General features: G+C 51.5%; 1 protein-coding gene across 1 annotated transcript; it reads left to right on the forward strand.

The window, feature by feature from the left end:
- Window positions 1–6252: 6252 nt before the first annotated feature.
- Window positions 6253–112668, forward strand: LOC144752378 (H-2 class I histocompatibility antigen, Q7 alpha chain). The gene is made up of 6 exons (XM_078640314.1): window positions 6253–6444; window positions 7713–7735; window positions 7824–7876; window positions 63953–64222; window positions 79075–79290; window positions 112319–112668. The coding sequence occupies exons 1-6, from the start codon at window positions 6253–6255 to the stop codon at window positions 112666–112668; spliced, it is 1104 nt and encodes a 367-aa protein (XP_078496440.1).
- The last annotated feature ends 30620 nt before the right edge of the window (window positions 112669–143288 follow it).

Below are 143288 nucleotides of genomic sequence, written 5' to 3' on the forward strand. Positions count from 1 at the left end.
AGTCCTCTCAAGAAAGCAGCAGTAACAGAGAGGGCATTGAGGTGCTGGACATCCATGAGTGCATGGCGGGGGGTCCACAGGGGAGGGCATGTATGGAACTCTTTTAAAAAACTGCTCGCACTGACATGTCCTCTTCTCTTTGTAGTCCATCGGACTTCCTGCTGGCATAAAAGGTTTCTTATCTTCTTTATGGGGCCAACAGATCTGTTGGCCCCATAAAGAAGATAAGAAACCTTTTATGCCAGCATGAAGTCAAGGAGCCCCGTCTGAAAAGGACGGGGCTTAAAGAGAAAGAAATACGTCATGGTGACCTCTTCTCCAATGGCTGGATACCGTTTAGGAGGCCAGCCAATAGGGAAGAGGGGCGGGGCTTAACACTCGCTAGTGTAACTCACTCTAAAACATAAAATCTCGCGAGCTCGACTGCGCATGTTCGCAGTACGCCACACGAGACCTAAAAAGCACACGAAGCAGGACACACATGATCGATTTGTCTGAATTCAGTGAAATGCTCTTTGCACCGTAATGTTTGCACTAGTGCAAAAATAAACACAAAGGGCCATATGTATCAACACATTTCCCCATAGACACAGAATGGGCAAAAGCCTTTGATACATCTGACCCAAAGCTTTTTTACAATGTTTCGCTCTCCATGTAATAAAAAATAGCACAAACAGGATCACTATATATTACTGAAAGAATTGGCATGAGCGCAAAAATTAGGCAAACGAAATTTTCAGTAGTTGGGATGTATTTGTATAATAAGGAATAACCCTAACACATTATCTTCACTTATAACATACGAAAGCTAAAACTGTAATGAAAAGAACACATTGCACCATTCGCATTTAGAACAAAGATTTTTCATAGAGCAAATATTTTCGGTAATAAATATATTACTGCGCACATAGCCTTATTTTTTAGCTTAACCTGCCTCATATATTCTGTAATGGCTTCAGTGTCAGGCTGACATCGGTGCAGAAACCTTTTGACGAAATATGAACTGGGCATAAATCTGCTTCGCCAAACCTAGCACACGTGCGTCAAAAACTGTGCAAAAAAGCACGTGGGGCGTTTTTCTCACGCAGTTTGTGTAATCCGGTCCTCGGGCTCTCAGCTGCATTCCCGTAGCACAAATGTTACGGCGGTCCAGCACCAGCCCGGTTCTTTTCACACTGTGGACCACACACGCACCCCCTCCCCACCCCCTAGCCCCGGTTCACATTAAGCTCTCTTGCCAGGGGCGTCTTGTAGCCAGTGGCGCCCTGAGATATTGGCAAACAGAGTAATAAATCACGCCTCCACTGATAAGAAAGTTAGTTAAAAGCAGGCCACAGTGTCCATAGGGGCTGTCTGACAAGCGGACAGGGTGGCACCTGAAAACACTCCTTTCCATTGGGAAGCCAGCGTTTACAATAAACATTGTTCTGTGGAATGTTATTTAGCTGTTTTGACATTTCAACAGACATTGATACAAAAAGCATCAAAATGATACACAAAAAATAAACAGATTTATTAACAAATAAAACTATAAACATAAAAAGTGAATCACATCGTGCTTAGAAGCACACAAACACCACTTTGTTTCCACTGCCCATTCCACCATCAAGAATAAATAGCACGTGTAAAATACAAACAGTGGTGACTTTGCGATAAACTAGTCTTTACAATAAACGCTGACGCTACCCAATGGAAAGGAGGGGCGGGGCTTACAGTCCCTTTTAGAAATCTTGTATTTAAAAGATATCTCGGAAAGGCGGGGCTGCTTTGCTGCCATGCCTAGCCGAGACCTAAAAAGAATGCCTGATATTTCACATCTATTGCAGCTGCAGTGGTGTCTGTCCCTGTCACTCTTCATGGCACTAGGTGTAAACTAGTTCATTGGGCACTATAGGAGGCAGTAAAAGAATTGTAGAGCCCTTAGGTAGTAGTGTCTTGAAACGTTGGCGCGCACACACCGGCAGCGTTGTGATTGGTCAGGGGAGCCTGGGTGCTCACCAATTACAATGCTGCATTACAGCTTTGTGATTGGAGAGGGGAGCCTGGCTGTACTTTCTGTCCCTGTCTGACGAGGAGAGAAGACATTGGACCTGGTGCTGAAAGTGGTTTTTTTAATTATATATGTATATATTAAATTGCCCACCCGCCCCCGCGCACCCAACCCGCCATCCGCGAACCATGCCTGCCGCCACTGCATGTGAACAGTCAATCATGAGTTGTGAAGCGCCATGGATGTTTGGTTTTGTAAGCCTACTTGCAACATGAGTTTGAATGGTGGGTCATGTGTTATTTACATGTTGGTTTCCTTAATTTAGAACCATGCCTGGTCAAACTTGATATAGGGTTGGCCCATAGAGCAAGTCCCTTAGCAAGGCTGGTTCTTGCAATCTTCCCCAAAAGTATTGTGTAGCTGCTGGGTAGATATGGAATTACATGCATCAAAGTTAGGGCAGTGCTTTAAATGGAGGGGAAAAAAAGTGCAGGGACTCATTTAAATGTGGCGAGTGGGCGGGGCTTGGGCGGGGCTTAGGGGAAGACCTGCTTCTTGACTTCTGTACTACTTGCACAACATACCAAAACACATTAGAAATGCCTTTCAATAAACAAAGAAGGTGTGTTTACTCATTACACAACGAAAGCCAAACGTGGTGATATTTTCACATTTCTTAGTTTTGTAATATTTGCAACATTACTCCTGTTAATTGCTGTTGCTTGGTACACAACCATATGTTCTCAAGCGACACAGAAAGAAACAAGTAGACCTGCAGACACAAGCATTCCACACATTTCCTTTAATGTGCCTTCAAAGAGTGTCTCTATTCGCTCCCCCTGTCTCTCGTATTTCTCTCACATAAAAACTATCACAGGCAAGCAGACAAACAATAGCAGACACTTACACAAAAGAATCAGGTGGGATTAAAGCCATTCGAACCTGGTTACCTCCCACAGCATTCTTACTTACGCTGTCACCGGGCTGCCTCGGTGTCTGTGTTTTTTATTTTTTTCAGAATTGCCCCTGATGAAGGCACCACCACGAGTGCCGAAATGCATTGGGCCTGTTTAATAATGCTTGTATAAAAATAATGTACATAATGACTGATGCAAATGAAAATGCAACGATAAATGTACTTAGAAATGTGTATGAACATTGTTATGAATACCACTAATAACATAAGTCGCGAATTTGCAAAGAGAAAGTGAAAAATAAATGCATACACAAGAGTAAACACGAGTTCAAAAGATTGTGGTAAATTCTTTATTTCTTAAGGTGCGGAGCACCAAGTGAACAGTGCATGATTAGGTGAGCTAATACCCACCATAACCAGTTGTTCATAGTATCCAGGAATGACTATCCTGATTAATCATAGCACCATTGGAGAACCTTTAAAAAATTGAGTATTTTCGGAGTGCTCTTCACTACCCCAATTACCAAGGATTTTCAAATAGTCAGTCAGTGAGGAGGCACCCACTCACCAAACCAGGATGCAGTTTGACACGATAACAGGCATGACGGACAACAGGGCCAATACTATGGCCTATACAAATGATCAGGCGGATCAAATATATTCTCTCATCAAAGAAGTAAAAAACATGGATGTTCATGGGGGATCTATCAGTCAGCAACTAAAACAACTTGAATATTTAACAAGGCGTCAACTGAACCAACGGATGCATGCCACTACGCTTATTCAGTACCACCGAGCCAAGCGAATACCTAGAGGCCTGCGCTTATCAATAAAACCAATGTTATTCCGGTTTAACCTAAACTCAAAATTCATGGACAAATGGTTCAGCATACTGAACAAATGTTCCCTTGATTTGATCTTACTTATTATTGAGGAACTGTCTAAAACAATACGTGAATTGGAGGAGGAGATATACACACTCAAATCTGAATTAGAGGCCAGAATGGAAGGAGACACCTGGAAAATCAGTTTGGACAATATCAATATTAAATTAGACAAATACGAAAAAGAACTGCAGGAAGGAAAAATATGTAAATATAAACGTGACACTATAGACTATAAACTCAACGAAGTCTACACGTGGGCTGATATTTATGCGAGACGTCAATTTATACCCAAAAAAACACCAGCTTCAAATCGCTCATCAGAAGAAAGTTTGGTCACAGACAAAGAAACATCCATACGCAGGGGACCAATATCAGCTACACAAGAAGTCATATTACCATCCGACACTAGCAATCAAGCCACCACCAGCAGAGACCAGGTTTTTTTGTCACAGGCTCAAACCCAAGGACAACCACCAACACCACAAGTAGAAACAATGACCACAAAAGGAAAACAAGGCGAGGAAACGGCCGGAAAAGAGCTGAGGAGCGGACGGACTGTGGTCTAATTTTCAACATATCGTCATTGACACTAACAAAACAACAAATTAAGACATTAAATAAGGGGTTAACATTTGTACCTACAGTGGCAACCAATGAGTTGGAGACAGAAGGGGCGTTCTTCAGATTCATGAGAACGTTGAAATTAAGACACTATTTTGAAAATGTGGCAGAGTCAACAGCATTGAGTGAAGATACCACAGAGAGAACATTTAAACCCAAAAGCGTGTTTCAAGCCCCTATTTCTCATAAAATGTTGGATACATTCGAGGTAATGGTTAAGAAAGATCTGCAAGCATTGCACTACAGTAGGAATCATCACAATAACTTGTCCAAAACAGAATTGAATATCATTAACAACTTGGCGAATAACCCAACTATCACAATCCAGCCGGCAGACAAGGGCGGTGCACTAGTCGTAAATGAATACAACCTTTTATGAGTACAAAATCAATGAACACGTGGCAGACCAAGACATTTATTTCAAACTTCCAATGGATCCTACAACATCTTTACAACAAATGTTAAATACGATCCTACAAACAGCTGTGGATAATGAATGGATTGATCAACAAACATCCCTGTATCTCACACAAAAAAACCCTAAACGACCAACACTGTATATGATCCCGAAAATTCATAAACACCCTACCAATCCACCTTTCAGGCCTATAGTGTCAGGTTGTGGGTCAATCTTTGACCCATTGGGTAAATACATTGATTACTACCTACAACAGTTTGTCCAACAGTGGGGGTCGTACATACGAGACACCACAGACTTTTTGAATCATCTAAGAACGACAGAGGAAGGATTCCAACCACATTGGATCATGTGTACAATTGACGTCGTGGCACTCTATACTTCCATACCCCACCAAGCAGGATTAGAAGCCACAGAATGGGCATTGTTAAAAATGGATGAGTTACCCACAACCAAAAAAATTTTCATATTACAACTACTGAAATTTTGCTTACACAATAGCCACTTTATATGGAAGGATGAGTTCTATGCACAATTAAATGGGACGGCTATGGGTTTTGCAGGGGCTCCTGCATATGCGAATACGTTCATGGCACAGTACGAAGCAAATAACTTGATGTCATCAGGCGAGTGGAAACATGTGAAAATGTACAGTCGATTCATCGACGATATTTTCTTGATTTGGGATGATACCTCTGCCTCCTTAGAACAATTGATTGAACAACTAAACCAAGTAGACAACAGAATTCAATTCACCTACACTATCAGCAAAGACATTATTGATTATCTAGATGTCAGAATTACCAAAACAACCGAGGGATTTGAAACATCTTTGTACACCAAGCCAACGGACCGCAACAGTGCACTGGAGTACACAAGTTTCCATCCCAAACACCTCATAAGGAACTTACCTGTTTCACAATTTATCAGGATCAGACGCATATGTTCAAATGAACAAACTTGTTCCAACACATTGGAACAACAGGTAGAAAAATACCAGGATTGAGGATACGTACCTGAAATATTATCTGAACAAATAAACCGGGTAAAACAAATGGATAGATTGGATCTGTTGAAACCACGCAAAAAACCCCCAACCAACAGGATGGTATTTGTCACCAAATACACAACTTTGTCCACAAAAATCAAAAAAATAGTAAATAAAAGATGGGAACTTTTGTCTACGGAACCTGATTTTCAAGGACTTTTCAGAGAACCACCGCTACATGCATATACGCGTGGATCTAATCTGAGGGAAAGACTCAAGCGAAAACAACAATCCACAGAAACGATCAACTACAGTGGAACCACCAGATGTTTAAACTGCACGAACTGCAATAACGTTGTTGTTGGTAATACTTGCACACACCCGACGACAGGCAACATTATTAACCTAAGGCACTCGAGTAACTGCAACACCATGAACGTAGTGTATGCCATCAAGTGTCCATGTGGAAAGATGTACATAGGGAAGACGGAACGCAAGATCAAAATACGGATCACGGAACATAAAAGTCGTATCCGGAATGAGAATATGACTTCACCATTGGTGGCACATTGGAAAGAAGCACGTCATACCATCTCCCAATTGAGATACTTTGTTATCGAACAAGTAATGACCAAACAAGGAATAGACAACCACCAAAGGTTGTTACAACGGGAATTATTCTGGATTAAACACCTGAAGACTCAGTCCCCCATTGGTCTGAATGATAAATATGATCTGTCTTTTTACTTATAATGTTTATCAAGTGACACCACCGCTTTTCTAGACCACATAAACACACGAAAGGTTGTTCATAATCTACATATAGTGAGAATGTAGTCCAGGCATGAGAAGTATCACTATAGACAAACTAAGTTTATTGAGTCTAGAACAAGGTTGATAGAGACAAAAATGAGTGATTTAAAATGTCTTGTGGTGAAAACAATATTCTAAGGATTATGTTTTGTATATCTTGTTTGCACTACTTTCGATTACGGTTAGAATGTCATGTTTGATTTTCATGCATATATGTGGAGGTTAACGTGAATATTTGACACTGAGAGCACAAAGTCACTTTGTATATTCATCAAAAATATGTTGGAACACGACTCCTTGCATATACATTCTAATCATGTAACGTATCCAGCGCAAAATTGTAATCATTGTGAACACGAGACAGTCATCATTTAGGTTCCTTGTAGAGTGTGTACTGAATCTACATGAGCCATATACAATATGATTCACAGTCTATTTCGGTATAACATGGGGACAAATGATTTCACGCATCAACACTAGGTGATCAGTTGGTAACATTCACACTGCGCTCCTCGAACATAACCACGCACTATAAACTTAAAACTGAACAGCCAATTTAGTAGGCACACTGATTACGACTACGTTAGGTAAAACTTGCGTTTTTCAGTACTAGTGAGCCATGCAATGGTTCTTTAGCATTGATGATACTAGATAATATTACGGGTTTCATTGCCTCAACACCAGTCTAAGATGGCGTGAATAGCAAGAACCAAACGGGCAGATCTTAACAACTATAGTCCGTTTTCTATGACCACACATTACTCTGACGCGACGCGCAGTCCGAGATTTAATGGTGGCAGCGGTCGGGACGCGGTTGAAATAGATTTCCAGCGAGTAGCGGCTTTACTATTGAAGAACGCGACCCACATTAAACAGGTATTCACTGACCGTGAATTGAGCGCGGGATAGACCTAACTCAGATATTTTTATGATAATAATATCGTGATGTGTCTTTAACTTTTTAGATACATCACCACAGTCACGAAGATAAGGTAGGGCTAGTCCACGTGTTAAAAACGAACGCTCCACGTTTTGTCCATGATTCTAAATAATCACGTTATGTATGCTTGTTATTACAGTTGCTTTGGATACAGACAAGCAGGTATGTGGACAATACCGTTATAGGTATGGTTATTCATAACCATATGTTACACCCAGTTCTTATTGTTACATCTGTTTTATTCTCGCAGAGCCTTAGATTTACAGGTCACCATATCGACTCCTGTAATTCAATTGAAAGCAGGTACGCCACTTAATTTAGATCTCTGTCTACCCCCATGAGTCCATGCACCCAATATTGCTTTCACTTACACTCGGAATTTTTTATTTTTTTCAGAATTGCCCCTGATGAAGGCACCACCACGAGTGCCGAAATGCATTGGGCCTGTTTAATAATGCTTGTATAAAAATAATGTACATAATGACTGATGCAAATGAAAATGCAACAATAAATGTACTTAGAAATGTGTATGAACATTGTTATGAATACCACTAATAACATAAGTCGCGAATTTGCAAAGAGAAAGTGAAAAATAAATGCATACACAAGAGTAAACACGAGTTCAAAAGATTGTGGTAAATTCTTTATTTCTTAAGGTGCGGAGCACCAAGTGAACAGTGCATGATTAGGTGAGCTAACACCCACCATAACCAGTTGTGTTTGCAGCACAGCATGATGGCGAACACCCGACAGTATGCAGATGAGCCCAAGCTGAATAGTTCAGCAGGGGCTGGCTTGGGTCTACAGAAGTGCCTTGGCTGTGAGAGACAGACGCCAGCACCAGGGCTTCATGAGTACCGGTACTCTCCTCGGCAGTGGAGAAGTGCCGGTACTCAGAGTGATAAAACTAAGAAGTGATCGGTACTCAGTACCGGTGAGTACCGGCCTATTTAAAGCACTGAGGGGCATATTATCAAGGGGGTTTATCTCCGCTTTTTTTGCTTTAAAAGCCAAGAAAGCGGAGATAAAATTATCTCCCTATTACCTAGCTGTCGCTAACCCCAGTTAGCGACAGCTAATAGGAGATAGCGACCATCTTGGGCCCCACTTTGCATGTCAGTGATATTTATCACTAATGACATGCAAAGTGGGTGTGCCAAGATGTTAGCGACTGGAAACAGTCGCTAACATCGCTATCTCCTATTACCAACTTTTGGAGATATTTGCGCTAAGCGCGAATATCTCCAAAAGCTAACACCTGCCCTGAGCAGTTCTTAGCCATGTTATCCAATGGGAGGTGGATAACATGGCTAAGAGCATTAGCTCGGTAATGCATGAATATCGCTGACTTTTCAGTGATATTCATGCATTGCGGCCGTTTTTTATCGCATTTGCGATAAACCTTGGTAATACCAAGGTTTATCTGCGATAAAAATCACCGCAGCTCAGCGGTAAAATTTTGTCTCTAACCAAGCAATAGCGATAATTATCGCTATTGCTTGGTAATATGCCCCTGAGTTAGGGGGAGAGGGTCTGTCCTTTCCCATCACCGTCACGTCAACCTAGCAGACAGTGCAGACTTGTGCTCTGTATCCCAGGTGTTCCCCTTTATTCATGATTTCCTACATATGATTGTTCTAGTCTTCCAGTCTAACTCCCCCCCCTTGTTGGAATCTCCCGGTTTCGCCACCCATGGTTCCCTGACCAAGCTTGATGTTCCACCAGATACTGGCGGGTGTGAGCACGACCTCCAGCACGTCCGCCAAAATGATCCTTTCACATGGACGAGCCGTCTACTTTTGCCGAGAGTAGAGCACAAAGAAGATCCGATATGGTGTGAGGGGAGAGGCAACATTAAGTGGAAGAAGGGATGTGGCTAATGGCCGGAGCTGCCGACTTTGGAACTGGGGAACCAAGAATGAGTCTCAGTGTGGGCTCAACATCCTATAATTCTGGGCAAATCCCTTAATCTATACGTTCCTACCAAAAATGAATGCGTTGTGTAATGTAAGTGGTGCTCATCAGGGTCGGATTGGGATCACAATTTGGCCCGGGCACTGACAAAAAAAGTGGCCAGATTCAAGGGGCGTGGCCCAAAATTAAGGGGCGTGGCACACAATCAAGGGGCGTGCCCTTTCACGGAACACCATTTGGTTACTCTTTGAGGTCTAATTTGTAGAGAAATATTTAGTAAATTAAGCCTTTTAAAGCTTACAGAGCAGGTAACATTGGTAAAGACTAGGAGCACTGCAGTTCTGATAACTGAATACTTACTTGCGGTCTTAACGCCCTGCACAATGCCGTTAGATACTCTTTCCCAACCAGCTATATCCTAGACACTAATCATCACATAAATCAGAAAACTAGCACAAAGTCAAGGAGAAAGGGTAAGACTGGAATCTCTCGGAATAGAACATGTAATAACAAAAGTAAGAATTCACAAACGCCGAAAAGGCAGTCTTGGGTGTAAAGAATGCTGGAAAATGTATCTGTACAATCTAGTCATAAATGTATTTCACAACCAGCAGGTGATGTCCGTATACAAAAAACACAGTTCTATTTATGAGTACCAATTACAGTGCACATGATCCGATTTTTTATTAAGGGCCTGGGCGATGAAGTGATCTGCCCAGAATCACAGGTTGTTGAGCAGACGCTGGGACTCAAACTTGAATCCCGATCTCTGCAACTCTGGCGTCAGGCCACATATGCCTATGCACAGACCAGAGACGTTTTAAGGCATAGGCAATGTGGGCTCTGGCCCAGGGCCCCGGCCTTTCAGGGAGCCCCCTGATAGATGACACAAAGGGATGTACAAAAGTTCCCCGGGAAGAGTGATAGAGGGGTGTGTGTGTGCTAGTGAGTGGGGGGAATCCCCTAGTTGGAACTAGAACCCTCACACACCCAGCAAGCTAGGTGTCATGCTTCATCATATGGGCTCTGCTCCTCGTCAGACTGGCGCTGCAATGTCTGACGGGCTCCCGAAACCGGGGCTCTTTATCGGAGATCTTTTGTTCCCGCCATATGGTGCATGTGGGTGAGAGGGCCTGGGGGGTGTGGTCGTGACGTGAGTGTTAAGTTAAAAAAGGTGAGTCAGTCCACATACAGAATTTATTCTCGTAGTAGACTCCCTTGGTTAAAAACAAATGAAGGTGGTGTGGGAGGGGAGAAACAATGACCCCAGTTCTGCTAGGGTCAATGGGACTGCTACCCTCAATTATTGGTCGACATGTTTCTTGCCTGATGGCAATTCTTCAGGACCTAAATAAGATCGTACCACACTGTGAAAATGCTAGTGACAAATATATATACAAAAGTGAAGGGTTGAAACTTGCAGGTATGTCTGTGACCGTATTGTAGTCAGAAATACCAAGATGCAGGCAAGTCAGTCCTGCTGCAGTTTGCAAAGCCCTAAACCGGATCCCTGGTGGACCCCTCAGTCTGCTCCCGTGGGACTGGCTGGGGAGGTACCCCACGTACAGCGTCTAGGTAATGGCGCCATTACCTAGACGCTGTACGTGGGGTAGGTGACACCGTTTGGACTGCTGACGCCGGAGGTACTATACCTCCCCAGTGACCATGCATACTCCTTAAACAGATTGTTTTAAATACCATTTTTTCAAATTTTATTTTTAATATGGGCGATGAGTAAGAACCTATCACAGAGATTTTGCAGAAAAATGTGTTTATGTTTCATGCAACATCCATAAAAAAAATGTCTTTGAGACCATCACATATGAGAAATGGGAGGATGTCACTGAGATTATTTTCAGTAATTTTAGTGAGCTGCTACTGTGTTGTAATATTGAAAACGCACGTCAATGTCCTTGAATATTAGATGTAAATACATTAAGAATTTGGACAAGTGTGGTAGTGCTCTGTCCAGTGACCAGCTGAAAGAGGGCATCAAAGAGCAGAAATTGGATTATAAATTCAAATCTGTTCCGAACAGGGGCCCAAAAATATGTTTGGCCCAGGGCCCCCAAAATCCTTAAGATGTTTGGCACAGAAATGAATTAAAGTGAGAGGATACTCTTCTTGCACAGGAGACACGGAGGAAAGGTGACAATGGCACCATTCTGAGCAACTAACAAAACAGCAAGGCCCCTTTCTGTCAGAAAATTATTCCAGCCCTCCAGCACAGGAGCACCTAATAAGCAGCGAAGCCGCTGCTATTACTAACTTACTCCGCCCTCCCCAGACCTTCAGCTCAGGAGCACATGAACAGCAGTAAGGCCCCTGCAATTAGTAAATTACTCAGCCCTCCCCAGCCCTTCAGGCCTCAGGGCAATGTCCTGGCAGGGGAGCACAAAACACAGCTGCTGGGTCATCCACGTTAGCCAGGGGGAGGCTGAGGTGAAGATGGTGCAAGTTCCAAACATCACCTGGCCCCCACAGCAAGACCCATTCTTCCTCGCCCACTATGCCCTGAATGAGAAGGGCGCGTAGCTAGGAGGGAGCGGGGGGGGGGGGCGGTCCACCCCAGGCGGCACCTTCTTTGAGGCGGCCGCGGCCGCACGGGCGGGCCGGCACTCTCACTGACTGACTGGAGGAGGCCCGGCCGAGGCCCGTTGCGGCCGCGGAGGTCTGTGTGAGCTGTGAGTAGGGCGGCGCGGTTTACACATAATCAGAGTTTTGACCCGCCGGTGACACCCGTCGGACGGGACACTGACAGTAAATCAGGCCATCTGTCTCCCATTCTGATTTAAGCACATTCACAGAAGTAGCACACCATGCATTTAATTATAAATGTATGTACAGCTGTCGGCAGTGGTTCCACTTCCGATTAGCATGAATCACGTCACGATGTCATCAACTCAGGGCCCCCACCTCCCAGCCTCGCTCACAGGGCCATCAATCAGGTAGCGTGCGCGGTGCGCACAGCGCAACCAATGACGGCCCTGTAACATTTTGGGCCAGCCCTCTCGCCGGCTGCATTGTAGCCAGCCATCTGAGCGTGTGACCTGTGACGCGTTACGCGCTGCGGCTGCGCGCTCACCATCTCAGCCCCTCCCGTCGTGTTGAGGACTCCGGAGTGGACTGTGGAGACCACCACCATTCTTCTTGCCTGGCCGGGGCACTGCCACTGCTGCCCTCAGCCCTGCCCTGTTCAGCGCTAAGCCTTTACAGTACTCACTGTACTGTCTCTCTGTGCTGTGAGCTGTCACTGTGGCTGCGGGCGGGCGGCACTCTGCGTGACACACACCAAAATAATTGAGGTGAGACATAGGTAGCTGCCAAGGTTCCAGATTGCTATGTGTGTGACATTTTCATAATTTGAGATTTTGAGTGTAATTATGAGTGACATTTCAAAGACTAGGAGTGACACTTTCTCGTGTGCAAAATGATTCAATAAAGTGGTGCTTGGCAAACATATGCATATCAGAAATTAATCCCATTTACCAACACAATCTACACGGTGGGTAGGATAGAGCATGCATACTTTCGATTCAGCCCTTTGCACGGATCCTGCCTGGTCACCAGCCCCTGGTGCAATTCACTTTCACTTTCCCTACATGGAACAATAAAATGAAAGTGAAAGCCTGCCGTTCATCTAAATTGAACACACTGCTCACCTATCGGCGTTAGGGAATTGGGCATGCTTTTTAGGTCTCGCCTGTCGATGCGCATGCGCATCGAGCAAGCGAGACTATAGGGGCTCATCCACACTTTATCCAACTTGCAAGGAATCGTGGCGATTCCTTGCAGTGCCCGTGACTTTTAAGCTCAATGCGCATGTGCATTGAGCTTAAAAGCGCGTGCACATCCGCCCGCATTCCTCCGACACCTTTGAAGTGAAGCTTAGCTTCACTTCAAAGGGCCGGCTTCTTCACACCCACATGCCGCTCTGCCCCGCTCCCCCCCTCCCCTGAGTCATCCTGCCTGCCCTCGACGTTCCCCCCGCCCCCTCCACACAATTGCTACCATAACAGAGTGTCTAGTTATTGCAACCCTCCTTAAAGACCAGCTCTTGGCATTACAGCCTGCAATGTTTCTGCCTATGCACACAGCGTTTTCAACATCCTTACTGTGCTTGGTTTCACAATTTATCACTTGGACATTTCTTTCAGATGATATTCTTAGAGTCAGGTTGAAAGTCTTTCTTCCCTGACCTTATCTGCAGGTCGCCACTTATCGAGCTGCTGCACTGCACGTTCGCTGGTAACACGTGTAATTTACGGCTCCATATAAGCAGCCCTCTCTGAGCCCTCTCGTTCGCGCTTCCAGAACGGAGAGATTCACGCAGAGAATAGGTGAGTGCACCCGTCCCCCGCCCATGCTGTGTTTGTTTAACACTGACATTTAGGTTTCATTTTTAAACGCACTGAATTTCTTCCCTTCGTTTCACATTACAGACACGAAGAGTCAGAGGAGCCGACAGGCCCACTTTCAGTAGCACAGGTATTTAATTGTGCTATGACATGCTCCTGCTGGTGCTGAACTTTCCATGGGTTTCAAGCACCTTCCCCTAATTCGTATCTCACACACTTTTTTCACAGATTATTCTGGATACATTGTGTGACTCCGGCAAATTACGGTACATTAGTTTGTTACCCGCGCATTTTGTCTTCCTTTTTTTTTGCCTTTCTTGTCTTGACTTTTACGATTGTCATTAATCAACCATGCTGATTAGGGGTTCTGATTTCATAGATTATTCTGTTTGTGGCAGTTAAACCCGACTCAACCTGCTTATCATGATTGTAATACATCTTATTATTTATTAAAGGCCATGCTCTGTCTACCTTCCTCATATTCTTAGAGTCAGGTTGAAAGTCTTTCTTCCCTGACCTTATCTGCAGGTCGCCACTTATCGAGCTGCTGCACTGCACGTTCGCTGGTAACACGTGTAATTTACGGCTCCATATAAGCAGCCCTCTCTGAGCCCTCTCGTTCGCGCTTCCAGAACGGAGAGATTCACGCAGAGAATAGGTGAGTGCACCCGTCCCCCGCCCATGCTGTGTTTGTTTAACACTGACATTTAGGTTTCATTTTTAAACGCACTGAATTTCTTCCCTTCGTTTCACATTACAGACACGAAGAGTCAGAGGAGCCGACAGGCCCACTTTCAGTATCACAGGTATTTAATTGTGCTATGACATGCTCCTGCTGGTGCTGAACTTTCCATGGGTTTCAAGCACCTTCCCCTAATTCGTATCTCACACACTTTTTTCACAGATTATTCTGGATACATTGTGTGACTCCGGCAAATTACGGTACATTAGTTTGTTACCCGCACATTTTGTCTTCCTTTTTTTTTGCCTTTCTTGTCTTGACTTTTACGATTGTCATTAATCAACCATGCTGATTAGGGGTTCTGATTTCATAGATTATTCTGTTTGTGGCAGTTAAACCCGACTCAACCTGCTTATCATGATTGTAATACATCTTATTATTTATTAAAGGCCATGCTCTGTCTACCTTCCTCATATCCAGTATAAGATCCTTTTGTGGTTGTTTTTTCTCTGAAATCCTTCGAACCAAGTCTGAATTTGCCTCTTAATACTCTTTTCAGTGCCATGGTTGCACTCACAACATAGGAGCCTACCAGCCCTTCCAACCCTGTAGCCCCTGTGCAGAGGCTTTTTGGTAAAAGTGGCATATGAATCCCTGTTTTTTAATACTTGAACTTTATTGTACACAATCATGTTTATAAGGTCTCCTTATGTCCTTCCCTAGATCACGCCCTTTCCTATCCCCACCTTTCTGTCCTGATGAAGACCCAGCCGTAAGGGATACACCTGCCTACAGTTTCATAGGGGTCGAAACATCGACTTTCTATCACCTAGCCAGCACAAACAACAGATATTACATACTTGGTTACTGTTGATAGCATGGCTATATACTTTTTTTGTTAAATTGTGATTAATCGGCTAGATGTAAATGAGCCACACGTATTGTAAGTTATTTACTGTTGCTGATTGACACTGTATCTCTCAATCACTTTCCCTATCCTCACTATATCACCAATACCCACCATCCCCCCTTCTTACCACATTCACCATGTTCCTGATTAGGGACATTGTAACATGCAATAATATGTATATATCCTCACTAAGAAACCGATGCCCAGTGTGAAATAAACACTGTGTGCAACAAATATCTTGTGTCTTATGCTTTGTTCTGACCCTCAACCCCTCACCCTCGACCCCTCCCCCTCGACCCCTCCCCCTCAACCCCTCCCCCTCGACCCCTCCCCCTCAACCCCTCCCCCTCAACCCCTCACCCTCACTCACCCTCACTCACCCTCACTCACCCTCACTCACCCTCACTCACCCTCACTCACCCTCACTCACCCTCACTCACCCTCACTCACCCTCACTCACCCTCACTCACTCACCCTCACTCACTCACCCTCACTCACTCACCCTCACTCACTCACTCACCCTCACTCACTCACCCTCACTCACTCACCCTCACTCACCCTCACTCACCCTCACTCACCCTCACTCACCCTCACTCACCCTCACTCACCCTCACTCACCCTCAACCCCTCACCCTCACACAGTGCAATAGGTCTCGGAGCATTTGAGTTAGAGCTTTTAGAATTGTTTATGGCTTTTTTTATTTGTAATTCTTTAGCATTGGCTACAGGAAACAAAAATGCTAAAGATTTACAAAAAAAACCCATAAACAATTCTAAAAGCACTAACTCTAATGCTGCGAGACCTATTGCATTTCCAATGCTTGTTTCAGTTCACTCCTTTGGTGTAGCGACACAGCCTGGCAGACACAAAGTCACTGCCCAACACACCGCCTACACACCATGTAACATCGGCCTGTGTCTGGAAGAGGCCCGCCGCACGCGCCTCATATTGACAAAAGCTACTACTTAGCTGAATTTATTTTGTGCAAATAATCTTTACATTATTTCCCGAAAACTTTTCTGTTTTATTTTGCAGTATGTTGATGCATATTAACATGTTTTTAAGTGAAACGCTGTAGTTGTTTTATGAAATGGAGGGGTAGCTGATTTCTGGGTCCGATAAGCAAATGAATGATGGGAAAGGCATTTGAACAATGAGAAACTGTAGCTTAAAACTGCTGCTGCAAAGCACCAGGAGTGTAAGGGCACTAACCAGAGTCAGACTGTGCGACACTTTAACAAGAGTACAAGCCAAGCAATGAGTTTCATGTAGAGAAACACATCTCAAACGTGCCTCTTTGCTGAAAAACGTATGAAAGGAAATGGTCACTAACCACCTAATTTATTATTAAGGAAACTTCTGATTCTGCAACACGACTAGACTGGATCTAGTGGCAAGTGGCACCAGCTCCTTTATCAAAGATTATTCCAAGATGGCTGCCGTCGTTAAAGCTCTCCTACCTGAAACCGTTTGCAGAGTCTATGGCACTTAGAGCAACCAGCATGGAGCAGCTCAGTATCATAGCTCATGGGTGGGAAATCTGTACACTTCTCCCAATGGTAAATACTGGAAAAATAACAGGAAGGGCGCCGGATCCACGAGGAGCTCTGCGGGCACGCACTGTCTGCTGGATCTAAATTAAATTGTATGACAACTGAACACTGTGGCACATGTCACGTGGAAGGCTCTTTATCTTTGGGGGGGGGGCAGGGTTCTGAATTTACCAATCGGGCACCGGAGCAGGGAGTTCATTTAATCAGTCTGGGCTGACTGCAGCAGGCAGACTCAGGCCGTGAGCCACCGCGGGCCGCGGAAATTCACAGGTTTGCGGCCCAGCCCGCCTCTGCTGATATTTGTCGAGGCAGGGGCTGTCTTGACTCCTGTGAATCCCAGGGGAGGGGGTGGGCTCCAATGACAGACAATCATTCATGGATACACCACTGACCTCGATGACATCCGGCTGACACAGCCGTGTCCCGGGGAATCGCCAAAATGTATTGTGCTACATTGTAGAAGTTGGGGTGAGTAAGCGCCAGCCAGCAGCCTGAGCCTCCCTTAACTCTTCTGGGATAAGCCTAGCTGCTCGTGCTACGTTACCACAGGGTTGAGCAGGGGTTATCAAAGGGTGTAGCCCCCTTACTCTGAGTTAGAAAGAAGGGTACCCACTTGGACAGTGGACAGCCATTGCCAACTAGAGACCCCCATTTCTAACAAACAACCATTGTGATTTTGAGAGGAGTAAACATCTCAATGCCCATTAAATTCCCCATGTTTGATTAATGTTCTGATTTGTTACCTTTGCCTCAAATTGTAAAGCGCTCTGATATATTTCAGGTTCAAGTTTGCGCTATATAAAACTATAAATAACTAAATGTAACTTTCATAATCGAGGTAACTGTTAGCAGTAATACTACGTGTCTCTTCTCGGAGACTCGGACATCTTTGAAGTGCTCACCGTCCTTTTTCCCCAGCACCCCACCCACCCCCAAGGGGCGGCAATCTGAGGGGTAGCCCCGGGCGCCACAAGCTCTAGCTACGCCCCTGCTGTGGGTGAGGTGTTAATGCAAACACTGTTTATGTGCTGCGTGGGCCCCTGGGGAGCCAAGGTGACAAAAGCTCAATGACCTGAGCAACACCTGCCCCCCTGGAAGGCCGATTCTTGTATACAATCAGCCCTCGCCAGCCCACCATCAGCATGATTGCTTTGCAGGGCAGGGGGTGACTGCGGCTGCACAGTGAAGCTGCATTCATTTCACTGTCTCCGTGCCCTCTGTGGGCCGTTTTTTTTTCTCCCCTTTCCAAGTCCACAGTGAGCACGGAGACAGACACAGAGAAATGAATGCAGCTTCACTGTGTGGCTGGGAAAGGGGAGAAAAAGCGGCCCACAGACTAAAAGCGCGCCCACTTAGAAACTGCACCTCTGAGGCGGAAGCCGGAGGACACACTCGCTATTTTAAAAATGTTGTTTATGTTGTCTTGCATCTTTTAAAACTTTCTACCCTAACCAGAGCTCTCTTCTGGGCTAATTCGCCACTCAGGCACTCTCATTCAGCGGAACTAGCGCTGTTTAGGGATACTGTTGTGCTCACGATCGCCATCGCAGCAGAAGCGAGGCCACGCCCACCCGACAGGCCACGCCCACAATCCCTCCCCCCAAATGTGCCTTCCACGCAAGCGCAGCGGACGAGCGCAGCGGGAGCGCAGTATGCGCGCCGAAGGCGTGCCAAAGGCAAGCCCGTCTGGGCCCGTCCGGGCCCAGACGGACTCAGGCCCAGAGACTCTGTCGGATATCCCGTATGACCGCGTGGTGTATACTGGAGACATGCTCCGCGCACTCCAGCCGAAGACTATCTTGGCCTGTTACCACACGCACACCGAAGGTAAACCCTTCTTTAACTGTAGGCGCTGCACCCCGACTCCCATTAGCCCAACAAAACCCGGACTCAAGATTGGACTTCTGAATTGCCGCTCCCTTCCAAAACATGCGCTCGAAACTAATCTGCTAATCCAAGATCATGACTTTGATCTGCTCTTTCTCACGGAAACGTGGCTATCAGACAGCACCGACTCGGACATTGTCACGGCCCTTCCTCCAGGGTACCTCTGTCAAGCTCTACACAGACCCAAAGGGAGGGGAGGGGGGTAGCCATAATCTTTAAGGATCAACTTATTTGTAGAACTTCCAACGCCCATATCGCGGACTGCGAAAGCTGCCAATTTTACAATCAATCCTCCCCAGCTCATTCCCTGTCAGGACTATTGATCTACCGCCCACCGGGTACCCCTGGGAAATTCCTTAATGCCGTTACTGAATCAGTCTCACAATTAGCATTTTCCGCCTCCAACTTTCTCATCCTAGGCGACCTGAACTTACACTTCAATGACCCCACGGACCGGATAGCCGCCGACCTCCTTCAAGACCTATCGTCACTCAATATCCGACTAGTTAATAATGAGCCCACCCATGAGAAAGGACACCTACTGGATCCAGTCCTCACTAATGTGACAACCATCACCACCAGGCCACCTGTGACCCTTCCATGGACGGACCACTCTCTTGTCCCTATCTCCTGGGAAATACCCACCATGAACCCTCAAATCACTAAAACTCAGGTCACTGATAGACGGTGGCACAAACTCGCATCTGGCGAATGGGCCGCCGCCCTTGCAGACTCCTCCCCTGAGCTCTCCACCGATCCTGCCACAGCCGATAAGCAGTTTAACGAATGGATCACCTCTTCTCTGGATACACTCATCCCCAAAACTTCCTCCCTCAAACATCCTAAAAGAGTATCCTCGGCTCCATGGTATACTCCTGAGCTTAAAGCCCTGCGCCAAGAGTGCAAGAGAACGGAACGCTCCTAGAGGAAAGACAAATCGGAAATAAACAAAGACGTTTATTCTACTTCTCTCTCAAATTATAAAACTGCCATTCGAAAAACTAAAAGCGCTTTCTTCCAGGAAAGAATAGAGAAAGCAGTATGCTCCAGCAAGGAATCCTACGCCATCTTAAAAGATCTTCTGAAAACCCCAGTACATGGACCGAGACACCACACAGACCCCAAAGCTGACCAGATAAAATGCCAACAACTGGCGGACTTTTTCCATGAAAAAATTCGAAAAATTCTCGACTCAATTCCCTCCTTGATTCTGTGTGAAGAAAACGACCTCCCGCACCCCCTTACAACCAGTTGTCTCTCCTCCTGGGGTCAAGTTACGACCGAAGAAGTGGGAAACACGCTAAAATCCATAAAAAGCGGCTCTCCCAGGGATTCCGCCCCGCTTCGAATCCTTAAGGAGGTAGCCCCCACGATTATTCCCCCCTTGACTCACCTGATCAACACCTCACTTCAACAGGGAGTTGTACCCCCGAGCTGGAAGGCGGCAGTCGTGAAAGCTCTGCTAAAGAAACCCTCCCTCGATCCCGGAAACTTGGCTAACTATAGGCCCATTTCCCTACTCCCAGGAATCAGCAAGATTGCTGAAAAACTGGTTAATAAAAAACTCTCCCAGTTCCTGGAGGCCAACAACATACTAAAAAATTCCCAGACGGGCTTTCGTCCAGGGCAGGGCATGGACATCGCCCTCCTAGCAGAGGTAGAGGAGGCCAGAGCACTATTGGACGGAGGAGGATCAGTGGCAGTGATCCTCCTCGACCTAAGTGCGGCCTTTGATACCGTCAACCACCAACTCCTCATTAAAAGACTCAAGGGAGCTGGTGTAGAGGGCTCTGCCCTAGCCTGGCTTTCATCTTTCCTGGCTCAACGGACCTACCAGATCTGGGAGAATAACGCCTGCTCCTCCGAAATTCCCCTCCAATGTGGCGTGCCCCAGGGCTCCTCCCTGAGCCCCACATTATTTAATATCTATATGTCCACATTTGAGGAGGTCATCACCCCATTCGGAGTGAGCGTCGTCAGTTACGCTGACGATACACAATTAGTTGTATCATTATCTCACCCCAGACAACAACCAGCAGACTTATATAACTGTCTGTCGCAGGTCCAATGCTGGATGAACACCTCAGCCCTAAAACTAAATGGTTCGAAAACGGATGTTTTGCTCTTCGGCCCGAAAGGACTCACACTCTCCTCGAATATCTGGCCAGCGTGTCTGGGCCCTCCCCCTGAACCTAAAGAAAAAGTAAAAAGTCTGGGTGTGTGGCTCGACACAGACCTCTCGTTCACCGTGCAGGCAAAGAAAGTAGCCGAGACTTGTTTCGGGCTCCTGAAATCGTTAAGGAAAGTTTTGCCCCTCTTGCCCACCAACTCCCAAAGGCTGCTAATTCAAGGCCTAATACTTTCGAGGCTTGATTACAGCAATGTGATCTACCTGGGCGCCCCCGAAGCGACGCTGAACAAGCTCCAGAGAATCCAGAACACTGCGGCCCGGATTCTCACAAAGACCCCTGCCAGAGCTTTGGCCAAACCGCCCCTTAAACTCCTCCACTGGCTTCCCATAAGGGAGCGGGTCAAATTCAAGGCCCTGTGTCTAGCTCACAAATTACTACAAAATCAAGGCCCCCCTGTTCTTAGGAAACTCATCACATCCTACAAATCCTCAAGAACCCTCCGATCGGACACGGAAAACTTCATCACTATCCCCAGATTCAAGAAAGCCCGGGCAGGAGGAAGACGTTTCTCAGTCCATACTGCACGACTCTGGAACTCACTCCCCCGCGACCTGCGACTCGAACCACAATATCTCCGCCTCAGGAAGCGGCTCAAAACTCACCTTTTTCCTCAGTGAATCTGGCATGTCCTTAACCCTGATCTTCTTTGCCCCCCCTCCCCTTCCTCTTCTTCTCCCTTGTTGCTCCCAACTTAGGAGATAGGATCTTTTAGCGCTGGGATACCTCCGGGTGACTACGCGCTCTACAAAAATAAATAATAATAATAATAATAATAATAACAGAGGGCACGGAGACACTGGCCCTTCGGCCCATGCCCGAATGCCCGCATTGCCAATTCTCCCCTGGTGCTCATGTAAAGCACTCCGGTCAAGTTTGTGCTATGTAAAACTGCAAAAAGAAGGGGGGCGTGGCTAGCGCCCGATGGAGATGGCGGCTCCTTCTTAGCTCTCCCGGGAGGCGCGGACGGCGGCGAGCCCAGCGCGACTCCTACCCACACTAAAAGCTCCGAATTTGAAGGCGGTGATGTCGGAAGCGGTGCCCTAGAGGAAATTCTTCATGTGTCTTCTAAGGAGTTTCTTCCAACAAGTGAGTGTGACGCTGGTTTCAGAGATCGCGGCCGCCATTTTGAGGAACCGCAGACGGGGCTCTGCTCCTAGCGGTTCTCTCTGGAAACGTAACTTGGATTTTGACGACATTGTTGCTTTCCACCTTAGCCTGTGCCTTACTTTATTTATTTTGGCCCTCACTACAGCTGAGCAGCCTCACAGTATTTACCGCTGCCTTGAACCTTGGTTACGGTTCTACGACGATGCGACGGCCAATTTATCCTCAGCGCTGACGCAGCCTCTGTTCCCGCGTTTTCGCGGTTAAATATTCACCTGCATATAGCGCTTGTGGAATTTCTATTTCCTCAGTACTGGTGCTTTTTTAGTCTACAGAAACTATGCAGAATTACTACAACTAATTTCTCTTATGTACATATTCTGTCATTGTGGGCATTTTGTCACTAATACAAGGTTCATGCCTGTTTTCAGTGCTATGCATTCTTGTACTCCTGCTACAATTACTTAAGAAGCTCAACGGTGCAATTTTCCTCATTCTCTGCATTTCCCAAGAGGCGTTTCGACCATTCTGTCTGCTTACATGACTATTACTTGATTGGAACTTCCTTCAATTAATTGCTAGACCTATAATACACTATTTTATTGTATTGTTACCATATAGTTCTGGCGTTTTCTCTCACTTTGCATTTACCTACTTCTTTATGCCACATATGAGTTTACATGTTTTTGTTGCGCTTACTTACACATGCCAACTTTATGTAGTATGAGTTTTTGAATTCACTGACTCTGCTTTATTGGTACTTTTGCCTTGGTTTATACATATCTTTCTTTCTTTCTTTTATTTCTTTATTTTGGCAATTTTGCCATAAAAGAGATCACAGCATAATAGAAGTTAAAAGCAATACAGTAATAATGAGTTATCAAATACATCAACTTGCAATACAAGCAGGATAGTGTAACATTTGTCACAGTGCCCCATGGGCTAAAAAATAAGATTTAATCATAAATCCAATCTAAAAATGGGAATGGAATGCAGCCCGCCATCCACTTGGGAAATTGGCACCAGAAAAATGTATACCAGTAAGATAAAATTTAATCAGTATTGATAAAAAGTCTTCGCCTAAACCACATAGATTCCCGAAATTTCGCTACAGCAAAGACAATTGCAGGTGATAAATCTGCTTTAAAAATCCTATATGCCTGTGGAGATTAATGTTCCCAGTGAATATACTGAGACCCTGGCGTAGCATCATCCCATCCACAGTGCTGTTACAGTGGAGAAGGTTCTGGGCACAGGCGTGCCCGGGACTCCTCTAGTATTCAGAGAAGACGCAACAGTGGCGAGCAAGATTTTTGGAGAAAGGGGCGGAGCGCAGACAGATGTAGCATACTTTTCAATGGCATCACTCGGGAACATTTGTCTCGTGTGTATGGTAGCCCGCCACACTCTTCCAGACATTGCGACTACTGCCAAAGTAAGTGCCACCAGCCTGTGTGATTTACAGAATGAATGGCAGCGCATGGCGTGTGTTAGTACTAAGGTCACAGGTGACACTCACTGCGGGATTTTTTCAATTTCGAATATCCTGCTGGCCTGAGCCCCCAGTCGCTAATTATATATTTGTGCTCGGATTTCTTGCACTACACCAGAGAGGATGCTTGTGAACACTGCAAAGCACGTCAGTTTCACCCCACACTATTGCTTGCTTGATGGATGAATTACCCATTAGACACTTCAGCTGCTGTCAGTGGAGATGTGCTACAATAACATTTGCTAGACTATAGTAACTACGAAAGAGTAATTGTATTGGTATAATGTGTGCCTGATGTGAAGTGCCCTGACCCCCTCCTTTGGTATGAGCATAACTATTAAGCAAATGAACTGTTGGTGAGAGAGGGACCGAAAGATGTTAGAGGGCTTTAGGAATTAAATAGATGATATAAGGCATATTAATGATTGGTACTACACGATGGCGTGGGGCCATATATGATAGACAAAGAGCATTACAGTAGAAATACAGCAGTCACCAATAGTGAGTAGCAGCAAAGCCATAGGTCAATTGCAGCAGTTTTAAGATCTTCTTAGAGTTTCTCGTTGCTCAAATGTGTGTAATTTCTGATATTTATATGTGGTTCTCTCGTTTTCATTGCTTGATTTAGCTTGCGCGAAAGTGTCACTCATAGTCATTGTAATAGCTTGACAGTAACCACAGACGTAGCGCAGTAGGAGCCTGTGGGTCGCAGGGCAGTGACCAGGTCACTGGACACCACATCCTGCAGGGACAGGAAGTGGACAGTAAAGCCACGGACGATGAAGAGGACAGACAACGAATACAGAAGGTATAACCACGAACCTGTTGTCCTGTGTTCCATGCACTGCCAGTGACCAGCCAAACACCACAGTCATTAAAATGTCACTCATAATTTCACTGAAATATGAAAATGTCACACTTAGGCAATCTGAAACCTTGGCAGCTGTGCGCACAGAGTTCACTTTCTAAAGTCCCTGCAGCCCGTGCAAAATGTCACTTTACACACTAAACAAATACACAACAGACAACGACTGAGTCACAAGTGGCCTTCAGATGCAGAGGCTGATCGCTAGGAGGACTCGGGCTCCCATTGGCTTCTCTCTGCTCCCACCCCACAGATCGTTGAAGGTGTCTGGGCGCGGTCACGGTGGCTCTGCCCAGACTTTACTTTGTGGACTCCCAGCAGGTGGAGCCCATGAGCAGAAGGAGAGGGACAGCTGCTGCCAGAGCCGGCGGGGGGGAAGTAAGTCATGTGACGTCACGTCCCACGCCCTTAACCGAAAGCACAGAGCAGCCTAGAATGACTCACAAGTGCTCTTCCATCGCCCCGCAGGCTGATCACTAGGACGGCTCGGGCTCCCATTGGCTCCGGCGGCGGCCGTTCTGTCTCCTCCCGCCCACAATCATTTCATTTTCCAAGTCCAAAAGTCTGGTGGAGCCTCGTCTGCGGCGGGTCCGAGCGGAACCCAGAGGAGCCCCCGACGGAGCAGCGACCCCGCAGACATGAACCTCCTGAGCTGCCTCCCGCTGCTCTGCTGCCTCGGGCCCCTGCGGGGAGAGGGGCCCCGGGGGCCACAGGGTGAGTGTCAGGGGCCCTGGAGGGACCCTGGGTGAGAGAGAGAGAGAGGCCCCAGGGTGAGTGTCAGGGGCCCTGGAGGGACCCTGGGTGAGAGAGAGAGAGGCCCCAGGGTGAGTGTCAGGGGCCCTGGAGGGACCCTGGGTGAGAGAGAGAGAGAGGCCCCAGGGTGAGTGTCAGGGGCCCTGGAGGGACCCTGGGTGAGAGAGAGAGAGGCCCCAGGGTGAGTGTCAGGGGCCCTGGAGGGACCCTGGGTGAGAGAGAGAGAGGCCCCCGGGTGAGTGTCAGGGGCCCTGGAGGGACCCTGGGTGAGAGAGAGAGAGGCCCCAGGGTGAGTGTCAGGGGCCCTGGAGGGACCCTGGGTGAGAGAGAGAGAGAGGCCCCAGGGTGAGTGTCAGGGGCCCTGGAGGGACCCTGGGTGAGAGAGAGAGAGGCCCCAGGGTGAGTGTCAGGGGCCCTGGAGGGACCCTGGGTGAGAGAGAGAGAGAGGCCCCAGGGTGAGTGTCAGGGGCCCTGGAGGGACCCTAGGTGGGAGGGAGAGAGGCCCCAGGGTGAGTGTCAGGGGCCCTGGAGGGACCCTGGGTGAGAGAGAGAGAGAGGCCCCAGGGTGAGTGTCAGGGGCCCTGGAGGGACCCTAGGTGGGAGGGAGAGAGGCCCCAGGGTGAGTGTCAGGGGCCCTGGAGGGACCCTAGGTGGGAGGGAGAGAGGCCCCAGGGTGAGTGTCAGGGGCCCTGGAGGGACCCTAGGTGGGAGGGAGAGAGGCCCCAGGGTGAGTGTCAGGGGCCCTGGAGGGACCCTAGGTGGGAGGGAGAGAGGCCCCAGGGTGAGTGTCAGGGGCCCTGGAGGGACCCTGGGTGGGAGGGAGAGAGGCCTCCGGGTCATCATGGTGAGATACATTTCCTGTGCACCAGTCCTGCTTTCAGACTGTGGTTGTAGTCTCCCCCCCCCCCCCCCCGTTGCTTTACGCCCCTCGCATGTCGTTGGCATGCTGCCCAGACTTAGTCTGATCCAGTAACGCGGAGATGGAGGAGAGAAGAGTTGTAGGTGGATATTGACCTGGTTTAGCAGCGGATGCCCCGCCTCTATGCTAATGAGCAGCAGCGCCCAGGGCTCCCATTGGCTCAGCGAGTCTGAAGTCAGTGGCTGCCCCGGTGCACTCCCTGCTCTAGGAGTGCGGGTGGCACCGCGCGCCCCTGGGCACTGGGGACCCTGAGACAGGAGTGAGCAGAGAAGGACCCCGCCCCGGCCCCGCTGACATGAGCCCCCCTGAGGTACTCTACCACCTCCGGCTCCAGCAGGGGAGGGGCCCAGGTGAACTTAGAGAGACCCCGGTTAAGAGGGGGGCCCCTGGGTGAATGTGAGGGACCATGGAAGGACCCTAGGGTGGGAGGAAGTTCTCGTAAGGAACGTGTTTACGCCTCTATGCAGATTTTCTAAACACACAAAACACTCTTGCATATGCGGGACCTATTGCATTGCAAATGCTTGTTTTTTGATCCATCCCGGCGGCCCAGCCGCCGCAGGGCCGGCCGCCTGGATTTCGCGCCGGTTTTTGACGCGACCCCGCCCCCCGCCTACCGATAGGCCCACGCGCTCCCCGCCTCCCGCCTGACCCGCTCTCCCGGATCCCTTCTTATGACGCCCCCTCAGCGACCGCGCAGCGGACGCGCGCAGCGGGAGCACCGATTGAGCGCCGAAGGTGCGCCAGAGGTAAGCCCGTCCGCACCTGGACCGCGCCCAGTGCCAGGACCCCCGGCCCCCGCAGATCCCAGCCCACCCGCCGGACGTACGACGCCGCCACCCTCTTCGCACTCAACGACGGACGAGCCCCGGGATGCTACCGTGCCACCCCGAGGCGCTCCCACGGACCCTTCTGCTGCACCGCCTGCAAGTTCACCTGCATCCGGACCTGCCTCGCACCAGCACCCGCCAAGACGAACACCAGCACCAACCACCTCAAGTGCATCCTGCTCAACACCCGCTCCGTCCACAGACACGCCATCGAACTCTGGAACCTCATCGACACCACAGCTCCTGACGTCGCCTTCCTCACGGAGACCTGGATGAACGCCTCTTCAGCGCCCGACATCGCCATCGCCATCCCAGGGGGCTACAAGATCACCCGGAGGGACCGCACCGCCAACCAGATGGGATGAGGCATCGCCATCATCCACAGGGACACCATCCGCATCACGACCCACACCGACGACATCCTGACTACCGCCGAACACCTACACTTCCAGATCCACACCGACCCGAAGACCACCCTCAGAGGCACCCTGATCTACCGACCCCCGGGACCACGCACACGATTCAGCGAGGACATCGCCGACTTCGTCAGCCCGCATGCCCTCCCCTCCGCTGACTACATCCTCCTGGGGGACCTCAACTTCCACCTGGAGAACAACAACGACCGCAACACCACCACCCTGCTCGACAACCTCGCCAACCTCGGACTCAAGCAACTGGTGACCACCCCCACCCACTACGCTGGACACACGCTCGACCCGGTCTTCTCTTCCAGCAAGGACATCGCCTTCAGCCACGCCACGGGACTCCAATGGACGGACCACAGCTGCGTCCACTTCAGCTACAGAAGGACCACGCTCCACCATCACCAGCAACAGGCCCCCCGCAGAAGCTGGAACAAGATCACTGCAGACCAGCTCACTACCTCCCTGAGCAAGAACCCTCCCACCAGCACAACGAACCCCAGCCAAGCAGCCACCAACCTCACGAAATGGATCAGCGACTGCCCAGACGACCTCGCCCCGCTGAAAACCCCGCCGAGCAGACCCTGCAGCAAGAAAGCCCCATGGTTTAACGACGAACTCAAGAGCTCCAAGAAGAACTGCAGAGCACTCGAGAAAACCTGGCGCAGAGACCCAACACCGGACAACATGACTGCCCTCAAGCTCGCCACCCGAAAACACCACCAGCTGATCCGCGCCACCAAGAAAACCGCATTCAAGGAACGACTGGACAACAACGCACACAACAGCAAGGAACTCTTCAACATCGTGAAAGAGCTCTCCAACCCCAACGCCGGAAACAACGACATCACACCTTCGCAAGACCTCTGCAACTCCCTCGCCTCCTACTTCCACAACAAGATCGCGGACATACACAACAGCTTCAGCACTCAACCAACGCACGCCACGACCGAACCACCGCCCCCCACCACCACCCTCCGCGCCTGGACCCCGATCAGCACCGAAGACACCATCCGCACGATGAACTCCATCCACTCCGGATCTCCGACAGACCCCTGCCCTCACCACGTCTTCAACAAGGCCGACGCTGTCATCGCACCCCACCTGCGGGACATCATCAACACCTCCTTCAACACCGCCACCTTCCCGGAGAGCTGGAAGCACGCCGAACTCAGCGCTCTACTCAAGAAACCATCAGCAGACCCCACCGACCTCAAGAACTACCGCCCCATCTCGCTGCTTCCGTTTCCGGCCAAAGTCATCGAGAAGACCGTCAACAAGCAACTGGCCGCCTTCCTTGAGATGAACGGCTCCCTCGACCTCTCGCAGTCTGGCTTCCGGGCCAACCACAGCACCGAGACCGCCCTGATCGCAGCTACAGATGACATCCGAGCCCTGCTCGACAACGGAGAAACAGCGGCCCTCATCCTCCTGGACCTCTCCGCGGCCTTCGACACTGTCTGCCACCGTACCCTAGTACAGCGCCTCAGCAACGTCGGAATCCAGGAGAAGGCACTGGAGTGGATCACCTCCTTCCTCGCCGGAAGGACACAGAGAGTCCGCCTCCCCCCGTTCAGATCGGAGGCCACCGAAGTCATCTGCGGCGTTCCCCAAGGCTCCTCGCTCAGCCCAACTCTCTTCAACGTCTACATGAGCCCCCTCGCAGACGTCGCACGCCAGCACAACCTGAACATCATCTCCTACGCCGACGACACCCAGCTGATCCTCTCCCTCACCAACGACCCCGCCACCGCCAGAGCCAACCTTCACGAAGGAATGAAAGAAGTAGCCGAGTGGATGTCGACCAGCCGCCTGAAGCTGAACTCGGACAAGACGGAAGTCCTCATCCTGGGATCCTCGCCCTCCGCCTGGGCCGACTCCTGGTGGGCCCCCGCCCTGGGAACCGCACCCAAACCGACAGACCACGCACGCAACCTGGGCTTCATCCTGGACTCCTCCCTCTCCATGACCAAGCAAGTCAACGCAGTCTCCTCGTCGTGCTTCAACATCCTGCGCATGCTACGGAAAATCTTCCGGTGGATCCCCACCGAGACCAGGAAGACTGTCACCCAGGCCCTCGTCACCAGCCGACTGGACTACGGCAATGCCCTCTACGCCGGAACCACCGCCAAGCTCCAGAAGAGACTCCAACGGATCCAGAACGCCTCAGCCAGACTCATCCTCGACATCCCACGACACAGCCACATCTCCGGACACCTAAGAGACCTGCACTGGCTCCCGGTCAACAAGAGAATCACCTTCCGTCTCCTCACCCACGCACACAAAGCCCTACACGATCAAGGCCCGAGCTACCTCAAACACCGCATCAACTTCTACGCTCCCAAACGACACCTCCGATCAGCCAGTCACGCCCTCGCCGCCGTCCCCCGCATCCGAAGAACGACAACAGGAGGAAGGTCCTTCTCCTACCTGGCTGCCAAGACCTGGAACTCCCTCCCGACCGACCTGCGCCTGACCCAAGACCACCTCCCCTTCAGGAAGAAGCTCAAGACCTGGCTGTTCGGGCAGTAGCAGCTTAATAATACTTATAATGCACTTACTTGTTCAACACAGCAGTCTGTAAAGCCTGAGAAAGCCAGTGAAATCAGCACACAGGGTCCTTCCTTCCTTTATCTTTATTCACTATGTACCCTTTTAAGTAAAAAATAATAAATATATATTCTAGTAGGTGTCCGATTAACCTGTGATCTGTATTTAGTTAACACAGTGGACTCTACATCTGATGGAATTGTACAAAAACACTCTGCTCTGGTGTTAAAGGCGACAGAGAAAAAATAAATCATTCTAATTGGTGTCTTCATTATTTACTTCATGAGTCTAATTTATCACGATAGTGACATTGACGAGCATGTACAATCCTTCAGTTCAAGGCGGATCCTGTAGAAAACCCTCCCTTGTTTATGCTTTAATGGTCTGTAATGTTGCACCATCGATAGCAATAATATTGGCCCTGACGGACGGGCCCCAGACACCTCTCACTAGTCCCTCCTGGCGCTGTCACGAGGGAGGGAGGGTTAATACATGTTCATGTTTAGAAGCGTTCACTTTCAATGAATGTCACTGCAGTGTCTGTGCTCCAGGCCTGGGCAGTGTCTGTGCTCCAGGCCTGGGCAGTGTCTGTGCTCCAGGCCTGGGCAGTGTCCGTGGGTCCAGGCCTGGGCAGTGTCTGTGCTCCAGGCCTGGGCAGTGTCTGTGCTCCAGGCCTGGGCAGTGTCTGTGCTCCAGGCCTGGGCAGTGTCCGTGGGTCCAGGCCTGGGCAGTGTCTGGGGGTCCAGGCCTGGGCAGTGTCTGTGGGTCCGGGCAGTGTCCGTGACTCCAGGCCTGGGCAGTATCTGTGGGTCCAGGCCTGGGCAGTGTCTGTGGCTCCAGGCCTGGGCAGTGTCTGTGCTCCAGGCCTGGGCAGTGTCTGTGCTCCAGGCCTGGGCAGTGTCTGTGCTCCAGGCCTGGGCAGTGTCTGTGCTCCAGGCCTGGGCAGTGTCTGTGCTCCAGGCCTGGGCAGTGTCTGTGCTCCAGGCCTGGGCAGTGTCTGTGCTCCAGGCCTGGGCAGTGTCCGTGACTCCAGGCCTGGGCAGTATCTGTGGGTCCAGGCCTGGGCAGTGTCCGTGACTCCAGGCCTGGGCAGTATCTGTGGGTCCAGGCCTGGGCAGTGTCTGTGCTCCAGGCCTGGGCAGTGTCTGTGCTCCAGGCCTGGGCAGTGTCTGTGCTCCAGGCCTGGGCAGTGTCTGTGCTCCAGGCCTGGGCAGTGTCTGTGGGTCCAGGCCGGGGCAGTGTCCGTGGGTCCAGGCCGGGGCAGTGTCCGTGGGTCCAGGCCTGGGCAGTGTCCGTGGGTCCAGGCCTGGGCAGTGTCCGTGGGTCCAGGCCTGGGCAGTGTCCGTGGGTCCAGGCCTGGGCAGTGTCCGTGGGTCCAGGCCTGGGCAGTGTCCGTGGGTCCAGGGCCGGGCAGTGTCTGTGGGTCCAGGCCTGGGCAGTGTCTGTGGGTCCAGGCCTGGGCAGTGTCTGTGGGTCCAGGCCTGGGCAGTGTCCGTGACTCCTGGCCTGGGCAGTATCTGTGGGTCCAAGCCTGGGCAGTGTCCGTGACTCTAGGCCTGGGCAGTATCTGTGGGTCCAGGCCTGGGCAGTGTCTGTGCTCCAGGCCTGGGCAGTGTCTGTGCTCCAGGCCTGGGCAGTGTCTGTGCTCCAGGCCTGGGCAGTGTCTGTGGGTCCAGGCCTGGGCAGTGTCTGTGGGTCCAGGCCTGGGCAGTGTCCGTGGGTCCAGGCCTGGGCAGTGTCTGTGGGTCCAGGCCTGGGCAGTGTCTGTGGCTCCAGGCCTGGGCAGTGTCTGTGGCTCCAGGCCTGGGCAGTGTCTGTGCTCCAGGCCTGGGCAGTGTCTGTGGGTCCAGGCCTGGGCAGTGTCTGTGGGTCCAGGCCGCGGCAGTGTCCGTGGGTCCAGGCCTGGGCAGTGTCCGTGGGTCCAGGGCCGGGCAGTGTCTGTGCTCCAGGCCTGGGCAGTGTCTGTGAGTCCAGGCCTGGGCAGTGTCTGTGAGTCCAGGCCTGGGCAGTGTCTGTGGGTCCAGGCCTGGGCAGTGTCTGTGGGTCCAGGCCTGGGCAGTGTCTGTGGGTCCAGGCCTGGGCAGTGTCTGTGGGTCCAGGCCTGGGCAGTGTCTGTGGGTCCAGGGCTGGGCAGTGTCTGTGGTCCAGGCCTGGGCAGTGTCTGGGGTCCAGGCCTGGGCAGTGTCTGTGAGTCCAGGCCTGGACAGTGTCTGTGAGTCCAGGCCTGGGCAGTGTCTGTGAGTCCAGGCCTGGGCAGTGTCTGTGCTCCAGGCCTGGGCAGTGTCTGTGGGTCCAGGGCTGGGCAGTGTCTGTGGGTCCAGGGCTGGGCAGTGTCTGTGGGTCCAGGCCTGGGCAGTGTCCGTGGGGCCAGGCCTGGACAGTGTCCGTGGGGCCAGGCCTGGACAGTGTCTGTGAGTCCAGGCCTGGGCAGTGTCTGTGCTCCAGGCCTGGGCAGTGTCTGTGCTACAGGCCTGGGCAGTGTCTGTGCTACTGGCCTGGGCAGTGTCTGTGCTACAGGCCTGGGCAGTGCCTGTGCTCCAGGCCTGGGCAGTGCCTGTGGGTCCAGGCCTGGGCAGTGCCTGTGGGTCCAGGCCTGGGCAGTGCCTGTGGGTCCAGGCCTGGGCAGTGTCTGTGGGTCCAGGCCTGGGCAGTGTCTGTGAGTCCAGGTCTGGGCAGTGTCTGTGAGTCCAGGTCTGGGCAGTGTCTGTGCTCCAGGCCTGGGCAGTGTCTGTGCTCCAGGCCTGGGCAGTGTCTGTGGCTCCAGGCCTGGGCAGTGTCTGGGGGTCCAGGCCTGGGCAGTGTCTGTGGGTCCAGGCCTGTGCAGTGTCTGGGGGTCCAGGCCTGGGCAGTGTCTGTGGGTCCCGGCCTGTGCAGTGTCTGTGGGTCCAGGCCTGTGCAGTGTCTGTGGGTCCAGGCCTGTGCAGTGTCTGTGGGTCCAGGCCTGGGCAGTGTCTGTGGGTCCCGGCCTGTGCAGTGTCTGTGGGTCCAGGCCTGTGCAGTGTCTGGGGGTCCAGGCCTGGGCAGTGTCTGTGGGTCCGGGCAGTGTCCGTGACTCCAGGCCTGGGCAGTATCTGTGGGTCCAGGCCTGGGCAGTGTCTGTGGCTCCAGGCCTGGGCAGTGTCTGTGCTCCAGGCCTGGGCAGTGTCTGTGCTCCAGGCCTGGGCAGTGTCTGTGCTCCAGGCCTGGGCAGTGTCTGTGCTCCAGGCCTGGGCAGTGTCTGTGCTCCAGGCCTGGGCAGTGTCCGTGACTCCAGGCCTGGGCAGTATCTGTGGGTCCAGGCCTGGGCAGTGTCTGTGCTCCAGGCCTGGGCAGTGTCTGTGCTCCAGGCCTGGGCAGTGTCTGTGCTCCAGGCCTGGGCAGTGTCTGTGCTCCAGGCCTGGGCAGTGTCTGTGGGTCCAGGCCGGGGCAGTGTCCGTGGGTCCAGGCCGGGGCAGTGTCCGTGGGTCCAGGCCTGGGCAGTGTCCGTGGGTCCAGGCCTGGGCAGTGTCCGTGGGTCCAGGCCTGGGCAGTGTCCGTGGGTCCAGGCCTGGGCAGTGTCCGTGGGTCCAGGGCCGGGCAGTGTCTGTGGGTCCAGGCCTGGGCAGTGTCTGTGGGTCCAGGCCTGGGCAGTGTCTGTGGGTCCAGGCCTGGGCAGTGTCCGTGACTCCTGGCCTGGGCAGTATCTGTGGGTCCAAGCCTGGGCAGTGTCCGTGACTCTAGGCCTGGGCAGTATCTGTGGGTCCAGGCCTGGGCAGTGTCTGTGCTCCAGGCCTGGGCAGTGTCTGTGCTCCAGGCCTGGGCAGTGTCTGTGCTCCAGGCCTGGGCAGTGTCTGTGGGTCCAGGCCTGGGCAGTGTCTGTGGGTCCAGGCCTGGGCAGTGTCCGTGGGTCCAGGCCTGGGCAGTGTCTGTGGGTCCAGGCCTGGGCAGTGTCTGTGGCTCCAGGCCTGGGCAGTGTCTGTGGCTCCAGGCCTGGGCAGTGTCTGTGCTCCAGGCCTGGGCAGTGTCTGTGGGTCCAGGCCTGGGCAGTGTCTGTGGGTCCAGGCCGCGGCAGTGTCCGTGGGTCCAGGCCTGGGCAGTGTCCGTGGGTCCAGGGCCGGGCAGTGTCTGTGCTCCAGGCCTGGGCAGTGTCTGTGAGTCCAGGCCTGGGCAGTGTCTGTGAGTCCAGGCCTGGGCAGTGTCTGTGGGTCCAGGCCTGGGCAGTGTCTGTGGGTCCAGGCCTGGGCAGTGTCTGTGGGTCCAGGCCTGGGCAGTGTCTGTGGGTCCAGGCCTGGGCAGTGTCTGTGGGTCCAGGGCTGGGCAGTGTCTGGGGTCCAGGCCTGGGCAGTGTCTGGGGTCCAGGCCTGGGCAGTGTCTGTGAGTCCAGGCCTGGACAGTGTCTGTGAGTCCAGGCCTGGGCAGTGTCTGTGCTCCAGGCCTGGGCAGTGTCTGTGCTCCAGGCCTGGGCAGTGTCTGTGGGTCCAGGCCTGGGCAGTGTCTGTGGGTCCAGGGCTGGGCAGTGTCTGTGGGTCCAGGCCTGGGCAGTGTCCGTGGGGCCAGGCCTGGACAGTGTCTGTGAGTCCAGGCCTGGGCAGTGTCTGTGCTCCAGGCCTGGGCAGTGTCTGTGCTCCAGGCCTGGGCAGTGTCTGTGGGTCCAGGCCTGGGCAGTGTCTGTGGGTCCAGGGCTGGGCAGTGTCTGTGGGTCCAGGCCTGGGCAGTGTCCGTGGGGCCAGGCCTGGACAGTGTCTGTGAGTCCAGGCCTGGGCAGTGTCTGTGCTCCAGGCCTGGGCAGTGTCTGTGCTCCAGGCCTGGGCAGTGTCTGTGCTCCAGGCCTGGGCAGTGTCTGTGCTACTGGCCTGGGCAGTGTCTGTGCTACAGGCCTGGGCAGTGTCTGTGCTCCAGGCCTGGGCAGTGCCTGTGCTCCAGGCCTGGGCAGTGCCTGTGGGTCCAGGCCTGGGCAGTGCCTGTGGGTCCAGGCCTGGGCAGTGCCTGTGGGTCCAGGCCTGGGCAGTGTCTGTGGGTCCAGGCCTGGGCAGTGTCTGTGAGTCCAGGTCTGGGCAGTGTCTGTGAGTCCAGGTCTGGGCAGTGTCTGTGAGTCCAGGTCTGGGCAGTGTCTGTGCTCCAGGCCTGGGCAGTGTCTGTGCTCCAGGCCTGGGCAGTGTCTGTGGCTCCAGGCCTGGGCAGTGTCCGTGGGGCCAGGCCTGGGCAGTGTCTGTGAGTCCAGGCCTGGACAGTGTCTGTGGGTCCCGGCCTGTGCAGTGTCTGTGGGTCCAGGCCTGTGCAGTGTCTGTGGGTCCAGGCCTGTGCAGTGTCCGTGGGGCCAGGCCTGGGCAGTGTCTGTGAGTCCAGGCCTGGGCAGTGTCTGTGGGTCCCGGCCTGTGCAGTGTCTGTGGGTCCAGGCCTGTGCAGTGTCTGTGGGTCCAGGCCTGTGCAGTGTCTGTGGGTCCAGGCCTGGGCAGTGTCTGTGGGTCCCGGCCTGTGCAGTGTCTGTGGGTCCCGGCCTGTGCAGTGTCTGTGCTCCAGGCCTGGGCAGTGTCTGTGGGTCCAGGCCGGGGCAGTGTCCGTGACTCCAGGCCTGGGCAGTGTCTGTGCTCCAGGCCTGGGCAGTGTCTGTGCTCCAGGCCTGGGCAGTGTCTGTGGGTCCAGGCCTGGGCAGTGTCTGTGGGTCCAGGCCTGGGCAGTGTCTGTGCTCCAGGCCTGGGCAGTGTCTGTGGGTCCAGGCCTGGGCAGTGTCTGTGGGTCCCGGCCTGTGCAGTGTCTGTGCTCCAGGCCTGGGCAGTGTCTGTGGGTCCAGGCCGGGGCAGTGTCCGTGACTCCAGGCCTGGGCAGTGTCTGTGCTCCAGGCCTGGGCAGTGTCTGTGCTCCAGGCCTGGGCAGTGTCTGTGCTCCAGGCCTGGGCAGTGTCTGTGGGTCCAGGCCTGGGCAGTGTCTGTGGGTCCAGGCCTGGGCAGTGTCTGTGGGTCCAGGCCTGGGCAGTGTCTGTGGGTCCAGGCCTAGGCAGTGTCTGTGGGTCCCGGCCTGTGCAGTGTCTGTGGGTCCCGGCCTGGGCAGTGTCTGTGGGTCCAGGCCTGGGCAGTGTCTGTGGGTCCAGGCCTAGGCAGTGTCTGTGGGTCCAGGCCTGTGCAGTGTCTGTGGGTCCCGGCCTGGGCAGTGTCTGTGGGTCCAGGCCTAGGCAGTGTCTGTGGGTCCCGGCCTGTGCAGTGTCTGTGGGTCCCGGCCTGTGCAGTGTCTGTGGGTCCCGGCCTGTGCAGTGTCTGTGGGTCCCGGCCTGGGCAGTGTCTGTGGGTCCAGGCCTGGGCAGTGTCTGTGCTCCAGGCCTGGGCAGTGTCTGTGGGTCCAGGCCTGGGCAGTGTCTGTGGGTCCAGGCCTGTGCAGTGTCTGTGGGTCCAGGCCTGGGCAGTGTCTGTGGGTCCAGGCCTGGGCAGTGTCTGTGCTCCAGGCCTGGGCAGTGTCTGTGGGTCCAGGCCTGGGCAGTGTCTGTGGGTCCCGGCCTGTGCAGTGTCTGTGGGTCCAGGCCTGGGCAGTGTCTGTGGGTCCCGGCCTGTGCAGTGTCTGTGGGTCCAGGCCTGTGCAGTGTCTGTGCTCCAGGCCTGGGCAGTGTCTGTGGGTCCAGGCCGGGGCAGTGTCCATGACTCCAGGCCTGGGCAGTGTCTGTGCTCCAGGCCTGTGCAGTGTCTGTGCTCCAGGCCTGGGCAGTGTCTGTGGGTCCAGGCCTGGGCAGTGTCTGTGGGTCCAGGCCTGGGCAGTGTCTGTGGGTCCAGGCCTGGGCAGTGTCTGTGCTCCAGGCCTGGGCAGTGTCTGTGGGTCCCGGCCTGTGCAGTGTCTGTGGGTCCAGGCCTAGGCAGTGTCTGTGGGTCCAGGCCTGTGCAGTGTCTGTGGGTCCCGGCCTGGGCAGTGTCTGTGGGTCCAGGCCTGTGCAGTGTCTGTGGGTCCCGGCCTGGGCAGTGTCTGTGGGTCCCGGCCTGGGCAGTGTCTGTGGGTCCAGGCCTAGGCAGTGTCTGTGGGTCCAGGCCTGTGCAGTGTCTGTGGGTCCCGGCCTGGGCAGTGTCTGTGGGTCCAGGCCTAGGCAGTCTCTGTGGGTCCCGGCCTGTGCAGTGTCCGTGGGTCCCGGCCTGTGCAGTGTCCGTGGGTCCAGGCCTGGGCAGTGTCTGTGGGTCCAGGCCTGGGCAGTGTCTGTGGGTCCCGGCCTGGGCAGTGTCTGTGGGTCCAGGCCTAGGCAGTGTCTGTGGGTCCAGGCCTGTGCAGTGTCTGTGGGTCCCGGCCTGGGCAGTGTCTGTGGGTCCAGGCCTAGGCAGTGTCTGTGGGTCCAGGCCTGGGCAGTGTCTGTGGGTCCAGGGCCGGGCAGTGTCTGTGGGTCCAGGGCAGGGCAGTGTCTGTGGGTCCAGGCCTGGGCAGTGTCCGTGACTCCAGGCCTGGGCAGTGTCTGTGGGTCCAGGCCTGGGCAGTGTCTGTGCTCCAGGCCTGGGCAGTGCCTGTGGGTCCAGGCCTGGGCAGTGTCTGTGGGTCCAGGCCTGGGCAGTGTCTGTGAGTCCAGGTCTGGGCAGTGTCTGTGCTCCAGGCCTGGGCAGTGTCTGTGGCTCCAGGCCTGGGCAGTGTCTGTGGCTCCAGGCCTGGGCAGTGTCCGTGGGGCCAGGCCTGGGCAGTGTCTGTGAGTCCAGGCCTGGGCAGTGTCTGTGCTCCAGGCCTGGGCAGTGTCTGTGCTCCAGGTCTGGGCAGTGTCTGTGCTCCAGGCCTGGGCAGTGTCTGTGGGTCCCGGCCTGGGCAGTGTCTGTGGGTCCCGGCCTGTGCAGTGTCTGTGGGTCCAGGCCTGTGCAGTGTCTGTGGGTCCAGGCCTGTGCAGTGTCTGTGGGTCCAGGCCTGGGCAGTGTCTGTGGGTCCAGGCCTGGGCAGTGTCTGTGGGTCCAGGCCTGGGCAGTGTCTGTGGGTCCAGGCCTGTGCAGTGTCTGTGGGTCCAGGCCTGGGCAGTGTCTGTGGGTCCAGGCCTGGGCAGTGTCTGTGCTCCAGGCCTGGGCAGTGTCTGTGGGTCCAGGCCTGGGCAGTGTCTGTGGGTCCAGGCCTGGGCAGTGTCTGTGGGTCCCGGCCTGTGCAGTGTCTGTGGGTCCAGGCCTGTGCAGTGTCTGTGGGTCCAGGCCTGTGCAGTGTCTGTGCTCCAGGCCTGGGCAGTGTCTGTGCTCCAGGCCTGGGCAGTGTCTGTGGCTCCAGGCCTGGGCAGTGTCCGTGGGGCCAGGCCTGGGCAGTGTCTGTGAGTCCAGGCCTGGACAGTGTCTGTGAGTCCAGGCCTGGGCAGTGTCTGTGCTCCAGGCCTGGGCAGTGTCTGTGCTCCAGGTCTGGGCAGTGTCTGTGCTCCAGGCCTGGGCAGTGTCTGTGCTCCAGGCCTGGGCAGTGTCTGTGCTCCAGGCCTGGGCAGTGTCTGTGGGTCCAGGCCTGGGCAGTGTCTGTGGGTCCCGGCCTGTGCAGTGTCTGTGGGTCCAGGCCTGTGCAGTGTCTGTGCTCCAGGCCTGGGCAGTGTCTGTGGGTCCAGGCCGGGGCAGTGTCTGTGCTCCAGGCCTGGGCAGTGTCTGTGGGTCCAGGCCGGGGCAGTGTCCGTGACTCCAGGCCTGGGCAGTGTCTGTGCTCCAGGCCTGGGCAGTGTCTGTGCTCCAGGCCTGGGCAGTGTCTGTGGGTGCAGGCCTGGGCAGTGTCTGTGGGTCCAGGCCTGGGCAGTGTCCGTGGGTCCAGGCCTGGGCAGTGTCTGTGGGTCCAGGCCTGGGCAGTGTCTGTGGGTCCAGGCCTGGGCAGTGTCTGTGGGTCCAGGCCTGGGCAGTGTCTGTGGGTCCAGGCCTGGGCAGTGTCTGTGGGTCCAGGCCTGGGCAGTGTCTGTGGGTCCAGGCCTGGGCAGTGTCTGTGCTCCAGGCCTGGGCAGTGTCTGTGGGCCCAGGCCTGGGCAGTGTCTGTGGGTCCCGGCCTGTGCAGTGTCTGTGGGTCCAGGCCTGTGCAGTGTCTGTGCTCCAGGCCTGGGCAGTGTCTGTGGGTCCAGGCCGGGGCAGTGTCCGTGGGTCCAGGCCGGGGCAGTGTCTGTGCTCCAGGCCTGGGCAGTGTCTGTGCTCCAGGCCTGGGCAGTGTCTGTGGGTCCAGGCCTGGGCAGTGTCTGTGGGTCCAGGCCTGGGCAGTGTCTGTGCTCCAGGCCTGGGCAGTGTCTGTGGGTCCAGGCCTAGGCAGTGTCTGTGGGTCCCGGCCTGTGCAGTGTCTGTGGGTCCCGGCCTGGGCAGTGTCTGTGGGTCCAGGCCTAGGCAGTGTCTGTGGGTCCAGGCCTGTGCAGTGTCTGTGGGTCCCGGCCTGGGCAGTGTCTGTGGGTCCAGGCCTAGGCAGTGTCTGTGGGTCCCGGCCTGTGCAGTGTCTGTGGGTCCCGGCCTGTGCAGTGTCTGTGGGTCCCGGCCTGGGCAGTGTCTGTGGGTCCAGGCCTGGGCAGTGTCTGTGCTCCAGGCCTGGGCAGTGTCTGTGGGTCCAGGCCTGTGCAGTGTCTGTGGGTCCAGGCCTGGGCAGTGTCTGTGGGTCCAGGCCTGGGCAGTGTCTGTGGGTCCAGGCCTGGGCAGTGTCTGTGCTCCAGGCCTGGGCAGTGTCTGTGGGTCCAGGCCTGGGCAGTGTCTGTGGGTCCCGGCCTGTGCAGTGTCTGTGGGTCCAGGCCTGTGCAGTGTCTGTGCTCCAGGCCTGGGCAGTGTCTGTGGGTCCAGGCCTGGGCAGTGTCTGTGACTCCAGGCCTGGGCAGTGTCTGTGACTCCAGGCCTGGGCAGTGTCTGTGCTCCAGGCCTGGGCAGTGTCTGTGGGTCCAGGCCTGGGCAGTGTCTGTGGGTCCAGGCCTGGGCAGTGTCTGTGCTCCAGGCCTGGGCAGTGTCTGTGGGTCCAGGCCTAGGCAGTGTCTGTGGGTCCCGGCCTGTGCAGTGTCTGTGGGTCCCGGCCTGGGCAGTGTCTGTGGGTCCAGGCCTAGGCAGTGTCTGTGGGTCCAGGCCTGTGCAGTGTCTGTGGGTCCCGGCCTGGGCAGTGTCTGTGGGTCCAGGCCTGTGCAGTGTCTGTGGGACCCGGCCTGGGCAGTGTCTGTGGGTCCCGGCCTGGGCAGTGTCTGTGGGTCCAGGCCTAGGCAGTGTCTGTGGGTCCAGGCCTGGGCAGTGTCCGTGGGTCCAGGCCTGGGCAGTGTGAGTGGGTCCAGGCCTGGGCAGTGTCTGTGGGTCCAGGCCTGGGCAGTGTCTGTGGGTCCAGGCCTGGGCAGTGTGAGTGGGTCCAGGCCTGGGCAGTGTCTGTGCTCCAGGCCTGGGCAGTGTCCGTGGGTCCAGGCCTGGGCAGTGTCTGTGCTCCAGGCCTGGGCAGTGTGAGTGGGTCCAGGCCTGGGCAGTGTCTGTTGGTCCAGGCCTGGGCAGTGTCCGTGGGTCCAGGCCTGGGCAGTGTCTGTGGGTCCAGGCCTGGGCAGTGTCTGTGCTCCAGGCCTGGGCAGTGTCTGTGGGTCCCGGCCTGTGCAGTGTCCGTGGGTCCAGGCCTGGGCAGTGTCTGTGGGTCCCGGCCTGGGCAGTGTCCGTGGGTCCAGGCCTAGGCAGTGTCTGTGGGTCCCGGCCTGTGCAGTGTCTGTGGGTCCAGGGCCCGGCAGTGTCTGTGGGTCCAGGCCTGTGCAGTGTCTGTGGGTCCAGGCCTGGGCAGTGTCTGTGCTCCAGGCCTGGGCAGTGTCTGTGGGTCCCGGCCTGTGCAGTGTCCGTGGGTCCAGGCCTGGGCAGTGTCCGTGGGTCCAGGCCTGGGCAGTGTCTGTGGGTCCCGGCCTGGGCAGTGTCTGTGGGTCCAGGCCTAGGCAGTGTCTGTGGGTCCCGGCCTGTGCAGTGTCTGTGGGTCCAGGGCCGGGCAGTGTCTGTGGGTCCAGGCCTGTGCAGTGTCTGTGGGTCCAGGGCCGGGCAGTGTCTGTGGGTCCAGGCCTGTGCAGTGTCTGTGGGTCCAGGGCCGGGCAGTGTCTGTGGGTCCAGGCCTGTGCAGTGTCTGTGGGTCCAGGGCCGGGCAGTGTCTGTGGGTCCAGGCCTGTGCAGTGTCTGTGGGTCCAGGCCTGGGCAGTGTCTGTGCTCCAGGCCTGGGCAGTGTCTGTGGGTCCCGGCCTGTGCAGTGTCCGTGGGTCCAGGCCTGGGCAGTGTGAGTGGGTCCAGGCCTGGGCAGTGTCTGTGGGTCCAGGCCTGGGCAGTGTCTGTGCTCCAGGCCTGGGCAGTGTCTGTGGGTCCAGGCCTTTGGGTCCAGGCCTGGGCAGTGTCTGTGCTCCAGGCCTGGGCAGTGTGAGTGGGTCCAGGCCTGGGCAGTGTCTGTGGGTCCAGGCCTGGGCAGTGTCCGTGGGTCCAGGCCTGGGCAGTGTCTGTGCTCCAGGCCTGGGCAGTGTCCGTGGGTCCAGGCCTGGGCAGTGTCTGTGCTCCAGGCCTGGGCAGTGTGAGTGGGTCCAGGCCTGGGCAGTGTCTGTGGGTCCCGGCCTGGGCAGTGTCCGTGGGTCCAGGCCTGGGCAGTGTCTGTGGGTCCAGGCCTGGGCAGTGTCTGTGGGTCCAGGCCTGGGCAGTGTCTGTGCTCCAGGCCTGGGCAGTGTCTGTGGGTCCCGGCCTGTGCAGTGTGAGTGGGTCCAGGCCTGGGCAGTGTCCGTGGGTCCAGGCCTGGGCAGTGTCTGTGCTCCAGGCCTGGGCAGTGTCTGTGGGTCCAGGCCTGGGCAGTGTCCGTGGGTCCAGGCCTGGGCAGTGTCTGTGGGTCCAGGCCTGGGCAGTGTCTGTGCTCCAGGCCTGGGCAGTGTCTGTGAGTCCAGGGCCGGGCAGTGTCTGTGGGTCCAGGCCTGGGCAGTGTCTGTGGGTCCAGGCCTGGGCAGTGTCTGTGGGTCCAGGCCTGGGCAGTGTCCGTGGGTCCAGGCCTGGGCAGTGTCTGTGGGTCCAGGCCTGTGCAGTGTCTGTGCTCCAGGCCTGGGCAGTGTCTGTGCTCCAGGCCTGGGCAGTGCCTGTGGGTCCAGGCCTGGGCAGTGCCTGTGGGTCCAGGCCTGGGCAGTGTCTGTGGGTCCAGGCCTGGGCAGTGTCTGTGCTCCAGGCCTGGGCAGTGTCTGTGCTCCAGGTCTGGGCAGTGTCTGTGCTCCAGGCCTGGGCAGTGTCTGTGCTCCAGGCCTGGGCAGTGTCTGTGCTCCAGGCGTGGGCAGTGTCTGTGCTCCAGGCGTGGGCAGTGTCTGTGGGTCCAGGCCTGGGCAGTGTCTGTGGGTCCAGGCCTGGGCAGTGTCTGTGGGTCCAGGCCTGGGCAGTGTCCGTGGGTCCAGGCCTGGGCAGTGTGAGTGGGTCCCGGCCTGTGCAGTGTCAGTGGGTCCAGGCCTGGGCAGTGTCTGTGGGTCCTGGCCTGGGCAGTGTCTGTGGGTCCAGGCCTGGGCAGTGTCTGTGCTCCAGGCCTGTGCAGTGTCTGTGGGTCCAGGCCTGGGCAGTGTCTGTGGGTCCCGGCTTGGGCAGTGTCTGTGGGTCCAGGCCTGGGCAGTGTCTGTGCTCCAGGCCTGGGCAGTGTCTGTCGGTCCAGGCCTGGGCAGTGTCTGTGCTCCAGGCCTGGGCAGTGTCTGTGCTCCAGGCCTGGGCAGTGTCTGTGCTCCAGGCCTGGGCAGTGTCTGTGGGTCCCGGCCTGTGCAGTGTCCGTAGGTCCAGGCCTGGGCAGTGTCTGTGCTCCAGGCCTGGGCAGTGTCTGTGCTCCAGGCCTGGGCAGTGTCTGTGGGTCCCGGCCTGTGCAGTGTCCGTGGGTCCAGGCCTGGGCAGTGTGAGTGGGTCCAGGCCTGGGCAGTGTCTGTGCTCCAGGCCTGGGCAGTGTCTGTGGGTCCAGGCCTGGGCAGTGTCTGTGGGTCCAGGCCTGGGCAGTGTCTGTGGGTCCAGGCCTGGGCAGTGTCTGTGGGTCCAGGCCTGGGCAGTGTCTGTGGGTCCAGGCCTGGGCAGTGTCTGTGGGTCCAGGCCTGGGCAGTGTCTGTGGGTCCCGGCCTGTGCAGTGTCCGTGGGTCCAGGCCTGGGCAGTGTCTGTGGGTCCAGGCCTGGGCAGTGTCTGTGCTCCAGGCCTGGGCAGTGTCTGTGGGTCCAGGCCTGGGCAGTGTCTGTGCTCCAGGCCTGGGCAGTGTCTGTGGGTCCCGGCCTGTGCAGTGTCCGTGGGTCCAGGCCTGGGCAGTGTCCGTGGGTCCAGGCCTGGGCAGTGTGAGTGGGTCCAGGCCTGTGCAGTGTGAGTGGGTCCAGGCCTGGGCAGTGTCTGTGCTCCAGGCCTGGGCAGTGTCTGTGCTCCAGGCCTGGGCAGTGTCTGTGCTCCAGGCCTGGGCAGTGTCTGTGGGTCCGGGCCTGGGCAGTGTCTGGATCCAGGCCTGGGCAGTGTCTGGGGGTCCAGGCCTGGGCAGTGTCTGTGGGTCCGGGCCGGGGCAGTGTCTGTGGGTCCAGGCCCGGGCAGTGTCCGTGGGTCCGGGCAGTGTCTGTGGCTCCAGGCCTGGGCAGTGTCTGTGGGTCCAGGCCTGGGCAGTGTCTGTGGGTCCAGGCCTGGGCAGTGTCTGTGGGTCCAGGCCTGGGCAGTGTGAGTGGGTCCAGGCCTGTGCAGTGTCTGTGGGTCCAGGCCTGTGCAGTGTCTGTGGGTCCAGGCCTGGGCAGTGTCTGTGCTCCAGGCCTGGGCAGTGTCTGTGGGTCCAGGCCTGGGCAGTGTCTGTGGGTCCAGGCCTGGGCAGTGTGAGTGGGTCCAGGCCTGGGCAGTGTCTGTGGGTCCAGGCCTGGGCAGTGTCTGTGGGTCCAGGCCTGGGCAGTGTCTGTGAGTCCAGGCCTGTGCAGTGTCTGTGAGTCCAGGCCTGTGCAGTGTCCGTGGGTCCAGGCCTGGGCAGTGTCTGTGGGTCCAGGCCTGGGCAGTGTCCGTGGGTCCAGGCCTGGGCAGTGTGAGTGGGTCCAGGCCTGTGCAGTGTCTGTGGGTCCAGGCCTGTGCAGTGTCTGTGGGTCCAGGCCTGTGCAGTGTCTGTGGGTCCAGGCCTGGGCAGTGTCTGTGGGTCCAGGCCTGGGCAGTGTCTGTGCTCCAGGCCTGGGCAGTGTCTGTGGGTCCAGGCCTGGGCAGTGTCTGTGGGTCCAGGCCTGGGCAGTGTCCGTGGGTCCAGGCCTGGGCAGTGTGAGTGGGTCCCGGCCTGTGCAGTGTCAGTGGGTCCAGGCCTGGGCAGTGTCTGTGGGTCCCGGCCTGTGCAGTGTCTGTGGGTCCAGGCCTGGGCAGTGTCTGTGGGTCCAGGCCTGGGCAGTGTCTGTGGGTCCAGGCCTGTGCAGTGTCTGTGGGTCCAGGCCTGGGCAGTGTCTGTGGGTCCCGGCCTGTGCAGTGTCTGTGGGTCCAGGCCTGGGCAGTGTCTGTGGGTCCAGGCCTGGGCAGTGTCTGTGGGTCCAGGCCTGTGCAGTGTCTGTGCTCCAGGCCTGGGCAGTGTCTGTGGGTCCCGGCCTGTGCAGTGTCTGTGCTCCAGGCCTGGGCAGTGTCTGTGGGTCCCGGCCTGTGCACTGTCCGTGGGTCCAGGCCTGGGCAGTGTGAGTGGGTCCAGGCCTGGGCAGTGTGAGTGGGTCCAGGCCTGGGCAGTGTCTGTGCTCCAGGCCTGGGCAGTGTCTGTGCTCCAGGTCTGGGCAGTGTCTGTGCTCCAGGCCTGGGCAGTGTCTGTGCTCCAGGCGTGGGCAGTGTCTGTGCTCCAGGCCTGGGCAGTGTCTGTGGGTCCAGGCCTGGGCAGTGTCTGTGGGTCCAGGCCTGGGCAGTGTCCGTGGGTCCAGGCCTGGGCAGTGTCCGTGGGTCCAGGCCTGGGCAGTGTGAGTGGGTCCCGGCCTGTGCAGTGTCAGTGGGTCCAGGCCTGGGCAGTGTCTGTGGGTCCTGGCCTGGGCAGTGTCTGTGGGTCCAGGCCTGGGCAGTGTCTGTGCTCCAGGCCTGTGCAGTGTCTGTGGGTCCAGGCCTGGGCAGTGTCTGTGGGTCCCGGCCTGGGCAGTGTCTGTGGGTCCAGGCCTGGGCAGTGTCTGTGCTCCAGGCCTGGGCAGTGTCTGTGGGTCCAGGCCTGGGCAGTGTCTGTGCTCCAGGCCTGGGCAGTGTCTGTGCTCCAGGCCTGGGCAGTGTCTGTGGGTCCCGGCCTGTGCAGTGTCCGTGGGTCCAGGCCTGGGCAGTGTCTGTGCTCCAGGCCTGGGCAGTGTCTGTGCTCCAGGCCTGGGCAGTGTCTGTGCTCCAGGCCTGGGCAGTGTCTGTGGGTCCCGGCCTGTGCAGTGTCCGTGGGTCCAGGCCTGGGCAGTGTGAGTGGGTCCAGGCCTGGGCAGTGTCTGTGCTCCAGGCCTGGGCAGTGTCTGTGGGTCCAGGCCTGGGCAGTGTCTGTGGGTCCAGGCCTGGGCAGTGTCTGTGGGTCCAGGCCTGGGCAGTGTCTGTGGGTCCAGGCCTGGGCAGTGTCTGTGGGTCCAGGCCTGGGCAGTGTCTGTGGGTCCCGGCCTGTGCAGTGTCCGTGGGTCCAGGCCTGGGCAGTGTCTGTGGGTCCAGGCCTGGGCAGTGTCTGTGCTCCAGGCCTGGGCAGTGTCTGTGGGTCCAGGCCTGGGCAGTGTCTGTGCTCCAGGCCTGGGCAGTGTCTGTGGGTCCAGGCCTGGGCAGTGTCTGTGGGTCCAGGCCTGAGCAGTGTCTGTGGGTCCAGGCCTGGGCAGTGTCTGTGGGTCCAGGCCTGGGCAGTGTCTGTGAGTCCAGGCCTGGGCAGTGTCTGTGAGTCCAGGCCTGGGCAGTGTCTGTGGGTCCAGGCCTGGGCAGTGTCTGTGAGTCCAGGCCTGGGCAGTGTCTGTGGGTCCAGGCCTGGGCAGTGTCTGTGCTCCAGGCCTGGGCAGTGTCTGTGGCTCCGGGCCTGTGCAGTGTCTGTGGGTCCAGGCCTGGGCAGTGTCTGTGGGTCCAGGCCTGAGCAGTGTCTGTGGGTCCAGGCCTGGGCAGTGTCTGTGGGTCCAGCCCTGGGCAGTGTCTGTGGGTCCCGGCCTGTGCAGTGTCCGTGGGTCCAGGCCTGGGCAGTGTCCGTGGGTCCAGGCCTGGGCAGTGTGAGTGGGTCCAGGCCTGTGCAGTGTGAGTGGGTCCAGGCCTGGGCAGTGTCTGTGGGTCCAGGCCTGGGCAGTGTCTGGGGGTCCAGGCCTGGGCAGTGTCTGTGGGTCCAGGCCTGGGCAGTGTCTGTGGGTCCAGGCCTGGGCAGTGTCTGTGACTCCAGGCCTGGGCAGTGTCTGTGGGTCCAGGCCTGTGCAGTGTCTGTGGGTCCAGGCCTGGGCAGTGTCTGTGGGTCCGGGCCGGGGCAGTGTCTGTGGGTCCGGGCCGGGGCAGTGTCTGTGGGTCCAGGCCCGGGCAGTGTCCGTGGGTCCGGGCAGTGTCTGTGGCTCCGGGCCTGGGCAGTGTCTGTGGGTCCAGGCCTGGGCAGTGTCTGTGGGTCCAGGCCTGGGCAGTGTCTGTGGGTCCAGGCCTGGGCAGTGTCTGTGGGTCCAGGCCTGGGCAGTGTCTGTGGGTCCAGGCCTGAGCAGTGTCTGTGCTCCAGGCCTGGGCAGTGTCCGTGGGTCCAGGCCTGGGCAGTGTCCGTGGGTCCAGGCCTGGGCAGTGTCTGTGGCTCCGGGCCTGGGCAGTGTCTGTGGGTCCAGGCCTGGGCAGTGTCTGTGAGTCCAGGCCTGGGCAGTGTCTGTGGGTCCAGGCCTGGGCAGTGTCTGTGGGTCCAGGCCTGGGCAGTGTCTGTGAGTCCAGGCCTGGGCAGTGTCTGTGAGTCCAGGCCTGTGAAGTGGGAGTGGGTCCAGGCCTGGGCAGTGTCTGTGGGTCCAGGCCTGGGCAGTGTCTGTGAGTCCAGGCCTGGGCAGTGTCTGTGAGTCCAGGCCTGTGCAGTGGGAGTGGGTCCAGGCCTGGGCAGTGTCTGTGGGTCCAGGCCTGGGCAGTGTCTGTGCTCCAGGCCTGGGCAGTGTCCGTGGGTCCAGGCCTGGGCAGTGTCTGTGGGTCCAGGCCTGGGCAGTGGCTGTGGGTCCAGGCCTGTGCAGTGTCTGTGGGTCCAGGCCTGAGCAGTGTCTGTGGGTCCCGGCCTGGGCAGTGTCTGTGGGTCCAGGCCTAGGCAGTGTCTGTGGGTCCAGGCCTGGGCAGTGTCTGTGGGTCCAGGCCTGGGCAGTGTCTGTGGGTCCAGGCCTGAGCAGTGTCTGTGGGTCCAGGCCTGGGCAGTGTCTGTGGGTCCAGGCCTGGGCAGTGTCTGTGGGTCCAGGCCTGGGCAGTGTCTGTGGGTCCAGGCCTGGGCAGTGTCTGTGGGTCCAGGCCTGGGCAGTGTCTGTGGGTCCAGGCCTGGGCAGTGTCCGTGGGTCCAGGCCTGGGCAGTGTGAGTGGGTCCCGGCCTGTGCAGTGTCAGTGGGTCCAGGCCTGGGCAGTGTCTGTGGGTCCCGGCCTGTGCAGTGTCTGTGGGTCCAGGCCTGGGCAGTGTCTGTGGGTCCAGGCCTGGGCAGTGTCTGTGGGTCCAGGCCTGTGCAGTGTCTGTGGGTCCAGGCCTGGGCAGTGTCTGTGGGTCCCGGCCTGTGCAGTGTCTGTGGGTCCAGGCCTGGGCAGTGTCTGTGGGTCCAGGCCTGGGCAGTGTCTGTGGGTCCAGGCCTGTGCAGTGTCCGTGGGTCCAGGCCTGGGCAGTGTGAGTGGGTCCAGGCCTGGGCAGTGTCTGTGGGTCCAGGCCTGGGCAGTGTCTGTGCTCCAGGCCTGGGCAGTGTCTGTGGGTCCAGGCCTGGGCAGTGTCTGTGGGTCCAGGCCTGGGCAGTGTCTGTGCTCCAGGCCTGGGCAGTGTCTGTGGGTCCAGGCCTGTACAGTGTCTGTGGGTCCCGGCCTGTGCAGTGTCTGTGGGTCCCGGCCTGTGCAGTGGCCGTGGGTCCAGGCCTGTGCAGTGTCTGTGGGTCCAGGCCTGGGCAGTGTCCGTGGGTCCAGGCCTGTGCAGTGTCCGTGGGTCCAGGCCTGTGCAGTGTCTGTGGGTCCCGGCCTGTGCAGTGTCCGTGGGTCCAGGCCTGTGCAGTGTCCGTGGGTCCAGGCCTGTGCAGTGTCTGTGGGTCCCGGCCTGTGCAGTGTCTGTGGGTCCAGGCCTGGGCAGTGTCTGTGGGTCCAGGCCTGGGCAGTGTGAGTGGGTCCAGGCCTGGGCAGTGTCTGTGCGTCCAGCCTGGGCAGTGTCTGTGGGTCGAGGCCTGGGCAGTGTCCGTGGGTCCAGGCCTGTGCAGTGTCTGTGGGTCCAGGCCTGGGCAGTGTGAGTGGGTCCAGGCCTGTGCAGTGTGAGTGAGTCCAGGCCTGGGCAGTGTCTGTGGGTCCAGGCCTGGGCAGTGTCTGTGACTCCAGGCCTGGGCAGTGTCTGTGGGTCCAGGCCTGTGCAGTGTCTGTGGGTCCAGGCCTGGGCAGTGTCTGTGGGTCCAGGCCTGGGCAGTGTCTGTGGGTCCAGGCCTGTGCAGTGTCTGTGGGTCCAGGCCTGTGCAGTGTCTGTGGGTCCAGGCCTGTGCAGTGTCTGTGGGTCCAGGCCTGTGCAGTGTCTGGGGGTCCAGGCCTGGGCAGTGTCTGTGGGTCCAGGCCTGTGCAGTGTCTGTGGGTCCAGGCCTGTGCAGTGTCTGTGGGTCCAGGCCTGTGCAGTGTCTGTGGGTCCAGGCCTGGGCAGTGTCTGTGACTCCAGGCCTGTGCAGTGTCTGTGGGTCCAGGCCTGGGCAGTGTCTGTGGGTCCAGGCCTGGGCAGTGTCCGTGGGTCCAGGCCTGGGCAGTGTCCGTGGGTCCAGGCCTGTGCAGTGTCTGTGGGTCCAGGCCTGGGCAGTGTCTGTGGGTCCAGGCCTGGGCAGTGTCTCTGGGTCCAGGGCCCTCCATCAGGTGTTACCTCAGAGTCCTGTCGCTGCTCTGTCCCGGGGGTGCAGGGGTCACACGTGGTATCTACGGGGCTCCGGAGGGACTATTGTGGGATTTCATTCAGGGACACTTGTTATCCATTCCGTGCTGGTAAAATCAATAAAAACGTTGATTTTCAGAGTTCTCCTCTGATAAATATTACCTTTCATCGCTTGCATTCGCTGCTAGCTTGTATCCTGAGTGGTGAAATACGTTTAGGTCACTAAGCATTGGCTAAAGCAGTAACGGGCCCTTCCTGGGCGCAGAGCACAAGAGTATCAGAGGGACGTTGTCGCATCCTTTCATCCCCTGAACCCTCCCAGCAAAAGGTTAAAGTTCTGCTCTTTTTACAATTTTATACCAGGTACACTGTTCTATAACCCTTAAAATTATTTAAACATTCCACTTTAGAAAGGGAGTTTCTTCATGGTTAAATGTTGTTGTAGATCATCATCTTGTTTGCTCTTCCCCTGGTGAATACTGTCCTATCGAAGGCCTGCATCGCCACCCAGTGGCCTCACTAAGTACTTCCCTTCCTGCAGCCTTGTCAGCTCTGGATTAAATTTACATTTCTGTCCCAGGCGGGGCTGGAGCACAGAGTGCAGGGCTGGGCGGAAGTACAGATAGGAAGGAGCCGAGGACAGTCGTTTTGGTTAAAATGTGTGCACACATGGGCGTCCGCAGAAATTTTTCTAGGGGGGGGCAAAATGTTAACGTCATCACCATCCACACATGATGTGTGCCAGGTGTGGCACAAGAAACACTGGGACGCAGGAGGAGCCATGGGGGGCAGTAAGCAGGCTGCATATGATCTCATACACCATAGGGTTGTTTTGCCACAGCCATCTCTTACGCCCCTGACACCCCAAAACCCATACCCACCCTGACCCTAAAATTACCCATTAACACCCCAAAACCCATACCCACCCTGAACCTTAAAATTACCCCTACCCCCCAAAACTCATACCTGCCGTGAACCCTAAAATTACCCCCCTGGCACCCATAACCCATACCCACCCTGACCCCATTGTCCCCCTGGCACCCCAAAACTCATACCCTCTGAACCCTAAAATTACCCCCCTGGCACCCCATAACCCATATCGCCCTGACCCCTAAAATTATCCCCCTGGCACCCCAAAACCCATACCCGCCCTGAACCCAAAAATGTCCCCCCTTGCACCCCAAACCCTCTACCCACCCTGAACCCTAAAATTACCCCCCTGGTATCCCAAAACCCATACCCACCATGAACCCTAAAATTATCCACCAGGCACCCCAATCCCTAACACACTGTGAACCATAAAATTACTCCCTGACACCTTAAAACCCACATCCACCCTGAACTCTCAAGTTACCCCCTGGCACCACAAAAGCTGAACACTACATTCTGATTGTGTATCGCGCCGTCTCCCTGTTCAGGAAGGATCTGCTGGTCCGATCGGCTCGCCCTCGTCCGGTTCTGCTCACCCTTCTCTGGAGCTGTTCTGCTTGCCCTGTCCCTCTTCCGGACCCACCGAGCCTCTCTCCGTGCACACTGCCTGGACCTACTCTGTCTGGCCTGGCTATTTCTCCTTTGAACCCGCTGTCTTCACTGGCAGAGTGAGAACACAGGTCTCACTTCTCTGAAGCTGCTCTCCCTCACCCAGACCCCAACTCACCCCTCCACTTGCTCTCTCATCGCCTTCCTCCCTACTTCTCAGTCTCTCTTTCCCCACTGATTCTCTCTCTCTTTCTCTCCCTCCTCTTCGTTCACTCTCACCCACACCGTATCCGTCTCCCCGACCCCACCAAGTTTTCCTCTGTCCCCCCTCTCTCTTCCTCCTCCTCATGTCGGTGATAGGGAGCCCGGGGCCCTCTCTGAAAATGTGAGCTGGAGGTGACGTTAAGTGTGAAAGCACCAAGGTGTGAACCTGGAAAAGAGGCAGGGAAGGGGTGGGAAGCAGGTAGAGAGTCAAAGGGGGCACTGGCTCTCAGAGAGGTGAGACGGGGCGGGGAGCAGTCCGAGGACAAAAACAACACCAGAGCAAGAGGCAGACGCTACTCTTTTATTCAAATGTGACTATTCTTTCTGCTTAGTAATTTACTTAACAGCAACTGTTCTAGGCAGTCCATCACTATAATCCAATAATTATTTGAAAAGACTTTTCCGCAAACTTGTTATGTGTCAGAGCGCGCTATAAAGTCCGAGGTCTCCTGGCGCTTCTGACTAAATTATAAGATAGAAGGGGAGGGGGGCAGAGGGTACTCAGAAGGATCTAGACAACACCTGGAGTAGAGTCTCCAGGTGTTGTCTAGATGTGACGTGCGATGAAATGCACAGGAGTTCACCTAGAAGAGATTGCCAAAGGGACGGTGCAGGAAAATGAAGCCTGTGTCTTGTCCTACTGAGCCCTGAAACGCAGAGGAGCTTCAGAATAGAACAGAGAGTGCAAGCTGGAGAGGAACCGTGGCTGGAGCACCATGTGTAATGCATAGTGGCATGGGCGTCCGTAGGTGGCAGGGCCAGCTTTAGAGCTGGTGGCACCCAGTGCGAAAATGTTAGTTGGCGCCCCCAATGACCACTTCCACCACGGATTCTCTCACTAGCACCCTTTAACAGTGACCAAGACTCCATAACCACTCTCAGATGCATTGAATTCGTTATATAGCACTACTCATACCATTAAAGTATGTCAGAGCACTTTGCATCACACACACACATTACGCAGACAATCAATCATACTTGTGTAAATCAGTGTATAGGAAATGTTACATAAATCAAAGGACAAAGGGGCATATTATCAAAGCCTAGCGATATTTTTATCGCCACGTTAGCGTCCGTTTTCGGCCGAAATACGACGATAAAAATATTGCTTTATTTACAAGAGCACGCTAACGCGTGTTCAGTGGGATTACCGCTGGTTTAAACATTGCATCGCCTTGCATCGCTAATGAGATGCAAGGGAGGTGTGTCCAGTGAAACAACATGGGATATCATCACTAACCCTGATTCTCTCTATTTTCTAGCGATATTATAATCAGCGCAAACCGGGTTTTTCGCCACTTTGTAACGCCAGCTATTTTCCTTACTAAGCCATATCTATAATGGGAGATGGATTGTAATGCTGAGTCCACGTCTCCCGTTATAGATTAGATTTTCCCTACCTCGGTTTTCTATCGCTGGAATTCCGGCGATTTCGTCTCTTTCCGCCGCGTTTGCCTGGATTTCTATCGCCTGCGCAATGCGCCTTGCTAATAGTGCGCTCATCAGGCGATAGAATCCGGTGATATGTGGCGTTAATTTTTTTAACGCTACACACAGCCAGTGATAATTATCACTGCCCATTGATGATATGCCCCTAAAATTGTAGGAGTCACATGCCATCCATACTGGTAGGCAGTATAGTTTAGGAGTGCTTGGTGTAGAGAAGCACAAACTCAGAGTTGAAAAAGAAACAGCATAGTTGGGAGTTTTCTTTACTAATAAGACTCCATTTCTATCCAAATTAACCCTTTTTGCAACATTAATCAATGTTCTATACTTCGCAGAGTGTATGCACTTCTATGATGAAAGTTATTACCTCACTATTTTATATTAGGACTTTAAGTTATAAATTGCACGTAAGAAAAGGATGGCTCTTTTAAAAGCAGTAACTTGCTGATTTATTTACATTAAATGCACTCTTTAATCTACTTGTTACACGTTTTTTGCAGCAGGCATATTAACCCTCTGTACTACCTTCACATACTTCAAAAACTCAACTACACAAAGCTCTGATCTCTGGCCAGGAAGAACATTAATCACAGGAGTTATCTTAACATTTTTGTGAGGCCCCGTAATTGCAGGAGGAAAGGAACGTGCAGCAGGTGCTTTTTATAATCATAATTAAGTTGGTCACACCAGCCTAGAGCCAGCCCTGGCAGGGGGCAAGGAGGGGTGCTCCAGGGGGGGGCAAGCGCCCCTCCTTGCCCCCCCCTGCGGACGCCCATGTGTGCACACATCTCTGATGAAGAAGGTCTCGTGTGTGGACGGAATATAACCTTTGACCTGGCCCCTCCTGAGCTGCTCTTTCTGTCCCTGTCTCGTTAATGCAGAGGATGACACCTATCACTCCCCATTCTGGGGATTGCGGCCCTGGAGAGGCTGCCAGCTCCCGACCATGGAAGCCCCCAGGGACCCCTGCTGGTCAGGCTCCTGCAGAGCATGACTGGTCACTTTTTTCCAAGGCTTCGGTCCAGGTCTCTCCCTCTCTTTACACCCTCCCTCCTCCTACCTGGGAATGGTGCTCCCTTCATCCTCTGACCCCCACACACCTCCATATGTAACCGGTGCGTGGAGGCGACCTCGACGGTTGCCTCCACTCACGATCTCTCCATCCTAAGCTCTACTCTCTACTCCATTGAAAACTGGATGTCAACTCATCAACTGATTCTGAATCCCTCCAAAACTGAATTCCTCCTCCTCTCCTCCTCACTTTCTCCTCCCCTGGTTCAATCATGGATGGATCAGATGAATCTACTTAAACAATAAACCCGTCATTGTCGACGGCGCAAAATCCCTGGGTGTAATACTCGACAAAAAACTCAATATAATCTCCCACATTAATTCCATTGCAAAGTGAGCTAGATACCAACTGCGCCTTCTTAGGGGGATTCTGAACTGGGGTGGCAGAGTGGGCTAAAGAACGGTGATGGATCAAACCCAGATCTTTTGACTGGGTGTGAGTGTTTGATTGGTTCAGATGCTCCAACCATCACCACCCCCTTTTGTACTTCTTAGGGGGATTCGTCGCTTCTTCCAGGAGTAAGACCTAAAATCTCTGGTCCAATCGCTGGTCCTCTCCAGACTGGACTACTGCAATTCTCTTCTTACTGGCCTCCCCAAATCCCACCTGTCCCCCCTTAAATCTGTTCTCCATTCAGCAGCTCGTTTCATATATGGGGCCAAAAGAAGCGGCCACATCACACCCATGCTATCCACCATCCGCTGGCTTCCCATCGAAGAACCGGATTAACCCACTTACTGGGTCTCGGCGGCGGGGGAACCGCCCAAGTCTTCCATATCTTCCATACTTAGTAAAAGGAGACACAGGAGCCTTCGTCTGCAGGAGGAACCCAGATTTATTCAATAGCCCGGGCTATGGAACAGAGTCCCAAGCTAGTCAGAGACAAAACCAAGGAGGCTGCTGCGTCACTCTGCAGCTTACAAGCCTTTTATACTTTTTCATCCCAGTCTTTTGGCTGTTAGTTCATTGTTTAATCAGGGCAGTGTTTGCAGTTGATCACCAGATCCGAACGAAGTTTGTAGATTGTGACCTGGTCAAGGCTTGGTACACAAATCATTGTTCACTCGACTTTGATCAAGGCTCAGTCTTTCAGGTCATTGTTCAATTGCCTTGATCAAAGCCCGGTCTTTCAAGTCATTGTTTAATCACCCAGATCAAGGCCCAGCAGTCAGACCATTGTCCAGATAACCTGATCAAGGTGTCAAGGATGTTTACCAGGCTGGGAGCAGGAGATGAAAAACAAATCATCAACTCAGGGTGTGAGTGTCTCATGGCTTTCAGTTGAACTGCAAAGAACAGGGGGGGTTGGGTGTGCGACAGTTCCTGGGCAGAAATGCAGGCTGCAAGATGGCTGTTGTCGTGTTAGTTAGATTTTCCTCAGGCATCAGCAGAAACGACCTGGTGGGTCGTGTTGAAGTGTTTGACACGAGATGGCAATGAAAAAGCAATGGAGTCCCGGTACAAATGATGCCGATCAGAAGAACACTTTTCCTCACCATCGAGGCAAGATCTATCTACAAGACTGCCTGTATCACCCAAAAAGCCTTGCATTCCTCCTCTCCTCGCTACCTGGCGAATAAACTGAAATTCTCTGGAGGCTTGTCAGGGGTTAGAAGGGTATGGAACACAAGACCACGCTATTGTACTCTCAGGGATGTTAATTTTGTTAAAGTCAATGCTTGAATCTGGGTTTTCGGGAATGCAGACTTCTTGGTCCTCCGTCTGGCTTCTTTTGGCGTCCCGGGGTCTCTGAGCCTCGGAAGGGAAAAGAAAACCGGGGTTACAAACTGTCCTGGTCTCACTGTGCTACCGTCATAAAGGTGTGTGGGAAAACGAAATGAAAGGGGGATTTTCAGGGGTGCAGGGCTTTTTAATGGGTTTCACCTTCGAGTGTGCCCGACCTCCCTCCTCCCTCCGGTGCTCTACCTCCCCCCCTCCCCACACGAATGCCCCTTGTAACGGTACTTGCCTCGGGCTATGGCCCGCCTCTCGGACCGCAGCGTAGGGACCCGTGGCGTCTTCTCCCTCCTTCAGCCCACCGGGTATGGAATCAGTATACCGAACGCCTCGCTGCCTCTCCACGTTCTCTCCGCTCTCTGCTCTGCGGTCCACCTCTGCTCTCCTCACGCTCGCCACTCTTTGGTCCTCCTCCTCCTCCGATCTCCTCACGCTCTCCACTCTTTGGTCCTCCTCCGATCTCCTCATGCTCTCCACTCTTCGGTCCTCCTCCTCCTCCAATCTCCTCTCGCTCTCCACTCTTCGGTCCTCCTCCTCCGGGTGCTCTGCTTTCTCCTCGCTGTCACCGCACCCCGTTCGTTCTCCGCCTGTGCCTCTTATCCCCGCCTTAGCTCCATTCACTTCCGCCTGATGACGCGACTCCTCCCCTTCCGGCCAGTCGAAGGCTAGAGCGCTGTTGCATGCTTCCGGGTTCGTTTTCGATGGCAACCAGGAAGTCCGGGTTCTTACCGCGGCGGATGGGTTCTCCTGTTCCTACTCCTCCCCACAAGGCTCTAGACCATCACGTAATGCGGAAAATTTACTGCTTGAACCTCCCACTTTCAAGAAGGAAATATCGATGGCCCAATCCTTTTCAGGCAACGCAGTGAGAATCTGGAACTCAATTAAAAAAAGTCTTTATTGCGATTATTCATCTTAAAAGACAAAAAGTATGATAAAAACAAGGTACAGCAATGCTCAACCATAGCTACACCATCAAATCTATAGTTACAAATGTATCAATCGGTATAAAACATAAATATATATTTACAATGAAGAACAATTCATAAGACAGGATTAAATATATCATTCGCATAAGACTTTTCATCTATATACAATCCGAAAAAATACAAAGTAAAATAAAAAACCCACTAAGATTCCATTTTGTGCCAACCAATGCTATAAAATAACTATAACAAGCTATATGGACCTCTCGTTTTTTCCCGAATGGCCCAAGACCAGCTTAGGAACTTGGCCACCCCTATGACCGCAAGGTCATTACAACCACTTTTCAGTAGCCTCTTAGCAAACTGTGCTGAGTTAGTTCCCAAGGTTCTGCACAGTGGTTTGAGCCACCTACTACGGGGGTTTTGGTAAGCAGGGCAGACATATAGGAGGTGATCAATATCTTCTATCCTATCCGGACAGAATGGACATTTATCTCCAGCATCTATAGACCATTTACATGTAAACTTCCTTACCGGGAGGGTCTCAACATGGAACTGATGATAGAGCTTACGGTCTTTGGGGTTTGTAATTAGATCCCAGTAACTTTCCATACATGGTTCATCTTTTAGCTCACAGAAATCTCTAGACAGGGAAGAGCTAGTCAAAGCAGAATACCTCTTAATTTTAACTAGGTTCCAATAAGCTGCCTTGAATATTACTTTAGGTGGGAATTCAGCAGACTCTGGCTTGTCCCATAAATCCCTCATCCTCATGTCAGTGAGCATAGATGTAATACTAACTAACCATGTAATCTTATTTAGTCGATCCAGACCCCTTACTTCAATCCGACCCCTTGCAAACTCACTTCCGCCTCAGCTCCGGACCACCACCACCTCCCCCCGGTCCTTCAAAACTGACATCAAAGCTCTCCTCCTTCAAAGACACTTCCAAATTTAATTCACACCCTCTCTATTATCTGAAGGAAGACCTTCCATTATAGAAAATTCTATTCTCCATGACTATGGAGGTGCCTTTCCAGTGTGTTTTTGTGGGTTGAGTGTCTGTCAAGTTTTGCAGCATTATCCATCTACTTGTGTTTGGTTCTCTTTTGTGACATGCACACGTCACTTTTCTCTTGTAACACACTGTTTGCTACCTCTGACAGTTTGTTTGCTTTGGATACTTGCACAAGGGCCACCATTGCCTACGTAACGTTTGTTCTTGTGTTTGAGTGTCTACCATTTATTGCAGTATTATACCTCTACTTGTACTTTGTACGCCTTTGTACCTTACACACATGTCACTTTTTCCTCCTGTAAGGCACCGTTTGATACCTCTTGAATTTTGTTTGCTCACAATTGTCACTTTTGATTCATGTAACTTAACATTTGCTTTTGTAATTTGTTCACTTGTAATTTTCTCCTCATGTATCATTACTGTTCCTATTGTGAAGTGCTCTGACACCTTCGGGTAAAGTCCGCGCTATATAAAAACGCATAAATAAATAAATAAAGGCAGTCTAATTCACCCCCTCTGGTGTCCTGCAGTACCGTCTTCCTCCACAGGAGGCACTGCTCCTACCCGACCCCACCACACCTTGATTTTTGATTTTTTCACTGTGTCCTGAAATGGGGGCTGCAACGTTTCTCATTATGTTGCTGCCAGCCAATCCGAGTGTGAGATCCTGCAGGACTCGCAGAAGCAAGTTATCAGACAGGAAAAAAGCCCACTCAACCAATCACACTGATCTATTATTTAAAGTTGTCCGCCAGCGAGACTCCTTTTTCAATGTCTGTGTCTATCACATTTGTTGGGTTGTAGAGTGCATTTTTATAAATGGGAATGTTAATGTTACTTAAATTTATAGAGCGCGTAGCTGCCCCAGCAACGGGACGTCCCAGCTCTAAACCATTGCAAGGTGGAGAAAAGTGAGTCACCTGCTAGACCGCGAAAAGCCAGGTTTTTATGGCTCTCCTAAAAGCCCCATGATACTGTATGCTCCTGATGGTCACATGTAAGGAGTTCCAGAGGGCTGGTGCCAGTGCATTAAAGGACCCCCCCCCCCCCCCAGCCCTCGCTCTTTGTACTCGAGGAACGCAGGCCAGATGTAGCTCCGAGGAGCACAGCGTGTGTCGTGCTGTATAGGGTGAGATCAGATCTGATATAATATGGGGTGCTTGGTGACTTTAAAAAAAAAAAAAAAAAATTTCGTGGGCAATGCATAGGGTCTTTAAATGGATTCTCTTAACCCCAGGCAACCAGTCTAATTTGGGAATGAGTTTTGATACTGAACAAGACTTGGGAAGCGCAAAGAGCACATGCACCAGCATTTTGTACCCTCTGCAAACGCTGAATCCCAGATTCGTTAGCACCTGGATACAAGTAGTTGCAGTAATCTTATCTGGACAGGATGGTGGCTTGCGTTATAATCTGTAGTGTTTGTTTGTAAAAAAAATCTAGCAAAGGCTTAAGTCCGCGTATGAGCCCAAAGCAAGACCCTGCCACCGCTTTAGTTTGGGCTCCAAAGGTCCATGTGTTATCAACCCCTATGCCTAGGTTTCTTAATGCCTCCTTAGGTGGGGGTGTGAACCCCATTGCGTCCAGCCACCACTGGTCTGTCCATAGATGTTGGTCTCCTCTCTACAACAAGATTTTGGTCTTTCTGGCATTGAGCTGTAGACAGTTGGCTGGCATCCATTCCACTACAGCCAACATGTCATCCTGAAATTTAATAAGATTGTGGTTGGATTTTGTTGGACCCGGCCTCGTGGCGTGGTCCTACCCCTCCCGCATGTCGGACCCTGGACGACATCGGCCCCCCATCGACCCGCTGTCGTCCCTCCGGACACCACCCTCAACGAACTCTCGACGAGAGCCGCCCCTGACACACACCGGCCCTCCCCCTCTGGAACCCGGCGAACCCGGTTCGCCCCAACTCTGCAGGTCCGGTCGCCACCCCGGGCCACCCTCTCAGGCCCGACTCCATCTTGGACCTATCACGTCCCGAGCACGTGGCCTCGGCCTGACCCCGGCCGCGGCCCCAGCGAAGCCCCGACATCGTGGCACCAAGATCATCCCAGGTGGTAAAGTGGTCACTTGACGGGTCCCGTAGAAGAGGAGTTTCGATGGGCCTCCAGCCGTCCCCGGACGCTTGGTATTAATCGCCTCCGGCCTCCCTGGGCGCTGGCTCCACCCCCATGCTGGGTGTCTGGACACCTTCATCCCGGCCCCTCCGACCCCCAGGCGCGAGGGTCCGGACATCAAAGGACTCCAGTCCTATATCTGGGCCAGCCCTGGATCAGGAAATCAGTTGTATCTTGGAGTCGAAGCCCTGCTGACCTCGTCGCGGCTGAGCCTGATAAGAACCCGTGAGCCTGGAACCTGGAACCTCTGAGCCCTGCTGACGCTGTCGCGGCTCCACTAAGCTGAACCATCTGCCGAGCCCTACTGACGCTGTCGCGGCTCTACCAAGCTGAACCATCCACCGAGCCCTGCTGACGCTGTTGCGGCTCTACCAAGCTGAACCATCCACCGAGCCCTGCTGACGCTGTCGCGGCTCTACCAAGCTGAACCATCCACCGAGCCCTGCTGACGCGGTCGCGGCTCTACCAAGCTGAACCATCCGCCGAGCCCTGCTGAAGCTGTCGCGGCTCCCGGCACCCCCCAGCTCGAGGATTGAGAGCTGTGCGCAGGGTTTCCTAGTACCCGCTGGTACCAAGACTGTCCCGCTACCCCCTTCCCCGGACATTGAGACTCTGTTGGGATCCCACGATCCCCCTGTACATATCGCTGCGGAACCTTGCCTTTATTCGTTATATAAAGACTCTTAAATCTACTCTTGTGTGGTGTGTCTCTGTAGTGGTGTGATTGCTCGGCTGCTACGATAGTAGGAGAGGAGCCTCGCCAGGAGGCCTCTCGACAGCGCTCGGCCAATTCCATACGGAGAGGTGGGTTTCGGGGCGGCAGTCAGACACCTTCTGTCTCCCCTGGAATCGACTTTCTAACAGATTTATTGGAAAATGAAATAATCAGCCGAGTGTCATCAGCATAAGATACTAATAACAGTCCTCTGCTTTTTGCCACCACCACAAGAGGTTGGATGTAAATATTACTGAGCGTGGGACTCCGTGTCGATCCCTGTGGAACACCATGAAGGACCACGAACTTCCGAGAGCAATGAGAGGGTGCAGTGACCTGAAACTATCTGCCATCCAAAAATGATGCGATCCAGGCAAATACAGCGCCACCAACCCCTAACTCCTGCAAATGTCGTAGCAGGATCTCATGAGATACCGTGTCGAACGCAGCACTTGAAGTGAGAAGAATTAAGGCTGTGGATTTTCCCTCATCTAACGCGTTCCGGAGATGTTCCATAACTGCCAATAAGGCGGATTCGGTGCTATGGAGTGGTCTTAAGGCATTCTGAGAGGAGTCCATATTTCATTAGCCTCTATAGATTTCGTCAGGATGGAATTGACATACAATTCAGTTGCTTTAGCCATAAACGGGAGACGAGAAATGGGGTGGTAGTTTTCTGGGTTGGATGCATTGCATGCGGCCGGTACTTTTGCCTTTGCCAATGATAGGTCAATCAGTTCACCACATGTCGGAAGTAGGTGTTTTAGAAATTTACAAATTTGATCAGTTTTCATAGGGTCCGCTGGAGAACCAGATTTAATTTTATTGCATAAGATCTCAGTCTCTGACTGGGATAGTAAATGGAAAGAGCAATGAGGGAGCCAAGGGGCTAAGCCCTTCCTTACTGTTCGCTGTGTCCTCCGACCTTTCATTCTCCTTTGCTTTACCACTCATCGTTGAAAAGTTCTTGTAAATATTCTCTACCTTGTTAATGAAATAGATCGCCAACTCATCGCACTGGGAGTTTGAAGTGATGGAAGATTTTGATGGGACATTTATTCCCCGAGTTGGGCTTCTTCAAGTCTTTAAGAAGGCAGAAGATTGTCTTTAAGGGAAAATAATCTGCCCTAGACTTCCGTGTTTGCCTGTGATAATATTTAATGGTTGCAGGGTATTGTATTTTTGCTTCTGGATCATAAGAGCATCTCCAAGTGCATTCTAATTGGATGGGGGTGAGACTGATGGGGCTTGCCTTGCCAGCGTAATGACAGAGTGATGAAGAAGATGTCCGTCCAGGCCATGGGGGAGGGGGTGGGGGGAGGAAACCTTCAATGAAGGTAAGTTGTAAAACACTGAATCTAACAGATGCCCTGCCAGATGCGTAAAACCAAAGATGCATTGTGGCAGCTGGCATGCTGCCAGGTCTGCTAAAAAGTTGGTACTTGGTAATGAAAACAAATCCATTGTCCTTGCATAGAATGATGGCAAAACCTTCAGACACAGATCGCTTTAGGAAGAGATATCTAGGAGCATTGATTGTTTAAATGTTAGTACGTGAGACATGGAGTTGTGATGAAGCAGCATTCAAGAGCATGTTTTTACGTCTCGCCTGACCGCGCATACGCGGTCTCTTCGAGACATTTCATCTTCTAGCAGTCGGCTTAGACCCCACCCATCACTTACCATTGGTCAGCTTCACTGTCACTCATTTGCTTGCTTTTTATTAGTCTGCTGCACAGGCGTCTCTTTGTGTTAGTCCCTCGCCTGGAGCATACGCACATTTCTTGTTCCCTTTCACTGCTTATTTATTTCCAAAGCTGCTTTTTCTTTCAGTTTACAAACTCTACCAGAGTGCTTCTTTCAGCTTGCTTGCTCCCAAATACCCTTCCCTGACTTGTGTTCCTTGCCCACTCCCTCCCTCCCCTGGTCCATGTTGCTCCTTCCATTGTTGTGTTGCTCCCCCCATCCCACACACATTTGGCCTAAAATAGCGCTATGACGCGGACACTGCTGGCTACTTTGTTAAACTTGTCATCCTTAAAGTGTTCTCCCACCCCCCATCCACAAACATTTTGCCTGCTTACCTCCTGTTTGTCTGATTCTTTCTCTTGGCCGTGGGACTCTAGCACTGGTAAACAGTGGCAAAGTGCGTAAAGTGCTTGTGCTTCTCCTCTAAACCTGGTATAATCCTTCTATACACACTTGCGTATTTATTTATTTGCAAGCCCCTTGTAAGTGGTTTACCATATACTCCCTGCCTGAAAGTTAAATGCTACTAGTGGGCCTGCAGCACTGCTTGTGCCTCCCACACAAGTAGCCTTTCAAACGTGTCTCAGGCCAGCCACTTCAGAACCTTCTATTGCCATTTCAACTTGGCATTTGAAACTACTTGACACGTCTTGCACTCCCCTTTTATTACACTTGAGTGACCCATAAGGTAGGTGTAGCCCTAAGGGCAAGGTGCTGTGAGGGTAAACGTTAGGACATGTGCTTTTATGTTTTACATGTCCTGGTAGTGTCAAACCGCTAAATTCATTTCTCACTACTGCGAGGCATACTCCTCTTATAGGTTAGCATTGGGAATTCCTTAATATACGTTTAAGCTGTTAGAAGGGAGTAGCTGAATGATGTTTCATGTCTTTGGAATGGTGGTGATAAATCCTCCTTACTAGTGAAGTTGAATTTAACACTACTATTTTAGAAATGGCACTTTTAGAAAGTGGAGATTTCTCTGCTTTTAACTCAGGTTTGTGTGCCTGCAGCCTGTCTCCGACACAAGTCTGGGAGGGCTGACAGCTTCACTTTGTGCATACCCTCCAGACCGCCACAAACACTGGAAGGTTAGGTGTGTCTGAGTACTCATCTGCATTCTGATGGCCCTGGGATGGGGAGAGTTGACACTTAATTTGAGTAGGTAGTGTCCTGTCACCACACAAAGGGGTGCTTCACCTCCCCCCCCATAGCTGGTCTGGAGCCAGGGCTGGGAAGAAAGGATATGTGTGCGCTTCAAAGACCCTTCTTTGAAGTCACCACCACTTCAAAGGCTCTTTTAGGTATAAGTACTGGGCCTCAGACCCACTAAATCAGACACTTCTGGATCTACAACTGTAACTATGTCAGAGGAACGGCTGTGCTGCTTAAAGGACTCCTTGCTGGCCTGCTGACCTGGAAGGCCTGCTTTTCTTTTGTGCTGCCTGCTGCTCTACGACTCTGCTGAAGGAGAGCTGGCCTCCACATTCTTATACAAGTGTGCTCCAAGAGCTTGTTGGCTTGCCTCCTATTGGTTGCGACTCGGAGTCATCAAAGTCTCTACCCCTGCCCCTGTGCCTGGTTCACTGAAAGTGGACCCAGATACTTGCTTCAGCTGCACGATGCATCTCCAGTCTATGTGTAGCAGAACCAACGCATTGACCTAGTTGAAGGGCAAGAATTGGAGTATCACTCTCAGAACCAACTCATCCTCTTGAGACTCCGATGCACGGAGCCGTGCATGGCCGCTGCGTTAGCTTGGTGAAATCAATGCATCCCCTTGACTGCACATCTCACTTCACAAGCGACGCGTCAAGGTCTGGTGTTTCATCCATGGAGTAGACCCATCCCCACCGGTGCATGGAGAAAATTGATGCACCTTTGCCTGGGGGATCGACATATCGCGTGACGGCACCCCACATCGCATTGTTGTGACCAGGAGAGGTATTATGTTCACCAGGGCCTGCGTGGTTCCTGAAGCCAACCTACGCTCCATCGGTTGGCCCGAACTTTGACTTTATCCGGGTTCAGCGCGACCAGATAACTTAATTGGCTCTTAGTGCTTCATAGCACTAGAACATTTTAAACTTCCAGGATTCATATCTCGACTTCTGATGATTAGATTTTTGTGATTTTGGTCTTGATTTATTTATAAAATATCTACTTTTCTAAACCTCTGTGGAGTCTTTGTGGTGTTTTCATTGTGTTGCAGTGTGTGTTGCACAAATACTTTACACATTGCCTGTTTAGATCATCATGGCTGCTCTGTGCCAAGCTACCTAAGGGTGAGCACTGGTTATTATTTAGTGTGCACTTAGCTTACCCTGACTAGGAAGTGGGTCCTGCTTGTACAGAGTGCATACTCTGACAACTGGAAACCCCAGTTTCTAACCTACCTCATAGCTCTTTGTTTTTTTTATTTTTAAGTTTGAGGCATGCTACACTACAGCCACGCTGCTGTACAACAAGGCTGAAAACATTGAGAAAAGTCAATACCTTATATAGGCAAGATCTATTGGCTGTGCCTATGCTTGTTTAGTGTTGGTCAAAAACATGGCAGCACAAAGAATCGTGCTTAGTTGAGTAAGGTTTTGTGTTACTGTAACCCACTCTCTTTCCTCCCCCTAGGCTCGCACTCTCTGCGCTATTCTTTCTCCTTCCTGTCGGAGCCCCTCACCGGGGTCCCCCAGTATTCCATGGTCGGGTACGTGGATGAGGTCCCCATCATCGGTTTCACCAGCGAGAGCCGCAGGGCGGAATCCCGGGCCCTCTGGATGGAGAACGTCACAGATGAGCAGCCAAAATACTGGGAAGAGAGGACGGTGACCTTTCAAGAAGTGGAGCTGAAGCTGAGCAACAGCCTGAGGGACTTGATGGAGCAAAAGAACCAGGTCCAGGGTGAGTCACGGGGGAGGGAGGCTGAGATGGAAGGGAGGATGGAGGGTCAGAAGGCTCCTAGGCAGTGAGTGCTGATGAAGGAGGCAGAAGCAGCTGAAGATAAATGGTGCATTTATTGTTAAACATTCTCTTCACATTTTATTCCACTTCAAATACATATACACACACACACACACACTTACTCATGGTCTGTTTATCAATGAATCAATATGCAAAGCTTGCAACAGCATGCCGTTCAAGCTGTGTGATCCTCGGCAGCTGGCTGGTCCATAGCAGCTATCTCCTTAAATGAGACTCTCTTCTGCAGGACACATACTCTTGTAGGACATTTACAACTCAAAGGGAGAAAGCAAGAGGTCCAAAGGGTGCCAATTCACCGTCCTCCAAATATATGCATTACAAGAATAAGGTGTGCCGGCTGGGTCTAAGAGACCTCGGCTCTTTAGGGTTTCCGTGGCTGCCCCTATCAGGCCACATAGAAGCTTCCATAGTCCTGCATCGGTCTACGTCCCGCATCCAACCACAGTCCCATCATGCCTGGCGACAGGGCTTTAAGTGGGTGGGTCTGTGGGGGTCTGACCACCCCCAGTTTTTCCGGGGGGGCCTCGAAAAGAGTCTCTAGGGGGCTCTATTTTCGGGCCTCAAGAAATCCTTTGAAGAGAGACACTTTCTCTCGGGATTTCCCTTCTCTTCTCCAAATCTCGTACTGACATGGCACTGTTTGGCTCCCAGACTAGAACTTGCTGTGGTAGATACAGTTGATGAGGTTGCCGGGGTCAATCACTTCAAGATTTTCATGGACTCATTGTATGCCACATACAGCGTGTCACCAAAAAACCAGAGAGAGCTAAATCTGTCCGCCAGCGAGCCATGTGTACAGCTTCAGAAGATAGGGAAAATGCTTGATACTAGATGGGCAGCATCCAGTTACAGATCTGTGAAAGCTGTTTGGAACTGACTTCCTGCTTTGTGCAAACATTTTGAGAATTCTTCTAAAGACCCATCCAGGCCCATGAGAGACCAGAGTAAGAATGAAGGTCTCTTGTAGAAGCTTGCATCCGATTCTTTTATCAGAGATTTGGGGGTAATGTGTGATGCACTTCAAGAGCTCCACGACTCATCACTCTCCTTACAGAGGAGGGACATTACAATTGTTAATGCTCACAGACCTTTGGTCAGTCAAGTACGTATCTCTAGAGCAATGAAGGACTCACCAGGGGAGTTTGCTTCTGCTGCTCAGAGAACTGTTGACAAGGGCAAATTCAAGAATGTTCCTCTTTTCCAGGGTAGAAGTAACTGTGTTGCCCTTAATCCAAATCAGTTTTACCAAAGTCTGTCTGTAAATATCAATAAACTATGTGCCCCAGATTCTGAGAAAGAACTTATAGCCAGCTTCAGTGTGCTAGATGCAGGCATCTTGCCTTTATTATTATTTATTGCATTTATTACGCGCAACAGCTACCCACAAAGGGTTTCCCGGCCTTCTGGTGATGAATGCATTCTTTATGGTGAGACAGATATCCAGAAACTGTGTTCAGAGTTTCAGCTGCCAGCAAGAGGTACTGTCCAAGCTTTTAGACTTTTCAAATATTTTGGTGGAAAGAAAACCCCTGAAGCATTAAAAAAGTTAGTAGTTTGATTGGAAACCCTGCCAGCAAGTAATGCGGATTGCGGGAGAGGTTTCAGCGCAATGCACTTAATTGCTTGTCCAACAAGGGCCTCTCTTCTTGTAGAGACCATTTCTTCATGCTTATGGTTAAACTCAATGGTCCTCCATTTGAAACATTTGACGCAAAGCTGTACGTAAAGAGTTGGCTGCCAAAAGGTAGAAGGTCTGCTGAAGAAAATCGTTGTGAGAAACCCCAGCAAAATAGACACAGTGAATAACTTAAAGGGTTTGGGGAAATCCTGCAATAGATTTCTAAGTAATGTAAATAATTTTTACATGTTTTTTAAAGTGTTTGGTATTTTATGGCTTATAAATAATAAATATACCTTTTTGCCTATTTTATTATCCTTTGCTGGATGCGACTTGATTTTCTTAAGCACAGAATGCTAGGTATCTTGATTTAGACCATGCCCCTTTAAGAAATTTGCCACGCCTCTTTTAGAGCACCCACATTTTTTCCCCCTACTTAAGCCCTGCCTGGCGAGGCCTTACACTAAGTGGCCTATTTCAAAGTGATACATTCCTTATCTACCTATTCTTCATAATTTCTCTGTTGCAATAGTCATGCCAAGATTAACAAAGCTCTTAGGGTTATGTTATGTTATGTTATGTTATATATTGACTTTTATAGCGCACGGCTACTCAAAAAGAGTGTCCCGGCGCTTTATTGAAAACCTGTATCAAGGTAACACAACACAGCCATAAAAGAAACACAGATCACAGAATAATAAAACTAATTAAAATACCCTAAAGGGCAAAAAGCCAAGTTTCGAGGCCCTTCCTAAAGGTAAACAGATTAGTAACACCACGAAGAGCGAGAGGCAGAGTGTTCCAAAGCTGTGGTGCTAGCAACCCAAAGGAGCGGCCTCCAATGCGAGCCCTTTTTACTCGCGGGACCACCGCAAGAAGTAGAGATTCAGATCTTAGAGATCGGGCCGGGTGGTAAAAGGCAAGTCTCCTTTGGAGATACTGTGCTCCCACAGCATGAAGAGCCTTATGGGCCAAGGTCAAGGCCTTGAAAACTATCCGCTCCCGGATAGGCAGCCAATGAAGCGACTGCAAAAGGCTAGCAGCACTGACTCGCCTGTTTAGGCCATAGATCGCCCTCGCAGCCCAGTTCTGGACGACTTGCAGCCGCTGCAAAAGATATTCCGGCAGGCCCAAATAGAGGACATTGGAATAGTCCAGTCTTGAACCGATCAGGGCCTGCACTGTCGTCTTCCTGTGCTCCTCTGAAAGTAGAGGCAGAAACTTCCGGAGCATCTTGAGGAGACCGAAGCATGTTCCCGTCAGACCAAGGATCTGAGATCTTAGCGTCAGACCCTTATCTATCTTGACCCCCAAGTTCTTAACCAGCTGGGAAGAACAAGACGGAGGGAACATGTTTTCAGGCCACCATGCCTGCCAATCCGGATCAGAAGGACAGCCGAAGAAGAGTACCTCAGATTTATCTGAGTTGCACTTGAGGCTGTTCAGCTGGAACCATTTAAAAACAGCCCCAAGGCACTCGCGGATACTCTCTCCATCAAAATCTTCTCCTTTCCTACACGAAAAGAGAAGCTGGGTGTCATCGGCATAGGATACGATCTGGGCCCCAAAAGACTCAGCCAATGCCGCCAAAGGGGTCATAAAGATGTTAAAAAGAGTCGGGCTCAACACAGAACCCTGCGGAACTCCGACTCCCAATGGCGGCATCACGGCCGAGCTGGGTGAGGCCCAGACCGTTTGCCGGCGGCCAGCCAGAAATGACCCAAACCAGTTGTACACCGTCCCCCTCAGACCGATGTCATAGAGTCTGGCGAGGAGACCCTCATGGAGGACGGTGTCAAAGGCCGCGGACAAATCCAGCATGACAAGCATGGCTTTACCTCCAGAGTCCAGCGCCTCTTTAATGGCTTCAGACACCTCCAACAGCGCCGTCTCGGTGCTTAAATTGGGGCGGAAGCCAGATTGAGTAGAGTGCAGTACATTATGAGACTCAAAAAATTGGAAAGCACAGTATGCACGTGCTTCTCCAGAATCTTCGTGAGCTCAGGGAGGAGAGAGATAGGCCTATAATTGGCCAAGACTTCCGAATCAAGGCCAGGCTTCTTAAGCAAAGGGATGACCATTGCCTGCTTCCAAGCCTGCGGAACCACACCCTGACTCAAAGAGAGGTTCAGGAGCGGGTTTGCCAGCGGATTTATGACGTCCGCCATTTTTGCCAAAAATTTGGCAGGGCATGGGTCAAGAGGTGACCCAGATTTAAGGTTGCCCATAAATGCCAATGAAGCAGGAACTGAAATTGGTGGAAAGGCTACCAAGACTGGACCCGTAGGGGCCTGTAAAACTGACCCATCTTCGGGGCTGGCTGAAACAACCGCCGCCGACTGAGGAAAGGAATCTTGGATCAGCTTTATCTTGTTGGTAAAGAAATTTGCAAGATCAGAAGCCCAGGACTCAGGAGGAGCAACCTGAGTGGCGTTAGACCGAGGGACCATAAATTCCCTGACGATTGTAAAGATCTCTTTACAGGAATTAGAAGCGGCCTCAATCCTCCTTGAAAAATAGCCTTTTTTCTCCCGGAGGATATCGCGATGATAGGTTTTGACCGCAGTCCTATAGGCAAGCCTTGCCTCCGGGTCGTACTGTGCGCGCCAGGCTCTTTCCGCTACCTTGCACTGCAGTCGAGAAACCGACAGCGCAGCAGTAAACCAAGGAGCCGAGACCCGCTTAGGTGTTAATCGGGTACCTTGTGGTTTCCAGGTTCCCTGTAACACTGAACTCAGTTTTTTATTGGAGATCAATTCTGCATCCAGTGGACTTAAGACCATCCATGCCCTCCAAGTACTGCCTAGACAGACAGTTTGCATGCCACTCATTGCAGCACAAATGCCGTGTTAATGTTAATACTTTTCATAATAAGTAGGCCAGGCCTCTGGCCTCGGACATAAGGTTTCCCAGTGCTCCAATGAGACCTATTGCTTGTCACTATATAACAGCTTAGGACTACAGTTTTGAGCTTTTCCACAAGACAATCATCAGACACACAGTAATACAATTATAATAGTATAGTAAATGGAGAGGCGCCTTTCTGTTGAAGCACACAACTTCACCCAATCAAAAGATGTGCTCCTGACTTCTAACATGGTCAGCGCCACGGCCCCTCTTTGTCGTACTCAGGAAAGCTTCTGTTTTTCGGTTCACATTACGCTGTTTAGCCAGACGTAAAAAAAGACAGTCCACTCCTCTCTGCTTTATGCAGGACACTCTCTGGGTGACATAGTCGGGGCAGGCCTTGGCCTCTGCTCACACACTACGTTAGTATGATGCAGGGCCACATTAAACATTAGGATTGCAGGTATGCATGCAGTCGGGCACACGGGGCAGAGCAACATACATGCAGAGGACATTCCCTTCCCAACACCCCTAGACTCCGCGTAACCAGCTCCCCAGGACTTCTACAAACTGACTGCCCCTCCCCATTCTTGTATTTGCATTCATAAATACACATCTCAATATCATCTGTGCGGCAGCTTCAGACAATCCAGGGGAAAGGTTGATCTGTCGATCCACCCAGACATTGAAGAAACAAAGTAACAAATATTGCCTCCTTATAACCTGTCCCGCTCCCCCTCGCCTCACTGAGTGCAAACGCACAAGGTTCTGACTTTCTTTCTTGTATGTAGTTGGAGAACCTGCAGAGTGGCTGCTATTGTGTGAGTAGTTTGGGAATCTTTGGCCTCTGAAGGACCCGGTGGTATGGTGGTACCAGTGCTCTGTGTGCCCACCCACCTCAAAGCAAAGTCTTTGCTGCACTCCTCGCCAGTGAACCCCCGGGCCCAGGCCACCACAGACCCCACACTCTGCTCTGTAGCTCCACCAGTTGTGAGCACACCCTGGAGTCCTCGTGGGAGGAGTCCTGCTCTCACATGCATACCACACCCCTGCAGCCGTGCTCCGCAGCTCCACCAGTTTTTAGGTTGTGAGCAGGGCCGGACTGGCCATAGTGGGCACCAAGCAATCTCCCGGTGGGCCGCACGGGTGGGGGGCCGTTTTGGGCCCTTGGGGCTGTTTTTTTACAGGGCCCTTTTTGCAGCATAGCTGAAAAACCGGCCCTGTAACAAAACCGGCCCCGGCAAAGAGCTTGGCGGCACCCACACTTTGTCAGGGCCGGTTTTGGTTCCCTGTCCGGCCCTGGTCGTGAGCACTCCCTTGAGCCTTGGCAGGAGGAGTCCTGCTCTCGGTAAGGAGAATGGTGGCAGTGTCTTTCCCAACCCGCTTATAGCGATTGACTAAGTACCTGACTCGATGGTGCTTATTTTTTTAACATTTTACCCACGGAATGCCAAGGTAATAATCTGTGTGCCTACACATTGTTTTAAAGTGGAAAAGTGACCTCTGTGCCATACGGGGAATTTAAGGGGGTCTGGCACTTACTTACTTTAACTTTGGGAAGCCTGTGCTCAGTGTTGCTCCTGCCCGCCCCGGTCCGACTCGGTAGCCAGTTACCTTGAGCAGAGGGCGGGACAGGGAGAGCCAGGAACTTCCACCCTACCACTGGAGGGGTTAGTGCTCTAGTTGCTGCAAGGAAAGGGCTATTTAGCCTCACATTGTTACGAGCACGCAGCGTTCGCGCGCAGGGGATTAGCCTAAGACTCACCGAAGACAAGCCAAAGAGAAGCCCATCTGCGCCCGTCCGCGACTGGACAGGGCTAGGGGCCATGAACCTAGATTCTGCAAGCCGGGATTTTAAGGTTGCCAGGCTTACTCAATACTCGGCCCAGTCGTTGTTAGATCTACGGGCCACCCCACTGCAGGGCTCTGCAAGGGGGACCTGGCCATGTCCTGAAGGCCCGTTCTAATGCCGGTTTTGCAAGTTTCAGGCATTGTATGTTAGTAATCATTTAACTCCCCTCCCCAAGCAGCTAAACACTCTCCAAAGGGGTGGAAGAACCTGCTGTGCAATGTCAGATCCCTGCCAAAACATCACATGGAGGTTTGGGACCTGATCTCCTCTACACAGCCGGAGCTGTGATTTTTGACGGAGACCTGGCTCAAGCCCCACTCTGTCCCTGCAAATGCCTTGGACATTCCTGAGGGATACAAAATGGCAAGGCTGGATAGACCTATAAAAACTGGTGGTGGCATTGCTATAGTCCATAAAAGTGGGATAACTATTTCCATACTGGATCACAGGTGCACTGTCAATATGGAATTGATGATTTTTAGGGTTAATACCCCATTAATGGCTACCTGGAAAGGGGCCTTGGTTTACCGCCCTCCAGGCCCTTGTACGACGTTTGTTATGTCTTTAGTAGAAGCACTGGCCCGCATATTAAATCCGGAAGTGATTTTCTATTGTTGGGGGACTTCAATGTACACAGTGACTTAGCGGACAGTTCTGAGGCCCAGTCTCTCCTAGCTGATCTAGCCTCGCTAGGATTGACACAGCGTAATAAGGGCCCTACCCATCGAGCAGGCTATACTTTAGACATGGTTCTGTCTAACTCCTCTATGATTGCGTGCAACCCCCCCATGCAGGTTAATTGGACCGACCATTTTGTTCTCGAATTTGCCATGACCAATGCAGTTAAACCCAGAAATCGTCCTGTCCCTCCACCTCCGCTACGTAGGCAGTGGCATAAAATATCTTATGAAGCTCTTCAAGAGTCCCTGATTGACCCCCAAATTACAGCTTCGGACAACATAGAGGCAGCATTGTTTAAATATAACCATGCCATTCTCATCGCGGTGGATGCTATAGCCCCAATTAAACCTTGCAAGCTACGCCCTACCCAACGGCAGGAAGTCTGGTATTCTGACCAGTTGCGTTCACAAAAAAAGGCTTGCAGGAAGCTCGAAAAGGCCTGGAGATCATCCCGCTCTGAGGCAGATAAAACTCACTATTACACCACCCTGGCCCTATACCACAAGAATATCAGATTGGCCAGAAAGACCCATATTGCCTCACTTCTTATTGAGGCGGGCAACGCTCCCAAGGTTTTGTATCGGATTCTTCAATCCTTTACTAAACCCATTGCTTGTGAAAGTCTAGATTTTTCATCTCAACAACTATGTGATGATATCTCTCAATATTTCACCAACAAAATAGAGATGATTTATGATAAAATCATTAGTACTAGCCTCCCTCTGAGTTGCCCTCTGTCCTCCTCTCAGAAGAGTGGGTCTACTAACTCTTTTCTGCTTTCCGAGTTTCCAGCGGTCTCCCAGAGCGAGGTAGAAGTTCTAATGGTCCATATTAAAAGTGGATCCCTCTCAGACCTTATTCCAGCTAGAATAATGCCATCATTAGGCAAGTTGCTTGGCCCGATGATTCAAGCCTTGGTCAACCTCTCTCTCTCTGAGGGTAGAGTACCTCAAGAGTGGAAGACGGCCCAGGTTAGACCCATTCGTAAAAATGCGGCTATTCCCTGGACAGAATTATCCAACCTCCGGCCCATTTCTCTCCTCACCTTTCTGAGCAAATTAACAGAAACTTCCATCTGTCAAGCTTTATCGAACGCACTGGAGGCCTGGACTTTTCCCAGTCCGGCTTCAGGCCCAATCATAGCACTGAATCAGCTCTCCTTTCAGTGACAGATGACATCCGAATGTCCTTGGATAAGGGGAACTCGATGATTCTGGTGCTATTGGATCTATCGGCAGCGTTCGATACGATATCCCATGACACACTGCTCAGACGTCTGGAGGAGGTGGGGCTTGAGGGTCAGGCTCTGTCCTGGGCGCGGAGCTTTCTATCAGACCGTACACAGTCTGTTAGTATGGGCACATTTCAATCTGCATCCGTTGAGCTCACCAAGGGGGTGCCACAGGGCTCGTGTCTGAGCCCAACACTTTTTAACATCTACGTGGCCCCCCTAGTAGGTCTTATGCGAACACACGGCTTCATCCCGGTGTCTTACGCTGTTGATACTCAGCTGCTTTTTCCCTTTAAGACACTCAACGCCACGGTCAAATAGTCCATCGCTGAAGGTATGAAGACTGTGGCGAGATGGATGGCCTCTAATTTCCTACAGTGTAATGTAGGGAAGACTGAGGTGATGCTCTTCGGGGAAGCCACATTATTGTGGACCCCGGACTGGTGGCCAGCAGACCTTGGCCCTGTCCCTAGCCCTAAGCAGGTTGTAAAGAACTTGGGTGTACGCATAGACCAGGGTCTCTCCTTAAAGGAACATGTAAATCAAACAGTAGGAGGCTGTTTCCATGTAATGGGACTTCTCCGTAGAGTGTTTCCTTTTCTAGCCGACTCCGTTAGGAAGACTCTTGTTCAGGCTTTGGTACTTACCCCCCTGGATTATTGCAATGGACTGTTGATTTCAGCAAATGACAGCCTTCTTTGTAAGCTTCAGGTGGTTCAAAACTCGGCTGCCAGGCTGGTCCTAAATGCACCTCCCAGAACCCCCTCACGTCCATTGTTGGAAAAACTACATTGGCTGCCTTTCGGCCAACGGATTAAGTTCAAGATCTGTTGTACTGCCCATAAGGGCCTATATGGTCCAGGCCCGGCATATCTGGCAGATAAGTTTATTCCCTACAACCCAGCACGCAAACTCCGTTCCAGCAACCAGTCCCTTCTTCAAATTCCAAACATTAGAAGGGCTGGACAGGGTGGGAAAGCACTTTCCTATCTGGGTCCTGGCCTTTGGAACAAACTCCCCGACCCTCTTAGACAGTGTACCAATTATCTGTCGTTTAGGAAACAGTTGAAAACATTTTTATTTCCATCTTAGCACCTTCGCTAGCTTGCCTGGTTTTTCCATCCTATCAGCTGTCCATCTGTTTTTGGCGCGGAGATACTCCTTCGAGAGTCGATTCCAGCGCGGTACAAACCCATATATAAATAAATACATAAATTCATACCACTCCCCCACAGCCGTGCTCCACAGCTCCACCAGTTGTAAGGTTGTGAGCACACCCTGGAGCCCTGGCAGGAGGAGTCCTGCTCTGTCACCCCTCCGCAGTGGTACTCCAGCACCAGTGTGTTGTGCGCCTGTGTGTACTACACTCAGTTGTCTGCATGCAGTGGCCAAGGCAGTCTATGATCCTGGTACCTCAGTGGACAGAACACCAGGTCACGGGTGTGGGGGGCATTGAAGACCCCACCATTAGCAGCCTCTGAGCCTCCACAAATGTGGCTGCGGGACCAGGACCCATCCAGGTAGGTAATTTCATTTCTCCAGAACTTGTGCTAACAACGATGATTCAGGATTATATTTAGGATTACATAGGGGGTTATTCAAGAACGTCTCAGTAGGAAACAGTTCCCATCACGCCTGGTGACGCCTTACCCTAAGTGGCCTATTTTATAATTGATGCATACCCCACCCCTGCTTATACCTAGGACCACCTGGTGGGGTGCATTTACGAACTGCATATTATGACAAAACATGAAAACAGATTTAGATAAAATACATGCTTAACCCTGGCTTCTAAGCAGTGTGTCCCTTTCAGTTCAAAGAGAAATAAAAACCCTTGATGGCCAGGCAGGGCTCTTATCAGTTCCCGTCGCTGAATTACTGTGTTTGTTTGCTTTTGTGTGGAACTCTTTTTCTGTTGCTTTTTTAGGGCTCGGGCCTACGTCTCACGAAGTGGGGCGGGGCTTCCGAGCTCTAATGTTATAAAAAAAAAAGTTCAGAAAGGGCTGTGGGCTGCCGCATTCCAGAAAGCGCGCGGTTTTTGCGTGTGGTATTCTGCCATGTGAATGGTAATTGGTCCAGGCAAGGCTGTGTTTAAGTAAGGCAGCACGCCATAGGGCTTTGGAATTTTTTCAATGTCCACTTCCTGCATAAAGTGTTCGGACACGCGCAGAAGAATACATAAATCCTCAATTACCAGCTGTCCGAGGTGCCGGTAATTGAAGGCAGATGGTGCTGGGAGCGTGTGCACTGCTGTGTTTTTTTTCCCTTGAGCTCTGTGTGCGCGCCGGCAAACCCGCGCCTGCTCTTTGACCGAGGTAGGCTAAACAAGCATTGGCAAAGCAAATAGGACTCTCCTATACAAAATCTGTTGGTTTTGTCAGGGATATGTTTAGCCATGTTGTACAGCAGCCTGGCTGCTATGCAGCACAGCTGAAAGTAAAAAAAACAAAGTGCTTTGATAAGCACTCGTGCCCACTCACCCGAACTCAAACTTTTAATGTCAAAATAGAAGATCACTTTAATTTACTGCCCTCATAACAGACCCCTTGCAGTAGCTTTCGTTGTCCTCTTACCAGATCCCTTGCATCTTCCCATCTATTGCCAGATTCCTCACTCGCTCCCTGTCTCGTCACCATGACTCACTCTCTCCACCCTTTCATAAAAAAAACACTCCACCTCGCTTTCCTCTCACTGGGAGCCTCACATTTACTCTCACAGTCCGGTTACCAGATTCCTACTGCCGTTGTACTAGATCACTCATTGTACTATCATTCAGTGTCCTATCATTAGAGACTTGCTTCAGGCAGAGTAGGGAGGGCAGAGTAGGGAGGGCAGAGTAGGGAGGGCAGAGTAGGGAGGGCAGAGTAGGGGGTGCAGAGTAGGGAGGGCAGAGTAGGGGGTGCAGAGTAGGGAGAGGAGAAGTGAGTAGTGAGTAGTGAGTAGAGTAGTGAGTAGAGTAGTGAGTAGAGTAGTGAGTAGTGAGTAGAGTAGTGAGTAGTGAGTAGAGTAGTGAGTAGAGTAGTGAGTAGAGTAGTGAGTAGAGTAGTGAGTAGTGAGTGCAGAGTAGTGAGTAGTGAGTAGTGAGTAGAGTAGTGAGTAGAGTGCAGAGTAGTGAGTAGTGAGTGCAGAGTAGTGAGTAGTGAGTGCAGAGTAGTGAGTAGTGAGTGCAGTAGTGAGTAGAGTAGTGAGTGCAGTAGTGAGTAGAGTAGTGAGTAGAGTAGTGAGTAGAGTAGTGAGTAGAGTAGTGAGTAGAGTAGTGAGTAGAGTAGTAGTAGAGTAGTGAGTAGAGTAGTGAGTGCAGAGTAGTGAGTAGAGTAGTGAGTAGAGTAGTGAGTAGAGTAGTGAGTAGAGTAGTGAGTAGAGTAGTGAGTAGAGTAGTGAGTAGAGTAGTGAGTAGAGTAGTGAGTAGAGTAGTGAGTAGAGTAGTGAGTAGAGTAGTGAGTAGTGAGTGCAGAGTAGTGAGTGCAGTAGTGAGTAGAGTAGTGAGTAGAGTAGAGTAGTGAGTAGTGAGTAGAGTAGTGAGTAGAGTAGTGAGTAGAGTAGTGAGTAGTGAGTGCAGAGTAGTGAGTGCAGTAGTGAGTAGAGTAGTGAGTAGAGTAGAGTAGTGAGTAGAGTAGAGTAGTGAGTAGTGAGTGCAGAGTAGTGAGCAGTGAGTGCAGAGTAGTGAGCAGTGAGTGCAGAGTAGTGAGCAGTGAGTGCAGAGTAGTGAGTAGTGAGTAGAGTAGTGAGTAGTGAGTGCAGAGTAGTGAGTGCAGAGTAGTGAATAGTGAGTGCAGAGTAGTGAGTAGTGAGTGCAGAGTAGTGAGTAGAGTAGTGAGTAGTGAGTAGAGTAGTGAGTAGAGTAGTGAGTAGTGAGTATAGTAGTGAGTAGAGTAGTGAGTAGTGAGTAGAGTAGTGAGTAGTGAGTGCAGAGTAGTGAGTAGAGTAGTGAGTAGTGAGTGCAGAGTAGTGAGTAGAGAGTAGAGTAGTGAGTAGAGTAGTGAGTGCAGAGTAGTGAGTAGAGTAGTGAGTAGAGTAGTGAGTAGAAAGTAGTGAGTGGAGTGTAGTGAGCAGAGTAGTGAGTAGTGAGCAGAGAAGTGAGTAGTGAGTGCAGAGTAGTGAGTAGTGAGTAGAGTAGTGAGTAGTGAGTGCAGAGTAGTGAGTGCAGAGTAGTGAATAGTGAGTGCAGAGTAGTGAGTAGTGAGTGCAGAGTAGTGAGTAGAGTAGTGAGTAGTGAGTAGAGTAGTGAGTAGAGTAGTGAGTAGTGAGTAGTGAGTAGAGTAGTGAGTAGTGAGTAGAGTAGTGAGTAGTGAGTAGAGTAGTGAGTAGTGAGTGCAGAGTAGTGAGTAGAGTAGTGAGTGCAGAGTAGTGAGTAGAGAGTAGAGTAGTGAGTAGAGTAGTGAGTGCAGAGTAGTGAGTGCAGAGTAGTGAGTAGAGTAGTGAGTAGAGTAGTGAGTGCAGAGTAGTGAGTAGTGAGTAGAGTAGTGAGTAGAAAGTAGTGAGTGGAGTGTAGTGAGCAGAGTAGTGAGTAGTGAGCAGAGTAGTGAGTGCAGAGTAGTGAGTAGTGAGTAGAGTAGTGAGTAGTGAGTAGAGTAGTGAGTAGTGAGTGCAGAGTAGTGTGTAGAGTAGTGAGTAGTGTGTAGAGTAGTGAGTAGTGAGTAGAGTAGTGAGTAGAGTAGTGAGTAGAGTAGTGAGTAGAGTAGTGAGTAGTGAGCAGAGTAGTGAGCAGAGTAGTGAGAGTAGTGAGTAGTGAGTGCAGAGTAGTGAGTAGTGAGCAGAGTAGTGAGTAGTGAGTAGAGTAGTGAGTAGTGAGTAGAGAGTAAAGTAGTAAGTGCACAGTAGTGATTAGAGTAGTGAGTAGTGAGTGCAGAGTAGTGAGTAGAGTAGTGAGTAGAGTAGTGAGTAGAGTAGTGAGTAGAGTAGTGAGTAGAGTAGTGAGTAGTGAGTAGTGAGTAGTGAGTAGTGAGTGCAGAGTAGTGAGTAGTGAGTAGAGTAGAGTAGTGAGTAGGACATCACAGGCAGCAGCTGTGCAAGCTTTTTACACTCACAAGGAGACCACAGGCAGCTGAGTTGCAAGCTTCTCCCACTCACAAGAAGGACATCACAAACAGCAGCGGTGCAAGCTTCTCACACTCGCAAGAAGGACATCACAAACAGCAGCGGTGCAAGCTTCTCACACTCACAAGGAGACCACAGGCAGCTGAGGTGCAAGCTTCTCCCACTCACAAGAAGGACATCACAAGCAGCAGCGGTGCAAGCTTCTCACACTCACAAGAACGACATCACAGGCAGCAGCAGTGCAAGCTACTTACACTCACAAGGAGACGACAGGCAGCAGAGGTGCAAGCTTCTCACACTCGCAAGAACGACATCACAAGCAGCAGTGGTGCAAGCTTCCCTTACACACTCACAGCAGGTACTGTGCCAAGGCAGCAGCAGCAACAGAGCAAGAGTCCCTTACAAAGAACAGGCACAGCACAGAGATGCACAATGCAATCTTCTCATACTCACAGGCAGCAGCGGTGCAAGCTTCTCACACTCACACGAAGGACATCACAGGCAGCAGCAGTGCAAGCTTCTTACACTCACAAGGAGACCACAGGCAGCAGAGGTGCAAGCTTCTCACACTCACAAGAAGGACAACACAGGCAGTAACGGTGCAATATTCTCACACTCACAAGGAGATCACTGGCAGTACACACCACATGAACACACTCCATAACACATAGCAACAATACATTGGCATTTACAATGCCGTTAGCTCAAACTCAAATAAATCCGAGCCCGATTGCATTTCTAATGCTTGTTGTTAACTTCCCATGGCTGCAGCATTTACGATACTTCTACTAAAGCTGTTCACACTGTTTAAGCCTCATTCACTGTCAAGGTAAGATCTCTTCCCACACAAAAGGCAGACATCTTCTAACCGTATGCTGGAATGTTTGCTTTTTATTACGTGGTTGTGTAAAGCAGATGCTTTAGACTTTAGAAAGTTTGTGGTATTTCCTATTCATGCATCAGTACCTTTCTTAGCACTTTGTAGGCATTATCATATTCATTTTTCAGCTTCAAATATTTGGTCATTGTGATCAAATTCTAAATGTTGTAAGAAATATTGTGCGTTAAAAATAAAGTGTATATACAGGAGCTATGCCATATTTTACTACTAAACAGGCAGACGCAAGTGCAGTTACCTTTCAGACAACAGGCTCATGATTTGAATGGAGCAGCAGATAAAGTAGCAGCAGGCCCAAAATTTGCCAGAACTCCTCTAAGCATCTAATATTGCTATTACATCAATTAATTCTATAATTTCCCTCTCGTTTCATTTTTCAAAATGTTGCTGTTACTTGCCCGCACTATACCACTAGTAACAGCACAATATATTGCTTTTTTGTACATAAACAAGTCAGGAGACTTTAACAAACTTTCTGTAACTTATATTGTACAACTACTCAGCAAGCTACAACTTACAACAAACAATAGCTTATTAATCACATAGGTGAAACCTACTGCATCAACCAATGCTTGTTAAATTTTACTTTGCTCTGCCTCCTCCTCAGATCGGCACGTGCTTCAGATGATGCTGGGCTGTGATCTCCGCGAGGATGGATCTGTGAAGTGGTTCGAACGATTTGCTTATGATGGGTCCAACCTCACTGCAACCCTAGACCCGTCATCAGACACCGAGGATCAAGGGAACTCTGAGAAGAGCTCCGGGTGCAAGAAGGAGCTGAAACAACTTTTGAAGTACGGAGAGGAGAGTCTGCTGAGGAGAGGTGAGAGCTGTGTTTGGACAGAGCAGCAGAGTCAGGAGCTGGGCGGGGGCTGCAGAGACTGGAGCTGTGCACGGGTGGGGGATGCAAGAGCTGGGCGCGGGCGGGGGCTGCAGAGGCAGTATCTGTGGGCATCAGAGGCAGGAGCTGTGTGCGGATGAGACTGCAGGAGCAGTGTGCAGATGAGGCTGCAGGAGCTGTGCGGGGGCAGGAGAAGCAGAGGCAGGAGCTGTGAGGGGCAGCAGAGGCAGGAGAAGCAGAGGCAGGAGCTGTGCGTGGAAGGAGCAGCAGGAGTTGTGCACGGACAGGGCAGCAGAGGCAGGAGCTGTGCGCGGACGGGGCAGCAGAGGCAGGAGCTGTGCATGAACAGGGCAGCAGGGGCAGGAGCTGTGCACGGACAGGGCAGCAGAGACAGGAGCTGTATATGGACAGGGCAGCAGAGGCGGGAGCTGTATATGGACAGGACAGCAGAGGCGGGAGCTGTGCATGGACAGGGCAGCAGAGGCAGGAGCTGTGCATGGACAGGGCAGCAGAGGCGGGAGCTGTGCGTGGACAGGGCAGCAGAGGCAGGAGCTGTGCATAGACAGGGCAGCAGAAGCAGGAGCTGTGCATGGACAGGGCAGCAGAGGCGAGAGCTGTGCACGGACAGGGCAGCAGAGGCAGGAGCTGTGCATGGACAGGGCAGCAGAGGCGAGAGCTGTGCATGGACAGGGCAGCAGAGGCAGGAGCTGTGCATGGGTTGGGCAGGAGAGGCAGGAGCTGTGCACGGACAGGGCAGCAGAGGCAGGAGCTGTGCACGGACAGGGCAGCAGAGGCAGGAGCTGTGCATGGACGGGGCAGCAGGAGCTGTGCGCGGACAGGGCAGCAGAGGCAGGAGCTGTGCATGGACAGGGCAGAAGAGGCAGGAGCTGTGCATGGACGGGGCAGCAGGAGCTGTGCGCGGACAGGGCAGCAGAGGCAGGAGCTGTGCGCGGACAGGGCAGCAGAGGCAGGAGCTGTGCGCGGACAGGGCAGCAGAGGCGGGAGCTGTGCGCGGACAGGGCAGCAGAGGCAGGAGCTGTGCGCGGACAGGGCAGCAGAGACAGGAGCTGTGCACGGACAGGCAGCACAGGCAGGAGCTGTTTATGTACAGGGCAGCAGAGGCAGGAGCTGTGCACGGACAGGCAGCACAGGCAGGAGCTGTTTATGTACAGGGCAGCAGAGGCAGGAGCTGTGCATGGACAGGCAGCACAGGCAGGAGCTGTTTATGTACAGGGCAGCAGAGGCAGGAGCTGTGCACGGACAGGCAGCACAGGCAGGAGCTGTTTATGTACAGGGCAACAGAGGAAGGAGCTGTGCGTGGAAGGGGCAGCAGGGGCAGGAGCTGTGCGTGGAAGGGGCAGCAGAGGCAGGAGCTGTGCGTGGAAGGGGCAGCAGAGGCAGGAGCTGTGCATGGACAGGGCAGCAGAGGCAGGAGCTGTGCACAGACAGGGCAGTAGAGGCAGAAGTTGTGCACGGCCGGAGCAGCAGAGGCAGAAGCTGTTCATGGTTGATTACCCCATGAACTTGTAAGGACTCGTTGAACCACAGGGACTGACTAGAATGTGGCACACCGGTTCACCTATGCTGACTCAGGCATGTTACACATAGTTATATATTCCAACTCACCCACATAAAAAATCTCAGCTGCGAGCACACAAATACACTTGTGTAGCTACTGATATACACCCTCATGTATACGCAGCACACACGTTTCTTACCTTAGGCATCATCCTTTCTGATAGATCCTCTATCCAACCACAAATCCCACACCTTATGAATAGCCTCAGGGCCAGACTGGATTTTCTCAGCAGTTCCCTTGTGTGTCGGTAGGTGGTGTTGTGCAGCTCTGTGTATGGTCTGTCCTGCTTGGGATGTGACATCCGAGCCCCTAATCGCTGCCTCTGCGCTCCGGTATCAGTTTCTTTCTGATATCTGTCTGCCCCCTCTGACGCAGAGCCTCTAGTTCTCAGATTATGCCCATGTGCAGATCTCCAAGTTGGAATCTTATTAATGTGGACCATGAATCCATTCCACGGAACGTGGAGGAGGGTGTGTCAGTGAGGAATCTGTGGTTAGAGTATCCACCAGAAAGAGTGTTCTTCTGATGGATGCTTCTACCCACAGATTCCTCACTTTGTGAATAAATACGAAAGAAGTGGTGGGTTTGTGGAATGGCTCAAACCAGGAAATCCGACAGGACGAGTAAAATTTCCCTCTGGCCAGAACTGGCTATCCAGGCAGTAGTGCTTTGTGAATGTGACGACTAACACCCATGTAGCAGCCTGACAAATAGTTAATAGAGGCCCACGGCGTGCATGTGCAGTTTTTGCAGACATTGCTCTGGTAGAATGAGCACATTGTCCCCTCGGAGGCCATCTCTTGGCCAAGGAGATTTTATTGCACAGGACAGTCCATCAAGAGATGGTTAATTTCTGTACAGCTTTTCCTTCTCCCCAAAGAAAACAAAAAAAAATTGATCGTCTACAGATGTGCCTTGGCGTGATCGATGTAAAAGTTTAGAGCTCTCTTTGGGTCCAGGAGATGAAGTCTCTCCTCCTCTTTGGACGGATGAGGCGGGCAAAGAATGCTGGTTGGATGAGAGACTGCCCTCTATGGAACGGCATGACAACCTTAGGGTGAACGTCGCTATCGTCGTGAGCACTCGCTTTTCTAAAAGTGTTGGTATATGATTGCAGGACAGATGGTGCCTGCATTTCACTCGCACCACAAGCTGACTTGAAGAGTGCATGTTTCCTCAGATTGTCAACTGCATTTCGTGTGAAAAGTAGCCTCCCTGAGCTCTGCTCAGTTTCTTCATCCATCACTTGATTTGGATCATCTAGACTTTTTTTCTGCTGTTTCATTTCTCAAGACCCTGGCTCTAATATGCGCAAACCCTTGAAGGAAAGGCCTATTCAGACCCTGTGGGACGTGTGGAAAGAAGATGCTGCACTCTGAAGATCCTCATAAGGAGTGGATCTACTGCCTTCATCCTGCCCACAAGGTAATGGACAGTAACATTTGTAGGACCTTTTCATCTAAAACTCTCCAGGATAGAGAGGGGAGGCTATTGTGGTTCCAGACAATTGCCATTTCTATGAGGAGGACTGTGAGGGTTCCATTACCTCACAGGAAAGGTCAAGGAAAAGGTTGTGCCGAGGGTCGCCAGAGGCACCCAGAAGTCTCACCCTGACACTTGAAAGGGCAAGATAAGAGCCTACAACTCCCTCTTCAGCCCTGGCATTTCATCCTGGGAAGTGCTCATCAGAGCCCGTCATGGTGAAAGATGAACTTACAATGAAGACTTTGTCAACAACAACAATGTGGTCAAAATTATCAGCGGCGGCAAGGACTATGATTATGTTGATGACAACGTAGTCTACTACTGCTCCATCGATGATAACATCGCCGACTCAGTCTACAATGACACCTCCGCTGAAGACCTTGTCGACAAGACCATCGACGGCACACCCAACAGTGAAAACATCGCAGTTGGTGACGTTTATCCTAACACTGGACAAACCAAAATAACTTTATTTACACCCAGAACATACTTGAACTCGCAAAGTGTCCCCCTGGCCGCCAAATCCTCTTTTAGATGTAGAGGAGTCTCATGAGGATGATTATGATGGACCTTTTGGTACAACTCCTAGTCCCTCAGAGCTTAATGTCAAGTACCAAGAGGAAGATGAAGGAGACTATTACGCACATCTATACAAAAGGCAGCCAATCGTAGAGAAGTACCATGACAATATGTGGAGCAATACCACCACTTCGCTTCACCTCCAAATCCAGGGGGCATGGTTCAGGTTCCTGTGGCTCTAGTGCAAGACATACAGGGCATTTTGCAGGACTACTACAAACAATTTCCTGAACCTGCAAGTTTAACATAATCTCCGATGCGTCCACAACCACTTAAACCTAGATCACCCAAACCTATGCCACTACCACCAAGCATGACCCCATTTTCAAATACTGCCATGCCTCCTCAGGAATACCCTTTTTTAGGTCTCGTGGCGTTTAACAGCGCGAAGCGCTGTGTCCGCCAGGAGACCTATTGTTAGCGAGTCTGCTTCCCAGGAGACAGCACCTGGCCGCGCGCATTTCCTCTCCAAGGAGGCAATTTGAGCGGGCCACGCGCACGCGAACACGCTCGCTGTGGCCAGCTGCTGTCTCCTGGGAAGCTCCAACACCACACACGCATGCGCACACACAGAGACACACACACAAGCGCACATACACACACGCACGCATACAGAGACACCCCCCGCCGTCACACACATACACACACACACACACGCGCGCACACATACACACACGAGCGCCCCCCCCTCTCCCGAATACAGTCCCACTTACCGCCAATCCGGTGTTCTGTAGCCTCCGCAGGGCTCTCCCTCGGGCATGGGAGCCCCGCGTCACCACTGCTCCTCGGGCCAGGCACTCCGTGGGCGCTGCTTCGCGCACAAGACGGAAGTCCCGCCCCCACGCTAGGTTTCGTTTTCATGAGTGCGCGCACGTCTTGTTATCACTTGTTGTGGGTTCCCGTGCGTCACTGCTTCCTTTGGTATGAAGAAGACTGGCTCGCGCACCCGAGACTGCAGCCAGCCAGCACTGAGCCGCAGATGAGTCCGTCATCAGAGAGGAGGGCTGGGTGATGCTGGTCAGGATGCCACCATGGTCATACCGGGTCAGGCCTGTGCTGGGTGATGTCATCAGGGGTCAGTGGGGTCACGCAAGTGAGTTTATCAGGAGAGCGAGTTAAGACTTTTCCATCCGATCCCATGGGTTGCTGGGGGCAGCCAGGGACGGGAGCAGCGATGAACTGCCCTAAGAAGGAACACCAGATACTGTGTCTGGCTATGTTTAGCCAAGCCTGCCTAAGTTTCTTGTCGTAGACATGTGTGGGGTGTGGTGTTTCAGTGACCTCACAGTGTCTGTTGTATAAGGCTGCAGACAGTTTCTTCCTTCCCTGTATGCATAGGTACGTATGTCTGGCAAGTAGCCATACCACATTGGGAAACTGAGCTGTTAACGTGCACCTGATGCGTGTCCTTTTCCTTATGCAGCGCTGAAAAGTAAGAGTATCTCTTTCTGAGTGTCTGCGTGCTGCCTGCTTTCCGAGAATGATGGGACAATCACCATTACAATTTCATGACAAGTTAAAGAAGCTCCGTGTGCGCATCACCTACAGAAACAAATACATGCCTGTGCACCACCACAGCCGGTCACATCTGAGTGCCTCTGAATGCGCCCACTGTAAGCAGCCCTCCTGTTTGGTCGTGCAGTAAAGGAGTTGAGGTTCTAACCTGCTTGCTTCATATTAAAGGAGAGGGTGAATTTTTCTACATTACTGTGGGAAGACATGCCTTCGTGATATTTTATTATCAAGATTGGAGAAATTTCACAGCTGTGGTCTCCTGGGTCACAAGCACACACCTTTAACAACTATTGATACAGGCCTGCACGTGATGCTGCGGCAGTGCAAACATGCACAGTAGCAGCACGAGCGACCAGCGCTGCTTTTAATTGGAGAAAAGCTATTATCCGAGTTCAAGGGTTTGACTGAGTGGTGGATTCTGATGCTCATGGAACACCATGTTTGCATGAGCAGCGCCCCTCATCTTGCACACGTCCACACAGCAATAAGGGACTGAGGACAGATTATTTCAGCATTCAACTGCTCCATCAAACGTTATGAGGAACTTTTGTAATGGCGCATAGATCAGACATACTTTAGGGCCTACTGGGTATTAAAAATAGTGCAAATCTGCTGCAGTGGTGTGTGTACATCAGGCTGCTCAATACTGGGTCAACAATTGGATTTTCCCTGGGTTAGCTTGTTCTGTCTTCCCTGCTGAAAAGAGATTGCTTAACTTTATTAATTCTGCTTGCAACAGCAAGTAATATCATGGCAGTAAGGATGTGATTGAAGCTGAAGTTGCTCAATGGTGTAGAGATTTCAGTGTGGATAATTGAAAGCGGTGCAGAAACAACTTGTATATTCCAGTAATATCCCAGTACAGTTAGAATTAGTTAGGCTTCATGCCTCTGCCTAAACATTGGCTGAAATATTAGCAAATTACTGTACTGCTCAACTGAATATCTAGAAGAACACCTGTCATAAGGCTGTACTTTACAATGGCAATGCTTTCTCTACATGCAGACAAATTCATGCATATTCTCTCTATCTTTACTGGTTTTTATTAAGTTGATAGGGGTTTCCGATTCACATAACTGTTTCCTTTTGGTGTTTCGGGAGAACTGTTATAGTTTCATAAATTCAGAAATGTTAAGGCAATATTGAGGAAATACTATGGAATCTTTTATGTCCTGCATGAAGGAACGTTAGGTTGACGTAGATTGACGTTGCCGAGGAGAATGGCCGAAGTTCTGAAATAAATGCTAATGGACGTGATGGGATGGTGAATGCTGCGCAGATTAGGAGGGGTGAAATGGATGATACAACTTTATTTCACCCCTACAAACATGAGTATATATACCTATAACTTGATAACCATATAGCATTAGAACATGGAAGTGTCCCAGACTAAGGCATCCCTGTTGGCATCCTTTTGTCCTGTCACTAAAGATCTTAAAGTATCAAGTAAGCGCCTTCGATGATAACATTGCCTTCGTCACCCTAAGGGACTTATTGCACAGCACTGCAGTCAAGTCAGACATATCAGATCAATAAAAATACATAGTACATGTTCTCCTGAAAAATAGATGGCAATAAACATAATAAGTGATTAATTCTTCTGAGTATATATCTTGTACTGATGTAGATCAGGATGCATGCCTTAATACAAAGTAAATCTGCATTTTCTCTGAATATTAACTATGTGTAGAACAAATCCTAAGAACCCACCTCTATGACCTTTGTGACCTATAGCGCCATCCTCTAATTAGTGTCTGGACAAGTTGTAGACTTCAGTGTTCATGTTTAAGTGCAGGATGTATAAAGAAAAATAATCCGAGTAGGTCATCAGCCACAATACTATCACCCAAGCCCGCTGATCACTTCTTACTTAACAAAACCAATTAATTAAGTGCATGACTCCTTAAAAAATATTGCCTGGTGGGGTAATATGAGGAACACTGTCAACAGAAAAATGTGTTTCTGTTCGAAATTGAGTAGAAAGATGCAACTGGAGGAAGAATCTAGCTTCAAAATATTTAACTTGCTAGGGTCAAAAGGTAGTATTATTTAATGTGGTGCAGAATCACTAATTGTGGGCATAGTTTTGCTCTGCCACGCATACAAGTAATTGATTTCCTCCTAATTTACAAGTTAAAGTTGTATCAAGGGTGCTACTAGAAGATGTGTGGGTATATTGTGCATCCATTTCCATGCATATGCTAGGGACATTAGAATAGATTTAAGGGTGTTTCTGCTGATGCAATAAATAACAAGCATTTGCAATGCAATAGGTCTCGCATTTGCGGGAGTTTGAGCTAGTGGCATTGTAAATAACAATGCTTTTTATTTATATGTTTTGAAAACCTACAAGCGGTGCATAACAAAACCCACTTTGTATTTATAATCCTTGCTTACGAGAAGCAAGGCTGGCAGTAAAAGAGGCGCAGTTACTGTCAGCCTTGCTTCTCGTAACCAACAACTGTAAGTGCAAAGGGCATGTTTACGCACCTCTTGTAGGTTTTCAAAACACACAAATAAAAGGCATTGCCATTTACAATGCCAATAGCTCAAACTCTCAAAAATACGAGACCTATTGCATTGCAAATGCTTGTACTCGAAGGTTAGCGGGGAAGGTGAAATTCAAGATAATCCACCTGTGCCTAATGAGTGGGACGATTATCTTATCCTGACACCCTTACTTCCTGCACCACAACTGGTGGACTTCCCATCAGTTGATATTGGTAGTTTCCATATCCTTATGGAGAGAGTGGCCAAACAGTGTCAATTCCCAATGACAATCAAACAATTGGATTGTTTTATGTATGATTTTAAAGAACAAGCTAGGAAGTTTGTAATTATTTACAACAAGGGGTGGTGATGGACAGAGTCTCTGAATTAAGCAGAATACTCTCACCCAGTCAAGAGATCAGGGCTTGATCCAACACCGTTTTTTAGCTCATTGCACCATCCCAGTTTCAGAACCTGGCTGTATGCAAATTAGTCTGTCCCTGGCCCAGTGCATCGTGGGAACAGGGCAGACCAGACTACAAAAGCCAATTCTTACACTGGGAAGGAAACAAGCTTCCGGGGACCGGTTTCTGCCATTTCAGGCGTCTTCGGCCCGGCTTGCTTGAATCCTGATGGTGCAATGAGCAAGGGACTCACATCTGAGTATACCCTTCCACGCTAAGGGTGGACAAAATTATTTACAACAAGGGGTGGTGATCACCACCCCCTTTTCTGAATCGTTTTTGGCCACTATAGGTGTGGCAGGGTATACTCAGACATGAGTCCCTTTCTCACTGCTCCATCAGGATTCAAGCAAGCCGGGCCGAAGAGGCTGAAATGCCAGAAACCGGTCCCCGGTAGCTTGTCTCCTTTCTGGTGAAGAATTGGCTTGGTAGTTTGGTCTGCCCTGTTCCCATGATGCACTGGGCCAGGGACAGACTAATTTGCATATAGCCAGGTTCTGAGCTGGGATGGGGCAGTGAGATAAATAACGGTGATGGATCAAGCCCTGATCTTTGGACTGGGTAAGAGTGGTCTGCTTAATTCAGACACTCTGTTCATCACCACCCCCTTTTCTGAATCGTTTTTGGCCACTATAGGTGTGGCAGGGTATACTCAGACATGAGTCCCTTTCTCACTGCTCCATCAGGATTCAAGCAAGCCGGGCCGAAGAGGCTGAAATGCCAGAAACCGGTCCCCGGTAGCTTGTCTCCTTTCTGGTGAAGAATTGGCTTGGTAGTTTGGTCTGCCCTGTTCCCATGATGCACTGGGCCAGGGACAGACTAATTTGCATATAGCCAGGTTCTGAGCTGGGATGGGGCAGTGAGATAAATAACGGTGATGGATCAAGCCCTGATCTTTGGACTGGGTAAGAGTGGTCTGCTTAATTCAGACACTCTGTTCATCACCACCCCCTTTTCTGAATCGTTTTTGGCCACTATAGGTGTGGCAGGGTATACTCAGACATGAGTCCCTTTCTCACTGCTCCATCAGGATTCAAGCAAGCCGGGCCGAAGAGGCTGAAATGCCAGAAACCGGTCCCCGGTAGCTTGTCTCCTTTCTGGTGAAGAATTGGCTTGGTAGTTTGGTCTGCCCTGTTCCCATGATGCACTGGGCCAGGGACAGACTAATTTGCATATAGCCAGGTTCTGAGCTGGGATGGGGCAGTGAGATAAATAACGGTGATGGATCAAGCCCTGATCTTTGGACTGGGTAAGAGTGGTCTGCTTAATTCAGACACTCTGTTCATCACCACCCCCTTTTCTGAATCGTTTTTGGCCACTATAGGTGTGGCAGGGTATACTCAGACATGAGTCCCTTTCTCACTGCTCCATCAGGATTCAAGCAAGCCGGGCCGAAGAGGCTGAAATGCCAGAAATCGGTCCCCGGTAGCTTGTCTCCTTTCTGGTGAAGAATTGGCTTGGTAGTTTGGTCTGCCCTGTTCCCATGATGCACTGGGCCAGGGACAGACTAATTTGCATATAGCCAGGTTCTGAGCTGGGATGGGGCAGTGAGATAAATAACGGTGATGGATCAAGCCCTGATCTTTGGACTGGGTAAGAGTGGTCTGCTTAATTCAGACACTCTGTTCATCACCACCCCCTTTTCTGAATCGTTTTTGGCCACTATAGGTGTGGCAGGGTATACTCAGACATGAGTCCCTTTCTCACTGCTCCATCAGGATTCAAGCAAGCCGGGCCGAAGAGGCTGAAATGCCAGAAACCGGTCCCCGGTAGCTTGTCTCCTTTCTGGTGAAGAATTGGCTTGGTAGTTTGGTCTGCCCTGTTCCCATGATGCACTGGGCCAGGGACAGACTAATTTGCATATAGCCAGGTTCTGAGCTGGGATGGGGCAGTGAGATAAATAACGGTGATGGATCAAGCCCTGATCTTTGGACTGGGTAAGAGTGGTCTGCTTAATTCAGACACTCTGTTCATCACCACCCCCTTTTCTGAATCGTTTTTGGCCACTATAGGTGTGGCAGGGTATACTCAGACATGAGTCCCTTTCTCACTGCTCCATCAGGATTCAAGCAAGCCGGGCCGAAGAGGCTGAAATGCCAGAAACCGGTCCCCGGTAGCTTGTCTCCTTTCTGGTGAAGAATTGGCTTGGTAGTTTGGTCTGCCCTGTTCCCATGATGCACTGGGCCAGGGACAGACTAATTTGCATATAGCCAGGTTCTGAGCTGGGATGGGGCAGTGAGATAAATAACGGTGATGGATCAAGCCCTGATCTTTGGACTGGGTAAGAGTGGTCTGCTTAATTCAGACACTCTGTTCATCACCACCCCCTTTTCTGAATCGTTTTTGGCCACTATAGGTGTGGCAGGGTATACTCAGACATGAGTCCCTTTCTCACTGCTCCATCAGGATTCAAGCAAGCCGGGCCGAAGAGGCTGAAATGCCAGAAACCGGTCCCCGGTAGCTTGTCTCCTTTCTGGTGAAGAATTGGCTTGGTAGTTTGGTCTGCCCTGTTCCCATGATGCACTGGGCCAGGGACAGACTAATTTGCATATAGCCAGGTTCTGAGCTGGGATGGGGCAGTGAGATAAATAACGGTGATGGATCAAGCCCTGATCTTTGGACTGGGTAAGAGTGGTCTGCTTAATTCAGACACTCTGTTCATCACCACCCCCTTTTCTGAATCGTTTTTGGCCACTATAGGTGTGGCAGGGTATACTCAGACATGAGTCCCTTTCTCACTGTTCCATCAGGATTCAAGCAAGCCGGGCCGAAGAGGCTGAAATGCCAGAAACCGGTCCCCGGTAGCTTGTCTCCTTTCTGGTGAAGAATTGGCTTGGTAGTTTGGTCTGCCCTGTTCCCATGATGCACTGGGCCAGGGACAGACTAATTTGCATATAGCCAGGTTCTGAGCTGGGATGGGGCAGTGAGATAAATAACGGTGATGGATCAAGCCCTGATCTTTGGACTGGGTAAGAGTGGTCTGCTTAATTCAGACACTCTGTTCATCACCACCCCCTTTTCTGAATAGGAAGTTTGTAATGGCAATTGTTGATTAGATCTGGGAGGAAAGAATACAAATCATGAAGAATCCTGCCACAGTTATTGCCACAGTTATTGCAGTACTAACAAAGATCAAAAAGAAGTACACAGCTCCTGAAGACTCATCAGCATATCTGGCAGGACGGACAACACAAATTTACCTCTGCACTCTTCAAGCTTATATAACACTAAAGTTGAATAGTGTAGCCAGTCTATATGAATAACAATGTAGCAACTCACAGGCAAATAGTCCAACAAGTCAATTTAAGCAAAAACATTTTTTTTAATATACTGACATTATTCCATTTCTAATTGTGGTGACCTCAAATTTAGCAACACAATCCAAGTATGAATAATAAGCAGCTAAAAGTGTTGTTTTCATTTATAATTTCTCGGAATTGGCAGTCTTTGCAAATATGTGTCAATCCTACTTCATATATTTGGTGTAGGTTCGAGCCGTATTCCGATCGTGGTATCCCCCGTAAAGGTTTTTACTTTACGGGGGATACCACAATTGGAATAATGCGCGTTGGGCCGGAAATAGGGGAGCATATCACAGCCCTCAATGCCATAATCAAAACTCCAAGACCTTTACTTAAATCTTTTATACTTTGCAAACCTACGGCAAATATATGAAGTAGGATTGACACTATTTGCGAAGACTGCCAATAAGACTTTTCAGAAAGATTAATACAGGAAGACACCTTATGCAAGTGAATCTTTTCTGTATGACTTTTCTACCCCTTGTAGGTTGACACTAAACACCTGTCCCTAAATATTGACATGCAAGGTACGGGCGCTTCCCTTGTTAATGGGAGTGTTCGCTACCATTTAGACTGCCGTTTCTTTCACTCTTAAGCCTTGAGGAAGTTACCAATGTAACGAAACACTTGTCGGCTGTTTCCATCAAAGACAACGTAGTGGCTTTATGAACAGTACCTCCGTGATCACTACCCAAGCCTAATACCCTTGCCGTTGAGGATTGCTTTAAGTCACATTTTTTCTTCTCGTCAACTGAATTTCCCTCGGTATGGTACGGGTAGGAGTACCACAAGGCCACACCCAAACTTCTTTTAACCCCGAGAGCAAAACACCGGACCCTGGTTCAAATGTTGTGTGCCAGTTGCGTGTGTCCCAATGAAGACTCGCAAATCCTTTATAACAGTTTCAGTATCAGCCGAGCGCTGTGGCCAAACCCACAGGAATCTAGAACATGAATTCACTGCCACCAAGATATACCTGTAAGCCCCATCTGATTGTAAGTGATGCAGTGGTCCAAATAAACACAAGCCAAAGGCTTTTCTGAGTTCAATAGAAGTGTCTTAACTGGACGCGCTACAGTGGAACCTTTCTTCTCTGGCAGAGGTAGCATTTATGGACAAAGTCCTTATCTGTTTTGATAGACCTGGCCATCAATAGTGGTGCTACAGTAATGAAACTGTAGCAGTAATCCCTGTGTGAGCTGAACCCAGACTCTCATGCAGCTAGTATTCGTTGCGCATGGCATTAACTCCCACCATAGTTATTTCGTCTATCCTCATACTTGAGAAGTTATTGCAGCAATGGCAGTCTAAGACAAGACGGTATGAATTATTGGGTTTCATTACCAGATACAAGGGATTATTTATGGATGAGGTACAGTTCTCTCTCTCACCCTAGTATTCAAGTTGATCTAGGATCACCCTGACTTGTTTTTTTGCCTCATGTTTAATTGGTTATTCTCTCTCTCGTTGAGGAATTGATTTTAATGGGATCATCCCACCCAACATGGTTTCAGTAGAGTGCAGGAGCTAGCACTAACGCCCACTCCTGCTTGTATGAATTTTTAATGGATTCTGGAACGGGTTTGGAGAAAGCAGGTAAAATGCCCCCACCCCCCCAACCCCCCCTCCCACCAATTGGGCAATCTATAACAAACTCAGGTGGCCAATGTTTTCCAGCCAAATTACAATGTTGTAACCATATGTCAGGTTCTCCCAAAAGACCTTCCATTTGGAGTGTTTCGTATAAACAATGTGAGACACTTACCCTTCTGTCGGGTGTTTCCAACGTGATATTCTCACTCAGCGCTACAGCCACCAGATAATCCATCTGGTTCTGGTGAGCTATTGTGACTTCTGCCGCGCTGTCCAGCATAGTCAGTGCCCAGAGTAGTCAGTAGCCTGGGCATTTCTAGTTTTAATCCCGGCTACCTTCTTTTTAAATTTAGGTTTAGGAGTCTTTTGTTTGTCTTCCTGAAGTCCGAAGTGTAATGTCTCCCTTTTCGGCTTGACTCGCTCTTCCGATCTGTGCTCAGACAATCTGTCTCTGTGAATGTTTTTCAGATGACTCTTTAAAGGAACAAGAGGAACGTATCCTGATACCTTTCGGGCTTTCTAATATTGTCACAGTTTCTTACATTTTATGTTTGAGGCCTGTGAGCCGTAGATCACATGCTTTGCATACTCCTGGCATCTAGTGTTGGGTCCGGTATTGCAAGTTGTTTTTCTAAGAAGAAGTCTTTTCAGTCACGAGGTAAGGTGACTCCTCCTTTCAGTGATAGCGCGCATGGGCATCGACTCTACTGTTAGATTATTATTTTTTTCTGCAATCGGGTTTGGACGGTATTGCTGCAGTTCAAAACCGTTCTTAGGGTTCCCCTTGCTGCACAATCCACTCTACCCAGGTCGGTATTGATTTGTACGCATATCCCACTACTCTGCATATCGTATTGGTTGAAGAAAATTTCTACGTCGATCGGAAGACTCATGGAAGGCCGTCTTTCCTAACTGCGTCGGTCCACCTCTCAGTCGATGGAACGGACTCCATTCAAATGTTGTTCTTGGTGCCACGCAAAGTATCCGCACACCAGCTCTCACAAAGTATGCAACTTGTGCTTATCTCTGGAGCACAGCCAACAGGACACTGACGCGTGCAGATCATTTTGATCAAAGAAAACGCTCTGCGATCATCTGGCTCGACCTTGTGAAATGCAGAGCCAGAACATCGTATACACGCTGGACAACTTCAGTGAAGGATCCATGCAAGAAGAATTTGATGCACAAGAGGACAAAGAGGATCAGGAAGAACCTATATTTATTCCGGAATCTAACTCCAAAATGGAAGACAAATGCTGCAAGGTCAACATCCTGTGAGTACTGAACATCCCTTGCCCCGAAATCCAATTCAGATCAAACAAAAGGCTTCGGTTCTACCTCCGCCTTCGGGCCACGGTCAGCACAGAGAAGATGTTTCTCACGCGCCGACTCAGCACTGAAACACATCGTTATGCCTACCGGCTTGGGATCAAGTCGGCCAAAGTCAGGCATCGAGACGAATCCTTCATGCTCGAAGCTGAAGACTGCCGTGGAGAGTAAGATCACTTCATGCCTATTCTAACCAAGTGCATCCAATCCGGGTATGGGCAAGACATATTATCCGGGCCGGACTCAGGGAGAGGGAGGCTGGTAGAAAACTCTATGCCGTCTAGCAATACGGTGAATATCACTCCTGCCACAGCAGGTAGTCTAATATTAAGACTGGGATGTCCACCAGAACTTAGGAATCTGTCTCTCCTGCCCGAAGCAACTCCGTACTCCATAATCTCAGTGAATGTTCCCCCACTCCTAAATGGAACAGTTGAACATTGGACAACCCTGAGAAATAAGGCCTTACATTTCCTGGGGGTAAGGACAGGACTCTCTAATACTCTGTTCACTGAGTTTAAAATGGCTGGACGAATTGCCTGGGTAGGAGGTTCAGCTAAATCCTTGCCCGGTGATTGTATAGTATTGTCTTTTGGCTCACCCAATCTGATTAAAACCATGGATTAGATATGTGCGAGACTTTATGAAGGATTTGGGCCACGCAGAGTATTTTACAAATCCCAGCTCCATGCAGAACTTCTTGTGGGAAGCTTTATAAAGAGAGGGGCTAGGTATGCTAGAAGAAGCCAGATTGTCTAGCGAACCAACTGTTCACCAGCACCAAATTATTGTAACTTCTTTTGGAATGGAGCCTTATTTGTTATACGTTCCTGCTACATTGGATAGAATGCTATTGATTAGATGCAGGTTAAATATATTTCATAGAATGGCTTCGTGGCCCAAATTGAACGATAGGTCCAGACATCTCGAACTGTGCCCATGTGATTACCATTCAAGCCAATCTACAATCCATAATGTTTTTTTCTGCAAATGTTATTCAGAACTGAGAAAAGTGTGGCTGGTCCAGCTTGTAAAAGCCTATGGATTAAGACAATGTCGCCCCGCTTTTTTAAAACTACAACAATGAGAAAATTATCATGCTGCTTGGTAACTTGCCATGTTCTTAAAGAGAGTATTTTATCTAGGGAATAGACTAAGTAATACTGTTGAATTATAAATGTTTAATTGAATGATATTTTTTAAATTTCTATGGATTACCCATGTTCGTTTTTGTTGATAGCGTTGTTTGCACAGTACGAAAGCTGCCACTCTGTAAAAATTGTTTAAAACTGATTGTAATACAATAATTTTAATTTGTGCTTTTATGATTGTAATTTTGTAACAATCGAATAAAGCTTTATGATATGAGAGCACACCTCGGAGCCGTGACACGACAAGTATCTCCATCCCAATTCTCGATCCTGATCGGACGACAAAGCCTACAGACCGGAATAGTGCCAACACCAGGCCCACATCGGTACCAAAGTAACCGTGGACATCGACCTATTTGTCTGTGCCGCAAAAATCTCCAAACCGGTTTTCAGTACCGGAGAAGCAATATGATCCGAAGATACACTCGACGTGGAGCCATTTTGAATCTAGCAATCATTGTCTCCAACTAAACCACGACAAAAACTAAAGCTCCTTCCTCTGCCACACCAGTAGTGTGAAGGAATTGACTCTATTAGGGCCACCCGGATCACTCACGACCACCTCTCAGCCTTCCATACAAATGAAGAGTCGGTTAGATAGTAGAGATACAAACCAAGTATATTTTATTGAGGTCCACTCGAGCGGAGTCCAGTCTGACCCGCCTCCTAGGATTGCTGCAGTGGGACTGACTTCAGCAATCGTAGAGATACATTATATACATTTCTGAATCACGAAAGTCCCGCCCATAATGGAATTCTACTAGCAGGTGCAGCTAAAACAAAGAAGTACAGAAAGATGAGTATCGACACTGAGGCCGGGCACTCATTATCTCTATACCAAGTTCGTTCTGTTTGTGCGTCCCCCTAGACTAGTGGGAGAAAGCCTCTATCTATGGGAAAGGAATGCGTTAATAAGAACAGTGTATTCATTAGCAGAGCAAGGCCTAACCTTGGAGAAATGGTACTGGTTGAGGCATGTGAGCTGTAGATCACATGCTTATGCATAGATCGCCATCTAGTGTTGGATCTGGATGTTTGCAGTTTTTTTTTCTCCAAAGAAGTCTTCCTAGTCACGAGGTAGGCGGCGACTTCTTTCAGTGATAGTGCGCACGGTCATCGACTCCATCTTCAGATTGTTTATTTCCGCCATCGGGGTTCGATGCGACTCGCTGCTCTCTGGTTCGACGCCGATCCTTCGGTTTCTCTCAGTGCGTACAACATTCACCCTCAACGGTATTGTTTCCGATCATGTTCCTCTTTCTTCACAGATTGTGTTATTGTTGCAAAACTCTATCTCAGTCGGAGAGCTTGTTGTAGGCCATTGGGCCTAGCCCCAAGTTCGACTTGCAGTCGATGGAACAAACTCCCTTTGAGTTCTGCCCTCGGTGCCACGCAAAATACACGTGCACAGACTCACACGACGTGTGCAACCTGTATATGTTACCGGAACACAGTGAACAGGACTGCGACGCTTGCCGAGCTTTCTGCTACAAAAAGACTCTTTGTGACCATCGGGCCCGGCGACGTGACATGCAGAGCCCAAAACACACGCTCTATTCCGGACCTCTTCGGACCTGAATCTGAGGAAGAAGCGGTGACCCCCATTGGAGCCGAGGATGAACAGGAACAAATCTCTTTCTGATGCCGACTCTGACCAGGATGAAGAAATCTCTCATGGACAACGTACTGTAGGTACAGTCCCTACCTCGCCCCAACTTCCAAATTCACAGAAAAGGAACGCTCCGGACCAACCTGCGCCCTCGGGCCCCGGTCGGCACCGAGACCACGCTTCCGACGCCCGCCTCCAGGCTCGGCACCAAAGCCTACCAAAAAACCTTCCGGCTCCGTAATGCCCAATGCCAAATCAGGCATCGAGCCAAAGCCTTTGGGGTCGAAGACAAAGTCCGGTACCGAACATCACCTCTCTGTCCCGAAAACTCCAAACCCAAGGCCATCGGTGCCAAAAAAGACTGAGACACCAAAGTCACCTAAAAAGCATAGTTACGGTGATCCGCTCCAAGATCCGAACCCAAAACAGAATTTTTTTATCTTGCATCTAAAAACTGGACATATTACCACCAAAGTGACTTTAAAGAGGGGGGCTAATACAGAAGAGGAATACCACATTCCATTAAAGTAGAGAAATGTTGCGACAAACCCTTCCCCTCCTCCTCTCTCTCTCCCTCTTCCTTCACCACCTCTACTTCAGTCTCTGCCTGTGCCAACTTCACCTGAGCACTCACCACCATATATACCTGACAATCAGGGTGATGGGGATGAAGATGATACTAATGATTATAATCAGCCAGGACCTACACTGATTCGCCCACAGACAATGACCCTGACCTATATCCTACCAGACCCTCTCCACCAGACTACAGTGTAGGATATATTGAATTGCTAGGCAGGGCTGTCAATTACCATGGGGTCCAGCTCCATAAAGAGTCCCTTGAAGAGGACTTCCTTTTTGAGACACTAAACAGCACATAAAAATCCACACGCATGTTGCCAACGTTGAAAGGAAATGACCAGACATGTAGACAGCATTTTCAAAGATCCTGTCAGGGCGCGTATCTTTACCCCTACGGTGGATAAAAAAATACAAGCCTGCAACATCTGATCCGGTCTACATAAGAGAACAATTACCCTTCAATCAATCAATCAATCATAACACTTGTATAGCGCGCTACTCACCCGGAAGGGTCTCAAGGCGCTTGGGGGAAGGGGGCCGCTACTGCTCGAACAGCCAGGTCTTGAGTTGTCTCCTGAAGGCGAGGTGGTCCTGGGTCAGCCGAAGGTGGATGGGGAGGGAGTTCCATGTCTTGGCCGCCAGGTAGGAGAAGGATCTGCCTCCGGCGGTGGCTCTTCGATGAGTGGTACGGCGGAGAGGGCGAGGCTAGCGGACCGTAGCTGGCGGGTGGGCGTGTGGAAGGTCAGGTGGTCGTTGAGGTACTTGGGGCCCAGGTTGTGGAGAGACTTGTGTGCGTGGGTGAGGAGCCTGAATGTGATCCTCTTGTTGACGGGGAGCCAGTGCAGGTTCTTCAGGTGGCCGGAGATGTGGCTGCGTCGAGGGATGTCCAGGATGAGTCGGGCGGAAGTGTTCTGGATGCGTTGTAGTCTTTTCTGTAGCTTGGCTGTGGTTCCGGCGTAGAGGGTGTTTCCGTAGTCCAGCCGGCTGGTGACGAGGGCCTGGGTGACTGTCTTCCTGGTTTTGATCGGAATCCATCGGAAGATCTTGCGGAGCATGCGGAGGGTGTGAAAGCATGATGAGGAGACGGCGTTGACTTGTCTGGTCATCGAGAGGGAGGAGTCCAGGATGAAGCCCAGGTTGCGTGCGTGGTCTGTCGGCTTGGGGGCGGTGCCCAGGGCTGGGGGCCACCAGGAGTCGTCCCAGGCGGAGGGTGATGGTCCAAGGATGAGGACTTCCGTCTTGTCTGAGTTCAGTTTCAAGCGGCTGTTCTTCATCCACTCGGCGACGTCTTTCATCCCTTCGTGGAGGCTGGTTCTGGCGGTGTCGGGGTCTCTGGTGAGGGAGAGGAACAGCTGGGTGTCGTCGGCGTAGGAGATGATGTTGAGGTTGTGTTGGCGTGCGATGGCAGCGAGAGGTCACATGTAGACGTTGAAGAGGGTGGGGCTGAGTGATGATCCTTGCGGGACGCCGCAGATGACTTCGGTGGCCTCGGAACGAAACGGGGGGAGGCGGACTTAGACACATTAGTTGTTTCTAATGCACACAAAATGGCAAACTCCCAGACTACTGGAGATGCACCACCCCCAGATAAAGAGTCAAAGCTCCTTGATGCTTCAGGGGAAAGGGTAACCTCTCAGGCAGCTAACTTCTGGTGCATTTCTAACAGACAATCGCTGCTAGCCAGATATGACTGTGCACATTAGGCTGAAATGGAACAACATATCTAATTTCTACCCCAAAAACATAGATCTAAAGTGGAAGACCTGGTACGTGAGGGACAACTAATTTCCAACAATCCAATTAGGTGCTCCCTAGATGCAGCTGATACATCTGCCAGAGCGGTGAACACTAGTGTACTTTTAAGAAGGCATGCCTGTCTACGCATATCAGGATACAAACCGGAGGTCCAGACCTCAATATTGAACACACCATTCAATAAGGAACACCTGTTTGGGCCGGTGGTGGATTCTTCGCTTGAGAAGATGAAGAAAGATACCGAAGCGGCTAAATCAATGGGAGCCCTTCAGTCTCCACAAAGGCGTGGTTCCTTTCAGTGCTCCTTTTTATAGAGCTGGGTCCAAAACCACTCCCTCAGACACTGCATCCACCTATAAGGGTAATAACTAACCCTCAGGTTCTAAAATTTACTTCAGAGGTGGTTAAAGACGAAACAACGGCCAGGGCAGGGTTAGAGGTTCCAAAACACGTACCTCCCCCTCCAATGCAAGGCAGTGACTTATCCATAGTTCCCCCTGGCCACTTAACACCTGTGAGAGGAAGACTGTCACAATTTCTATCAAAGTGGCAGTCAATAACACAGACAAGTGGGTTCTTCAAATTAAGCATTCTGGTTACTGCCTGGAGTTCATCAACACTCCTCCAAACATTCTCCTAAAGTCGCACAAACTTTCACCGAATCACCTACACCTTCTCAAACAAGAGGTACAATCCCAACTACTCCAACAAGCTATAGAGCCCTTACCACCACAACATCAAGGGTCGGTCGTCTACACCTTTTACTTCCTAAGTCCCAAAAAGGACGGCTCTCTCAGACCAATATTGGATCTCTGAGGACTAAATCTTTACATACAGTCAGACCATTTCCACATGGTAATACTTCAACAGGTACTATCTCTTTTGCAAAAGAGAGGAGTTGGCCTAACGGCTAGGGTGCTCACCCTCGGACCTGGGAATCTGGGTTCAAGTCTCGTTAACGACGCCAAACATCCTGTGATTCTGGGCAAATCACTTAATCTCCCAGTGCCTAACAAAAAAAATGAATGTGTCCTCATGTAACGTAACTGGTGCTATGTAAAGCGCTCTGATACCCGATTCGGGTCAAGTTCGCGCTATATAAAACTCTGCCAAAAAAAAAAAGACTTTCTGTCTACTCTAGACTTAAGACGCCTACTTTCATATTCCAATCCATCTGGCTCACAGCAAATTTATCAGGTTTGTGGTAGAAGGTCAACACTGCCAATTCAAAGTTCTCCCATTTGGAGTCACCACTGCCCCCAGAGTCTTCACAAAGTGTCTGGCGGTAGTAGCTGCGCATCTAAGAAGACAAAGCATGCATATCTTCCCCTATCTGGCCGACTGGCTCATCAAAGCCGGCACGTACCAACAATCCCACAACCATACTTCCGTAACTATTCAGTTACTTCACCACCTAGGGTTTACAGTCAATGTGTTTAAATCACATCTTCAGCCAAACAAAATCCAGGACTACCCAGGAGCCACTCTGAAAACTCAAAGGGCTCTAACATTTCCCAACGTAACCAGAATTCGAAACATTCAAGCGCTAATTCTCAAATTTCAAGACAGACACTCACTTCCAGCTCGAGTGTTTATGCAACTGTTGGGAATGATGGCATCTTGCATCATGATCGTTCCTCACGCCAGACTGCACATGCGTCCACTTCAGAAATGCTTACACAATCAGTGGAACCAGTCACACGGTCTATTAACCGATCTAGTGTTGGTAAGCGGCCTTACTCATCGCTCATCTTCAAGAACACACAGTGCAGGAGTTGTGGAGCCGCCACCAACAGTTGCTCCACGTCAATCATTTAGAACTCATGGCAATCTTTCTAGCTCTCAAAGCCTTTCAAGATCACCTGTCTGGCAAAGCTGTCTTGGTCCAAATCGACAACATGACAGCCATGTATTACATTCAGAAACAGGGGACACACTCTCTCCAACTGCCACGCCTAGCACAAGACATCTGGAGGTCGGCTATTCACCACAATCTCCATCTCCTAGCGGAACATCTCCCAGGAGTCAACAATCAGATTGCGGATCTCCTCAGCAGGCAGAGGCATCGAATACATGAATGGGAACTTCACCCTCAAGTTCTCCACCCATACTTCCAAGCTTGGGGAGTCCCTCAGATAGATCTGTTTGCAACACCCCGAAACGCAAAATGCCAAAGCCTCGCCTCCAGGTATCCACACCCATTATCCAAAGGCAATGCTCTATGGATGAACTGTTCAGGGATATTTGCTTAGCTTTTCTGCCTCTCCCACTCATTCCATCAGTGGTTCGGAAACTCAGGCAAACATCCCTCACACTAATACAGGTAGCTCCAACATGGGCACGTCAATCCTGGTTCACAACCCTGTTGTAACTCTCTCTGGTACTGCATAAAAAAATACATATAACTCCTAGTCTCCTCACACAGAGCCATGGAGAAATCAAACGGCCAGATCCCAAATAATTGAACCTCGCGATCTGGCTCCTGAAGTCAGAGTTTGGTTATCTGAACCTTCCACCAGACAGTATGTACATCTTTAAGGAAACTAGAAAGCCTACCACAAGAGCCTGCTATGCAGCCATATGGATGCGATTTGTTATCTATTGTAATAACAATAACATCAGCCCTCTGGATGCTTCCATACAAAACATTTTCTGCTGGAAGGGGTGGGAGCACACTGCTGACCTCCCAGCACAGTTCACCCCTTAGTATTATGGTAAATGCTGTTTGCAGTGCACGCTTACTTGGTATTTTGCAGGAGTGTTCCACCAAAGTTGGTGCAGATTAGTGCAGTCATCTCAAGACACATGTGTTTCTGGATTTTATCCATCATAAGTAGAGATCAAACGAGCATTTGCAATGCAATCGGTCTTGCCTTTGGGACCTTATATGTATTTAGCTATGCAGCACATTAGTCTGGGCGCTGAAATATCTACTGCTCTTTAACATGGAGGGAAAGTAAGCACCAAACTGCGTGACACGCCAGGTATGGGAACACATGGAGAGAAATATTGCCTTACAGCTGGAAATGGTATAGTCCAAAGATCTGTTTTTAATATAAAAGCAGGGCCTTCGGTGGTCATATCACTGAAAATACAAGATTAAAAAAAAATATTATTCTCTACGGGTGCTCGTGGAAGACAATTTCTATGGACTGGAATCCAGAGTATGCTAAAGATATTCTGGTATTTTACTGACCTCTGCAGGTCGTTTTCTATCAAAAAATGTAAATAAAGGCAGCGATTTCTTACATATACACAAGATCTAGTGATAAACACTACCTCCTGTCTCCCACTTTTTCTATGGCGAGCATGGTCCAAGTGCACATCACATTGACACTGTGAGGACAAAACTGGCATAGTTTGGTGGTCAAAAACAGCTATGCAACAAAAACCCCTATAATGTATGCCTGTGTAAGTTAGGTATAACTCACAAAATAAGGACCATCTATGAGTGCAAGTGGGTGAGATGTGTGGGTAATACACTCAATGTATAGGTAGACTCTGCACACCAGTTTCACTGAAAAGTTTAGCCTACCCAGGGAAATGACAGTCAATTGGCCATGAACATACGAAGAAGATGTGGTTAACATTCACAAAGCAGTACATGTTAGAGGTAATGTTCAAGAATGCTTTTGCTGCACCTACAACCATATGCCCCGATGTACGTTATTCAGAACGTGGGATGAAATACTCTAGCAAATGCAGTATGCACACATAATGTGGAAAGAGAGTTAGGGTGTGTGATAAACGTTATTACTGTCAGGTAGTACCAGCATATTTTAAAATATGTGGAAGGAGTAAGATATGTGAGCATTTTTCAGGAGTGTTCCACCAAAGTTGGTGCATATTAGTGCTGTTGTCTCTAGACACGTGTTTCTGGATTTTATCCGTCATCAGTGGAGATCATAAAACGATTTTCTTTTGGGGTTGTTGAGCAGGCTGCCAAAATTCTTACAGGTCTCAGTACCAAAATATTATCTGCTACCTGTTACATTTACAGCAGTCGTCATTGGCCTGTACATCCATCAGACTGCATCTCGCTGCAATTGCAGCCTATGTTCAAAATAGGCAACATTTATCGCTATTAGAGTGCCTGTAATCAAAACATTTATCGGAAGACTAAATAGAGTTATACCACCAAGACTTCCACCTGCTCCAGTGTGGAATCTTAATATAGTCCTCACAAGGCTGACGGGCCCGCCTTTTGAACCCATGCACAGATGTGAGCTTCTGTTCCTTACTTGGAAAACAGCTTTCCTCATTGCAATCACTTCATTAAGGAGAGTGGGTGAATTTCAGGCACTAACAATAAAAGAACCCTTTTTCCAGCTACACAAAGATAAAGTAGTTCTTCATACCAATCCCAAATTCCTACCTAAGGTAGTATCTGCATTTCACATTAATCAGTTGGTTGAATTGCCTGTTTTCTTCCTTCAACCTGACTGTGGAGAAAGAGCTTTACACACCTTAGATGTTAGAAGAGCACTCTCGCATTATATTGAAAGAACCAAATGTATTTTTAAGACCAAAAAACTTTTTGTTGCTTTTACACCACCTCACAAGGGCAATCCTATATCCAAATCAGGTATTGTTAGGTGGATTGTTGAATGTATTCAGATTTGCTGTGCAAAAGCCAAAATGACTCTAACGGTACCGCCTAGAGCACATTCCACTTTTAATCTCGGAGCTATATGGCTTTCTTAGGCAACATCCCTATCACTGACATTTGCAAAGCTGCAACATGGTCCACACCACACACATTCACCAAACACTATTGTGTAGATGTTTTAGCCAGACAACAGACTAATGTGGGCCAAGCAGTACTTAAAATGCTATTTCAGACAACTTCATCAGTTACAGGATAGCCACCGCTTAGGGGAGACTGCTATATCGTCTATGCATAAGCATGTGATCTACAGCTCACATGCCTTGAACGGAAAATGCTACTTACCCAGTATGCATCTGTTCTTGGCATGTAGAGCTGTAGAATCTCATGCGCCCACCCACCTCCTCGGGTACCTGTAGCTTCTGTAGTTCGCTTGGTATTATTTATACTTACACATGGCCATCTCTATTCGCTACTACTACTCCATTCTCTCACCCCCTGCGGGAAAACAATCTGAAGATGGAGTCGATGACCATGCGCACTATCACCGAAAGGAAGGAGTCACCTACCTCGTGACTGGGAAGAAAAACCAAGTGCAAACATCCGGACCCAACACTAGATGGCGAACTATGCATAAGCATGAGATTCTCCAGCTCTTCATGCCAAGAACAGATGCATACTGGGTAAGTAGCATTTTCCTTCCACAGCCCGCTTCTTGAGGGAATACGCAGCTGACAACCTAATTCAAAATGGCGGATAAACATAAAATGGTGCCGCAAATGCTAACTTCACATAAGAACAAAACACAAACAAGATAGCAAAACATATTAATTTCATCATGTGTCAGAGAAACAGGCAAGGACAAAGCAAAAACAAGTGCACCGGGGGTAGAAGACCTTGTTTTTGGAGGCCTACATAAGTACATACAAAAAAAGCAGCAGAAGTACTCATTCAAAAGACATGGTCAGGAGTTGGACGTCCTACAGCCACTACTTAAGAGAGTGGCTACCGAGTATTCTTTATGAATAAAGGGGCACAAGCGTTAAATCAAAAGCACTGTTTAAACATACAAAGTTGCACAATTATGGATGAGGGCAGGGGGCCACTCAAACCATATACTAAACAAGTGGTATAAGAGATGCCACTCGAGCAGTGGTTAGGCCTAGGGCCTAGGGAATCGCTGGGAGCAGTCAGGACAAGCAATGCTGAAGTCGGGAATGGCCCTCGGGATTCGGGAGATGTGCGGAAAGCGCACGCATGCACCAATGTTAACCAATGGTGCGTAAACGTTGTAAAGTTAAAGTTTAAGGACACTTCCGCTGAACCTAGAGGAACAAAACTTAACACACAGACCCTAGAGGTGTGCACCAGTGTGGGAACACCGGCGGAGCAAAGTTACCTCACCCACAGGAAGTGGGTGCACAGGGTCGAAGATGCGTCGGGTTTTGACACGCAGGCTCTTGGTGCTTGAAGCTGAAAGGGCTGCAGGCGGGTTAAAGATGAAGTGTCCGGTGGAGTCCAAGGGTGGACTCAAGTCGAAGGGTACCTGAAAGCAGAGGGGACAGAGTCTGGGTCACTCAGCAGTGACCAGGGTGGAACCAGGACGGAACCAGGCAATGTCGGGCGCAATCAGGTGGTCGTCGAGGAGCTTCTCTCCGCTGTCACGTGGGCTCTGGGGCATCTGCGACGTCCAGGAGCAGGTCACGATCTGTCCCACGCAGGCTCTCACCGTCGGCGCTGTCGGCTTCAAGTTTGGAGCAAACAACACTTGGCAAGAGCAATCCACGCGGGATCGGAAGATTGCTTCTCACTCGGACCAGGAAGGTCAGAGTCGGGGCTCCTTTTCAGGGGAGCTGGTGTGGATCTGGAGCAACCAGATTCACGAGTCTTCTTCGTAGTTTCGTCGGCACAGGGACCACTAGCCAGCTGGCAAGTGACCGGGCCAACGCGTTGAGCCAAATGGAGCAGAAGGGCCCCACGCAGCACTCGTCGAGTGTGGAGGGCTGAACTTCGGCTCAGGAGTAGCTCAGGGTGGGGGCTTCTCAAACCCCGGTGCACAGCTTCGAGGGTCACTCGTGTGCTGCACGGTCAGCGTCTCGTGGTCAATTCAAGATGGCGTGCCCCACGCTTCCGGTCGCCTCCACGGGTCTCAGCTTTGCAGGGACTGTGGATCGGGCTGTTGGAAGGCAGGCAGGCTTGATCTCGTCGATCTCAGTCGCTCGAGTTCCGGCGGGAACTGCAACTAAGTAGACGTCGAGGGCTGGATGGTGCCTGCTGCTGCAGGGTGGTCACTCCTTGACCACAAGGGAGATTCTTCGGGCTTCCACGTTGAGATGGAGGTCGAAGGGTCCAGAGTTTCGTTTCTAATGTTTCTTCCAGGAAATCTGATGTGCATTGGCACTGCTACCACTCTTATTCGAATCTGGGGGGCGTGATTACCTGCTAGGTCCCCCCCTATGGGTGGGACCCAGGAAGTGGGTGGATACACCCCCTTCCTTTGATCCAGGCCGCCCTGGCACGAGGGCTGGAGTGCCCCAGAACCGGTTTGGCCGGATTATGCAAGGGGCAGCCTTGTGCGCCCCAAGCAGTGTCTGGTTTCTTTCAAACCTCCCTGCTACAATCCACTATCTCCTGTCTGGAGGGCGGTGACACCCTCCTGTGACAGGAAACCCTTTGTCCAGGACCCATTTGGCCGAGTTTCGGTCAGCTGCAGGGGTCCAGACATTTGTCTGTGGCAGAGGCATCCATTTTGTGGATCTAAGGTCTTTGGAGAAATTAACCGCATTTAAGCAAAGTAACATTTCCTACCCCTCTAGAGGGGTGGAATGCTATCCCCGTCGCCAGAACTGGCGAGGGGATAGTATTCCAAATCGTATGACACCTTACACGACATGTTTTGATAAAGCCAAACCAAAGTTGCTATTTAACCGCGAGGATTATAAGGCACTTAAGAGTATATGGTATGGCATTATTCTGAAACAGCTTAGGGAGTTGTTCCCGACAGCTGCAGACAGGCTCAGCTCATGCTAGAGCTCCATCTCACATAAAACCACGCACTCTGCCTCCAGGATTGATGAGGCCTTCCATAGGAGTGGCTCACAGGTTTACATGTGTCCAGATATAGGTTTAGATATAGATATACTATATCTAAGCAAGGGGTGTTTACACCACCTTACCCCAGCTGAGTGATCAGCCAGTTGTGTCAATTTAAGAACCAGCCAGGGGTGGCAAAAGATATGCTGCAGCCCCTGGTAGGCCTTGGTGGCCCCTATGCCCTGGGCACCTATAGTGCATTATACAGGGGCTGACAAGGAGTCCATTTCCAATTGGGTTATGTGCCTATAGCACATGTGTCAGTAATTTAGTGAGAGAACAGCAGGCTGGGGGTCTGATCAGCAGGCCCACAGCCTCAGTAGTCGAAAACCAGTGAAGCAAAAAGCAAAAATTTGGGGTGACCATAGGATAGCAGACCCTACTCTCCTACACTGTCTCAGCATCTCCTGCTCAGTCTATGAAACTCCCTCTCTCTCCTTGTCTCTGTGGCCATCTCAGTCTCTGAGCCTTTCACAAGATCTGTCTGTCCCCGCGGATGTATGTCGTTACATGTCGTTACATGTTTTACATCGCAGTACTTTACGACGCATGTTTTACAACGCAATTCGTTACCACGACTTGCGTTGTTGGGTGCTGGATAGTGAATAGTTTAATTTACTATTCCAACTCCAGTCCCCGTGGATAGTAGGGAAGGAGTTGGATAGTAAATTAAACTATTTACTATCCTGGAGAACCCCCAGCGCAATTCGTTGTTACAACTTGCGTTGTAAAAGTTGCGTCGTAAGGGAACTGCGGTGTAACATCCGCGTTGTAAAGGATGTTCCCCATCCCCGCTCTCTTGGAGTTCCTTATTGGTCTCTTAGTGACTCAGCACCTCCCACTTCATCTATGCTGCTGCCTGTCTCTGAACTTCAGCCTCTCTCTGTCTTGTTTTTGTCTCTCTGACCTTCTCTGTCTCTATGCCTCTCAAAATTTCTCTTTGCCCTCTTCTCTGTCTCAATCAATCAATCAATCAATCAATGCATTTATATAGCGCACTACTCACCCAGAGGGTCTCAAGGCGCTGGGGGGGGGGTCCGCTACTGCTCGAACAACCAGGTCTTGAGTTGCTTCCTGAAGGCGAGGTGGTCCTGGGTCAGGCGGAGGTGGGTCGGGAGGGAGTTCCATGTCTTGGCGGCGAGGTAGGAGAAGGACCGTCCCCCTGTGGAGAAGTGTGGCTCACTGGTTAGAGGCGGCAGACCCGTAAGCAGAGGACAGCCCGGGACCAGGGTTCGATTCCCGATGCGGCAGGGTCGTGGACCAGGGTCAGCGGACTCGATAATTCTCGCCTCGGTGCCTACTCTAGTCAGAGAACACACTCGGCAACTCTGGGCATAAGCTTGCCTCATCTTCACAACGGCCCCCCCAGACCGCCGGGGATGCTTGGTCGCACCTTAGAGATACCCTCAGGGACCATCTCTCAGGGTGAGCCAGGACGGGTTCCCCAGCGGTCGAAGCGTGGAGATACTCTTCCGGGAGTCGATTCCTAGCGCTATATAAACCCGCAATATATATAAACCCTGTGGTGGCTCTTTGGATGCGGGGGACGGCGGCGAGGGCGTGGCTGGTTGATCGAAGCTGGCGTTTGGGAGCGTAGAAGTTGAGGCGGCTGTTGAGGTATCCTGGGCCCAGGTTGTGTAAGGCTTTGTGTGCGTGGGTGAGGAGTCGGAAGGTGATTCTCTTGTTGACCGGGAGCCAGTGCAGGTCTCTCAGGTGTCCGGAGATGTGGCTGCGACGGGGGATGTCCAGGATGAGTCGTGCTGAGGCGTTCTGGATCCGCTGGAGTCTCTTCTGGAGTTTGGCGGTGGTACCGGCGTAGAGGGAGTTGCCGTAGTCCAGACGGCTGGTGACGAGGGCCTGGGTGACCGTCTTCCTGGTCTCGGTGGGGATCCACCGGAAGATCTTCCGTAGCATGCGCAGGATGTTGAAGCACGACGAGGAGACAGCATTGACTTGTCTGGTCATGGAGAGGGAGGAGTCCAGGATGAAGCCCAGGTTGCGTGCGTGGTCTGTTGGTTTGGGTGCGCTGCCTAGGGCGGGGGGCCACCAGGAGTCGTCCCAGGCGGAGGGTGAGGATCCCAGGATGAGGACTTCCGTCTTGTCCGAGTTCAGCTTCAGGCGGCTGTTCTTCATCCATTCGGCTACCTCTTTCATCCCTTCGTGAAGGTTGGCTCTGGCGGTGGCGGGGTCGTTGGTGAGGGAGCGAATCAGCTGGGTGTCGTCGGCGTAGGAGATGATGTTGAGGTTGTGCTGGCGTGCGATGTCTGCGAGGGGGCTCATGTAGACGTTGAAGAGGGTTGGACTGAGCTAGGAGCCTTGAGGGACGCCGCAGATGACTTCGGTGGCTTCAGATCTGAACGGGGGGAGGCGGACTCTCTGTGTCCTTCCGGCGAGGAAGGAGATGATCCACTCCAGCGCCTTCTCCTGAATTCCGACGTTGCTGAGTCGCTGCACTAGTGTTCGGTGGCAGACAGTGTCGAAGGCCGCGGAGAGGTCTAGGAGTATGAGGGCTGCTGTTTCTCCGTTGTCAAGCAGTGCTCGGATGTCATCGGTGGCTGCGATCAGGGCGGTCTCGGTGCTGTGGTTGGCCCGGAAGCCAGACTGCGAGAGGTCGAGGGATCCGTTCGTCTCGAGGAAGGCGGCCAGCTGCTTGTTGACGGTCTTCTCGATGACTTTTGCAGGAAACGGGAGCAGCGAGATGGGGCGGTAGTTCTTGAGGTCGGTGGGGTCGGCTGATGGCTTCTTTAGTAGAGCGCTGAGTTCGGCGTGCTTCCAGCTCTCCGGGAAGGTAGCGGTGTCGAATGAGGTGTTGATGATGTCCCGCAGGTGGGGTGCGATGACAGCGTCGGCCTTGTTGAAGACGTGGTGAGGGCAGGGGTCAGTAGGAGATCCGGAGTGGATGGAGTTCATCGTGCGGACGGTGTCTTCTGTGCTGATCGGGGTCCAGGCGCGGAGGGTGGTTGTGGGGGGCGGTGGTTTGGTCGTGGCGAGCGTCGGTTGAGTGCTGAAGCTGTTGTGTATGTCCGCGATCTTGTTGTGGAAGTAGGAGGCGAGGGAGTTGCAGAGGTCTTGCGAAGGGGTGATGTCGTTGTTTCCGGCGTTGGGGTTGGAGAGCTTTTTAACGATGTTGAAGAGTTCCTTGCTGTTGTGTGCGTTGTTGTCCAGTCGTTCCTTGAATGCGGTTTTCTTGGTGGCGTGGATGAGTTGGTGGTGTTTTCGGGTGGCGAGCTTGAGGGCAGTCATGTTGTCCGGTGTTGGGTCTCTGCGCCAGATCCTCTCTCTCGAGGGCTCGGCAGTTCTTCTTGGAGCTCTTGAGTTCGTCGTCGGTGAACCATGGGGCTTTCTTGCTACCGGGTCTGCTAGGCGGGGTCTTCAGAGGGGCGAGGTCGTCTGCGCAGTTGCTGATCCACTTCGCGAGGTTGGTGGCCGCCTGGCTTGGGTTCGTTGCGCTGGTGGGAGGGTTCATGCTCAGGGAGGTCGCGAGCTGGTCGGCTGTGATCTTGTTCCAGCTTCTGCGTGCAACCTGTTGCTGGTGGTGGTGGATCGTGGTCCTACTGAAGCTGAAGTGGACGCAGCTGTGGTCCGTCCAGTGGAGTCCGGTGGCGTGGCTGAAGGCGATGTCCTTGCAGGATGAGAACACGGGGTCGAGTGTGTGTCCGGTGTAGTGGGTGGGGGCGGTCACCAGCTGCTTGAGACCGAGGTTGTCCAGCAGGGTGGTGGTTGTTGTTCTCCAGGTGGAAGTTGAGGTCCCCGAGGAGGATGTAGTCAGCGGAGAGGAGGGCGTGCGGGCTGATGAAGTCGGCGATGTCTTCGCTGAATTGTGTGCGTGGTCCCGGGGGTCTGTAGATGAGGGTGCCTCTGAGGGTGGTCTTGGGGTTGACGTGGACCTGGAAGTGCAGGTGTTCTGCGGGTGCGAGGGTGTCGTCGGTGTTGGTCGTGATGCGGATGGTGTTCCTGTGGATGATGGCGATGCCTCCTCCGGTCTGGTTGATGCGGTCCCTTCGGGTGATCTTGTAGCCGTCTTGGATGGCGATGGCGATGTCGGGCGCTGAAGAGGCGTTCATCCAGGTTTCCGTGAGGAAGGCGACGTCTGGTGAAGTTGTGTCGAGCAGGTTCCAGAGCTCGACGGCGTGTCTGTGGACGGAGCGGGTATTGAGCAGGATGCATTTCAGGTGGCTGCTGCTGTTGCTCGGCTTGGTCTTGGTCGGTGCTGGAGTAGTGCAGGTCCGGATGCAGGAGAACTTGCAGGAGTTGCAGCAGAAGGGTCCGTGGGTGCGTCTCGGGGTGGCTCGGTAGCATCCCGGGATTCGGCCGGTGTTGAGTGCGTTGAGGGTGGCGGCGTCGTACGTCCGGCGGGTGGGCTGGGGTCTGCGGGAGCCAGGGGTCCTGGCACTGGGCGCGGTCCAGGAGCGGACGGGCGCAGACGGGCTTACCTTTGGCGCACCTTCGGCGCTCAATCGGTGCTCCCGCTGCGCGGTCGCTCTGGGGGCGTCATAAGAAGGGGGACGTGAGGGCGGGTCAGCTGGGTGGCGGGAGCGGCTCGGCCAATGGGCCGGTGGTGGGCGGGGCCTGTGGCGAGCAGCGGCGGGAACTGGCGAGCGGGCGGCTCTGCTGTGGCTGGGCCGCTCGGGGGACCAGGAGGGCGTCGGCGGCAGAAAAAATGCGGCAAGGCTGGCTGGCAGGAGCAAGGCTGGCTGGCAGGAGCAGGAGGCGGCAGGAGGAGCAAGGGGGTGACCCGGCCTGGTGAGAGGCGCAGCGGTCACTCCCGAGCACTCCTTGCTGTCCCCTTAAGAAGGGGGACGTGAGGGCGGGTCAGCTGGGCGGCGGGAGCGGCTCGGCCAATGGGCCGGTGGTGGGCGGGGCCTGTGGCGAGCAGCGGCGGGAACTGGCGAGCGGGCGGCTCTGCTGTGGCTGGGCCGCTCGGGGGACCAGGGGGGCATCGGCGGCGGGTTCTCTTAGTCCAACTGTCTATGAACCTCCCACTTCCAGTGAGTCTCTGCTTCTCCTTGTCTGACACTGAGGCTTCGCCTCGAACTTCCTCACTCTGTCCATGTCTGTCCCTCTCTATCTCTGAGGCGTCCTCTCTGACTCTGAGCCCTGGCCTCTTATTGTTTCTTAGTTTCCCTCTCTGAGCCTCACTGTGTCCCATTGTGTGTCTGTCTCTGAGGCCCTGCTCACTCTCTGAACTTCTGTCTCTGCATCTCTGCGCCTCAGCTCTCACTCGGTTTCTCACTCTCTCTCTGATGTCTTGTCTGTCTGGGGTATGGAGTAAGTGACCTTATGCGATGTGATATAAGCAGGTTCAACAGTAGAATACCAGATCCTGTATGACCGTGCCGCGTTTATTAATGTATTATTTTCGTAACTGGCCGTACAAGAGGCAGCTGGAGTTGCCTCAGCTAAATACTAAACCCAAACAGCTCTGTTCACATTGATCGCAGCAGCATCGTACCCCATCCTTTCCAGATTACATACATTTCCCTGGTAGATTATGTAGATTGTTGTGCTGCATCTTTATACTGGCATTATCCTGCCTGACAAGCTCTATCGGGCCTCTCCTGTCAGTGGGAATTTGCCAGAGCTTGCACCAGTCAAATATCTGTATTCTTGGCCAATTCAGACAAAACAGACTCTTCACAGGAAAGCATTTTATGCCTCAAAGCTCAGAGCAGCCGGTTCAGCAGCAGGCCTCTTCGATCCCATCTCACCAAAAACCCCAAATAGAAAATGATAGAATTGTCAACTGCTTAAACACCACCTCATTGTGTCCTTTCGTAAATTGCATTTTAAATGTCACTGCAGATTTGGAAGTTCTTCTTTTATTTGTTTTAACAGTTTTTGGAATTGTACAACTCTAGTTGTTTTTGTTTTCGTTCAGTCGCCCCTCAGACAAGGGTTTCACAAAGGATGAGCAGCGATCGCGCCTTTCTGATGGGTTACGCGTATGGATTCTATCCCAGAGACATCGAGGTGAGGTGGGTCCGGGATGGAGTAGAGATGCCCTGGGAGTCGAAGGAGCTCCTGCCAAACCCCGATGGAACCTACCAGGTCAGGACCGCGGTGGAAGTTCAGGAAGGAGACGATGTGAAGACTTATGAATACCATGTGAATCACAGCAGCCTGACGGAGATCGTCCCTGTGGAGTATGGTAAGTACACGCCACTCTCAGGGGAGGAGGTGGAACTTCTATCTGAGGTCCAGGGTCACGTGAGCCTGCGGGGGTTGTGATAGTGGCTTATGGTAGGTGTTTCCCCCAAATACATATAATTTTGAAGAAAGGTATGTGATATTACATGCATTATGTAAAGTTTATTTGGCTGATATCTCACATGAATAATTGCTTGTAAAGACTCACCTCTCTGACAAAGGTCACAATAGACACCTGGGGCGGACTGGTTTGTGGAGAATGTCTCTTAGGTCTGGTGTTACTCTCCGTGCAAGAGACTTTCTGCTTGAAGCAGTCTCCCGCAGTTGAAAATTACAAGTCGTCATAGAAAAATTGTGCACATTTGCCAGAACCCAAAATTAATAAATGTAACTCCTTCACTTAAAACTATTCCTGGGGACAAGTGAGTGACCTTCACTCTCAGGATCAGGGCTGCACTTCTGTCTAGTTGCAGATCGTGTTCACTGCAGTCTGCTGACAATTATAATGCGAGTGTAACCTGAAGTCTGGGCGTGGGGGTGAGGGGTGAGGGGTGGGACGGTGGTCTCAGGTCTCTGCTGCCACATCGATGCTTGGGATCGGGGTCTGCACCGGTCCTTCCGCCGCTGGCAGTTGACGGGCTCATCACAGTCCTGCCGGATGACACGCCCGGGGTATTAAAAAGATTGGACTCCCTTGGTTTGTTGAAACTCTGAGGGGGGCCAGGGACCATCTGAGGACTCTGGTGGCAGTGTTCACACGCCCCAGGAGAGTCTGCTACTCCCATGGATGGTAGATCCAGAGTCATGGAGAGCGCTGTGGATCCCGCAGAGGGATTTAAACTCCGAGCGCTGTTTAATGGGAAGTCGATGCAGGTCTTCCAGAGGAGCGGAAACAGATGATGAAGGCGGGAGATTCAAGACCGGACAAGCAGCATTTTGAGCAATCTGGAGACGATGGAGGAGAGAATCTGAGATTCCAAGATGTAGGGAGCTCCCTTAGTCGAGCTGCGAGGTAATGATGGGCGTGATCTAAACATGTAAACTCGAATCATCAGGTAATAATGGTCTGACTCCCATTACCTGTGGGTAAGGGTCCTCGGGCTGCTGGTCTTGGTGTAGAGCTGGACATCCCTCCTCGCAGGCGCAATCTGGATCAGCTGGGCTGGGATTCTGTCATGTGGAGACCCCGCAGTGTCAGCCAAATGCTCCTCTGATCTGATCTCAATAATGAAGTGGCTTTGTATATATAATTAACAGTACCCAAGCTGCCACGTCGAAGCCCCGGTCAGGCTGCAATTGTTTATTCTAGTGTAATAGCTTCCTCGCCACCTGATGACGACAACAACATTTGCCCAGTGACTTTTATCCCTTGTACTGAATGTTCAAGATGTCGTTCTAGAGTGCCTACGAAGAGAGAATGTAAGCAATGCATTTTCAGAGAATGTTATCCTGCCCGGACACGCACACATGTATATCAAAAGTCACCATGTTGAATAAAGAAGGCAACTTAAGAAACATGAGCATATAAAATGGCTGTGTTTCTAATTTGGCAATTCCTGACCATATTACACCCATTCCTTGGACGGGAGATGATAAAATGTATCCCTAAACAATGGTAAAATATAAGGGTCAGCAAATATAAAACTCCTTAAAATCTAAAAAGACATTACTGTTACTTTAAACAGCAAAGAGCAAAATGAAAGCCATTTTAAAAGTGTTAAAAGCATAAATGTTGTAATAAAAATGTTAAAAATCAATTTTGTATATAAAAACCAGGCCAAATATAAAAAAAAGAGAACTCCCACGTCTCGAAACTGCCATACTGTTTGTTTGGAGAAGCGTGGCTCAGTGGTTAGAGGCAGCAGACCCGGAAGCTGAGATCGGTCCTGGACCAGGGTTCGATTCCCCGCCTCTGCGGGTCTCTGGCTCAAAAATTCCACGGACTTGACAATTCTCGCTCTGGTGCCTACTCAACTCACGGGGTCACAATCTGCGACTCTGGGCAATAGCTTGCTCAATCTCCACTATGGCCCCTCGCGGCGGGATGCCTGGCTTTCACCTTGTGGACACCCTGCTGGGGTTTCTCACAGGGGAATACCAGGACGGGTTCCCTAAGCAAGCGCCGGGACGCTTACGGGCAGCCGTGCGCTTTACAAATCCAGCACATTTACATTTACATTTGTGTTTCGAGAGGAATGTGAAACGTTGCTTTTCCCAGCAACCCCAGACGATGTTACCAGAGTCGCCCATCTGATCAAATCCATAGAGCAAACATGTTCCCATCCTTTTCCCTCAGCAGCCGCCAAGGGAGGAACGGCCAGTGCAGAAGCAGAGCCAAGCTCAAGAACACTAGGAGCAGAAGCATCGCAGGAGGGCTGGTAGAATGGGTTCATGAGTAACGGCAAGCACAAAGGACAACAGTACAGGAGGGCTGCTAATGGGCTCGCCAGTAGGTAAATGCCCGGAAATTGAACCAGTTACAATCCTAAGCGTATGTCAAGGGCGCACACGAAAGTGCACAGAAGACAGCCTGATACAGACTGCGCGCAGTGTAGCCACACTGGCCGAAAGGACAAGAACCTGTGTTTATTTAGTTCCTAAAGCAAGGGTACGCCAAAACACTATCACGCGTTCACGACACAGGAGCACATGTGGTAGTTCTAGCTCTAGTTCCATTTGGCCTCATGAGGGGACATACATTGAGGAGCAGAAAAAATAAAAGCACAGTCCAGACAATCGGGAACAGGGCCAGCGCAAGTCCTCCAAAAACGCTTCCAAGCACAGAGTGTATGATTCATGGAATAGCCCCGAAGACTGTCCGGAAGGTTTTTAGAAATGAGGGTCTCTAGTTGGCAAGGGTTTGCACCTTTGTCCAAGTAGGGACCCTTCCTTCTAGTCAGGATAAGGGGGTACACTCCTAAAATAACCCCTGCACACCCCCTTGTTAGCTTGGCACGAGCAGTAATGCTTATCTCAGAGGCAGTATGAAAAGCATTTGCACATAACCAACAGTAATACAGTGAAAGCACCACAAAAGGACACCACACCAGTTAAGAAAAATATCCAATATTTTTAAATATACAAAACAAGAACAAAAACGATAATAATCCACCATTTCTCGGAAATCTTCAATAATCAAAATAGACTTGAAATATAGTTCCTTGAAGTAGATAGCCCCGGAGCTATCACTGCATCTTGAACAAGAAATCCAAACCGTTCTGGCTGACTATGGCGTCGCGGGCCAGCTGCGGTGTTGGGAAGACCCTCAAAACTGTACCTTTAGAAATGTAGGACGTCGGCGACCTCTTGATGAGCTTAGAAAGGCCGGCGTCCGCAGGTGTCGGTTCCGAAGGTCGGTGCTGGAGTCATCGGGCCCTTGAAGTCACAAACGTTGCAGATCGAACTCCTTGCGGATGAAGACGGGAGCGCCAGTAGGTGTTAGGGCTGCGGTGCGAAGTGCAGCGGTGTCCTTAAGTCGTGGTGCAGGCAGAGACTTGGTGACAGTCGTCCCGTGGCGTTGGTGAGACCAGGGCTGCGGTGCGAAGTGATGCAGTGCTCGTCGTGGTGCTGGCAGGTCACGGTGCAAGCAGCGGAATCGTCATTGCTGAAGCTGTCGTCAACTGACGAACCGGAGTCGATGGCGTCGGTAGGCCAAGGCTGCGGTGCTGAATGAGGACGGTGCGTCGTGTAACTTGAGCCACGGTGCAAGCAGCGGCATCGAGGTCTGCTTGGAGTGGTTATGTTGGGGATACCAGGGAGATGGCGTGAAGCGAGGCAGTGCCCACAGGTCGTGGTGCATGCAGTAGCTCGGTGGCGTCAAGTGGCGTCATCTGTGAGACCAGGGTTGCGGTGCAGTGTTGTGGTGGTGCCCTCTGCGGTGCCATCATGACACAGAGTCAGCAGTGGCGCTGTAGACAGCGTTGGGTTGCTTTTTCTTCTGTTGCGGCACAAAACTCACTGTCCCCAGTGGTGATGGCAGAAGAACTTGAAGTCTTTGCTGTTCCTGAGAATTCTTGAAAAGGGGGCAAGCTCTACCTCAAGCCCTTGGGGAAACACAAAAAGGAAGTTTCAGAAAGTCCAGTCCTTTCACTGCCCAAGACAGAAGCAGCCACTGCAGGCCAGCACAGCAAAACACACAGCAAAGTGGTAGGCTCTCCTCACAGCTTCTCCAGCTCTTCATCTTGGCAGTCTTCTTGGTTCCAAAAGAGTTCTAAAGTTCTGGGGTCTGGGCTCCAATATTTATACCCCAAATTCCTTTTGTCCCTCCCAGGCAGAGAGCGTCTGTGCTTAGTCCAAGCCAGTTCTGTCCTCTCTGGCTCAGCTTCCTGGTAGAGGGTGGAGACAGCATTGTGGAAGCCGGACCAGGCCCATTTAGGTGCAAGGAAATCCCTTCCCACTACTCTTACGCAGCCCAGGTCTATTCAGCCCAGCCCTGACCCATCAGACTCTCTGGAGCCACTGCACATCCCCAGCCCCTGTCACTCCAAAGCCAGACTGTCAATCCACAAACCTAGCAGAGGTACGCAGGATGGCTAAGCAAGAAAAAAAGTTTGAGAGAGCTGGAAGTGAAAGCCAGAAGCTTAGAAATTACTCTCTCTGGAGGCAGCACACCTTCCGTGCCTGTAGAAGCTAGGGTGTATATTCCTAAAGATGTGGTGAAAGAATTTTATAAGAATTATGATATTGGTCAGTGGTTCAGAACCTATGAGGTAGCCATGTTTTCCCACCGGGTCCCTGAGAGAGATTGGGGTGCGGGGTTGTGGGGGTAGTTCCTTAGTGAGCGGCTGGACACACTGTTAGACTTGTCTTCTGAAGTCCATAATTCTTATAGCCACATGAAAGATTAATTGTCCAGGTATGGTTTGACCCCTGAACTGTATAAACAGAGGTTCAGGAGTTGCAAGGAGATAGAGGGCAGTACCTGGGTGGAATATGTCACTGTTTGAGGAATGTGGGCTACTGAATTCATATCTTAGCATAGATCGCCGCCTAGTGTTGGGTCTGGATGTTTGCACCTTGTTGTCTTGGAAGAGTCTTCGAAGTATCACGAGATAGGTGACTCCTCCCCTGGACTACAGTGCACATGGGCATCTTCTCCATCTTCAGATTGTTTTTCTCCACCATTGGGTTCGGATGCACTTTGACAACTCCAACTTCGGGATCGAAGTTTTCCTAATTTCTAAGGCCAAAAACCTCATAATTTCGACGGTATTGTTTCCGCTCGGTATCCCTCGACTCGACAACTCTTTCCATCCATCTCTGGTAGTTGACGCGGGCCGTTGGGCCTTTTCGACGCCACGTGGGCCTCCTGCTGATGGAAAGAACCCCGTTCAAAAGATGCCCACAATGTCGATCAAAGTTTCCACATAGCGATAAGCATACAGTATGCAACAAGTGCCTGTCTCCGGAGCACAACGAGGAAGACTGTCCAGCTTGTGCTCAGTTCCGGTTGAAGAAAACTATCCGGAACCAAAGAGCTGCTCGACAAGAGATGCAGCGACAGGCACCTGAACCAAAAAACATTTTCGACGACGAACATGAACTTCCAGAGGCAGCGGACTCTGACCTAGAGCTAGTCACAGTAGAAGACCAGTCGGATGACGACATCCCACCGGGGAAAACCGTGAGTACTAAAGCCCCTACCCTGCCTCCACCTCCAGACAAGGCTCCGGTCAAAGCACCGCCAAGAGGCCTTAGCCACGACCGAAACACTGCTTCAGAAGCCCCGCCTTCCAGCTCGGCTTCGAAGACCATTACCAAGCCTTCCGATACCCCGGGATCGAGCAAGACTCTTCCCAAAAAGGGCGTAGACTCAAAGACGGCCGCACAGCCGAAAACAGGCCCGGACACTAAAAAAGTCGTAGATCCGAAAAACACCGGCCAACCAAAAAAGGTAATCGATCCGAAAAAGACTGTCGACCAGAAAAAGGGCGTTGATCCAAAGAAAACTATCGACCAGAAGAAGGGCGTCGATCCAAAAAAGACTGTCGACCCAAAAAAGGTAATCGACCCGAAAAAAGGAAACTACCCAAACAAAGTCGTCGATCCGAACACTGCCTCCGACCCGAAAAAGGCAGTTGAACCGAAAAGGGCAGTTGAACCGAAGAAAGCCGTCGACCCGAAAAAAACACATTGAGCTGAAAAAGGGTGCTGACCCGAAAAAGACTGTCGAACATAAGGTCGTCGAGTCGAACAAGGCCGTCGAACCGAAAACAGCTGTCAAGCCGACAAAAGACATTGAGCCGAAAAAAGCTCAAGACAAAAATAAAAACAAGCAAGCAAGAAAGCAAGCGACCGATCCAAAAACATCGGCGCCGAAGCCACGGACAGTGGAAGAAGAACTTTTTCAGCCTGATCCACTGAGCCCAGACCAAAATAGACTGATACAGGACATATAACAGTTCACAATAAGAACAAGAGAAGACTGGACACTGAGGCTCCTTCTCCTGTTCCTCCTAAGAAAAAGGACTTTGGGACATCCCCTTCTAGACCTTTTACACCTCCTCCTTTCACTCCTGACATGCCTTATGTTCCAAATTCTCCTACACCTCCACATTATGATGAGGGAGAGGACATGGGTGAAGACCCTCATCAGGATTTTATAGACCCTGATGGTCCTGGAAACCAAGATCACACATGGGACGATCAGAATGACCCTAATGACCCATATGATACACAACCCATACCAGATCCCTCCACATATCCCACTAAGCCAGCCCCTACTGATGACACGGTCGCTTTTAACCAGCTAGTTGACAGAGCAGCTCAGTATCATGGTGTAAGCATGCACACTGACCCTATAGAGGAGGATTTCCTATTTAATACCTTCCCAACATCAGACAAGAGTGTACGTGTACTCCCTATGCTAAAGGGAGTACTTAAGCACGCACCAGACATCTTTAAAGACCCAGCCAGAGCGCGTGTCCTCAATAGAAAAGAAATATAAACCAGCCCCTACAGACCCCTCTTATATCAAATCTCAGTTACCACTAGACTCTCTAGTTGTTTCTAACGCCAGAAAGAGGGCAAATTCTCAAACAGATGATGCCCCCCCTCCTGACAAGGATTCGAAAATCTTAGAAGCCTCAGGAAAGAGAGTGGCCTCCCAGGCAGCAAATACCTGGAGAATCGCCAATACACAAGCTCTCCTAGCACGCTGTGACAGAGCACACTATGATGAACTGGAGGGATTATTACAACACCTACCAGAACCCTATAAGGCAAAAGCTAATGACCTAATTCAAGAAGGAAAATTCCTCACTAACGCATCTATAAAATGCGCCCTTGATGCGGCCGATACAGCCGTTCGGTCTGTCAACACTAGTGTGTTGCTACGCCGGAAGGCCTGGCTACGCATATCAGGTTTTAAAAATGAAGTACAGTCTACCATACTTAATCAACCCATTAACCAGGAGTTCTTGTTTGGCCCAGCAGTTGATACCATCTTAGAAAAGATTAAAAAAGATACTGACACCGCAAAGTCCATGGGTTCACTTCAATTTCAACAAACTAGGGGCTCCTTTCGAGGCTCAGGCAGAGCCAACACATCACAAACCTCTTCATCATTTAAAACTAATACCCAAGGCACCTTTAATAAAGGCTCCAACAGAGGAGGTTATAGAGGAAATAATAACAAAGGCAGAGGACACCACCACCAAACAGTGACTTGTTCACACTCCCTCCAGACCACTTAACACCAGTCGGAGGCAGAATAACACAATTCCTACCAGTCTGGAATGCCATTACCACAGACAGGTGGGTCAGACAAATTATCCAGTATGGTTACTGCCTGGAACTCACTTCTACTCCACCCAACATACCACCCAAACACCATCCAATTTTCAAAGAACACATCACCCTGTTACAAGAGGTGCTATCCATGCTAGAAAAGGGAGCCATAGAGCCAGTCCCTCATACCCGACTTCAAATGCGTCCATTGCAGGAAAGCCTAGCACGGCAGTGGAACCAAGCTCAAGGACAACTAAAAGACCTAGTGTTGGTGGACAGTCGCGCATACAACTCTCTGCAGTAGTGGAATCCACAAAACCTTTCCAAAGGGCGACTGTTCCAAGAGCCGGTTCCACAAGTAGTATTAACAGCGGACGCATCACTGACAGGGTGGGGAGCCCACCTACTTCAATACACAGTCCAAGGTCTCTGGACAGTCAAACAAAAGACACTGCATATAGACCACTTAGAGTTACTAGCAGTATTTCTAGCAATGAAAGCCTTCCAGAAATACTTGTACAATAAGGCTGTGTTAATCCGGACGGACAACATGACAGCCATGTACTACATCCAGAAACAGGGAGGGACACACTCTCCGCAGCTCTCTCACCTAGTACAGAGCATATGGAGGTGGGCAATTCCCAAAAACATCTTTCTCCTGGCAGAACACCTCCCAGGAATAGACAATCAGATTGCAGATCTACTGAGCGACACAGCCAACAAATACACGAATGGGAGATTCACCCTCAAGTTCTCCAGCCATTCTTCAAAAAATGGGGGCATCCAGAGATAGATCTGTTCGCCACAAAAGAAAACTCAAAATGCCAGTCCTTTGCCGCCAGGTTCCCACACCCGTTGTCACAAGGCAATGCGATATGGATGAAGTGGTCAGGCAGATTTGCGTACGCTTTTCCGCCAACCCCACTGATCTCATTAGTGGCACGCAAACTAAGGCAGCAGTCACTCACAATGATCCTGGTTGCTCCCACATGGGCGAGACAGCCATGGTACACGACCCTCCTAGAACTCTCAGTAGTTCCGTACCAAAGACTGCGCCTGTCGCCACAATTGCTAACACAGAACCATGGCGAAATCAGGCAACCAGATCCCAATCAGATGAACCTAGCGATCTGGCTCCTGAGGTCTTAGAGTTCGGATACCTTAACTTGCTTCCAGACTGCATGAACATTATCAAGGAAGCAAGGTGCCCCACTACTAGAGCATTCTACGCAGCTAAATGGAAAAGATTTGTAATCTATTGTAATAATAACCAAATCAATCCATTTGATGCCTCCATCCAAAACATAATCTGTTACTTGCTACATCTTCAAAGATGTAATCTGGTATACTCATCCATAAGGCTACACCTTGCTGCTATAGCAGCATATCTCCAAAACAGACAACACATGTCCCTGTTCAGAATACCACCTATCAAAGCTTTTATGGAAGGACTTAAGAGAATTATCCCTCCAAAGCATCCACCTTCACCAGTCTGGAACTTAAACGTAGTACTTACCAGACTTATAGGGCTACCTTTCGAACCACTCCATTCATGTGAACTACAATTCTTAACATGGAAGATGGCATTTTTAATTGCAATTACCTCCCTCAGGCGAGAAAGTGAGCTACAGGCACTAACCCTTCATGCTAATACACCACAATAAGGTAACCCTAAATTTATGCCAAAAGTGATATCCACTTTCCACATCATTCAGTCCATAGAATTGCCAGTTTTCTTTCAAAACCCGCAGTCGGTGGCTGAAAAAGCCCTACACACACTAGATGTCAAAAGAGCTCTGCTATATTACGTTGACAGAACTAAATCATTCAGAAAAACAAAGCAACTTTTTGTTACCTTTTCTCCACAACATAAGGGTAATCCCATTTCAAAGACAGGAATAGCCAGATGGATAGTTAAATGCATTCACATATGCTATCAAAAGGCAAAGCGCACTTTAACAGTTCCCCCAAAAGCCCACTCAATGCGCAAAATGGGGGCATCCATGGCTGTCCTAGGAAATATTCCCCTAGAAGACATATGTAGGGCGGCTACATGGTCTACCATACACACTTTCACTAAACACGACTATGTGGACGTGCAAGCCAAACAACAAGCTGCTGTAGGCCAGGCTGTCCTTAAAACTCTTTTTCAAACCACTGCAGCTGGTACAGGTGACCACCGCTAGAGGAGATACTGCTATACAGTCTATGCACAGATATGAATTCAGCAGCCCACGTGGCTCGAACGGAAAATGAACTTACCAGTATGCATCTGTTCTTGGCATGTAGGGCTGCTGACATTCATATCGCCCGCCCTCCTCCCCGGCGCCTGTAGCGGCTGCAGAGTTACCCTTTACATACATTTACATGGTCATCTCTTACTTTCCTATATTCCATCTTTGCCACAATGGCGAAAAGCAATCTGAAGATGGAGAAGATGCCCATGCGCACTGTAGTCCAGGGGAGGAGTCGCCTATCTCGTGATACTTCGAAGACTCTTCCAAAACAACAAGGTGCAAACATTCGGACCCAACACTAGCGGCGATCTATGCTAAGATATGAATGTCAATACAAATGCAAGTACAACAAGATATGAATGTCAGCAGCCCTACATGCCAAGAACAGATGCATACTGGTAAGTAGCATTTTCCTTCTTGTGCAGAGCATTGGATGGTTGGGTGAAGGGAAGCAAAGTTAATGATTTTCAGGAGCTCTTTGATTTGATTGCCTGGGAGCACTTGTCCAGTAATTGTTTTCCAGGCTGACTAACCCTAGAAAGCTTGCTGAAGAGGCGGACCGCTGGGTGAACACCCCGGTCCACAAGGGTCACGTGTGAGACTCAGCCAATGGTGGGCAGGGTATCCAGCAGAAGAGTGGAGGGGACAAGGGTAAACAGAAGGAGTTTCATAAAAGGCCCCAAAGTAATTCCCAAGGGAAAGGTTCCCAACCTCCCCCTGAGAGAAAGCAAGGGGCCCGACAGGTAACCCTGTTCACAAGGGACCCCTGAAGTATTACAAGTGTGGGGACCAGGGTCATAAGGCGAATTATCCACAGTGCCCCCAGTTTGGAAAAACCGCACCCCCTGGTGCTCTACTCCGGCAGATGGTGAGTGTAGCCTTGGGGGAGGAGATTGTGTCCAAGGTGGTTGGGGTCCTGCAGAGATGTCCCTTGTCTCTTTAGGAGACTGTGAGGCGGTCCCTGGGACACAACTGCCCAACAACACTAAGAAATATGGGTAGTGGGTGACCATCAATGGCCATAAGGTGGAGGCTCTTAGAGACACAGGAGCCAGTGTGACAGCTGTCAAGCGTCACATGGTGTCTCGAGAAGATTGTCCCCCATGCATTTTACTGAGTTGTTGCAGCCGACAACACAGAGAGCCATTGTCCAATGGCTCAGGTTCCCTTTGAGTGGGGGGGTCTCTGGCACTCTTCCGGTAGCTGTGAGGCCTGCCATACCTGTTGACTGTTTGTTGGGAACCAATTTGGAGAGCTCAACTTGGGGAAAGGTGGAGCGGAGTACTCACTTGGAGATGTTGGGTCTGCCTGACTGGGCGTGTGTCACCACTCGGTCAATGGCAGCCCGTAGTGGTGCTCAAGAGGACCTGGAGCCCGAGAGGGAGGCCCAGGGACCTGCCTTAGAGACGAGAGGCAGGGGGAGCGGGAAACTGGCCCGAAGTTCCCACGGTCCAGGAGGAAGTATACCCTGAAGGGGATACCCTGGATCCTACAGGGGAACAGGTAGCTGAACTGGGGGACCTGCATGAGCTGACCCATTGGCAGCAGGAAGGAGGACCCATCCAGGGAAGAATTCTTCCAGGAGCAGAGAGAATGCCCTTCTCTTGTGGGTTTGAGCCTACCAGCTGCAAGCCAGGCAGCAGGTGATTAGTCTGGATCACATTGGATCTACTGGGCGAATGGTCTCCTGTATAGTGAGCCTAAGGTTGCTGAGCCTGGGTTAGCATGTGTGCTGGTGGTACCCCAGAAGTTCAGAGTGTTCCTACTGGGGCTGGCTCATGATTTGCCATTGGTAGGACATTTAAGGCAGGGCAAGACCTTTGAGAGGCTTGTCACCCACTTTCATTGGCCCCAAATGCGCAAGAATTCAGATACTCATTGCAGGACTTGTCAGACTTGCCAGGCAAGTGGAAAGAGAGAGGAAGATGAAGGCTCCTCTCCAGCCATTCCCTGTGGTCAGTACACCCTTTGAGCGGGTGGGTATTGACATTGTGGGGCCACTGGATCCCAAGTCAGCCATGGGCAAAAGGTTCATCCTGGTCTTGGTGGACCATGCCACCCGGTACCCGGAAGCCATACCTCTGAGGACAGTGATGGCCCCCGTGGTGGGACGAGCACTGATGGGAATTTTCTCCCAAGTGGGATTCCCACGAGAGGTCGTGTCTGACCGAGGTAGAACAAGGCACATGATGCATAAAAACACATTCAGAGGTGCAGGGGAGGAAAACACATGATGCCTAAAAACATTCAGAGGTGTAGCAATAACAATTGCGCAGTAATCACATTGGCACATAAATCATAAATGCGCCAGAACTCACATTAGTCACCACCTGTGACTGTCCCTAGGCCCTCTGGCCTTGTTGGGGCTAGGACGCCCTGTGTCCCAGTGTCAGGGGCCTAAACGTGGCAGCTGCCCACGAAGTGCTGGGCAGCTGAAGAAAAGGATGGGGTCAACGTGGGAGCCTCGCAGGCTCTGAAGAAATCAAATGTACCCCTGAGCCTCTCAGGGCTCTAAACAAATGACTGGCCCCTTTGAGCCTCGCTGGGCTCTTTGCGCAACAAAATGCCCCCTCTGAGCCTCTCTGGGTTCTGAAACAAGGAACTGGCACTCAAGCCTCTCTGGGCTCGTAACAAATGGGCCACGTGGAGCCTCTCAGGGCTCTGTAAGAAATATGGCACTCAGGAGCCTCTCTGGGCTCTCAATACAGAAATGCCCTCCTTGAGCCTCGCAAGCTCGTAAACTAACTGTGGGCGTGGAGCCTCTCTCAGGGCTCAAAGACCAAGTGTGGGCGATGAGCCTCGCAGGGGTTAAAAAACGGGGATGCCCTGAGCCTCTCGGGCTCGACGAACAGATTGCCCCCAGGAGCCTCGGGGCTCCTCACACTGACGGGGAGGGGCGGGCACCGGCAATGTGCCCCGACGCCCTCCTCCCCGATTCTGCACTCCCGGGCCCCACTCACCGGCTGTCTCGTTGGTGGGACGGCTCTCCTTTCCGGCAGAGCGGGGCTCCTCTTCACTCGGGGAGCCTCGGACACGGCCGGCTGCTTCTCTCCTTGCTGCTCGGCTGCGGGGGCGGGCTTCCGGTTCGCCTCTCCCGGGCCGCGCAGCGATTGGCCGGCCGACCCAGCACTTCCGGGTCGTTGTAGGCAGCGCGGCGGCCCGGCGGGGGCTGCAAACACTCCTTTGCTGCCGGGGCAATGATGGGTGGGCACCGGCTTTTAAATAATTAAATAAACCGGGGCAATGCCGGGTGGGCACCGGCTTTCAATTAAAATATAAAGCGAGGTGGGCACTCGCTCGGCCAAAAATCGTCAATTAAAGCGGGCAAATGCCGGGTGGGCACTGGCTGCACAAGAAGCGCTCCCAAGCGCTTAGGGGCCGTATAAAGCGCTCCCAGGCGCTATGAGCAAAGTAAAGCGCTCCCCAGCACTAGCAGAGAGAGGAACGCGCTCCCAAGCGCCAGGGGACAGGATCAAGCGCCCACAGCGCTAGGGGTCAAAAGCAAAGCTCCAGCAAGGTCTGGAGGCAGGCAGGGGGGCAAGGCTGGGCCCAGAGCCAGTTCACTGGGTCTCCAGGCAGGGAGACAATCCAAGTGGCGGTCCTCTGGCCCAGCAACATCAGCAGCCCCCTCAGGCAGGATCCTGGAAGAGAACAACTTCTGTGGGGACACAGCCCCTTCCTATACAGGTAAATCCTTTGTCTCAGGGTGCAGGGTGGGGGGAAACCAGTTGCAGCTGGTCTGTGAGCACTGCTGATGGGCTCAACCACCCTCTCTATTCACTGGCAGGTCGTTAGACGCCCCACAGGGGGGCGGAGCCAGCATTGTCAGGGGAAAACCCAGCCTCATTCAGGACACAGGTACACTCCTCCCCAGCCATCAGCATGCTAATCTCACACTCACCACCGGGCAGACCCATCCAGCCTTCCTGGAGCCTGGCATGCCAGCCAGCTCCAGCCAATCACGCTCCAGCACCCTCACTGCACACGCACAGCCATGTCTAGAAGTGGCCCTTCCCCACTAGACACATACAAGCCGCACATACCGTTGCGCAGCATTCACTCCCACAAGTTCACACATACCAAACTCGAGCCTGCACTCCCCACGCATCAGGAACTACCAGGGACACATACATTCCCCATGCATTCCTATGGGAGGGCAGGCCTATTTCACCACATGCACTCAAAGTGCGCACGCACTTTCCACTGGGACACAGTGAAAGTGCGCAGAACCCAAAAATCACCATCACCAGGTCACCATTACAAGCAAAAAGTTTAGGGGTGAACCTGCCATAAGGGCCAAGTCCAACAGGACCAGACTATTTGAGGTGGTGGAGCGCAAATGTCCTGTTACCTACTTGGTGGACCCCCCTTGAGGGTCCTGCATGTCAACCTCCTGAAGCCCCATTTGGAGGGGTCCGAAGTGGGCATGCTCCTAGCAACAGATGCTGGAATGGAGGAAGAGACCAAGCCTCTTCCTGATCTCCTGTCTGCAACTGAGTGAGATGGGTCAGTGGATGGTGTGAACCTCTCTTCCACCCTGACCCATGAGCAACAGAATGACTGCCGCCAGTTGCTGGCACAGTTTTCTGATCTGTTCTCCCTGGTTCCCGGTGTCACTGATTGGTGCATCCATGATGTAGACACTGGGGATAGTCTTCCTATAAAGCACAAATCTTACAGGGTGACTGACAGGGTGAGACCTTGCATCAAAGAGGAGGTCTAAAAAAATGCTTGCGTTAGAGGTGATTGAGTCTTCTAACAGTCCTTGGGCTAACCCAATGGTCTTGGTTCCAAAGGCTTCAGCGCCGGGTGCCACGCCAGAACTCTGGTTCTGTGTAGACTACTGAGGGCTCAATTCAGTCCCGAGGACTGACGCGCATCCTATCCCCAGAGCTGATGAGCTCATTGATCAGTTAGGGACTGCCCGGTACCTTAGTACGTTTGACCTAACATCTGGGTACTGGAAGATCGCCTTGACTGATGGGGCAAAAGAGAGGTCTGAAAGAAAAATTTGAAGACTGGTGCACAGCCTGGATATCATTTAAACAAAAATTGTACTGTTCGTCTTGCGAATTCTGGGTGCTATAAGAGTAACGCCTCTTGCCTTGGACGTCAGTCAAACATGTGTTTATGTGCTTCTAATGGAGCATTAGTTGCATCCCCTTATGCACACCTGTGTCTCCTTGGTACGGTCCCACGGATTCCTTTGGAAAAAGTCAATCACTCTTTTGTGTGTTTTTAACTTTCCATTCTTTATTTGGGTCCTCTTTTCATCATTGAATATTCATGAGTGATTGACTTTTTCCAAAGGAATCCCTGGGACCGTACCAAGGAGACACAGGTGTGCATAAGGGGATGCAACTAATGCTCCATTAGAAGCACATAAAGGCAAAAGAGAGGTCCGCATTCTCCACACCAGATGGGCACTTCCAGTTCCGGGTTATGCCCTTTGGGATGAAGAATGCCCCTGCCATCTTTCAGAGGTTGGTCAACTAGGTTTTGGCTGGACTGGAAGAGTTCAGTGCTGCCTACCTGGATGACATCGCAGTGTTCAGCACCATTTGGGAAGAACATCTGTGCCACCTCTGGGAAGTGTTGTTGGCGCTGCGGAAGGCAGGCCTCACGATCAACACGAGTAAGTGCCAGATCGGCAAGAGTTCCGTGGTGTACTTCGGACACCAGATTGGAAGTGGCCAGGTGGCGCCCCTACAGCCCAAGATTGAAACCATCCTGGATTGGGAGCCCCCCCAAGACCCAGACAGAGGTGAGAGCCTTTTTAGGACTCACTGGGTATTACAGGAGGTTTGTCAAGGGGTATGGCAACATTGTTGCACCCTTGACAGAGCTGACTTCCAGGAAGCATCCCAGAAAAGTGATTTGGATTGACACCTGTCAGAAAGCTTTTGAGGCCCTGAAAGCTGCCATATGCGCGTCGCCCATGCTCCTGGCACCCAACTTCTCCAGAGAGTTTATCGTTCAGACACACGCTTTAGAGCTTGTGTGGGGACTGTTTTGTCACAGATGAATGAGGAGGGCCTAGATCAACCCGTAGCCTTCATCAGTAGGAGGTTACTTCCACGGGAACAGAGGTGGAGTGCTATTGAGCGTGAAGTATTTGCTGTGGTCTGGGCACTGAAGAAGCTGAGACATACCTGTTTGGGACTCACTTCCGGGTTCAGACAGACCACAGGCCCCTAAGATGGCTGATGCAGATGAGGGGTGAGAATCCAAAGCTGTTAAGGTGGTCCATTTCCCTACAGGGGATGGATTTCACGGTGGAACACCGTCCTGGTACAGAACACGCCAACGCTGATGGTCTGTCCAGATTTTTCCGCCTTAGTGATGAGAACTCCCAGGAGGTAGGGTAGTTCTCCCACATTTCAGCTCGAGGGGACACATGTTAGACCTGGCACCTTGGCGTGGGTCTCCCTTCCATTTTTTCCTGTTGGCTCATGTGTTTTTGCTGGTGTTAGATGCTTTGGGCACTGTGCCACTGCTGTCCAGTGCCACAGTGCAAGTGCTCCCTATTGTAAATTGATGTATGGATTAGTGATTCCATGATTGGCTGATTTGGTTTACTGGTCAGACCCTAGTACAGTGCACTGAGTGTGCCCAGGGCTTGTAGACCAAATGCTGTTAGTGGGCTTGCAGCACTGGTTGTGACACCCACAGAAGCAGTCTCTAAAAGTGTCTCTCATGTCTGCCATTGCAGAGCCTGTGTGCAGTCTGGTACTGCCATGCTGACTGGGCAAGTGCACCCACTTGCCAGTCCCTAAACCTTCCCTTTCTTCTTATCAGACACCCCTGTGGTAGGCCCAATGGCAGGGTGCATTGTAAATATAAGGTATGACAAGCCCTGATCTGTGTGGCATGTCCTAATAGTGAATTACTAGTTTTTCACTATTGCAAGACTAGCTATTCCCCATAGGCCAGAATGGGTAGTTTGATTATTACATCTTATTATCCTAACTTACTCAGGGAACTAAGTTGAAATTAGAGTTTAGGCTGCCTGAACTCAGAATGATACAATGCATTGTTTAGTGAAGTTGGTTTTAACATGCTGTGTTTGCAAATACTACTTTTAGAAAGTAGTTTTTTCTTGTCTAACTATCCAAGCCTGCCTGCACGTGCCAAGCTACCAAGGGGGTGACCAGGGATTATTTTAGGAGTGTACCCTCTACCCTGACTAGACACAAGGGTCCCTATTTGTCACAGGTACCTACCTGTGCCAACTAGAGACCCCCAAATCTAACAAAACTGGCGCAAAAAATCTGGCAATGGGCAATGCCACAGCAGATCAATCTGCAAACAGTACATCTACCAGGGGTAGACAACATCACAGCAGACAAAACAGTTGCTCACACGAATGGGAGCTAAAGCAAATAACAGTGCAATACCTGTTCAACCTTTGGGGAACGCCAGTGTTGGATCTCTTTGCAACAATGCAGAACAAGAAATGCCGAAATTTTGCATCCAGGTTTCCACACCACCTGTCAAAGGGAAATGCACTTTCGTTCAATTGGTCTGACATTTGTCTACGCCATTCCACCAATCCCCCTGATGCAAAGAGTACTACAAAAAGCAAGCAAACCAGGAACAAATATGATTCTGATTGCCCCCCGTTGGCCAAGACAGACATGGTACTCAACGCTCCTGAAACTCTCAAAAGAAGATATGATCAGGATCAAAGCAGACAAGGACCTGCTAACAATACAACAAGGTCAAATCTCTCACCCAGAACAAGCAATGCTACAATTAGCAGCCTGACGCCTGAATACATAGAATTTGGACACCTCAAATTGCCATCCAGAACCATGAAAATTCTAAAGGAGGCAAGAAAACAGTCAACAAGGAAATGCTATTCTGCTAAATGGATGCGATATACCAAATGGTGCACCGCTACCAACAAGACTACTAAAATAAATACACAAGAAACAGTAGTTGCATATCTTACCTACCTCATAGACAGCAAAATCAATGTTTCTAACCGAAAGGTACACCTCGCGTCCATAGTGGCATACACAAGAGGAAAAACATGCAAACGTTTCTTTACTAGACCACTATCAAAAGATTTTTGGAAGTAGCAAAAAGAGTGGCTCCTCCAAGAACCGCTCCTGTACCAACTTGGAGGTTAAATACAGTGCTGTCTCAACTAATGGGAAAACCGTTTGAACCCATGCATACAGCGGATATCAAACATATCACTCTTAAGACCGCCTTTCTCATTGCAATACCATCACTACAGAGAGTAAGTGAGCTACAAGCATTAACTGTACAAGAGCCATATCTACACATTCACAAGGATAAAGTAATCTTAAAATCGAACCCACCGTTTTTACCTAAAGTGGTAACTAAGTATCCCCTGAATCAAAACATCATCTTGCCAGTTTTCTTCAAGGAAACAAAAACTAAGGCAGAAAGAAGCCTCCGTACCCTGGATGTAAGGAGGGCTCTACTATACTACCTGCAAAAAACTGAACAAGTGAGGAAAATAAAACTGTTGTTTATGGCTTACTCACATACCAATACAGGATCAGCTGTCACTAAAACTACAATTTCAAGATGGATAGTGCAAGCTATACAACTTAGCTATTCCAATGCCAGAAGAGAACTGACAATTCAACCAACAGCTCACTCCACTAGGAAGAAAGGAGCAACGCTGGCTTTCATGGCAAATGAACCCATCGATGCCATCTGCGCAGCAGCAACAGGGCATAACCACCCACTTTTACAAAGCATTATTGCAGATATACAGATAAATAAGGAACTCAAATTGGACAAAGGGTGCTTCAACGCCTGTTTGCTAAGTCTTACTCTCACCACAGCCTCCCAAACACTGGAGAAACCGCTACATAATCGGATGCACAGCATGTGAATACAGAAAAAGATTCACGCTAGAAAATGAAATGGTTACTTACCTGTAGGAGCAATTTTGCAGCTTGAAGAGTTTTCTGGATTCAAATGCGACCCACCCAGCCTTCCCCTAGATGGAACACAAACAGGTGGGGAAGCAAAGTACAACGTTAAGAACTATAAATAAGGATCATAACAAGGTTTAAAGAGCATAAAGACAGAAAAAAGAATCCAAAGAGGGCCACCAAGCACATCGACCTCCAGGAGGCCGTCTAACGTTATACAAATGGTGGTCGACAGCCACCAAACAAGAAAAAAAAAACCAGACCATTCCGGACCCAACCACTAGACGGCGGAATGATGCACAGCATGTGAATCTAGAAAACTCGCCTAGCTGCAAAACTACTCCTACTAGTAAGTAACCATTTCGTTACAGGGCCGTTATAGTTAGGCTCAGACTTCACTTGTACAAAACCATGGAAATCCATTGTTATAGTTACCTGAGCCCCACCCCCCATTGCCTACTTATGACCTCGCATATTACATCACTTGTGACATGGTCAGTGACATCACTGGTGACATCATCCACAGAACCACTCACACCCCCATACAATCTCTCATACACTCACTCACACACCTATAGAAGCATTCACATACATATTCACATATCCATACAACATGTCACACACACACACCCACTCACTCATCCATGCAGTCACTTACATACCCACTTACCCATACAGCCACTCACTCATACAGCTACTCATACAACCACTCTCTCATACAGCTACTCATACAACCACTTACTCACCCATACAACTTACACATCCGTACAATCACCCACACAGCTACTCACACACCCAATCAATCATACAATCACTCACACATCCAGTCACTCACCCGTACAGCATCTCAACAGACCTATTGACACACCCATACAACTACTCACACACCCACTCTCTCACAACCACTTACGTACCCATTCACTCATCCCTACAAGCACTCAGATAATCATTCATTCACCTATACAGCCACACACACTCACTCTCCAATACTAGCTACTCAGACACCCACTCAGTTAACCAAACACCCACTCACTCATGCAGCCACTCACGCACATACCCAGTCACTCACCAATACAGCTACTCGCACATCCATACAGCTACTTACACACACATTTATTCATCCAGAACGCTACTTACACCCCCACTTATTCACCTATACAGCCACTCACACACTGATACAGACAGGCGCAAAGCCACTCAGATGACATATGTTAAAAGCAGTTTCACTCAGTAGTACAGAAAGAATAGTAATTTGACTTATGGTGTAGCTTGGTGTATATATCTTTAAGTCTCAAACATTTACAAAACACACCCACTAGATGATGTCATCGGTGATGTCACTAACCATGTCATGAGTGATGTAATATGTTAGGTCATAAGCAGTTCATTGCGGGGGCCTAAGTTATAGTTAGCTCGGGTAACTGTAAGTGCTGAATTTCTATGCTATTGTACGAGTGAAATCTGAGCCCATCTATAACATCCCTGTAACCTGTTTTTTTCAGTGTTTATATGTATGTATATGTGTGTGTGTGTATGTATGTAATATAGATCGATAGATAGATATCGGTTACTATAACTCGTGCTCCCACCATGCATCGATTTCTCATCAATAATTTTACTGCAAATTTTGCAGTCATATTATCAATGAGGTCAAAGAAGATGTTATGAGGTATGTAATATGAGGGGGTAATTAGCAGTGCATGGCGGTGGCGCAAGTTACAGTTACAATATGGCACATGTTTTAGTTACTTGAGATAACTAGAATTTCTATAGTTTGGGTGTGTAAAATCTGTAGCTTTCCACACAGCAACTAAAGTAAGTTGCGTACTAGTTTTGAAACCTTTGTGAAGATTTATCAAACGGCACCCAAGTTATTAGCAAAACAAAATGGGCTTTTTGGGGGAGGGGAGGGGTGGTCCCACAGGGCCAAAAAAACACATGGACCGCAGGCTCCTGAGCTTCGTTAATTATCAACCTGTGGGTGGGGATGTATGACATTACAACGCATGCTTTTACATCGCATGCTTTTACAACGCGGTTTTTACAACGCATACCATTACAACGCATAGTGCTTTTGGGCGCTGGATAGTGAATAGTTTAATTTACTATTCCAACTCCAGTCCCCGTGGATAGTAGGGAAGGTGTTGGATAGTATATTAAACCTATTCCCTATCCTAGAGCGCCCCCCAGAGCAATGCGTTGTAATGGTTTGCGTTGTAAAAGTTGCGTTGTAAAGGCACTGCGTGGTAAAAGTTGCGTTGTAAAGTTTGTTCACCCTGGGTGGACCAGGTCAATCAATCAATCAATCAATCATGGACTTTTAAGCGTGCTACTCGCCCGTGAGGGTCTCGAGGCGCTGGGTGGGAGTGGGTGCAGCTCTGGGTTATCCGAAAAGCTAGTTCTTGAGGCTCTTCCTGAAGTTTTGCAGAGTAGGGGAGCATCTGATTTTGACTGGGAGCTCTTTCCATGCCGTGGCAGCGATGTAGGAGTAGGCTCTTCCTGAAGGTGTGCAGAGTGGGGGAGCGTCTGATGTTAACTGGGAGCTCGTTCCAGGTCTCGAGGCTCTTCCTGAAGGTGTGCAGAGTGGGGGAGCGTCTGATGTCGACTGGGATCTCGTTCCAGGTCTTGAGGCTCTTCCTGAAGGTGTGCAGAGTGGGGGAGCGTCTGATGCTGACTGGGAGCTCGTTCCAGGTCTTGAGGCTCTTCCTGAAGGTGTGCAGGGTGGGGGAGCGTCTGATGTTGACTGGGAGCTCGTTCCAGGTCTTGAGGCTCTTCCTGAAGACGTACAGAGTGGGGGAGCGTCTGATGACTGGGAGCTCGTTCCAGGTCTTGAGGCTCTTCCCGATGGTGTGCAGAGTGGGGGAGCGTCTGTTGACTGGGAGCTCGTTCCAGGTCTTGAGGCTCTTCCTGAAGACGTACAGAGTGGGGGAGCGTCTGATGACTGGGAGCTCGTTCCAGGTCTCGAGGCTCTTCCTGAAGGTGTGCAGAGTGGGGGAGCGTCTGATGTCGACTGGGATCTCGTTCCAGGTCTTGAGGCTCTTCCTGAAGGTGTGCAGGGTGGGGGAGTGTCAGATGCTGACTGGGAGCTCGTTCCAGGTCTTGAGGCTCTTCCTGAAGACGTACAGAGTGGGGGAGCGTCTGATGACTGGGAGCTCGTTCCAGGTCTTGAGGCTCTTCCCGATGGTGTGCAGAGTGGGGGAGCGTCTGTTGACTGGGAGCTCGTTCCAGGTCTTGAGGGTCTTCCTGAAGACGTACAGAGTGGGGGAGCGTCTGATGACTGGGAGCTCGTTCCAGGTCTTGAGGCTCTTCCCGATGGTGTGCAGAGTGGGGGAGCGTCTGTTGACTGGGAGCTCGTTCCAGGTCTTGAGGCTCTTCCTGAAGACGTACAGAGTGGGGGAGCGTCTGATGACTGGGAGCTCGTTCCAGGTCTCGAGGCTCTTCCTGAAGGTGTGCAGAGTGGGGGAGCGTCTGATGTCGACTGGGATCTCGTTCCAGGTCTTGAGGCTCTTCCTGAAGGTGTGCAGAGTGGGGGAGCGTCTGATGTCGACTGGGATCTCGTTCCAGGTCTTGAGGCTCTTCCTGAAGGGATGCAGAGTGGGCGAGCGTCTGATGTTGACTGGGAGCTCGTTCCAGGTCTTGAGGCTGTTCCTGAAGGTGTGCAGAGTGGGGGAGCGTCTGAGGTTCACAGGGAGCTCGTTCCAGGTCTTGAGGCTCTTCCTGAAGGTGCGCAGAGTGGGGGAGCGTCTGATGTTGACTGGGAGCTCGTTCCAGGTCTTGAGGCTCTCCCTGAAGGTGCGCAGAGAGGGGGAGCGTCTGATGTTGACTGGGAGCTCGTTCCAGGCCTTGGCAGCGATGCAGGAGTAGGCTCTTCCTCCTGCTCTGCTTCTGCGGATGACGGTCATTTTTTAAATACAAAATGAAGATGCTGAGACTTTAGGTTTACACCAGTCAGTACCACAGGAACTTGTGTTCATAGGTTCTTCTCTGAGACCTGGTTCCAGGGTGAACTAGAAATCTGGACGACTAGTTTAAAGTAGGAAGGCAGCAGGTTAATATTTTTTAGATGCCACTTGTAGACTGTACAAGTTGTACAGGAGCCTTCAGTGATGCCGAGGTGGCGGCGTGCTCACCCTGGGGTAGAAGCAACAATGGCTGAGACAAGTGGTCAGAAGGCGACGGATCTGTACCTCACCCTGAGAGATTGTAACGTAGGGGTAGATTTACAAGCTTTTTCCACTGGGTTTGGATCACAAAATTGACAAAAATCAGAACAAAATGTTTGTTTTGTTATTTACTTTCCAGCACAAACTTCGTGTCAAGGGGGCGTTGCAAAGGTGGTACATGGGCGTTCCTGTGCGTTGGGTGACATTTTGGTAACTCTGGGCCTAAGTTCTTTACAGCACAGCCAGAAGCTGTCAAAGGAATGGCAGGGGGTGGCCTTACACGCGTGCCTGGGGTGCGTGGCATGTCCTCGTGAGTGGAGTGCGTGTGCTCGTCACTCTGAAGTGAGTGAACGGTGTCCTCTCATCTCTTGACTCCCCGAGTACCTCACTGACCAGGGAAAAATCTCGGGGCTCCAGAGACAGAGTTTAGGGGTTCCCTGTCTAGTTCTTGTGTTCCGGGGGTGTGGGGGCGGGGGCTGCTGTGTCCAGAGAGTCCTGCTCGGTGTCAGAATAGCTCTGTGGAAGTCTCTGGCGCTAGATATTCACCCTGTGGGGGTTGGGGGGGGGGGGGGCAGCGGGCCGTTTGTCAGTCTTTGAGTAGAGGTGTTTGAGCCAACAAATGAACAGGCAGAGCCGAGCTAAGGGCCCTGCTTGGCTCTTAGAGCTGGTGTCCGAGCCGAGCCCTCAGAATATTTGTGGGGGGGACTGACAATATGCAAATGACCGCATGACGTCGCGTGCTGAACGTGTCCGGTGTCTGAACAAGACACCGGGACACGTTCAGCATATTTCTGTGGGGCCCAGCTTCTTGGCAGGTGGGACGGCGTCCACCCTGTGAAAAGAGTGGGGGGACGCCATGTACCTGCGTGTACCCCAGACTCAAGTCCTGGTCACATGCATTGGTTGTATACAGGGCGTCTCGGATCTTCAAAGCGGACCTCAAATCTCTTTTATTCCAAAGACACTTTCAGAACTAAGTCCCTCATTCTCAGACCCCGCCAGGAAGTTCTTTAGTTATTGTAAAATTTGTCATTTATATTCATACTTTTGCTTGTGCAGTCTGTGCTGAGATTGTGCGCCTTATGCCTGCGTCGCTTTGACTCTATGGCCTGCTATTTTTATTTGTTCCATTCGTGTAACAGTTCTCTCATGTAAGGTAACTGGTTCTATTGTACAGCGCTCTGACACCTTCGGGTAAAGTCCGCGCTTTATAAGAATGCATTAAATAAAAAAAAATGTGTGATTTGCTCAGAATCACAGGGTGTTGAGCTGACGCCGAGACTCGAACGCTCCAGAGAGACATATTTCTACAGGACCCCGAGCTGAGCCAGGATTCCGGCCCCAGCCGCTTTCAGTGGCACGATCACTTTTTTACCTACACTTTTTAACAGATCTTTTCTTGCTGAATCTCCTATTAATGATTTGTTTTTTACTATTTCCCTAAATTCAGTGATTTACTCATATTGTTGTTACCTTTTTCCTACAGTGCCATTACTGCAGCTAGTGCGCGCTTTCGTAGTGTATGAAATAATGAAAACCAATTAAATGTGTGTCAGGAGGGGGGGTCTTCCTTTCTAACCGGACCTGCTGCCCACCGCGGCTGTAAAGTATGACCTGTGAACGCTGAGACACAGGGTTCATAAAGTGGCAGGCGCGGTGTGTCCATTGGGGCGTAGGGGCATAGCCCTACTAAGCCCCATGGACCCACCGCGTCGTCGCTAAAATACAAATAGAAATATTAAAATAATCGCACTACCCGCCGGCCGGGAATCCGGCAGACACCCGACTTTTCCAGAGTGCGCAGCAGGGGGGGGGGGGGGGGGGGGGAGGCTGGGCCTGCTGCAGCTGCGCAAGTGGATTTTTGGGCAGAAACTAGCCCCACATGCGCAGATTGTTTCCCCTGTGCAATTCCCCTTTGAGAGAGGACCTGGGGGCGGGCCGCAGCCCCCGGGGTTGCTCAGGGTGACTGGGCGAGCAGTCATGGTGCCCCCCCAGCCAATCCTGGGTAGCCATATAAACGGAAAAAAAAATCAACGGAAATATCGAGTGTTAAAAGAAACGTGTAAAGGAAGAGAAAAGACATAGATAAGAGGGAAAGGGAATGAAAAGAGGGAGGGAATAATGGCAGTGAAGGGAAAAAAGGAAGGAAATAATGCGAAAATAAAAGTGGGAAATGAAGTGTTTCTATATTAAAACGTTTTCAGACCTTCATTAAGGCACTTCACAGGTGCAGCAGAAGCAGCGCAAGCTCCCCTTATTTGCATGGGGGCACGAGCAAGACCACTGACTCATTGTCAGTGAAATTGCTCTCCCACCCTCGCAGCTCCACCATTAAGTGAGGTGCCCCTGCCCCTGCACTCTTGAGTGTTGGTGATCGAGGCCCTCCTCCACCCGCAGGTTTCCCTGCGCCTCATCCCTGGTGGTCCAGTGGACCTCTGTCTCCTTTCTCTCACTCAGCTCCTTCACTCGGTTTTCTACTCTTTCTATCTTTCACCTTTCTGCACCTCTGTTCTTTTGCGCCTTATTTCTGCCCATTTCCCTTTCTCTCCCTCTGCTCCTTCACTCGTTTTCACTCGTTATTTCCCCTTTCTATCTTTCACCTTTCTGCACCTCTGCTCTCTTGTGCCTTATTCTTGCCCATTTTCCCTTTCTCTCCCTCTGCTCCTTCTCTCGTTTTCACTCGTTTTTTTACACTTTCTATCTTTCACCTTTCTGCTCTTTTCTGCATCTCTGCTCTTTTGTGCCTTATTTCTGCCTATTTTCCCTTTTTTCTTTATCCCTTCTTTCCTCCCTTTACCTTTCCCCGCCGCTGCTGCCCCCGCGGCCCCTCCCCCCCCAGCACGACCGGCCCAATCCAGCTCCCCTCCCCGCTCCCGCCTCCCAGCTGTCCAGCCCTCCCCGACCCCTACTTAATGGCGGCCACGGGCTGCGGGCGCGCCGCTGGTGCACCGAAGGCGCATCAAAGGCAAGCACGTCTGCGCCCGTCTGCGACCCGTCCGCGACCAGCACCAGGAACCCTGGACCTCCGCCCCGCCAACGCTACGACCCAGCAGCACTCCACGCACTCAACCCAGGCTGCAACAACAACTGCAAGCTAGCATCACCAGCATGGACCCTTCAGCTGTCACCGCTGCCGGCACACCTGCAGCACCGCCAAGAACACGGATCCAGCACAACCCGCCCACAAGAACACAACCGAACTGAAGACCCTGCAATGCATCCTCCTCAACGTCCGATCCCTCCACAAACACGCCACAGAAATCTGGGACCTCCTCGACAGCACAACCCCAGACGTAGCATTCTTCACCGAAACCTGGACCAACACCACCTCGGGACCGGACATCGCCATCGCCATCCCCCAAGGATACAAGATCTCCAGGAAGGACCGCCCCATCCACCCAGGAGGAGGAATCGCCATCGTCCACAAATCCAGCCTCCGCCTGAGCACACTCCCTGACGAGTCCACAGAACTGATGGAACACCTTCACTTCAAGATACTGGCCAGCCCCACCGCCGCCCTTCGAGGAACCCTCATCTACCGACCCCCTGGACCCCGCGGACCCTTCGCCAACTCCATCACGGACATTATCTCCCCGCAGGCCATCGCATCCACCAACTACACCCTGCTGGGAGACCTCAACTTCCACCTCGACAATCAACTGGACCCCAACACCACATCCCTCCTGGACAACCTCCACAACATTGGACTCCGCCAGATCGTGACCGAGCCCACGCACTCAGCAGGACACACCCTCGACCCCCTCTTCACTACAGGAAACTCCATCGCCTTCAGCCACACCACCGAACTCCCATGGACCGACCATCGTTGCGTCCACTTCACCTTCAGAACACCCACCATCCACAGACACCAGCACCTGCTTCCACAAAGAAACTGGACCAAAATCACCGATGACCAGCTCACCTCCTCACTCAACAACTCCACCCCAACCATCGCGGAAAACGACGACCCCAACACCGCAGCCTGAACCCTGCATAGATGGATCTCGGACAGCACCAACACCATAGCCCCCCTCAAGAAAAACAACAATACCCGTGCCAAGAAAGCCAGATGGTTTACCACCGAACTTCGAGAGTCCAGGCGCACATGCCGCCGCCTCGAAAAGGCCTGGAGAAACACCAAATCCACAGAAGCCCACAACAACTTCAGAGCCGCCACCAACGCCCACCATCAACTCATCAGAGAAACGAGGAAAAAAGCGATTGAAGACAGAATCTCCACCCACGCACACAACAGCAAGGAACTCTTCAGCATCATCAAGGAGTTCGCCCAACCCACCAGCGAGTCTACCGACATCCCTCCCTCACAAGACCTCTGCGACAAACTCAGCATCTTTTTCCACCACAAAATCAAGAGCATCTACGACAACTTCGACGAAGACAACCAACACACTGAACCCTCACCAACCACCCCCGACACCCGGAAACCAGCGATTGATGACTGGACAGCCCTCACCACCGAAGACACACTGAAGACAATGAAGTCAATCCACTCAGGGGCCCCCACGGACCCCTGCCCCCACCACATCTTCAACAGAGCCGCCAACACCATCGCACCCATGCTCCGCCAAACCATCAACCGCTCCCTGGCGACCGCCTCATTCCCCGACGACTGGAAACACGCCGAGGTCAACCCCCTCCTAAAGAAACCCTCAGCGGACCCCACCGACCTCAAAAACTACAGACCCATCTCCCTGCTCCCGTTCCCAGCGAAAGTCATCGAGAAAGCCATCAACAGCCAACTCGCCACATTCATTGAAGAACACAACATCCTCGACTCCTCCCAATCCGGCTTCAGAAAAAACCACAGTACGGAAACCGCCCTCCTCGCCGCAACAGACGACATCCGCACCTTACTGGACAAAGGAGAAACAGTAGCCCTCATCCTCCTCGACCTATCAGCGGCGTTCGACACAGTCTCCCACCGCACCCTAATACGCAGACTCTACGATGCAGGAATCCAGGACAAGGCCCTCGACTGGATCTGCTCCTTCCTCTCCAGCAGGACGCAGCGGGTCAGACTCCCCCCTTTCCTCTCGGACCCCACACCTATCACCTGCGGAGTCCCCCAGGGCTCCTCCCTCAGCCCGACGCTCTTCAACGTCTACATGGCTCCACTTGCCCCCATCGTCAGAACCTACGGACTCAACATCTTGTCATATGCAGACGACACCCAGCTCATCCTCTCCCTATCCAACGAGCCCAACACCGCCAGACGCAACTTTCGAGAAGGCATGGAAGCCGACGCCAAATGGATGAAAAACAGCTGCCTACAACTAAACACCAACAAAACAGAAGTACTCATCATGGGCCCAAACCCCGACGCCTGGAGTGACACCTGGTGGCCCACCGCCCTCGGAAACCCGCCAACCCCCACAGACCACGCACGCAACCTGGGAATCATCCTGGACTCCGAGCTCAAAATGGACCGCCAGATCAACTCTGTCTCATCTTCCTGCTTCCACACCCTCCGCCTCCTTCGTAAGACCTTCAAATGGATCCCCCTCGAACACCGAAAGACAGTCACTCACGCCCTGGTCACCAGCAGACTCGACTACGGCAACGCACTCTATGCCGGAATAAACAAAAACCTCATCCGCAAGCTACAGAACATCCAGAACGCCGCCGCAAGACTGGTCCTCAACCTGCCAAAACACTGCCACATCTCCCAGCACCTGCGCACACTCCACTGGCTCCCTGTCGAGGCGAGAATCACCTTTAAGATGCTCACCCACGCACACAAGGCCCTCCACGGCACCGGACCAGCATACCTGAACAGCCGACTCAAATTCCACGCACCCCAAAGGACCCTACGATCAGCCCAGCTTTCCTACGCTGTGGTCCCCCGCACCAGAAAGACCAGATCGGGAGGCCGCTCCTTCTCCTTCCTCGCGGCCAAAGCATGGAACGCCCTTCCGCTCCACCTCAGACAGACAACATCGCTCCCCATCTTTGCAAGAAACCTCAAAACCTGGCTCTTCGACAGACCCCCTCCTTGATGGAATGGAACCTGCACCCCCCCCCCCCCCTAGCGCCTTGAGACCCTTACGGGTGAGTAGTCGCGCTTTAACAAACTCCTGATTGATTGATTGATTGATATGACACTTATCTTGCTGTTTGGCCAACAACAAAATGCATTTGACTATTTCTAGGTCTCTCTTTTAACCAGAGCTGGAAATGGGAAACAAGCACTGGCAAAGCCAAGACGTTTTGCCTATGCAATGCAATGTTTTTAGACATGTAAAACAGCACTCGCGCTGTGCAATATGGCTTAAAGTAAATAAAAGAAAACGGCACAGCGGGAGCAGTGCAAAAACCCCATTTTGTATCAATTGTTTGGTCCAAATGTCAGTGCATAATTTCACCACTGTAATCTAGTCTATTTGTTTTAATGTTTTGTGTTTGGGGCATTCTTTGAACTGTTTTTTTTTTTATATTGATGTGCAAGCAAAGAATCTGTGACTCCCTCACATTCTCCATAGTTCAATTACATTCGTTTACCTAACCATTTGTTGTATAGGATATATTCCTATACAATACTCCTAGAGGAATGACACCACACAGTTACTGGCTGGGCACTTCGCACACGATAAAGCATAGCAAAACAAATGGCTAACTGTGACCCCCCCAAACTCCCCTTAAGGTGGTTCGGGCTCGCTCTCTCGCTGCGGTGCAATATGCAAATTAGTTTACGCCTCACCACTGTCAAATGTCACCAGCCGCCCCTGGCCTGGGAGCTGTTTGTGGGGCGCACCTGCCATCTGAGGAGTGTCTGAAGCCCCCCCCAGCTGCCCGTCAATGACTTCACTATAGATTGTGCACAATATATGTATTCTTTGTGTTTCAGCTTCAGATGCTCATCGGAGGCGGTGGCCGCTGCTTCTGGCGGTGCTGGGGTCGGTGTCGGTGCTGGCGGCGGCGGCGGCGGCGGTCTGGAAACGGGAACCTTTAAAGCGCCTTTTCACCTCTGGGTCCAGCACCGGAGGTGACATCGAGAGCAGCACGAGCCAAGGGTCACCGGAAGCAGCGAAGATGATGAATGGAGAGACTCCAGTGTAATGTAGACCTCCGAGTTGCATTGGACTCAAACTCTTAATATCCTCTGGACACTCGAGCGGCCTCCAGACCCGGAGCTTTACTCCCTCTTCTTTACTCCTTCTACTGTACTCCCTCTTCTTTACTCCCTCCCTCCGAGGGGCTGTACGGCCCCTCCCCCCGGGCCCCAGGGGTCGCTCACAGCTGCACAGGTCTCGGGCTCAGTGTGATGTGGCCTGGGTGGTCCCAGATGTGTGGGGGGCAAAGACCCTTCATCGCTGCGTCTCTTCTCGGAGTATCTCTTGTTTGTGAGCCTGCACAGCGGCGCTAAAGAGTCCCTGGCGCGGAGGGAGACAGGCACTGTGTGCAGAGGTTTAGCTGCCTGAATGAATCTCAGCCACTGGCAGTCACCTGGGCCGCATTCCACTCCATCGTTTTCCACCCACTGTCCCTCTCTAGACAAAGGCCTTCCTTGTACAAATCAGTACCGACCTTAACGCTCATTCGAGGGAACTGCAGGCAAGCCCCCCCATTTGAAGGACCCACATATAAAGACCAGACCGATGGTGACCTACTCAGGACTAATCACATCATTAGTGCAG

The sequence above is a fragment of the Lissotriton helveticus genome, chromosome 5_1 (assembly GCF_964261635.1).
Source record: "Lissotriton helveticus chromosome 5_1, aLisHel1.1, whole genome shotgun sequence".
NCBI lineage: Eukaryota > Metazoa > Chordata > Amphibia > Caudata > Salamandridae > Lissotriton > Lissotriton helveticus.

What these genes read in the sequence shown, in the direction of transcription:
- LOC144752378 (XM_078640314.1), top strand. Translation starts at nt 6,253, where the DNA reads ATGAACGTAGTGTATGCCATCAAGTGTCCATGTGGAAAGATGTACATA. An exon ending in GATACTTTGTTATCGAACAA is followed by an intron (nt 6,445 to 7,712) that starts GTAATGACCAAA and finishes TTGTTATTACAG; the next exon opens with TTGCTTTGGATACAGACAAG. An exon ending in GGAGAGTCTGCTGAGGAGAG is followed by an intron (nt 79,291 to 112,318) that starts GTGAGAGCTGTG and finishes GTTTTCGTTCAG; the next exon opens with TCGCCCCTCAGACAAGGGTT.